We start from the raw sequence: 140,552 nt of genomic DNA, 5'->3' as shown, positions 1-140,552 counted from the left end.
ACTTGTGATGAGTTTTAAGCTCTCAAAAGAGCGCTGTCGCTCATAGATCCAGGATGCTTTCGGGCTTGGCTGTGTGAATGGCGGAGGAACTAATTATTGCGTCTGCCACCAGGGATGGAACCAAAATAGTGCAGAAAGCGTTTGGTTTTCTCTTTGAAATTCCCTTTAATAGTGATTTTGAGTAAGTTGGTCTTGGATTCAGTTATTATCGTGAAACGACCAATTTGCACATATCAATATAAAGAGCAAATATACTGGGATGTAAATAATAAGCCGTGTCCTGTGAAGATCCTCAGCTGCTTACGCACTAATAGTGAGAGCACTGATTGAAATACAACATCAAATCTGTTTCATCAATTCACTCGTACTTGGTGTTAATTTGTTTGGACTACAATTTTCTTGAACTTGAATCGTGTCCTAAAAATAAAACTTTTATGCGAAAACCACCAAGGATAATTTAATTGCCTTATTTAGCCAAAAATACATATTGAACAAATAGATTTTTGATTTTTTATGTTAATAATATCTTAAACTATCAGGGTTGCATCACGGCACTAAACTTGCAGGTGCTTCACGCCAATACGCAGGTGTGGACGTGCAGGCCGCCACCTTATGCGAATATCCTAATACTTTTGCGTGGCTATGTGGACAGGTCACTGCTTATCGCCGCGGTCCCGAGAAAACTCTCACGTACTCCGACAAAACTGACTGATTTAGTCCTTAATACCCAAATGTGTACATGAATGAAGTTGACATGGAAGTAAAAAAGTCAAAACTCCAATGTCGTCAGGCATATTATCCTTACTATTTCAAAAAACTTTAATTGTAAATAGTTGGTAGATGCCAATGAAGGTATATGCACACGATGATGTCATAATATGTGAGTTGAAATAAGAAACATATTTTTCAGTGTATGGTGAGTGGTTTATTTTTCACCAGAAATTCCTTGCTTCACTAGCCTCGTCTTCTGGTTGTAGCCCGATTCATGATCTTCCTATACCTTCTGACTCTGAGTTATTATCAGTCCTCAATCGAAACACGATGAGCTATTTTCCATCAATTCCATATCTGCTGTTTTCAGCTTTCCAAAAATAACTTTCCTTTCGCCTCATCTGCTTCATGTCCAGCATGAGATGTTTTCTTTAAAATTTAGAATTACCGTTGTAATGCTTGATGATTGGATCGCCTGCGGATGACCAGGCGAATTAGCTTAAATATCCAGCCGAGTGGAGAATTCTGCGAACATTTCTCGGCAAAATCGAATTTCCATTGTGCAAATATTTGCAGCCTGATCAGACACGCGTGTGTGCGAGTTGAGCACCGCGCAGTATTTGCGAGCGAAACATAAACAGCGTGAATTTTGAGCCGCGCTCCCGTCTCGAAGCCAATATTTGGAATGTCAACATGAAAAATTCAACCGAGCACGACTGTCGGTCGGATAAACAGACGCGCAAAAGTCAATTATGTAATTATACGCGCGTTCGACAGCGGCAGAAAAAATTACGCCGTCAATCGCGAGCCGCCAGCTGGGGGGAGTAATGATGACGGTGGGTTGCGCGAGCGGGGGGTGAAAAATCGGCGTATTACACGAGCCGCGCAGCTTTGAAAGGAGCAGAAAAGCTAATAAATAAAGCGATCGGTGCGTGCGTCAATCTACCGACTGACTGACTGACAGGCAGGCAGCGCGTTTATGAATCCGTGGTCGCTCACTCTCCCTGCCATCCCTGAGGATGGATGAAGCAGAGAAACACACTCACTGCCGCCCGCCCAGGGGGCTACCACTCTTATGGGCCGAACTCGTTCCCGCTAAGAGCTTTCCCCCCCAACCGTTGGTGTCGCGTCGGTCGCTTTAAAACAGGGTTATGGCCGCCATATGCGGTGTTTTGGGGGGCGTAACTTTATGACGTCACAAAGTTACGCCCACAAAACACCGTATATGGCCGCCATAAGACCTGTTTTAAAGCGACCGACGCGACACCAACGGTTGGGGGGGAAAGCTCTTAGCGGGAACGAGTTCGGCCCATAAGAGTGGTAGCCCCCTGCGCCCGCCCGCACCGCAGATAGATAGCGAGCAGATTTCCTCTTGTAAAGCGAGACGAGCCGTGTATCAGTTTTCTGTTTGCGCCCAAACATCGCCGCCGGAATTTCGCCTTGTCGCCGTCTAATGCATGCGGAATGAATAAACACGCAACGCGCTCGCACTCGTCTCGCCAGGGAATCACGCCTCCAGCCGCGTTTTCTGTCAGTCTTTCGCCCCAGAACAGCACAAACTCGTCATCAAATTGAGTTGTTCCTCGTCGCTGCACAACTAAAAGGAGCATGGCCAATTATAAATAAGTCTATTATTTGTTATGGGCAACAATTTTTTAATTAACTTAATTGAGTGGAGTGGAAAAACGGGAAATAGTAGACTTAAAGAAACTATAACTAAAAATACTAATTTTTCTGTAGAATTTTAACGATGCTTTTTTATACTAGTATAGAGAAATAAAGACATATGTTAGCTTTGATGAAAATGTCCAGCATTTCAATGCATCTTTAAAATACATATTAAATAAGATCGGAATTCGGAAGCCAGGAAATCTACCAACTCTTTTAATTTGCCGACGTTTCAGCGACATGTTTGCTTTGTGCATGTGCCTATTTCACTTTTTTTGTATGTTTTATATATCAGTGAAATAAATTAATATAACTAAATATATAGACTTATTTCTTTCACCAAGGATAAAGTAGTTCCCCTTGGTTCCCCTTTAAATTTAATGGCATTTTAAGTCAAACAATCGATTTCCATTGAATAAAAGCATTGAATTGCCGGAAATTTTTCCTGAAGGTAACAAACTTCATATTTTGCTGCAATTAAATTTAAAAGGCCTCAATTAGTTGGTAATTTTACAACAGATATATCATGAAAGTTGGTGTTTTAATAAGTTATTTAGACTTCACGTGTCTCTTGCAAGAAATCAAATATTATTATTAATGGTTTATTAAACGCAAAATATGCGGTACAACACTCTACATCAAAAGGTTAATCGATTTTTACAAATTTTCACTGCTGCTCTCAAAGTAATTTTCTTTTGGATATGATATTTTTCACAAGTCTCGCCACAGAATTTACACCTACAAACATTACTTGGTTCATAGTGACACGTTACATTATTAGCAATCAAATATTGGGAACTATATTTGAAAATGTGGATGTGGAAAGATACGCCGCCCGCTCTGGAAGACTGCTCTGCGGCACAGTTTCCCTCTCTCTGCAAGGCGTATGTGCAAACAGGTTTTTTATTTCCTTTTTCATGATACCTTATTTGTTTTTGCATTAGTCTGGACTAACTTCGGATTTGTCTTCGTGGACAGGGTCTTTGTTAGTCACTTAAACCACTTGTTTACCAGATGTGTTTGACTTAAGATGTATATTTATTAATTTTACATTCCATAACAAAAAATGAAGATTTGCCAATATGAAGGAAAACGAAACTAAAAAATAAGCACCCAATTCCTATTTACCTTTTACATTAATTTTATTTACAATCCTATATATAGTGTCAAACAAATAGCTAAAATGTTTCTTGAGGAAAGTCTGAATTTATTTGCAAATCCGATATAAATTTTGAGTTTAGCTTTATTATTTTACAGCCCATAGCCCATGTATAAAATGTAAACTAGTTCCAAAGCACCAATGTCTTTTTGCTGCCTCCCGTCCGAAACTCGTGCTTGTTGACATCGGTCTCGATTATTATTCCTGGACTGCGGAATTAAAGGGTAATCCTGTGTTCCGGCCTAGAGTGAAAAGCGGTGTCGCTACATCAACGCCGGCCGTGTTATTGCCGAGAGTGAGAATGGAAGCATTCTCGAGGGGCAGCGAAATATGAAGAGGTGTGAATTAAACGTTGCCGCTGCGTGCAACGCGCACAAAAGAGAGACGTTTGACGACGTGAATTAAGGCCTGGAGTCTCTTTCCTTTTGTTTTTGGTGCCGCGAACAAAGCACCGCTCCGCCTCAAATGAGCGCACAATTGAGCGCAAAATGACTCTTTTTGCCGCGCTCATTTTGCTTGGCGCCGATTAATTATCCTTGCACGCCGTGGAAAAGGCGAATTGAAGCAAAAAATGGACAGCATAGTATCCTCCATTTCTGATAAAGTATTTATAAATTGACCTCTATTGAGGGGATAGATTCGAGAAGTTAATATTTTTTGTCCTGATATTAATGGAAACAAAAGAGACTCGAATTTAAAAGGAAAAAAACAGCGACCCAATTCTGTATTGACTTCCAAACTTAATGAATTCATTTCGATTTTGCGGCTTCCTTGCAGCAATCTTAGAATTTAACATTTTAAAAATAGCTATTTACTGATTTTATCAACATCTATAATTATTCCCTTAGTCCTGGAGGCTATTGAAAAAAGTGATGCAGTTAATCACCCGTTTTGCTGAAAACAATTTGAAAATAGTTCAAGTCTCAAAATATTGTTTTTAAACAACAAGATGAAAATAAAGCTCCGTTTGAACTGAGCACTTTCCTCCTTCCTGGCGTGGAGTCTAATAGTGAAAAGAGAGCTATTTTACGATTGCATCAGTTCACTTAGAGCAAGAAAGCCGCAGGGGAACCGCAAGGGGGCTAGAATACCCAGGAGAATAATTCTTTTTCCCCGCGCCAAAGAGAGAGTGTGTGCCGCTAATGGTTTTTCGGCCACTTTCGAGTCATTAGCAATCGGCGCCGCGCATCCGTTCATATGCAAATGCGGCGTGCGCGAGGTACAATAATTGAGCAGCCACCCCTGGCCACCCCTCCGCCCGTTCGTGCTGCCTATTTGCGGCCCATAAATAATAGCTAGCCGGCCGAGCACCTAGCAATGGCTGCTGATCTGATTTCTCGCCCCCAGCCGCTTCGCATTGATTTTGCATTGTGTCCGAGCACACCGCACTGATGCTAATTTAATCGCGTCCTCTCAGCGCCAGGCCTTTGTCTCTAATCTTCGCTCACGTGGCCTCAAAATTCATCGATAAAACGCTTTCTGCAAGCTTCATAAATCTAGGATCATGTTTCGGTTCAATTACTTTACTAACGATGTTTTAAATTATTTAAAAAATTGAGACCTGTCCATATATATAGCTTCATATTATTTCAAACGCTGTTTTTGATTAAAAGACATTTCGCGTGATGCATTACAAATTGTTATTTTATACCCTTACAGCAGATAATAAAAGTGAGTGTGTGATGGCCGCGATGCGAATAATTTATTAATTTTTTGTTTCCATTGAGCTGTCAGGGTTTTACCTCTTTTTCAGGCAAAAAGGTGATGCCTGTGAGATTTCATCTTTTCCCTAGCAGAATTTCATCAATACATGTGGCATACGTTGAGTTATGTTTGCAAATTCAAACAAATAAACAGTCGAGGAAACTATCGAATTAATTCCATCTCACTTCTCTCATCACGAGAGAGATTCAAGTTGATGGGGCGCCAGAACAGCATTAATCTCTTCGCGGCAATAATAATCGGGTTGTTCCATTAATTATTGTATCAGGGCGACGGTTATACACTGCTCTGACTCTGTTGATTCACCCCGACCGACCGGCGACGAACGAGCGAACGAGCAAATGAACGAGTCAATTCACAGTGAAAAATGGTGGGTGGCTTTGTGCAATCGAATCACGTCACGGTGCGCGCGTAATTTATTTTTCATCGCGCCCGCAGGGGTGGCTCTTGAAATAATAACCGCTGATCATTCCATTGTGACGAGAGAAAGAGAGCAAAAGGGGGCAAACGGGCAAACATTGGTTCTTATTACCAACGAGAGTACCCCTTCTTGCTTTGATTTTTAACTTGATTCATTATTCATTCCATCTTCTCGATTTAATGCGGATAGAAAATTAAGTAATGGTTCCCTCTGGATTGATTAAGTACTCTAATTTTAATAAATTTTAGGCAGTGTTGTTCGTGAGGTACCTGAATGATTTAAATGTTTCAAGCTGATATCATCTTATTGGTAACTTGATCGTTTGAGCTGAAAATGATGTGTTGAAAACTTCAGTTATAAAACCAGCCCGTTGGCTCGCATTGTTAAGGCACTCTCAGCAGTGTCATAGCAATGGGAGGTATTTGAGCAGTTCGGAGATCTAATACTGGCTACCCAATGTCAGAGATGGCAAAAAGTGGTTAGTTTAGTGACTCGATGAAGTGCTCAAATTGCTCAACGGGCTGGGAGGCGCACCGGCGCCGACTCGCTACTTGCTGGTTCGCACCTTTCCAGCATGCGTGATTTGGCTTCACGGGGCAAATGTCTAGCGTTTCAAAAAAAGTCCTTCGTGCGGAGACAAGTGGCCCTTGAGTGGGCTGGGTCCCTGTGCGGCCTGGTGCGCCCATGTTATCCGTTCGCGGTGTTATTTTAGGACCCGCGGGTTTCAGCATTCGTGCTAGTGCAGTGCGCGCCCTTCCCGGTCCTCGGACAGGGATAAAAAGAGCAAAAAAATGGTAAAATTTGAAGGAATGTCACTTCCTTTTTAGCATCGTAAAATAGCAAGAGCACCCAGCGCTGTCCCTCAGATTACGTTCCTCAACGTTTATGCACCATAAAATGTAAATTAATAATAAAAAATACTCCACCTTTACTAGCGTTTCTAAAATTTATAAATACATCTTCTCTTGGATGATTACAATTTAATTGATTTATTTTAAAATTGAATAAAAATTTCCACATTTTCAGCCACATGTTCCCTAAAATAGCGTGCGCAAACAGACGTCTGCGTGTGTGCACATGCTGTGTAATTTGTCGAATGCTCATTAAGGGAGAGCAGGGAAAAGCGATTGGCACCAAATAATTGGGGTCCTGCTTGCTTGCCTGTCGATGTGTGTTTTCCGTTGGCGCGATAAATCCGCGTGCTCGTTGGCGAAATTGGCCCGTTGAGGCAACCGCATAGGCAGCAGCATAACATAACTGGGTCATAATCATTAGCATGACGTAAGACGCATTCTTATCAGATGGAATTATATACAAGAGAGAAAGAGAAAGAGAGTGGCAGTCGTACTCATAATGATGGGTCTGTAAAGAACAAAAAGCGCTCGGATTGATAAAGAGACCGCTCACGCGTGAGCATTCGTGAGCAGTAGGGTAACCAGGGGAAATAAAACTTTTATGTGCCTATGCAATATTTTGTTAGTAAAAGGACAAGAGTTATGGTACAGACTAATTTCACTTCAAAGTTCAGCTGCGTGATTTTCTAAATTGTTGGAGACAAAAATAACTCAAAAAATTGAATAAATTTATCAGATAGAAACACAGAAAATTATAGATATGTGCATGAGCTCATGAACTTGAGAACCGTCGAATTAAATGTGAAGAGTTGAAATCACAACGTTTGCGTATAAATTAATCATCTTTTAAGGAAAGCCACAAAAATCCCACATTGTAGTGGGTTTCGATTTCCCAAAGGCAGCAAAAATTTCAATTCTACGAACCAAATCAAATTAACCTTCCACTCTCATTTCAAACTCTCTGGAACTTTCGTAACGTTACTTCATTCAGCTAGAAACAGTAAACTCGCCTTATCTTAATATCATAGGCAAGGGTTACAGGAATTGGTTAAATATTCCATCCTTAAATTTGGAAACAAAATCAGCATTAAATAAAGGGCAAACCACACAAAAAATAAAAAAGTCAAGGTTCTAGAGCTTTGTCATAACCTGATTTCTATTATCAATCAAGAGGTTTTAAAAATTGGCACTTTTCCAAAGAGCCTAAATGTAGCAAAAACCTAAATAATGTTTCTGAAGAGTATGAAATTTTTATTAAATTTACAGTGTTTCCCCTTTCTAACAAAAACTTTTATTTCAGTTTTATTCGAAAACACAAAAGATCGGAAGAAAAAATCAGGCATTCCTTGTTTTTCTTACATTAATGAATCCTCGACCTGTGACCTTCAATCAAAACCAAAATCACTAATTCTCACCCACCTCACAAAACCTGTGGGATTTATTTTTGCGAATTATTGCTTAATTGGTAAACCCTTTCCCTTTTATCTTTTTTTCACCCCTATAATAGAGTAGGGTAAAGTGGCACCCCTAGTGGTCATTCAGTGGCAGTTTCTCTCATTATTAGTTTGTAGCCCCGGCGCTAGCTATACACGATTTTTTCGTTCTTATCTCGCTTTCGGCGTGTGTGTAGTAGGTTATTACGTGCTCTATTATTGTTGATGGAATAATATTATTAGAGAGAGCGGTGGCCGCCGCGTGTGTTTGGCATTAAACAACGAGCGTATATATCCCCATCCACTGCTCCCCAGCCGCATTGAACAAAGTTTACACAAAGTAAATTCTGCACTCGCGCTATACTTTTGCCTCCACTATTGCTCTCATTGGACATTTCGATATTCGCTGCCGGCTTTTAGCGGAATTACCTGCTGCGTCTCGTGATATGCAACGCAGTTTTCTAGTTTTATCAGCAAACTGCTTGTTGGATCTTGTTACTCTTGTTAGCTTGTTCCAGTTTTTCTCCTTGAGTAGAAATTTTGTGGTTACGTTCAAAACTTTTCAGCTCGACACGTTGAGCAAAGTGTTGAATTTATTCAGAAATACCAGCTCAGCCGGATTTATAAATTTGTAGAATATATGAAAAAATATTGCCAAACCTTTTTAAAAGATTGGTCATTTTCAAAAAGCAGTTATAAACCTCAAAACAAAATATTCAGGACGAAAGGCAAAATGGTTTTAGATTTAATTTTTTAAAAGGACAACTATTTGCTTCGTTACATTCCAACTTTAAGAAGTTTGATATTTCTTTCCAATACAAAATTTAAAGCAAATTTAATAAAGGTAATGCAGTTTAGACAAATTAATTATGGCAATTGAAATTTTTGATACAAGAGCTATCCTCAATTTTCTAAAATTATCCATGGATAACTTTACCATCCAGCAATTTGCAATATTTCGCCAAATTAATCTATCCAAGAATTTATGTCTATAATCTAACCGGATCAAGTGCACAGGTTGACTGCAGTTGGTGGCGTGTTAGCATCGGCTGTGGCGAGCAATGGAAATGACAAATCGAGCGCCGAAACTGGCCATTATACCATTTTTCTGGGCGGCTGACTCTCTCGGCTCCCTCGCACGTTCCCACTTTTAATGCAATTTGCGAGGAGCAAGCGCGCACACACGAGCCAAAGTGTGTGTTTTACATACCAAATCCATTCGAGACAATCTCGCCGAGCATTACGAGCACTCTTATAAACCATTTACCCGCAAACTGCTCGCGCGGCGCAAAAGAAATCGCGCACGCTGCCGAGAAAAAATACACTTGGCCGTGATTGTTTTCGCTGGGTGTTTTCGGGGTGCGTGTGCTGCCTTGGTATTCCGTCCACGGCCCAGATCAGCAACGCCTGTAAAATTCATAATTCGCGGTTAACGCCTGAGTCTGCAGCTATACCTCCGTCGCTCTCTGTTAAAAGGGCGGAAATGGATTACATGTATTCGATATTAAAAGCAATAAACACACCTCTTGGGTTAGTGTTGCAACTTTTCGAATGATAAAGTTTAAACTAGAGGTGTATAAGAGTGAAATGATATGCCACCTGCACTAAAGGACTGCTCTGCGGCACAGTTTCCTTCCCTCTGTAAGGCGTATATGACAGCAAGATTTTAATGTGTGATTACTATGATGTTTTTTTATTATGATTTTACTAGTCTGGGCTCACTTCGGTGTTGTCCTCCTGGACAGTCTTAGCAACTTGTTTTCCAGAAGTGTCGCCCTTCTCGCATGCTTTTACCCCCATTTGTAAACTGACCTGCGATGTACCGACAAATTGTGAGAATAAACAGCCATAATAGTAAACCACACGAATCGTCTACTGAACAACAGGAAAATTTCACTAAAAACCAGTCAGAAGAACCAACGATCCAGCTAGTTTCCAATTTTGACCCCCTCCCCTAAAAAGGTCAAATTTTGCTCCAAATGAAACATAGAACATGGAAAATTAATTTATAAGTTAGAAAATAAATATTTTTTATTCGAACGTGTAAACTTGATTTTTTAAAACTCATATTATAGTTTATCTAACAATTATGTTAACAGATGCTTGAGTTTTTGGAACATGTTAAAATTTGCATAACAATTTGCAAGAAAAAACTGAAAATTCCGATAAAAAAACTGGTTTGCGAAACCTGGCAACAAATCAAATGAAAATTGAATAAATTTTAGTTGAGAGTGCGAGCAGCTTTAATGGCCACTTACACTATTAAAAATTTGAATAGGCTTTCAATTTACACTTCGGTTAAACTCTTTGACCTAAAAATCTTACCTACGGCCTCGTATGGAATTGAAATCAGATAGCCACATCTAACTATTACGGACTAGAAAACCTAGAAAGAGTTCAAACTAGATATTTTAAGAAAGTGCTTGGAATTTCTAAGTATATAATAGATCTCGTTATAGGTGTTATGTACCTGTATGAAATGATTACGAAAGACTCCAATTTGTATGTAACTAACTTAAAAATATATATAACCTATCAGAGACTGATGTGTATAAAAGGTTTAATGAATCAAAGAAAACAAATATACTGTTAATTTGTGAGCTGAATCCTTCGAGACTGAAACTATGATTAATGAGAGCTGGCGTGGCCCAGATTTTCCTGATAGACATATTTTTACAAGATTTGCTTGTCATGGCTATCACTATATTTTCTGTAGTAATACAACGTTTCATTTTGAACCTAATATCGATTGTAGATGTAATTTCTGTGGCGAGACTTGTGAAAAATATCACATTCAAAAGTGATCAGCAAGAAAATTGACTTTGAGAGAAGCAAAAAAAATATGTAAAAATTGATAAATTTTTTCGTGTTGCACGCATAATATGCGTGGTTTATTAATAAATTTTAGGTTAGGAGCCAGCCACCGTGACTTTGGCTATGATATGATGCAAAGACAACGCCAGAAATGCAAGGTGAGAGTAACAAGTCTATACAATTTAAGAGATCTTGTCATGTTTCCTTCAGGCCGTTAAACATTTTATCGAACTGAATTCTTCAAAGTGGTGAGACGCGAAAGCCACCGGAAAAAATATGCTAGACACCGCAGCTTGTGTGAGCTAAAATGTGATGAAGCCGGTCCAACTTATCTTTGCGCAACTTTTGTTCTGAAATTCTCTTTTTATGATTGCTGAGAAAACTAAAGGTTTTCTTGGATAAATATTTTCAAACGATCTGAAAATTAAAATAAAACATTTTTAAATTTAATCAAGTTGAAACCATTTATAGTTAAACATCAAGTGAAATATTGATTTGAAATCAATAAAATCTACTTGACCGACTTTTTGCTCTACTGCATTCAAAAAGGGGAATTCCAGAGAATCGGCAGTGCACTCTTCTAAAATTGATTTTCCTCGTGTCAAACGACAGAAGAGAAATCCATTGGTGAATCGAGAAAAAGGTTTCGCCGCGCACAACAAGAGAAATTCCGCATTCAAGGGCGAGCGGAAGGGTCTGTAGTGAAAAGAAACAGACTCTTTTAAATGAAAAGCGCTGCGGCAGCCTATTGAAACTCCCATTTTTGCTTTGCTTGCGCTGCCTGCAGGTGATTTTGCAAATTTATCGCGAACGGTATGCGTGTGTTCTCTCTGTGTGCACGAGCGCGTGGTTTACATTAAAATTAATTATTTTCCAGTGTGTTGTATGTGAGTGAGCGTACGTACAGTCGTTCGTTCGGCCTGAATGTGCAAAAGGCGCTTTGCAATATGCAAACTCGCTCTGAGCAGCGCATTGAAAATACACACATAGGAAAGCGAGCGAGCGAACGAGCGAGTCTTGCTGCATTATGCAGGCCAATTCAGCAGCGCTGCATTTTTGCTGCACACTGAATAGCAGCTCGAAATCACTCAGGTGGTTTCGCCCTTTCAAAGGAATCGACTGGCTCGACTCTGCGGTCGTGCAACTTGAGGCAACTATTTATTTTTGCAGCCGCAGCTCTCTCCCTACTTTTAAACTTGTTGGATATATTGAAAGGCCTTTTTGTCTGTTCCAGCTCGGTTTACACCACCGCGCCGCCGACTGCTAACCAAGCCGCGGCTCCTCGGGATGCATCTCTCGCGCATTCTTCGCTATTCAGTTTGAATCAACTGCGGTTTGCTGCTGGGTAAAATTAAAATTCGTTAGAACTAGCTGAACTACACTACCCACCCTATCGTATATTGTAAAATTAGCACATTATTTTAAAAGAAAAATAATAATGTGGTTTTCATCTTGCGAAGCCGGCTGTGGAATACTCATGGAATAGGGTGGACTAAATTCGCCGAATATGGTTGAGCTTAATTAAATAGCTCTGGAATCAACGAGAATAAAGTCTGTTTTCAATTTCCATAAGTAAATAATGTTTAGACATTGATTTAAATGAGTAATTGTATTATCTGATGCTGACATTTTTATCGGAGCCCTTAATGTATTACATCTGCCAAAATATCCTCTTCGAAAACTTAACACTTTAATTTATTTTTCCTTTGAAGTTTTTAGAAGTATCAGAAGTACAAAAACTGTGCAGCAGTTTTTTTTATCAAATTTTTAAATGTGTGGCAAAAATTGGGGAAAAAACGTGCAAGTTAAGAGACCAGGCCATTGGGACCAATTTTGTGAGGATACAAATTTTTAATTGACAAAAGGTGATATTTTGGACTGACAGATTATTTATAAAAACATCGCAATTGTTTCAGTACTTTTTCTGGGGCAAAATTGACAGTTTTCAATTTTTAAAAATATTTTAAATGTGTGATTTTACAATTAGAGTAAAACAAATTGTCGCGAAATAATGGTTAGTAAAAGCTGCTCGTTGAAATTAAATCATGAGTGACACTAAATTTAGTGCAGATAGGGGCTGGAGGTCACAACAGATACGCCTAATTGTGGCATTTTTCATTAAAATACAAAATAGAGAACAAAACTTGCAAATTTAGACCATGATCAAGTAAGTGCAAATTTAGGGGTTGCACGTTTCTTTTCAAGCCTTTACCATATTCGTACCAAATTTATATGCACCTCAGATTAGGTGTGAATAGATACTTGTGTAGGCCCATACCGGCTTTGCCCTCTTGGCTAAAGTTTTAACAAGATGTTTGCCAGGTATTCTGCCTTTTCTCACATGTTTTATATAAATTTGACGACTTTTTAATAACATGAATGTATTTTGACCTAGTGTGAGAATAAACAAATAAACATTACTTTCTTAAATTGGGTATTATTTGTGTTTAATGTCCATTAATGCCAAAAAGTATTTTAAAAATTCCAAAAGTGCTATCAAAATTTCACCTTTAATAGGCTTAAATTTTTGTATGAATTAATTACACTAGCAAAAATGCAAAGAGTTCTGCGTGGGATGGGGGGGTTTCATGTTCATAACAAGACTGTCTGCTCAATTTCTTACTTGGAGGTGCAGCAAATGTGTAAAAATAAATATCTCTATTATTAATTATTCATAATACCATCTTCGTTTTTATCCTTCGATTGAATCAGCATTAGTGGTCTGAGCCATCTGCACTGGGCCGCGCCAGCCGGAAAATTTTGAGTCCTATGGTCAGACACCAGCCTCCATGAATTTGGCCAAGCTGTGCCATAGCCACACCAGCTGTCAATTAAAAGGTTGAAAAAAATGGACCGGTTAGTACTTTCAAACTTTAAAAAAAAAATTGTGTTATGCCAGCCGCCGGAAAAATGATCATCCGCCGTGAGACCGAAATTCGGCCGAGTCCGGTTCAGCAAGCCGCTGTCTAAAATTACACCTCTGGTCAGAACTTCTTCAAACAAGCAAGATTTTACTATATCCAATAAAACATGTTTTGATTTTTACAGCATAATATATTTATGTAGATTATTTTGAACTCGTTGATCTCAACTTTGCCATTCATATTACTAACAAAGCAGCATGTGAATTTTGCATTTTAAACTTTGCTATTTAGTTTTTATAACATCCTTCTTGATATTCATGTCAGACGCTTCCTCTCAAGTTTTGCCGCAAATTTGCCGAATCGATTTTATGCAGGAGAGTTTGAGCCGACGGAGAAATGCAAATGGGCTTGCAGGTGTGTATGTATGTGTGTGTTCTTCTTAAAGTGGCCTCGTAACTCAGCACTAATTCCGGCCCAGTAGAAAGGCGAAGGGGCGACGAGAGAACGTTGAGAGGGATAAATTCTCGGAATGCATGCATGCATGCGCGGCGTTCGTGTAATAACAAGCGCTGTTGCGGCCTTTATGTGCATTTTTCAGCAGCCAATTTGCGAGCCGGCGAACGAGTGCAATTACTTTTTATTCTGTTATAATGGGCCCTCGCGCAGCGCCACGCGATTTATGCTCGCTGCCTGCGTCTCGACTCACATCGGCATGTCGATTTTCTCTTGATGGGCTGACATTGAGAGATGAAATTAATTCGATTGCTGGAAGTTTTTCTTATTTCCAGTTCAAATTATTTCATAAAAATAAAATCACCTTGGAAAGGGTTTCCTGGTATTAATAGAGATTACAAAACATTTCAAGCTTTTACGTAGCCTTTTATATTAGACGTACAGAGAGAGTTGCTGGTTTTTTCATGCGTGGGTTTGAACAAATTTTAGCAATCCTGAGAATTATTAATTCATAAACCAAATTATTTTTTAATGAAGTTCGTTCATTGTAACAGTTTTGCTTTATGAATGACAAGAAAAAATTTCTTCCAAATAAAGAATATATTTGAAAATTATAACTTCTTTAAGCTAGAATCTAGAGGGAAGTTCTTAAAGTTCCTATATTCTTTCCGATGCGAGTTCACAATTTGAATTCGGAAGGGCGCAGATTAAACAGCAGCGGAGCGCATGAATTATGACTAGGGTGCGATCTTTCACCGCAGCCGGAGCAAACACACTCTGTTGTTGGTGTCATTCAAGGTATGTGACATGATGGATTGATCAATATTGGTCGGACCAAGCGAGCAGAGAGTGCATTAAGGACCCCTCGTGTCATTTATTTCGTATCAGAAACGGACCACATTTCACTTCTCGGCGCGCGGCGGTCAGTTTTGCTGTTGCAGACGTATTGCTTGCCTGCTTGCTGATGCTTCGTCTGCACAATTGTTGTCGAACCGCAGTTTCGCTAGCTCGCGCAGTTGTCGTCATTTTTCCTCGTTCAAGATTGATGGTGGACGCTGCTTCCGAGCTTTGTTTGAAAGATATTAATCATGGAATTGCTGTCCGCGGCTCAAGCATGAAAGATTGGATGAATGTGCGCTCAGCAGTTAGAACTGGTTTCCATTGAAAATCTTGGAATTAATGAACAACAGTTTGCATTGTTGGCTCTAAGTGGTCTAATGAATAAGAATCAATTATTCGTTAAATCTAGCAGCGATTGATCCCCAAAGTGTGTAATATTCGCATCATGACTTAACAACAATAAAATCAAGATGATACTAAATTTCTCGAATAATTTATTATTTTTCTTGATTTTCATCTCATCGCGATCAATTTTCATTCAAACTTTAGAGCCGATTTTTCGGGCACTTTTCCTGAATTGTACAATACTAGATCGAATTAAATAAAAATATTCACATTAATAAAACAACTTTTCCAATTCCAAGTATTTTCATACTGACTCTCTTTCCTGCAGCGATTGAAAAAGATCAGCTGTTTCCCGTTAGCCGCTTTTAATAAACCACGTATTGGAACAAAAGCGTTTCTCGCGGCCGAGGCAGAACGTGACCCGTAAAAAACACGTACGAAAAATGCGGCATGATTACGACAGAAATTCAATTAAAAATATAGCATTCGCCGAAAGCAAACAAAACGGAGCAAACAGCAGCAGCACCCGGTTATTTTTAATAAAGCCGCGGTGAGCGAACAGTGAGGATATGAAATTTTTACCATCTCGAGCGGGCATTGTTGTCGGGCATGTTTGACTGTCGATTTATTTATCGCCCGTTTCCACTCTCATTGTTGACAGGTGCTCGGGAGGCGCAGCCGAATCCGCCGCCGCCGCCCAACCATGCAGTTCCTGTTCGAAAATATCATTTATATATATGAGTGTGTGCATTACAAGCTGCAGGCGAAATTGATTTACGCCTGGTCTGTATATTTTAGCCAATTAATTAATAATCAGCTGAGAGCTATACCGGAAATACTGGGAAATCATTTTGTGAACGAATCTCTTGTGTAACAGAATAGCGTTTTGTACAATTTGTACTAATTGTAAGCTTGCAGCGAGGGATTCAATTCAAGTGATCTAATTAATTCTGAACATGATTTCACTGGTCTCATGTAACTGTCATCGGTTCTGTGACGTTTCTTTTTATGTCATTTAGTAAATTTTGAAAAATGAGTGAAACAACTGTTATAGCTGCACAGAAATAAATTATGTTTGGCACTCAGAATATAGTGTGCAATTAGCAAGTAGATATACTAATTTATCACTATTTTTTATTAAACGAACTGAATTTATCTTACGTTGTTTTAAAATGATTTCCTATGGAAAAAGTTTCTCTTGGAAACAATGTTAGTTTAGAAGTTTTGGCTGATGAAAAAGTAGTGCCTAAAGCGAGATGAAGGCGAGTAATTCAAAGGAGAGCGCGAGGGTGCATTAAAAAGGGGAGAGACAGACATAAATTACCAGCGTAATAGGCTCGATAATTACGTACGCGGCGAGGGGGGCTGAATCATGACGCGCGTGTCTTAAAATGCGCAATAATTATGCTCGGCTGGGAAAAAGGCAGCGTTCCATTCTTTCCTTTCTTTTCGTTGACCGCAGCAGAATATATGACCAGAGATGGTATCGCGAAATCAAGTGAGGATAAAGCCATCCGTCATCATTTGAACTGTCGTCTGCCGAAAACAAGGCTGCTATTGGGGCTCTCGTGCCTCCCTTATTCAAATTTCCATTCTGGTCGAAGAAACCTTGAAGGAGAATTTATTTATATTCGTTTTCATCGGCAAGGAAAACCACCAGGGAAACGCGGGGTGAAGGTGCTTGGGTTTCGCAGCAAAAACTCTTCCATTATCTCTTAGCACGGAATATGATAAGGGTTGACAATTTTTGTTTTAAGAACCCTCTGCAACTTTTTTACTAGCCCAAAGATGAAAACAACAAAAGAATTGAAAGAATGATTCGGTTAATCTGGAGAGAACATCCGAGATTGGACAGCAACGGAAATACAAAAGCAACAACTGCCTTTTGCATCGTCAAAAATGAAAAAAGTATAGGACTCGGTCTTCTATCATTGCTGCACTTTTGTCTGAAAGAATCCATTGCAAATTGGCGGAGTAAAAATTAGCATCGGAAGTGTCGACAGCACTTTGCAGAGCTCATTTTAATGGACCGGCGGCTCATCAAAGCGACAATGTACAATGCCGAGTGAAAGCGAGATGAAACAGATACACAGCCGTAATGCGGAGAGAGTGAGAGAGAGAGAGAGAGAGAGAGAGAGAGAGAGAGAGAGAGAGAGAGAGCCTGACGGACAGCTCTCTTTCACAATCTCGTCCGCATCACTGCTAACTGGAATGAAAAATCGATCAGTTGTGTGCACACGCACAGCCCATTCAGCGGCTTTTTGAAAAGCGGATTTCCCTGGGCAGCATTTCGAAACTCGAAAAACGAAAAGATCTGCATCATTCTGCTTTTACACATTGCTGTTCAATGGCGCGCACATCAAAAGGAAGAATTTGTAAATATTTTGTGTGAAAAAGAGCTACGGAATTCGCGATCTAAGACAAATGTTTTCCCAGTATTTACGATATGGTTCTCATCATTTACTCTCAACATGCTAGAAATAATGCGTTCACGTGTTAAATTAATAAAGTTGCATAACTTTATTTCGGTTTCTTTGTTTATTTTTTAATCGTGCTTTTTAATTGTGTAACGCCACCACACAGTAAAAGATCAATTTTAAGGTTCAATTGGAAAAAATTCTGCCATGAACTTTTCTTAAAACCTTCTCTATAATCCAGTGGATTTTTCCCATACGTCATTATCCCGTCAGTCAAATGAGAGAAACCTAATAAATTACGAAATGGTTCTATTCCGCCCTAAAGACGCACTCGTGGCAGACTTACACTTTTTCTAAAAAGTGTGACGAACATGCAATCGACCTTAACCATCGTGCGCTCATCATCGAGAGACGGCAGCTGCGAGGCGACTCGAACGACCAGCACCAGCGTCTGCAACCGCCGACAGTGCGCAGTGTTTTCGGCCAACGACCGGGGGTCTTCATCTACAGGGTGGTAAAACCGTGGAACGATCTGCCATCTGAGCTCAAGGACTGTTCCGTCGCCGAATTTCCCTCCCTGTGCAAGAAACATTTGTGGCAAGTAGTGTAAAGTGATTTGTGAATTAAATTTGTTTATTGTGTCTCAGTGCGGCAAGAGATCACCCTTGTAATCAATTGGTTTTGCATTATTATTTATTATGCTAGCATTATTTTCCCTTTTTTGCTATATTGTATAATTTTATTTAACTGTGTATTTTTGTGTTGATACGACAAGAATAAGCAAGTAAGTATTTAAGTGAAATTTTAAAATAAAATTATCGTTCTGAACGATATTTAAGTCCCGTTAGGCCTTAGACCTCAGCAGTAGTTTACGTTCAAAACGAAATTATTGCCATAGGGTGAGCTGCAGAGATTTCTGAACTAATGGCCGGCAAAAACGTCCGACTGCTCATTTTGAGCACACAAAAAAGAGAAACAGTATTTATTCGTGTTTTTTTCCTTTTCCTAGCACTAAATAATTTTATCTTGAAAATAAACTGTATTGTAATTAAATACAAGAGAGCTCTAAAGTCCTTAATTCTTTCACAGACTAACGGCGAGTGTGAACGGTTTGAAGTGAAGTGCATGATAAAATACTCTCCCATTTTCTGCATCTTTGGCGCAGTTTCCTCCCCGACTGCTGTGAATAATTACTGGCTGCCGACATAAATTACGCCGCACCGCGCGCTTGTTTGTTTTGCATGCAAACCGCCGACCTGCCTCAAGATTATCGCGGATCGGCGCATTCGTAAAGGGGAGCTTACTGCTGCACCCCCTTGCGCTCTCTGCTGCTGGCTCGAGGGCTATTTTTCTGCCGTGGAAAAGAGAGCGAGCGAGTGACTCCTCTGTGATTTGCGTGGGCGGAAAATCAAAGCTCAAGGGAGCTGCTTCAAAGCTCTAACTTCCCTGGAAAAGGCTGTAAAATCGCTTTGTCCAGTACTGTTTGAAAAGGGTGCCGTTTAGCTGTGTATTTTTATACGAATTTTATAATAGCATTTAGAGAGCCAGTGATGAATCATAGTAAATAAATACATCAAGGGATTATTCTCTGCACAATCCTCTATCATATCTTTTTACTTTTTCTATCAACTGTTAATTTTCCCCAACACTTTTCATTTTTAATTTCCATGGAAAAATATGATGAAATGCTATAAGGAATATATTTATACTGTGTGGCAACCCCTAAAACGCCTGACAATAATGTTAAGGTGGACATCGATTAATTATTAAGTGATTGTTATCATCATCTGATATTTAAAGAAAGAAGAATATTTATTTAGAATCTTTAGAGTCTTTGGAAGAATTAACTGCTGGTGCTCATACAGCTGCACAGTCATGTACACATTATCATGCAAACAAAATTTATGCAGTGTTATAGTCGATGAGAGTTCGATTCAATTGCACTTACTAACATCGTAAGCACTCATATATTTGTTCCTGTCTTGAGGCTGCAACAGAAAAGGTATTTCTTTTAAGTCCAATCTAATTTGCATGGTAAATTTTCTTTTAATAAGTGTTATTTACAGTTAAAATCAATACATACTATACATTACTTGTTTTATGTTGGCAAAAAATGCAAAGCTATCCTGGATAGACACATTTTCCCTATTTTTACCACAGGAGATTTCTGCATGCCATTTTGCTGTGACCGAATAGCTTTTCACTAGAGCATTATTTATAATTTGCATTCCAGTTGACCTTAGGAGCCTCTGCATTTAGGCTTGCATTATGGTAAAGATTAACAAATATAATAAATCAAAAATTGAATTTAATGTTTTGAGAAAAGTGTCCTTTGGAATTTGTTCCACTTATCTGTTAAATAATCACAATTTGGTTTGACATTTTTTATGATTCCGCTCTTGGCTACGTTTCGGTGGTTGCGTTTTATATTTTAGTGTTTATGAATAAGGGTCAGTGTCGAGGGCGTTTTTCATATTCACATGATATGCATGCAAGTTGACCTGCTTGGAGCTGCAAAGTTCAGAGAAAACATTAGCCATGTTGTGTGTTATTGTGTGAGCGCTGCGGCAATATAAACCTAATAGCAGAGTACTTATAATAACACGTTGTGCTTGTTTTATTGATGTTTGGCCAAAGAATTAAATGAGAAACAGTGTTGCGAGTCGAGCAGAGCGTTTTCATTTTTTATGCACGCCATAAACGTGTATGGGAAAAACTAAAAAACGTCCATGACTGATTTTTTTTTGGGTGGAAACTTGTCAACATGAATAGCAATTATTAAACTTTATTTTTGGCTTCATTAAAATGTCACTTAAAATGAGTATTTTACTTTGCTATTTTACTCTACATTTCAGCATTGCCCTCCTGCGCATCTTATCACGTTGCTTCCCTGGAAATCGTATCCTTCTTGTTGTTCTCTTTCTTGACAATGTATAAATAGCACAAATTTGAGAGTTAACATATCCATCAATATGTAATAACCAATCCATTTATATATTCATTAAAACATTTTTACTACTGCACTGCGTTGCAAGATATTGCCTGTAATTGTTAATCTTTTTTTCATTATTTCCCAGCTCTCTATGCTCATTCTTGCATTATCATCACGTAATTATACGTAATAATTGTAATACAATTTGAACAGTTGGCTCTATAATGCTATTATATCTCCATATTCAATTTCTGATTCTCAGAATAAACTCAGACCGACACATTACAAAAGCTACGGTCTTTGCGCGATAACATTTCCTAAAGAAAGAGGCTCTCAAACTGCTGGGGAAAACAACAGGAGAGACTGGGTGATTAAAATTAATAGTCTTAATTGCCAGCTTTGAGCTGCATACACCACGGAGAAATATATTCAGTTTTTGCGTCTGCAGAGAGATATAAATCCGGGGCGTCTTCTTCTACGCTCTACCCTCGCTCGCAGAAAGTGGCGTCGTTGTTATTATCAAGTGAAAGGCGCGTGGGCGGATATTTCGGGCATTATTCGAGTTAATATTCAAGAGAGGCTGCGTGCCTATTTAGCAATTACACGCGTCTGCTCCCTCTGTCTTTAATAACCGCTTCTCCACGTGCAGCTAGGCAAGGAGACATTTTAATTGCTCCGCCTTTTCACATTAACAAAGCTTTTTACGATGACATTTTTCTCCATCCGCCATGATTAATCGTTATGAATATTAAATATCGCGAGCGGGCGCGCGTCACGCAGCAAAGAAAAATGCCGCCGCTCCTGTTGACTCTGCCTCTCCACTTAATTACCCCTTGCACCCCCTTTCTCTCCAAAAGAGCATTTTTCATTTCAATTAAGCTTTATTTCGCAGTTCACCTATAAAATTTTTCTCAAAATATTATTCAAAGCTAGGTGATTTCCAGGACCTTTCACCTCTGAAATTTTTAAACTTTTTTTAGAATTTAGTGGCGTTAAAATTGTAAAATATAATTGCAAGATTTTTATTCATCAAGCGTTTATGTGAGCTCGATTTTTTTATCAGACAAAGTAAAGTCTTGTCGGGCTGTGCCTTTCTAGATGTGCAGAAGGAACTGCCCCCAAAATTGTAGATTTATTTTTTATTAAAACAATCACATAAATTGTTTAATACATTAGCTTCTTCATTTTAAAATTTTATTTTTGCGCCTTATAACTTATGGAGCTTCAATTGTTTTTAATTAATTTTACTTTCCGCATAAATGAATATTTTGCACAACTAGCAAATATGAAAAGCACGACTCTCCAGATGAAATCATTCGGTCGTTTTATCACTCTTGTCCTCGATCTGAGTCACATAAAGTCTTTCTCTCCGTTTTTCTGTTCCTTTGTTACGACAAGCGAATTTTCGATTGCAGCGCTTTGCCACATCTTATTCCGCATTTGAGTTCTGGTTCACAGCAATATTCGATATACACATTTTCCACAGGTTTGGCCGATTTTCCAACCGATCGCACCCACATGCGTTTATGCAAACCCAATTTTCTGCCGAACAAAACGCGTTGGACTCGAATCTCTCAAGTTTAATCAAGCGGAAGCTACGCGCATCTCTGAATGTTGTTTTGCCTTTTGGAAACACAATTTCGGCAGAGGCGCTTGTTTGCTCGTGATTATTGTTTATGTTGGGAGAGAGCGCGTGTGGCGGCGTCGGCGGCTCGTCTGTCGTCATCTTCACCGCTATCCCGTGACCGACGGCGATACGAGAGGCACAATAAACACGCAATTCACCCTCTTGATAAACCCAAGGAGTCTCTCTACAACTTCGTTCTATGTCTGTGTGTGCTTTGCTTCTTCTGCAAACGCCAGCTAATAAATATGTTCTGTCTACGGACCATTGTTCCCAGTTGAATTAACCTCAAATCTCGCTCGTGCCGACCGACCACTCTTTCGCAGTAGCACCACTTGTGGCCAGCACACATATAAAGTAAAAAAAGATGTCACCGGCAACGCCAGATGTTTCACGCGCAAAATATTGTATTTTTCCCCCCACAAACTGTAATAACAATATGTTTACTGCCGTGAAATCCCCCAATTTTACCCTGTGTTTATAGCTACCTCAATTGCTAAATATTTTATTTATTTATTAAAGGAATGGCAAAATACATAATTGGAAAAACCTAAACTAAGGCTCAGCAGTTCAAAAATAAACATTTTACAGGTAGCATTTGATTTTTCACATTGTGCAGAGTTGTCGAGTTTTATGATGAAAGAAAATTAATGTGAAAGTTAAGTTGTAAAAGAGCAAATCTTTGTGGAATGAGTTACAGTCGAAAAAAATATTATACAGGTAAAAGAAGCAAAAATTGTCAATGAAGGGGACCTTCAGAGTTTGACTGCTTTTAAATTGGGAACCATTGTAACCTTCTTAAAATCTTATTTAATTTAATAACAGTGGAGTTACCCCGTCCTACGAAATGCAAGTTGAGAGAAATCGAAATATGCCAAACCAAATGTTAGTTAAGAGCGTTAAATTTCAGAGAAAATTATATAACATTCCCCTATATGTTCTATATATTATTTCAAAACGTGCGAACAATCAACTTCCTCTTTGATAATGAAGCTTACAATGCAAATTATTTTTAATTTTTGTTGATTAAGATTAATCAACTTAAAGAGGAATGATACTGGAAAAGCCTGGAAAATGCTTGTTGCCAATGCAAAAACTCATCCCTTAGGATTCAGTTAAAGCCTAAATTGACCTAAGGAGCGCTGTAATTTTTTGAGAAAATTGGCTTGAAAGTTAGCGTGCTTTTCAAATGGCAATGGCTGTCTCCTTACTTGAAATCCGATTTAATTTCAAAACCAAGAGTTTCCCCAATAGGTGGCATACACCGTTGAACAGATCTCGACGAGAGGAATCGGAATATGCCAAGAAAATGTTTTCGAGCACTGTAAATTTTGAAGAAAATTGGCAAAATTTGAATTTTTATTGTAGGAAGGTCATTTTTTTATCATTGCAAATTGTTGAACAAATTGTTTATCGGTCAATTGTTTAAGGCATCCAAAAATTTAAATAATTTTCAATTGTTGCCCAGTATCATTCCACTTTAAAACGAGGACGTTACAATGTCCTTGAGCATTATTTGTAATTGATTAAATGGTTTGCTATAATTTGACTGCATAAAAGATGAAAGTTTGCAAACACTGAAAATAGTCTGTTTCGCCCTGTGGCTTTTTGTGTTTGCTTTTTCCTTTCAGCCAAATTTGAGCTTTTTGTGTAGTGTCGCTCTGTGAATGTAAATAACATATACATTTGTGCGCGGTTGAGCAGTTTTTATCGGCACATGAACGGCGCAGAATTGTAAATTTCGGCCCTAATTAGTCATGGCAGCGCGGCAGTAGTGATAAAATTTATTCATGCATCGCTCTACAACCATCAGTCACAATATTATGTGTACGTGTCCGGCTGGAATGCTTTCGTCCTTTGTCACCGCGCGCACGCACACACGCTACAATCGAGTTGAATTCGATTCGGACTACGTAATTTAATCGAAAAATAGCTATTTTTCTCCGAATATCCAGCAGTGATAAAAATTCCGCGACTGGTGCGTCAAAAGGGTGAAAATGTTGTTGAAAAAAACGTAAATCCATGTTGAACGTTCATTTAACTTTTACTCAAACGACGAATCTTTTTGTATAGTTTATGTAACGTGTAGGTAATGCTTGCAATAAAATATTTATTAACTATTTTAAATCATTTTAAAATATTATTTACTTGTCACAGTTCAAATTTTACCGGATAATGATAGCATTTATTATATGTATTTTAATGTACTTTAATCACGCAATCACTTGCATAGTATTGTTTTATTTTTTACAGATTATAATTCGATTATACTGGTAAAGCATGAAGTCAGCAAGTGACGACGCCATTGAGTAGCTTTAAACTAATATATGTTTGAAAACATGGCTGATTTGTCCGCTAATTAATCCATCAAGTATAGAGTTTGCTCTTTTTTACATCTTTTTGATAAGCCTTTCAACTTTTATTAGTTCAAGGATAAATATTCAAATACATTTTATTTTCAAGGGTAAAAACTTAGTCCCTATTTCATGGAAGCCATTTTGTTTCAAAGTAACTGTAATGCAATCTTGCCGTACACGAAGAAACTTAAAAATATATTTAAATTCTTTAAATATATTTTTTCTAGTATTCCAACTAGCTTATTAATTGTTTTAGATAAACTTATCTCAATTTCTTGGCAAATGAAACATCAAGCTATTTAGTTAGGACTATTTTCTTTCCTAAGTCCTGAATTTTTTCAAGACTGTACAAGTACTACAAACTATGGTAGCAAATGAATAAAATAATCAGTTCATAAACATTTTCCTTCGCTTTTCAACTAGATGTTCAAAGGAGGAAAAATATATAAAATTCCGTAATGAGTCACTTGGATATATACAACGATTGGAACAAAAATAGCTGCTGCTTTTTGTAAAACATGAACAGAGCAACTCGAGACTCTTTGAGGCACAATTTCGATTGCAAACGGAGGAATTTAAAATCCCAGCTGAGTGTTTTGGGTGGAAATTGTGCGAGCGAAACGGGACAAAGAGGGCATAATTGCGCGTCGGCGGTGCGGCGGCGGCGAAGGGAAAAAAGCAAACTGCCCGCAATCACGAACGCGCGCGGCGATTGTTACAGGCGCATTACTATGATTATCGGGAACACGTGGGGGGTGGGATTTGGTTCTTAGCCTCCCTTGCTGCCTGCCGCTGCTGTGTGTATGTGTGCAGTGCGAGAGCCGGAGAGCTAGCTGCTTTTATAGAGTGTGCGCCGCCGCCGCTGCAAATTCAGTCGGCACGCTCGAGCCGGCTTTGCTTTAGTGCTTGTGTGGCGATCATCGCGCGCGCACGCAATTCGCACCCCTTCTCTCCTTCCTTGGCGACGTCGCTCGCCCGCGCGCCCGTCCGTCTGTCTTGTCATTCATCCCCCGACGTCTGCTGCAACATGATCGGCCCGCTGCTGATGCTGCTCGTCCTCGGACAACAGGTCTATGCGCACCTTGGAGGTAGGAAATTGTTTTCTCCACACCACACACTCCTACGATATTTGCAGTTTACTGAAATTTTAGATTTTTATTGCCATTCACAACTATACCATCAGAAGTGGGTGAAGTAAATTCCGGGTAACTTTCTTGTATGTTGGGAAACTTTAATTTTTGAAATTTAACTTTTTTCATACTCAATATAGCTATTTTGGTATTCGTGCAATCACAAATTTACTTTTGTGATGTGATAACTGAAGATTCCAAGATGGCTAGTAAAATTTTATGATTCCTCGACTTGGGTATTATGGGGAAATAGAATAGAGTCGTTACTTTTGACTCGTCAAAATATTCTATTAAAATTACAATATATATTTTTTAATTTAAAAAACTTCTCCAAAGAAACGGCAAGATTTGAAATTATTCAGTTGAAAATTTAAAGGGTTGCTTGAGCTACAACTCTCCTCTCATATGAGAATATGAAGATAGTATCAGGATTTGAGTCATTCTGCAATGCGAAAAAATTATCTGCTGGTTTTTTACACAAAAATCAGATTGAAAATTCACCAACATATTCAACACACATTAATGTTACTTTCACAAAACGATAGATTCCAAATTAAAATTCCAGAATTTGAAGTTTAGACTTGTGACTTATTTAAAGAACAACTTTTCAGCACCAATCATCAAGAAATATGTTGTTCTTATAATAAAAAGACACAATACTAAACCGCAAATCTTGGAATTTTTATTTTGAATTTATCGACTGTCCGCTTTTCCAAATTCATCTGAAAAGAAAATACAATTTTTGCGCAAAATAAGGTATCAAAATTTCTATTCGGCATTTAAACCAATCATATATTTCCAAATCAGCGACCCTAAAATTGATATTCTTTAATTGTAGAATTATTTTAGGTTTGCCTTTACAAAAATAATCGTGCTTTGGGGAAACAGTTGGAACTACGGGAACCACTAAAATTTTTTATTTCATGCAGTGGATTGTTGGTTTTATACCAGGATTTCTTCGTTGTTTAAGTATCCAATTATTTTGACATCGTTTTTCATTAATTTTAAGACAGGGTGTAATTTTATTTTTAGTTTATGTTACACGTCTCAGGGAAACGATGTTCGCTCAAGAAATCATTGAATTTCCGATTTCAACTTGATTTGATCAAACAATGAACAATTTTTAAAGAATTAGTATATAATGATAGCAAAAGATTATATTTTTTGCAGATAAATTATGAGATTTTGAAATTTTGTTGTTTTTAAAAGCTAAGCAATACTGTTTTTTTTTTACCAAAAGTTGTTTATGGGTAAATTTTTCGATTGAAAATGTAGATTTCTTTAAAAAATGTTGACCCTTTTAATTTATCTTGGAGGCCAAAAGTACCAGCCAAGAAACATTTTCTCGTAGCAATTTTCTTTTATTAGTTTTCCGTGTTGCATAAAATTTGATTTTTTTTATTCTTTAAAGAGCAAAATTTGATGGCAAAAATCGGAAATAACTAGTTAATTTGAAAGACCCAATTTATTTTGCTAAAATGACAAAAATATTAAAATAGCTTTTAAAGTAAGTCTAAGTTTTGCTGCAATTCTTTTTTATCTATGATATATTGTTCAGTATAATTATACATATTTAGGTATTATCTTTGGTGGTTTTGAAGAGCAATAAATTATGGGAAGAAAAAAGACACTTCTTGCAACTATGAATATTTTTCCTTCCTATAGACATATTTGAAAGAGGGCTACACAAAAATTTTACCCGAGTGCTGTCGGGCCAGTTGAAACGCCTTTCGTCCACTTGGTGCAAACGAGATCAATTGGTAGTTTTGAGTGCGAATCCGGCCAAGTGCGAGTGGTTGGTAATTTCATAGTTGGATGCATAAGTGTCCGAAATCACGTTAGACCCGTGCGCGGAGGTAATGCAATTTGAACGCAGTTTTTAATTGAGCACTGGAGGGGCGTCACCGCGCGCAAGGGCCAAAGACGACGACGTCGACGACGACGAGAAAGAAGAAAAGAAGCCGGACGGACGCGCGGAAAGCGGCGTGTAGTACCCGCGACTTACTGCCGAAACAGTACAACAGGAAGACGGAGAGAAGCCGCACTAGTCGATTGTCGTGTCGCGGGCGGAAAGCAAAAGTTGTTTCTTTCTCGGAAATGATTTGACGGTAAACAAGCCAAGCCAAGACAAGAAAGACGGGGGACCGACCCCTCAAAAAGAACGCAGAGACGACGCGGCCACTAACTTTTGCGGTTGAGAAATCAGACATGTTTAGCCCTGGGAGAAAGGAGATTGGATTTCAGCAGGTTTGTTTTCTGTTTAATTAGTCAAGACGGATATCTTAACGAGGAAATTTTACGTTTTTGATAACGCTTTCAAATAACTTAAAAAATCACACCGCCAAAAAATCTAAGTAATTTTCCGAATATATGTTTTTAATGAGTCAATTAAGGATATTTATTTATTGCATTAATCTGTTTGTCTTTGGATATAATAGTCAAAACTGTCCGCTTCAAATCTCAGAACAAAGGGTATTAGTGAGAAAAATTTGTGTTAAACATAATAAAATAGCACAAGACATTACGATTATTTCCACAGGATTAAAAAATCCTTTTTAGCTATTTACTGTGTTCAGTATGGTTTGAATGTTCCATATAAATGTTCATAATTATGATCATTTTATTAATATCATTACCTTGTTTTAAATCTACTTAATTTGATTATATTTTTCCATATTTAGACCGTAGTTTATCATGATCTCGGTGTGTCCAAGAAATCTAATAAATACAATTTTGAAATATTTATTCCAAAACCATTTAACAATAAAAAGTTTTGAATTTGTTGAAAGAGCCCAGTTTCCCGCGGCAAGTCACAATCCCAGAAATAAATGATGCTGATAGGAGTGCAATATTTACTGCACGTTTGCGGCGTCGAGTCGAAGTTGCTTGGCGTAAATTTACGATTTCGAAAGTTCAGTTAGTAAACGTCAAACACGTTTGTGCAGTGCAAAGTTTTTCGCTCATACACGGCCAACTGTGGGAAAGCAACGCGCCACTTTTCCGGGTCGTATGCGGCTTGACAGTCGCGTGTGCATGTGTTCCGAATACGCGCAGTTTCCAACTTTCTTCTTGGAACCAGAGCTGGAAATAAGTTCATTAAGGTCGACAAAGGCATGTGAGAATTACTGGATTTTTACAATTCTCCACGGCCGACGCTGCGCTCACGGCTCGGCGTGGATAAATGAATGCCAAACACACGTACGCCGTTTATAATATTTCGAGTGGCCGAGAGGGATTAATATTGTGTGTTTGATTTTTTTCTCCATGTCGAGAGAGCAAGAGCTGGGCTCGATAGCACCAGTTTCCCCGCAGCTGCACAACAATAAAAGATGAGAGTAATATGAAAATAAAGAGCTGGAGCGAAGAGGGCCGATATGATTTATATTTTATTACATTCCGTGCGTCCTTTCAAAAATTCCGTTTCTGCTGAGGCAATTAGATTTTAGCCCTTTCTTTCTGTGCAAATGCCTCCAAATTGTCCGCTCCAGTCGCAAAGGCGTGCAACTGGAAGCTCGAGCCAAGGTAACCTAGTACCCGGAAGAATTGAATTTGGATCTCAGAGGCAGCCTCTTTTGATCCGAAAATAGCAGTTTCATAAAACTTTAAAGAGTCTGGATGGCATTAAATAACTAAAATTATTATATTTGACATCCTAAACAATGCCTGGTTCTTACGTTAATAAGTAATTTATTATTTGTTAAATAACGGCAATATACGGCGACAGCAAGTTGTAAATTGCACTACTTCATATATATTTTTCTTGTTTAAATTAGAAAAGCAACACGCGTACCACGCGTACAAATTTTGATCAAATAAATAGTAAAAGCGTTTTCATACAGACTCGTCTGCTGCCGTTGAACCATATGAAGAGGATAAACTCGACAGGTGAATTGAGTTTACTCATTAAATATGAGAGACAATCATTCCATATCACATAAAATCACATAAGTATTATTTTTTATTTTGTTCAAACTAATTTGATATCAATTAATGTAATATCACGAGTACGACAAAATCTAACATCAATTTTTTCTAGAAATCATCACTGAATGAATCAAGATGAAAGTTGTTTTTGCTTTAAAATCGAGCTAATCCGAGTACAAATAGCAAACTGGTGTAAGAACTTGTGAAAATTCGTCTCTCGTCGCTTTCGCAGTCGCTTTTCGCCTTTTTGGGCGGCGAGAGGGATTCCCATTAGCACCAAGTCCGGGGTACTATGTGTGTTTGTGCCCGTCGGAAAACAGCTGAGGGCTTATGCGTCGGGATTACGCCGGCACTCATGCAGTCATTTGAGTTGAAGTGATTTTATTAAAGTAATTAAGGGAGATTTCAATTATTTACGCACACGTGAGCACGCAGGCCGGCGAAAAAGGGTTGTTCGCCGGCCGGCCGGCTTAATTGACAGCAACTTGAGAATCATTAATAAAGATTTCCCTGCGGGAGTTTTAACAACGTTCGCCTGGGCTGTACATATAATGAGCCCGTACGCATTCCTTCTGCTGCTGCCAACACGCAGAAATCCACACCGACGCTCCAAACTGACCTCGGAAAACATGCAAATGCCGGTGTTTTCCTCCAAATTTAATTAAGCATTGCTGGCTATGCGAAACGGACCGAATATGTTTTGTTTTGTTTTATGTAGTACATAAGAAATAATTTTGATCTTGTATTTATTAAAATAACCAGAACAAAAAGTTCACCACCATTACCACCTTTCAATTTAATTTGTCCTATGCTAGCAAACAATACTCATTAAAACATTTGGAAAAAAATGTTATCGAATGTTAAAGACCGTCTTTGACGAAGTTTCTGAGCACACCAATCGGTTCTTGAGGGTCGAATTAGGTAAAGTAGGTATTTTTGCTGGCCAAAAAGCCCAGCGCGACGTGCGTAGAACAAGCTTGGAAAAAAGAAGGAGAACTTTTTTTATCGCCAAAAATATGAACCTATATGCGACAACTGCGCATGCCTCAGAGCTGGTGTAGCAGAGGAGAGGTGTCACGTCAGCCGCTAGCAGCTGGCGGTTGATGTGTGCCAGCTCTGACGCATGCGCATTTTTCAAATTTAGGTTCATATTTTTGGCAGTAAAAAAATTATATTTTGTGCTACGCACCTCGCGCTGGACATTTTGGTCGGATATATAAAATATCCACTTTACCTAATTCGACCCTCAACAATCGATTGGTGTGCTCAGAAATCAGAAACTTCGTCAAAGACGGTCTTTAAAAAACTTATTTGAAATTAGCTTTGTTAAAGGCATATAATTATTTTAAAACTACTTTTAATGTCTTTCTGCTGTGACAATGAGTATTTTCATATGTAGAAAAAATTTAGTCTTGCAATATTTATGAAAGTAATATGTACTAAAAAAGAACAAGTTGGTTGGAATAAGAAGTCTCTTTTTCAAACGTACTTCATCAGTTCGGCCTGGTGATAAAGTTCAAAATCAAATATTTATTTTCCAATGAACTGACAGAAGAGTTTTTTTATGGAAACCACTTAAAAATATGAATCGAGTGAAATAAACGAGCCAAGAGAGAAATCAGCTCAACATAGAGTTCGTCCCTTCCGCCGTTTGCATCAAAAAGTACGCAGATGCAACTGGAAAGGCATTCCTGCTCTCGGTCCGTTTCTTTTTGAACGCAGCCGACGTTTGAACTTTGCGGCAGTGGACGTCAGAAAAACCGTGAAATGTGCGTTGGCTGCTGTGCAAGCTGAGAGGAAAGAACATTTTTGCTGCCGGCAAATCCGCAATTTCGCCGCTCGCATAATATTGGTCAACCAAGCTGCATTTTCCAGCCCCATTTGCGTGCACACTCGAAAGCCAACTCTTTCACTTCCACCCGCGCGCGAACGCAGCAAACAGTCTCCGAGGCAAAAACGCAAAATGCACCTCTCAAGAGCACTTGTGTGTGCATGGCTGTAATATCAAATTTGCTAGCTGAACTTCCAAGTGGAGCGGAATTTGATTCTATCCCATGCAGTGCATTCCACTCGCACAAGAATTTAGCGTTCAATCAACCTCAAAAAGTAGGTTGACAAGTTTCTGAGGTAATCGAAAGTGTTTTCTGCGTGAACAACAGTGTGTAAAATTTATCTTTTGACCAAAAGTTGATCCATAAATGTCAGCTTCGTGGAAACAATCGTTTCTCCCTTAGGAGTTAGTCATATTTGTAGTTTGAAATATAGTTTTGGTATTTATTTGTTTCAATAATATTGTTCTAAATAGGTATTCATTTTTGAAATGTATATATTTTATATAATAATATAATATTTTCATTGAACACAAGAGAGAATTAGAGCTACCAAAATTTTAATTCGGGGTTGGAAGCGTTGATAAACATTGATGACCAAATTAACTCAAACAGAATTTCTATTCAGCTAAATTTCACCGCTCTAATTACGATGAATGGCAACATAACAACAATTAAAGCGCGTTTTGACACAGAATCTAATTAACGAGGAAAATGAATTCGACACAGCAGACAGCCGCGTGTGGTAATTGCATCGCACTCTTTCGCGGCAATAATTCACGTTGATTATCCGGCGGGTGGCTGCGTCGTCGTCGTGCAATTCGGATTCCGCAACAGCTGTTGTGCTGATTAATGTTGTTGCAAGTGATTGCGACAGGTCGTGCAAATTGAAAGTGACGAGGGTATATCGCTCGTCTGCATGCGTCCGACGAGTCAGTTGCCTTTAATTGGCGCCTAACCCGCCTTAATACGCCCCCACCCCGCCCCACTCCGGTCCTCTTCTCATCCTTTGAAGCCGCGATGATTTACGCAAGCCCAAATTCAATTCCGCTCTCGATTACTTTTCGCCTTCGGTTTGACGGTGAAAAGTCGCCCATTCATTCTTTTTATTCACGCTCGAGAGGACTCGGATGCATTCCAATCAGATATCTGTTTTTTTTTCAACTCAAACACATGTTTTAATTGGGTTTCTTTTTTTTTCTTTAACTTATTGTTTGCGAAAGCTAAAATTTTTACTGGGAAAAATCTGAATATATAAATATTAAAGCACAGAGTTCGAAAAAAAATGGCAACAATGCAAATCAATAATAATTTGAAACGTCTCATGTCAACCCCTTCTACTCTCCACTTTGCTTTAAATTTTTAAATTAATTCAGTACCGCACTATCTGCAAAAGAGGAAATAAAATTAAATAAAGTTCCCCTTGATAAGCCATAGCTTGCGTTTAACACCATTTAGGACCGCTTATGCAACCGGTTTGGCAAGGCGGCGTAGCAGGTTGCCTATACGTTTTAATTATTTACGGAGTGGAATCTGCGGCGCGAGGTGCGAGCCTTGTTATGCTCTCACAACAATAGTCCCCGCGGCGGCACTCAATTAATTAACTGCGTCTGCCGCTGAACTAATTCGTTAACCAATTGAATAATAGAAATGCACACACACACACACACACACACACACACACACACACACACACACACACACACACACACACACACACACACATAACGCGCGCGCGGCTCCAAATAGGGCGGAGAGTGGGGATTTCAGGCAACAATTGAGGGCCGCTCAAGGGTGAGAAACGCACGGACAGACAGACAAACGACTCACTCACAGTGGAGATAATTGCGCGCAGCAAATTAGCTCGCGCGCGGTATACCGCTTGTTTATTTAAGGTTGCAAATGACTGCCAACCGGACGGGTAATAGTCCTAACAGAGACCACCTGCACACAGGACTGGACAAAACACTTATTTGCTATATGCTGGAGGATAACTCCCAGACGGAACAGGAAGTTCATCAATTAAGGCTGCAACCAGTAGCCGAAACTAGAAGAGAAATATGGACAAAATAAACAGCTCGCTACACACCGAGGAAGCTGCATTAAATTTCTTCTGTCAATTATGACAACCTCGCGTGCTTCTGCCTTCATTGGTATCTATACAAAATTAAAGAACCATCCTCGTTTGATTACAAAATGGACCAAGAACAGAAGAACGTGGATGAAAATGTGTCAACAAACCAAATAAAATTATAATACAGTTAATTTTTGTCGACGCGTAAATCGTAAAATATGTATCAAATGAAATATTTCAAGTAGGTTCTTAATGTAAAAGTGATGAAATATGTTTGTGCAATGCATCTAATATTTGATTTTCAACTGCGTAAACTGGTGGCAATTCAAAGCAGCAAAATGTTTGGATTTGGACGGGCCCAAAAGGGAGACGGTTCTGCGTTTCAGAAGCGTATTGACATACGGTGCGTGAAACACGCTCCTGAACATCTGTTTGCGGCGCCGTAAATATCCTTCTCAGGTGACCGGCTAATTTTACAGCCCTGAGCCCGCATCGGCCGCTCATAAAAAGACTTATTATGGTAATTCCCGCGGCCGCTGGGTTACGGCCGCCGCCTTTATTATCGCCGAATCGAAATTGAATTTCAGCCGGATAATAACTCACCGGTCGGCCTCCGGGGTGTTCCGTGTCCCGCGGCCACTCGTAAAAAACCGGCGTTCGCACTTAAAACGGACCAATTTGCGGCCGCGGATGCGTCTCATTCCTCGTTTCGCGTTCGCTCGCGTGCTCTGCCGTTTTAACACCCTCTGCTCCGCACCGAATCAAATAAAATTTACTCCGCTTCGCTGGATTACTCACGACTCCTACACTCCTACAGCCTGAATTAGGTTTCTTCGGGGATCACAGGAAAAGAACTTTCCAGCGGCCAATTTAATATCTTCCCGCTCTTATTGTTTAATTTTTATGGATTTGAATTTTCCTGTAAGAGCCCCTAATCTCTTATTCTATTATTGGAATTGAAAGAGTAGGTAATTCCCCATACAATGTGAAATATGACAAGTTTTTATAAAAGGATTAAGATATCACAGTGGGTGTTAGCAACATAATCCTATAGCTCACATTGTATTTCCAGGAATAGAAATATAATGAGAATTAAAGGATTATTAGAACTTTACTCAAGCTCCAATCTTTTCTGACACAATTGAGTTAGTTAAAATATTAAATTTAGATATTTCATGATTTAGAAAACAAACATCTCATTTTGGCGGAGAATATTTATTTGTTGGAACAATTCAGAAGAGAATTATCGGCTGGTTTTTTAATACGACGTGAAGACGTTTATATATTTAGGAGGTAAATAGATTAAAAATTTCATTATAAGGAGGTACAATAGAAAAAAATTTAGTTACAGAAGTATCAAATTTATAAAAATAAAATTAAAAAATTTTCCTATTTGTGTATTCTTCATTCAAAGTCGTCAAGGGATGTATAGTTTGAATTTTATGTGCCAAGCTGATTCTTGCGAAAGTGGTCCAAATTCGCCGTCAGTGAACTTTAGCGGTTGCGGTGATTGGCATACGTCTTTGTCGGTGGCGTAAGACACAGCTACAGCGATGATTAATAACACGGAGCGTACGGTTTAATAAAGGCCTCTGCGGGATTATTTAATCTCGAGCGGCGGAGTTCATTTCACCCCGGCTGTGCGATATACTTACGTATCCAGCACAACAAGCAGCGACCGAAGCATAATTCACCGCGCGCATTGTTGCAATATAAGCAAAAGTGACTTCGGGTCTAATTTGCTTACGCCACACGCTTGGCCGCCTTTAATAATAATTCAGGGGTCAACACACCCATCCCGCGACGGCTGCAGATTTTCACCCGCTCACTCGGTCGGTCGGAAATCGGAGGTGTCACGAAACTCGCCAATCAGAGACTGAAATGAAAACAAACCTATAAAGATTTGCAATCCTGATTACACTCGGCGAAGACCTACGCGGGACTTTCAGTAATCAATTCCAAGTAAATTTTCCTTTTCAAACATCTTGTTATAATTAACTTTTTTGAGTTTTTCCCGAACCTTAAAATTAGAGATAAAATATTCAATGATAAATTTCAGTAAAAGTTACAAAAATTTATCTTGTTAATATTTATCAATACATTCCCCATCATTATTTTGTTCAGAAAATATTGGGAAAGAATATTAAAAAAAATCATGCAAAGTGCTTAAAGTTCTAATTTTTATTATTTATCGTAGGCGAATCCACTTATTTTGACTTAAGAAGAGTTGTTTTTCATCCGTAAATACGACATGATCAAGAGACCAATTTTTTCCTCTTGCTCTTGCGGTTGAAAATTTCTTTTTTATGACAAGGGGGAAAATTTGATTCGATTCCGCTTATTTGGTATGTTTTATAACTACTGTTCCTACGCGCGCGCACTCACACACGCGATATCAAAGAAAATGACGGCGATAAATAATTTGGAGAAAAATGCGGAAAAGCGAGAGGGAAAAAGGGCGGCGATTAATCGTGCTCGTAATGTACGGTTGGCGAACAGAGAACCGATTCCAATGCACTTCTCATTAAGGAAAACCATTCTGCTGTGTGCACTCCTGTCGATTTACCAAATCAATTTCTTTCCCCAGACCAAAAAAGCACTCTTTTCCGCTGCTGCAATTCCCGATGTGTTTCTTTGTGCCAGGAAATCAATTTCTTCGGTCAAAATGATTCAGATTAACACTCTGACTGTCTTTTAGTGAAAACACTTGAAAAACACAAAATAGATGTGTTTCCAGTTGAAATTAATCAATTTAAATAGCATAACATATAAATGGGTCCGTTTACATCGTTATAAGTTTATAAGACTATTAAAAACTTAGTGTTGGATCCATGAAAAATATCCAACCAAAAATAAATGAAAAAAAACTAGGTTAGAGTGATTTTGAGGTGAATTTTGCTTGAATCGCAAAGCAAAGTCGGGATGAACTGGTTTTTCCCAAACAATGGGTGCGATTGAAACCCCTATATTGCAGAGCAAATAAATAATGTGTCTTCATATTTATTAGCCAACTGCTGTGCAATGTGTTTCCAGTCGAAAAACAGACGTTGGAGAAGAGATTATTCGCGTTTTCCGGCGCGTGCACACTGTTCGGCGGGTTTTATTGATTTTAGCTGTTTGTCCACAAATAGTAAAAAATCAGTTTTATAGCTTTTGCGACTGAATAAACAGCTTTGCTCGAGCGCAACTCGACAACAAAATGATATTTCTATCGACGCAAATAATCGAATCCCGGCAAAAACACGCCCATGGTTTCCAGCAATTATTTCAAATGATTCATCGAATTCACTTTGTGAAAGATGCTTTACCACATGGTTGATTTAATGGGAAATTTGCCTCTCAAATTCTACTTTGGAAGGATTGTAAAGCACCATACATCTTTAATGATTTGCCAGAGACGAGATCTGATGAGATCAATAATATTCCCTTTATTTGTTTATAGAAAATTGCAACGCTCTAAATGTTCCTCAATAAAACGATTATTATCCAAAGCATTGACTGCTATTTATTTATTGCTGAAGCAGCAAATTCATACAAGAATAAAGTCAAAACTTCGTATCCTTTTCCCAATGAAAAAAAAAAAAAATGTTCTACCATAACCTTAAAATTCTAGAGACTTTTTTCCTGCATATAAAGCAGACGGAAAAGGGGCTCGTTACGCACGGCTAGTTGAAAAATGGCGATTTGCAAAGGTCGAATTTGGTGCGTCGGTGGCGGCGGTGGAGGCAATTCCCTGGCGACTATGTGGGCAGCTCGTTTCACAATCAATTTAATTTATTATTTGCGTTAGCATAAGAAAGCCGGTTGTTTGCCTTAACAAGGCTTAAGTAGCCGTTATTACCTACCGGCAACCTTTGTCCGTAGCGCAATATTTCATCTTTCACCAGCTGAATAGCGGCTCCCTGTGGACTGCGCCTTATTGAATTTGACCGGCCATACATCATCCATCGGCTGGTCGTCCCCATCCTACCGGCGCTAAGTCAAAGCGGTGATGGATCAAACAAAAAATCGCTACCGACCGCTGCCCAGCAAACATTGCGAAACACGCAAAACCGGGGTGGGAATTTGGGGGTCGAACAAACCCCTCTGGGAAGCACGCACGCAGACAACCACCAGACGGCCAATTATTTATTCCGCGTGCATCGCCCAGAAGTAATTTCGTTAAGTAGAGGGACGCGCATTTGTCCTCTATGCTTCATTTGAAATAGAGGAAAGAAGTGACCTGATAATGAAGACAACCAGTTCTTTCCCAACTGTTTCTTTATCTGGGGAAAATATCCATCATTATACATAAATTTTACTGGTGCACAAATGTGTACAAAAGACTAAAATGTAAAAAGGTAAGTTGTATTTCGTTAAAGGTTTATGCAAGCTCTTTGAGTGAATGAAAAACCATGGATAATATATTATAAGTTACCGCACCTAATCCAACTCAAGAAGATTTTTCCGATTCTCTTATTTTTAATTCTTTTAAATTCAATTTTCTCCTGGTGCACTTTTATTGATACTTTTGCAGCAATCACCTCAAAATTTACGTGCCTCAAAATAGCAAAGGAAAATAAAAGTAAATAAAGAGGTAACCATGACATGCAATGCAAATCAATAGGAAACATGTATTTTCTAGAAAAGCAGTGCCGCACCAATTTCCATTTGACTTAGTTTGTGTCTCATAAATTTAGCAAGTCCAACATAGTTTCTTTGTGTTATATTATATGTTCCAGTCTTAGGAAGATTAAATACAATAGTTCAGTCAGTCACATACCAATTTGAGTGAATGGTGTCTATTCTTGTAGAATAATCTTAGTACTTTCTTGAACCAAGATATCCGTAATAGTTCGCTCTTTATGGCATGGCCAAATGACTTAATCCCTTAAATTATCGTTTGAAGCAAAACATGACTGTCTGCAAAGACTGAAAGAGACGCAATGTAATTTTCATTCCAAGAGCGTCAAATTCTTTATGAATCATTTGCACATAATGGCTTTCTCTCCTCGTATCCTTAACCCTCCGGTGCAAGCATATCTGCGAATTTGGCAAGGAGAGCCCGTTTCGGATTGGCGCAGAGCAAAACAAACAAATTGCCGGGCGAAATTAATAGAAGCGAGAGGGCGAGCGCTGTAGTGCAATCTGCCCTGCTTGTCACCCCCGCACTTTGGGGAGATTTCGGCGGCGAAACGCGGCAATTTTCCACGCCACGGCCGTTTCCCACGCAACGCGGAACACAAGAAAAATGGTCAAGAGCGCTGCGTGTGGTGTTTCGCGGCGAACACGCGCGTGACTTAATCTCTCGGAAAAATTAACAGAAGAAGGAGAAGAAGAAGCGGGCTAAATAAATGTGTTTGCTACTCCGGCTGCTCCCGAGGGGAATTAATCAAAACGCGGCGCGGCAACGGCGATAATGGCCTCATTCAAATGCGGCGTGTTATTTAATTAAATGAGAGTAAGAGCTCGAGCACAATGGCGCGCGCCGCGCAATTATTCACCTGTCCTCGCTCGTAATGCCGTGATTTATACCGAAAACAGCACCTGCCACGCCAACCCCCAATTCCGCCCTCTCGCTGAGCAACTTTCGCTTTACTATTACTAACTAAGTGAAGTCTCTTTCAGCCAGTTTTTGAAAGTAGTCCTTGTGATTCCATGCCTGGCTAAGTAAATATCATGATCAAACAATCAATTACATTTTAAGATTTGTTCAACCTTTTAGGTGATAGCTTTCTTTCGTCGATTAGGAGGTGTAGTTTTTTAGAACGATATTTTTTTAGTTTGAAACAAATTCAATTAATTTCCAAGTGGTTTAAAATATTTTCGTAGAATTTTCGGAATTTTAATTGCATTCGAACAATTTACGCGTCCCCTAACAAAGAGGATACACTTGATTCGTATCAAGCCCGCCATTTCTTGTATGCATGACATATTTTAGCAAAACTCCTTTGTTGTAAATTAATTGACCAGTTGTTATAAACCCTTGATGTTCGAAGCCGCCAAAAGATGGCGTAACCATATACTTTCTTAAAAATTTAGTTTTAAGGCACTTACGCTGTGATTTTAGACTCAATCTAGCTACTGTGCATTCTTCACTTAATATGCTTTCTTTTGACGTGCTGAAAACCAAAATCGGTTAATCCAATCGCCGTTGAATCATGAAATAGGATTTTTTGAAATAACGATTTTTCCCAACTTTTCTACGGTGAATGTCTGGACTGGTTTTGGTTTTCAGCACGTCAAAAGTAAGAATATTAAGTGAAGAATGCGCAGTAGCTAGATTGAGTCTGAAATCGCAGCGGAATTGCCTTAAAACTAAATGTTTAAGAAAGTCTATGGTTGCGCCATCTGTTGGCGGCTTCGAACAAAAAGGGTTTATACAACGAGTGAATTGGAAAAGATATCCGTCCAAAAGAACTTCGTTTTCAATATGGGAAAAACGGTATTTAAAACTACGGAAGACGCTCAACAATAAACACAATTCGCATTGGTATAAAGTGAAAAACACAGTGGAAAGTGGTACGGTCTAATATGACAGCAGAAGTTCCTTTTGCCGCGGGAAATAATGATCGCGTCGCTGACAGTGGCACTCTCGGCATTTTTTTTGCAGACACCATTGTGTGTTTGTTCGAGACAAATTGTCACACTTAAAATGTTGAAAAGTTAAACCGGCTGCTCGGCGCCAGCCGTCACACTGTTTCTTTCTTCAACTTTCTTCTTTCTTTGTGGGCCGCACGCGCGCTATTATGAATGGGCAAACTTTAATTCGCATCCATTGCTTGCCGATTGCAATTTCAAGATGGATGATGGATCCACGGCGAATGATCGATGGCCTATTATTTTGATATAACAATGACACATTCAAATGCACGCGGTAATGGAATTTCGCGGCTGATTTATTTTGTTCGCCCAAGCAGCCAGCCGTGCGCGCGATAAAATCTGCCGCGCGACCGTCGAATTGAAAAGAAAAGGAAAGTTTTAATAGTTGTTCACCGCGCCTTTTATTGCTAATGCACACGTTTGGCATTCGTTGAAAGCTCCGTAACACAGACAAAAAGCAGGCAAAACTTGAAATTGCTCCGCGAGCAAAAAAGAAAAACGACGACATGCACCTCTGCGCAGGCAGACATGCAAAAATGACTCGTCTCGTGATTCCCAGAGGTAAATTGAAAGCAAGGGAAAACATGTTGCTGCAGTTGATTCTCAGACTCGAGTTGCAGCAAAATCAACGCTCATACCATCATATCACTGTTATTTAATAAGGCTGTTTTTAATAGTATCGAGCACGCTCTAGGATTTGAAATGTCTTAGCTGTGCATTAATATTTGTTTTAAAGGTTATACTTTTAATTTACGAAGAGTAAAAAATGTAGACACCTACAATAAATATGATGTCCATCAATAAAAAAGTGCTGCTTAGAGTGCGCTTCGAATTTTAAACACCCATGAGTCATAATCATAACATCACGTTGAACAGGAAATGCAATTATTAACATTAGTCATATTTTTTTTATAAAAGTAACAGATTAATCTCCGGGGTTAATTTGAAATGAGAGATCTTAACTAAAATTAATTTAATTAATTATTGTGAGATATTATCGATTTTATTGTTGATTATTAGCTAAAATTAATTTATTTATGAGTTAATCAACAAAATAAAAAATTGCAATCTGAAAAATCCATCATAGAATAAATCGAAATGATACCCATTTTAGAATGCCTTCAAGTTGTCCTGGGATTTTCCCCCTAAATATAAATTAGGACAGTTGCAAAAGAGCCTTGAAGAAGCTTAACAGGAGTGCCGTCAGTCACAGAAAAGGACAAAAGAGGGTCGAATTTTTACAAAAAAAAAAGTTGTCAGGGATTTTCCAGACGAACGCTCGTGAAAAAGGCGAGAAAGCACCTGCTGGGGAGACATTCCAAGGCGAATTGCAAAAAATTGACACCGGCAAAAAGTGCTTGCACGCGCAATTAAGCCTTCCGGCCGCAAAGCGAGCGCTAAATTGAGCGCGCTTTTGCATTCCTTCCTCGGATCTACTTAATTAAGAAACAAAAGTTAGCTCTGGCTGGCGGTGAGCCACTTTTTACATCCATTCAAGGCAAAAGTCTAATCATGCACAGCCGGCGTCGCTAATTGGATAACGTGCGGAATCAGATGCAATTAGGTGCTAATCATCAACCACCACAATCACTACTGTTTGTTAGTTGATTGCGAAGGACGCTCCTTCTCTAGGGTTACCACGCTAAAAAATAAACTCTCAACTTTACCAACTACATCACAAATTTTCATCCCGTACAGAACTGATATTTGCTTTTTAAAATTTGACTCTTAAGTCAAATATACACGCGGAGAATATATTTTGTTCAATAAGGTCATTGGTGAACACCTGGCCACCCTACTTGGCGTAACCCTCTGCGGCCCCCTTGTGTACCCTCTCAAATCCACGATGCAGTCGACAATTCACTGTCTTATCACGATGACAGACTCGCCGCTCGCATGTCAAGCAGGGAAAAGTAATGGATGTCGAGGCCCCAGAAAGGATACAAAGTGTCACAATCGAGTGATTAAAAAATAACGAGAATTATAGATCATGAAAATATTTTTCAAGCTGACAAAATGAAAATGAAAAGAGACTTTCATTTAAAGTTCATAATTTTTTTCTTCTGCTATATTTGGGATAAATTTCTTAAATTCACAAAAGTAAAAAGAAAGGCAAGTTAAATAAAGAATTTTCCTGAGCTGCAGATTAAATCAGGTTGTTTACGTGTCAAAAGGATCTCTTCCAAGCGTGAAATGCGTTGACATTAATTTTTCTCTTGGCGTACGCAAAAATGGGGCGTTAATTAAGCGGCTGCTTGTTTTCAGCCGAGTGGGAGTTTATCAAGTGGGAGAAATAAATAAATCCGTGCCTAATTAGCACCGAGAGAGAGCGAGATACAAATTATGAATTCATTGCCGGCGAGATGGAATTAAGTAAGCGCGAGAGCGGAGAGAGAGAAAAAAAACGTCGGATTCGGTGTAATTATTCCGTCGGGCCGCTGCGCTTCTCATTTGCATGGCACGGTTATCAGCGTGTGAAAAGGGTGCGTGCAAAACGCGCCACGAATACAAAAGACGCGCAGCGCGTTTCCACTTGAAGTGTCTTTCGCGCAGGAAAGGTTGTGTTTTGTGCCGAGTATGTGTGTGTGTGTGTGTGTTTGCTGAAAATGAGGCATAAATGAGGCGGCACGGGGGCGGCTGGGCGGGTGGGTGTCTCCGCCTCGCTTCATTTGATGCCCTGCTGCTCTCACATAAATGTAGACACGCTGGTTTTGTGAGTGTGCGCTGCTGGCGAACGCGTGTTCTGCATGGCGAGAGAAACAAAAGCACGTGCCGCCAGCCTCGAGATTTAATTTATCACGCTCTTTATCCGATTAGCTGCTCCGCCCAATCTCAGTCCCCTGCTCTCTCGGATTTTCGAATAATTAGTCGCACCACCGTAATTAGGCTACTTTCACTCTGGAATTTGGTTTAACCAGAGATGCAATAATTCGCAGTAAGGATTTTTAATTTAGTCGTTTGTCAGTTGGTCAGAATAGCTTTCAGAAAGACGGGTAAGTCAGTGAATGTGCGTCTAAAATTTGCTCTTCCATCATGGACCACTTTGCAAACAGCCAGTAAGAACGGCAGAGTTCGTAATTTTTAATTTAAACATTTGAACAAAAAATATATGCTTAATATATTTTTGATGAAAAAAAAAACACTTTAAAGTATAGCTATACAGAAACAACAATGGACCCCTTAGCAATAAGGGTGCATGATATAGACACAGGATACATCAACGGATTTAGATCCTGTTATTACTCGATTGTTGGTTCATTATATTATATAATTTACTTTTGTTGTTTGTGTTACATAATCTTTCCAAACAGTCATATTATGAACAAAACTCGGATCAAAAACGCCATCTAAGGTAATGTTGGTTTTCTGTGTCTACCTTTCCATTTTGCAGCATTATTAGCATAACAATTAGTTGATTTAAAACTATCTAGGAATCTAGCATAAATTGTTGTCTAATATGTACAATAGAATGGAATACATATATATTATGTCACATCTCGACCGTGTTTTACCACTTTATTTCGATTCCTCGTCACGATATATCCAACGGTGTAAGGCTTGTGAGGGAGCAGACTAATTTAAGATATATTTAGTATTGAGACAGTGTTCGCCTCTTTAAAATCTTTTAAAAATCTTTGGGCCGACTTTCTCAGAATTTTACGCAACGTAACCAGAAGGCAACCAAGGTAAACTTTAAGATTTAACCTAATTTTCAGACAGTAAGGTAAACATGAATTTTCCTACTTATTTGCACGCAGTAAACATCCCCTTTCATTTCTTGATCGTTGCCGAATTAAAGACATTTATATTTATTGTTATATGCCTACAACAATTTACTAACAAACATTAGATCATTTGTGACAGTCGAAATCGAACAATTTACTTGGAAAAAGCTGGAAACCATTCCAATCAGAGGGGTTTCAAATTAAAATTAAGTTTGAATCCTCAAAATTAAATTTTAAAATTTTTTTGGCTTCCAAATCCAAAAGTATTTTTACATGGTCAAAATGGTTTTCTAGCTGAACCCGCGCTGCAATAGTGCTTATTTTCTGATTTTGCTGCACTCAACTCAATTTAACCACACACATATATGTACTTGGCCTCGCGGAGGAGGGAATGTTTTGCCTATAAGAATAAGCCAAATGCAAAGGGGTAATCCGGTTTGTTTGGCGCGCAAGAGCTTTTTGTAGGTCGCGTGGAGTGCGAAGGGACTGCTCTTCTTTCCCCAGCAGCAGTAGCGAGCGGGAAATGCAATTTGCAGGTTGTGTGTCGCGCGCGCGCCTCTAATTCGGGCGCAATAAGCCTCCGTTATTTTTCGCAGCCGCCGCCGCCATATTTACAGGACGCAAAAGGCCGGGACAAGTTGAATAATAAAAGCATTAGTTTGCAAACTGCTGGTGCATGCGGTACTCGTAAAACTTGAGGCGGCAGCAAATTGTCGGCGCGACGGCCTCTTTCCCCGACTTTTCCCGCTCCTTGCAAAGTGCACACTCACCCACCCTCTAATTCCTCTTCGGCGGCGCCGCGGCAATTAACCCCGCACGAGTTTTGAAAATTGCAGCTCGGCAAAAAAATCTAGCTTGGTAATATGATTCTGTCTGCAACCCAATGGTTGCAGTTAATGAAAATAACTAATCGCAAGTAAGATTTTAAACCAAGAACACACAAAAATTAAACTGGTTTAAAAAAACTGATTTTTGGCAACTTTTTTATTAATTACTTATTATTTAGACCTCTCGTACTCCTCCTTTCCGCTATCAAAATCATTGAGCGGATCCATTGAACATATACTTTTAATTTGATTATTTGTTGGTTAATTGATTCGGGGAGGACCACATTAATTAATTTCAGTGCATTTTAATGTTACATACGATGGTGGTCTAGCATAATTGTGTTACATTGCGTGTAAATGTAGACTGTCTTAAATTATCCTTTATTTCAAGTCTGTTTATTCTTTCACGTAGTTTTTGGAAATGAGGACTTCCACATTTTTTCATCCTTCTTTTAAATGGTAATATATCCATTACTTTGTAAATTCAGTCGCACTAATTAAATTGATTTTTTCCATTTGCATAAAAAATTAATATTTTGTTCATATTTCCTTAAAAAAATGATAATACTGTATATTATGGAAATGATTTTGTGTTATGTGTTTTCAAAATCCCGGCAAAAAACAGTTCTTTTTTTCGATAAAGTGGGATTTTATCCGAAAAACTACGGGTTTTTGTGAGCCCTGGGTACATACTAATATAAGATAAGATTACGTCTTTCAAAACCTCCTCGTGGAACAAACAATTAATTATTACAAGGTTAATTGTTTCCCTCGCTGCTGATCTACTATAAATCGAATTTTGACCCTAAACTGCCGTTTGATGTGAGAAGGGATAATTTTTGCAGCAGGGGTGCAATTAAATTGCCGACAATTGGGGGCTGACGAGAGGCTAATTAGTTCAGTGTCTTGCGCAGGGCGCACAAGGGAGTGCGGTTTGGCGTCCCGGCCGCCACTCAAACTTGGCAAAATGAGCTTCGGCTCGGCGGCGTGTGTGATATGTGCGCGCGTTGTTTGTTACACTCGGCTTCTGCCAGCGGCAATTTGCGAGGCGTGCAGGATGTTGTAAATTTGCGAGGAAATTACGCAAACACGGTTTGATTTACACGCCTTCACCCTCGCTGTGCCAGTGCAGTGAAAAAATGCCCTTTTCACAGCCGCTCCTTCCGAAAAGCAGCAGAGTCTAATTTTGTTTCCGCGCCTGTTTGATGTTGTAAATTGGGTTACGCGCCGCTTTACGACGAGAGCAAGAAACAAGCGCCGTTTGTCCATAGAACACTTTCTTTGAGGCGAAAAAAACGCCGTTTCATCCAGAATCGTCGAGGAGTTTAGGCTCTCGAAACTTTTCGCGGCGAGACCAATGCTAGATTTTAAGGAAAAGGAGGAGAATTATTTCAAAACTTTCCCTGAACATGATCAATTTCACGGTTGAAATGCGAGTATTTGCCTTCCTTTTCTATTTCAAAAAGGTAGAGGTACAATTTTGGTTGATAATTTTTCGAATTTGGTTTGCAAACGTCTGAGCGTTCTGCCACCATTAAATTTTACTCCTTCCTATCTAATACCTGTGTTTAAACTTCCAAACGAGCCGGGGGAAACGAACCAACTTTTCGCGTTATCTTTGTCACTTAAAGAACTCATTTTTGGCCTTTTAAATGCCCGATTTTTACGACGCGGCAGCATGAAAGAAATTTCATTCCCAATAAAATATTACGAGCGCGTGTAAAAGTTGAGGTGACAAGTTAATTAAGCGCACTTTTTATCGAGACGAAAGATGTAGGAATTTGGGAAAAACCGATTTTACGGAGTCTATCGTGCCTGGAAATTCGAATTCGAGCCGGTGATTAATACAGCGTTTAAATTAAAAATAGATGTGTCATTAAGTGTACGCGCGGTGGGTCCGCGCAAGAGTAAATCACCCTCTCGTTAGAAAACACAGAATAATCGGCCTGCGTTATGGCATTGTGCTTTGTCACGAATGCGCGGTGCGGTGGTGAGGCGAGCGTGCCCTTTTTCATTAGCAAACACACCGCCCGGCGAGCCGAAATCGGCGCCTCTGCTGCTTCAAACGACCCGAATATAATCAAACTCTGCTTAGTGCCGAGACTTATTTTTGTCACATCAGTTGCAAACAATCGAAGTTTACTCGGTAAATCTGTTCGGGACATTTTGCTTTATAAAAATATTGAAATATTTCAAATGTTTTCATTATCATGTCAAATCATTGTTTACATTTGAACTACACTTACTTGTTCATTTGCAAGTCAATTTGCAAATAAGCCATTCTTGAAAGTTCATAAGATTGTATGTGTATCAACTAGATCGTTACAAAAAAGTGATTTTCAAGTCTTTTTATAGATTCAAAAGTACGCTACGTTTATATATTACGACGAAAAAATCGTATTTTTGTATTATTTTTAAATGGTTCTAAAATATCAATGAAATCAAATCAAAAAATTTTCTTTATAGCCATGGCAGAACTTCTAAGATGCTTACTTAAAAATTTAACTTTCAGTTAAATCTGTAGATTTGACGAGTTACAGTTTAAAAGAATGTATAACAAAATTAATGGATAAATAAGTTCTTATCAGATTTGTTAATTTTTTGCCTCCACTCACTCAGATTGACACCAGCAGCGGTCATGCTCGATTAGCATTGCTCTGCCATGGTGTGTATTTTTTTGTTCTCGCAAGGGCAAAGCAATGTGCAAGGGTGCGTGCCTCGGAGATTGCGTGATTTTTACTTGTGAAGTGAGCTAATTATAGAAATCTACATCTGTTTAATGTGGCACGCACGCGTCGTCGCTTTAATTTTCCTCTGTGCACACATCCGCTTCTCCGAACTGTAATTACTCTCGGTGCAGCAGTTTTTTGTTATTTCCTTCGTCAGAAATTCCTCCTTCACGGAACCCTCCCTGTGACTGCGGGATTCCGATTGCGACGTTTTTTTCTTTATTGGTCGTATGTATGATAGTGAGTTTATTAATAATTACAACAATCATCGTCTTTGTTTCTCATGGAAATGGGATCCTCTTTAAATGTAACCACTTGTTGAGAATCAAATTAATAAACTTAACTAATTTTAAAAGCCAACTTACATTATCAAATAAAAATATAACAAATCTCACATTTTATGCCAAGCTAAGATTCAAATTTTTCGTCGTTCAATAAGCACATGAGTGAACTCGACGGCTCTCCAAATTGAAATCCATCTCTTAGGCACAATGAAACGGAAGGTGAAGAGAATGAAAGGGTCATTCCACGAATTTATCGTCTGCTCGTCGTCCTAGAGCTGAAGCGACGGTCGCCTGTTTGACGAATTGCCGCTTACGAGGGCCGTAAACACGCACTTTTTATTAACAATGCGCGCACGGTGGAACGAACTAACGAAACGGGCGCGTCGTAATTCATAACGGGGGCGGGCATGAGTTTTGACACGTCATTTCACACAACAGCGTGTTGGAACGAGTGCATGAAGAGCAAAGCTTGTTGAAAATCACTCCTCGCAATATTTGACTCGCGGCCTAATTACAGACTACGTCAAATGATGAATTATGACCATTAGGGACTATGTCTGTTTCCTGTGCATTGTTCGCCCCCACCACCCAACCACACTTCCACCCTCACCCGGGGGTGAATAATAATGACCGTGCCGCCGAATTAAGGTCGAGAAGCTTTTAAGCCGATTTTTTCTCCACGCACCGCATTTAGAGAAAATCAATTTATCCAAATATTAACAGAATATTTTAGAATCAAACACGTGTCCTTGAGTTTTAATGTTTGCCAGGTGTTGCCTTGATGCAAAGATTTCCAGTTAATCAAAAAAGGACTCTCATTTAAGGAACCTCTTAAAATATCGTTGAGATTTGTTTTAAAAACTGGCAGTCAATTATTTCGTGAGTTAAAAAAAGTCTTGTTCTAATTTTTCTAGACTAATAAGAAACAGAAGGAAAAACGAGAAAAAGTAGATCGTGTCCTAAAGAGTTCGTTGGCCCATGGAGGTGCAAAAATCGCCACTCGTCCGCTAATTAGGCCCGAGGGAGGGAATTTTAGTGCGAGGGGCGCGAGAGTCGGATGTGTAATGAGTGTGTGTGGCGAAACGACGCCGTAAAGCAGAAAGTGATGACGCCTCGCACCTGATTAGCGAATGCCTGCAACGCACTCGGGAAATAATTCACCGCGCTCGGAGGGAGATGCACGCGAGCGGCGGACAAAGTTGCGTGACTCGGCGCCAAATAAATTTGCTCTAAATAATCGGCGCCCGTCGCACCGTGGACAATCCCTTGCTTTTCGACGCTCGCTGATAAAAATTATTATTTGGAACAAGAGCCAGCTAGCAGCTCGCCTGATAAATTTCCGTGGAATTTTCTGTTCCGCCGCGATTGCGGACATGAAACGCTCTGTTTCGCTCCGTGTCCCGCTGCATATTTGTGTATCTGATGCCGGTGCGGCCTTTGAGAAAATTACACCCTCGGAATGTGCTCGATTCGCTTCGCATTTTAATCAATTCCCTCGACAATTTTGTTATTTTCCGTTTCGGGAACTTGACATTTCGATTTGAGGAAATAACTGAAGTGAATAATGCAAGGATAAAGCGTCCAAAAAGAGATTTATTAGAAGAACAAAACCTCACCTTGTTACTTGATCTTTGAAAAAAATTGATTATTATAAAATTCTGCTATATTGATCTTTTTTAAATACGTATTATGAAATTCTGTCTGAAATCTGTTTCTTTTTATTTCTAAAACCATGAATTATTTGATTTTATTAAATTATTTGAAATATATATAAATTTATGACTATGGTCTATCTCTGAAATAATAATAGATGGTGAAGTGGTGAGTTGCTGAAGCTTTTCTAGAGCGACATTGCATTCGGCAGGAAAAAGCAAGTGGAGTGGGAGCGAGTCAAAGGACGGCCTTTGCGCGCTGAGCACAGAGGCGAGTGCTGGAAAACTTCCTGTAATTTCAGTCAAAAGCTTAATTTGAAGGCAAAGCCAAAAATTCACCGCACAAGTGTACACGAAGAGAGCGAGAGAGAACGCACCGCTCGAGCTACTTTAAAGGGCCAGAAAGGGGAACACATAAGTATACGCATACACACACACGCACCGTGCTCGACATACATATAGAGAGAGAAGGAAAGAGAGAGAGAGAGAGAGAGAGAGAGAGAGAGAGAGAGTCAGTCGCATATTCGCTGCGAGCCCACGGATAATTTGCATTCATGGAGTTGAATTATCATAAAGCCTTCTCGTCGAGCCGAATATCCAACTAATGAAGCTCGGTCTATGCTTGTGGCAAATTTAGGCAAATTCTCGTAGGGATGATTTTCTTGGTCACTTACGAATGAAAGCTCAATTACAAAAAACTACTGCATAAAGAACAGAAAAAATGGTTTGTTCAAAACTTTACTGTTTTAGTCATTTTAATCGATTTTCTTGCTAAAACAAATGATCTTGGTTATTTGATATTTTCTGTTTCATCTAGAACTAGAACATACACACAGGTAGGATTTTTTCAGTGTAGCATCGTTTAGTTCGAGTTTAACAGGCGTTGGTGCCAAAAGTCAGCATGGGTCATAATCATATTTCACAGTTCAATTATCCGATGCTTCAGTTATAATTGATTTGCTAAGCCACGAAAGTGACGTGGATGAGTAAACTTGATATTCTAGAGAGCGGTTCACAAAAAATCATGAAAAATTAAATAAAAAAAATAAAAAAATAGCACAGAAGACCGTTTGTGCTGGAATTCCATCCGAAATAGGCTTAAATTCTGCAGCTGGAAAATTGAGTGTACTTTCAATCTCGTTGACCCGAAAAATACTCTGATATTTCAGCTCAAATTTCGGCGCAAATCGGAACGGGATCATTCATGCGTGTCGGCTGTTAATTTTGACTTCAAACGAGTGTGCGAAACTCAATTTGCGGCCAACTCTCGCTCTGTTTTCCACCGCGCGAATTTCTGCCCACGCAGCATCATGCACACGCACACGTATTTCCAACAGCGAGCAATTTAAATCCAAACAACGAGCCGCATGAGCCGAGTCAGTCGCTGCAAAAACGAAAAATCGCTCGCCGAATCTAATTGAATTATTAATTAACAAAGCGGTCGGCAAACGGCCACTGTGGGAATTCAAAACAAAAACTTAGTGAGCTCCAACCAATATATTGCCCGCCGGCGGCAATCTTCCGTTTAATTTCTACCTGCACTATTGACGAGAAATGGATAAAAAAATCGAGTTTTTGTGGAAGCACTCTCCTCTCTTTTATAGTTGGAGGCCACTTCACTATTCTGATTACCAGCACTTTTTCCGGTTCATATCTGAGCTTAATTTTATTTCAAAATTGATTGATTGATTAATTTCTCAACCGCCAACGGCATAAAACAACAATATAAACACGAAAAATTTAAACTTTTTATAGGCGGTGGCTTTAGAGAGAGTCATAGGTTTTCTGACACAGTCCAATAAGTGATACAAGCAAGATAGGGTAGAATTAACATATGCACATTTACATTTATCACAAGCCTCAATGTGAAATAATTTATTAAAAATTAAAAATCTGTAATCGAGTACACCTGAGAGCCTGAGCCAGTTCGAAATTGATTTAAACGGAAATATAGAGGAATATGGTATGCCACTCCTTGAAAGACTGTTCGGCGGCACAGTATCCTCTTTCTATAAGGCGTTTGTGACTGCAAGTTTTAATTGTTGATTACTTGGCATGTTTCGTATTTTACCCATTGAAAGTTTGAATGGTTGTGAGATTAAATATCTTATAATGCTGAAGGTTACTGGAGGTCTTTCAAGTTAGTTTATCTCGCGGCTGCCTTTTAATAAGCGACTGATGAGCGAGGCGTGCAGGTGGAGAGGATGCTTTTCGCCTTTCTTGGCCTTCCACGCAAGCTGTTGCCGGCATGGGTGGACGCGCCAATAATCAACAATCCATCACGCCCGCCCCCTGGACGCCCGACGGCCATTTTTCAAGCACCTTTTTGCCCCGGTCCGTGTCACCGGCACCCCGTCCGACCGAAAGCTGCTGGTCGGCAGCAAAAAGAGATCCAAAACGTCGTGTAATTGCTTTTTAGAACCTTTTACCCGTTAATTGATACCGCGAATCGTTATTTTCTTTGAGTTTGTTGAAGTTTAAAGCTCTGCTTGAACTCCCAAAAGTGGAATATGTTAGGGGGAAATAGTAATGCTTGAAACTTGAATGATTTTGATTTATGAGGAAATTATTGTCAAATTATTTTCTAACAAATATTTATTCCGTGGGCTTATTATCAAATTTTACTTTGTTGTGGAGTTTGTGGTTTCATTTAAATAAGCGTGCGTATCAAAACCAAGCAACTTAGCCCGCAGCTTTTGTTCAAAGGGCCAAAGAGTGAAAGATGAGATATTCTATTTTGTATTGTTTTAAAAGATTGTATGAAACATGCTTTGATGAAGCGTGTCAACTTTGAAAAATAAAATTTAAATGGTCTAGGTCACAAAAGAGTATAAATACTATCACTTAATGTTTTTTTTTAATATCTTTGCTTTGCTTATTTCCTTTGTTTTTCAAATAATGAGAATAATTTTTACTCCCTCATCAAGATTTACTCCCTGATTAATCGATCAAAAACGCATGCGTTTTATGTTTGCTAAACAACGAAAAAGAAAAGGACACAAATATTGATTAAATTGATTTGCTCTCGAGAGGCGGAAAATCGACAGTTTCTCAGGAATGGCGTGCGTGTCGCCGCAGGAAATCGAGATAACACGCGTGGGGCTTTTCTGGCGAACACCGATTTTCAGAGAGGAAACACAGAAAGCTCGCGCGCTCCTCTGACCCAATTAGTCAAAGTTGATCTGGAGTAGATTAGCACCGCTGTCAGCATGCGACATGTGAGTCCACTCACTCAGTCAGCACACAAACAAACGCTCCCGCTAACAGGTGCGGCCGACGTGGAAATTAAAACCGGCCTTTGATTTATCCCTCTGCCGACAACAATTATTTTCGCCTTTGCACATGGCAAAACCCCACCAAGATATTTTTGATTGGGGAAAGTTCAAATTTATACGTTTGAGAGACACATGACGTCCAGAGTAAAATTAACACAACCTTTAATTTCGTTCTGTGCGTAAAAATAACACAATTTGGGCCTTTCTGCGGCTATACTTCAAATGGGCGATACTCCGATTGTTGTGTTCAAATTTTTCCAACGCATTATTTCAGATTCAATTCCAATAAATCTCATTTTCTTATTGTTAGTGCGGATTACCACTGGAATGCTACTGAAATAATTTTAATATTTTTTTATATATGTACTTCAAGGTTTTCCTTTAATCCAAAAAAATGCATTTAACTAATGATATTTATTTCATTAATTTTTTTTTTAATATTCTCCACTTTTAGAACAGAAATAATTAGATGGTTAGTCAGACATTTTATCATTTGATGAGAGGCAGCTGCTTCTTTGTCTCGCTCTCTGGGCCAAGGGACCTGGTCGCGTAAGCTGGGCTTTTCTAAAGTGGCGTAAAAAGCGGCGGGACCGAGGAGAATCCACATAACGCACTCGACTCTTAATGTCGGCACCCACACACGAGAGCGCGGTCGTCAATGCGATTAATGCCTAATATATGTCGTAAGTCGGTGTAACTGCGGCCACCGGCCAACTGATCTGTGACGGACCTCGGCGGCCAAAGTTGCGGTGAAACCTCGCAAATAATATTGTGATGCGACCGCGCGCTGACCGGATTATTTGGCAAAGCGGCTTAATGCGGCCAAAAGACGAGTCGCAAGGACTGACCTCGCTGACAATTTAAGAGTCTTTTGATGTTCCTGCTCACAGCCACTCGTTGGATCGGATCACTGTCTAGAGAGAGAGAGAGAGAGACAATGAGTTGCTAGATGTAGCATCTGACTGATAGAATAGTTTATAAAGATAATTAGATGTGGCTGTGGCAATCAAGATTATGTAGAATCATCTACTCTTGAAACTTTCTTTCCATAAGATTTTACATAATTGCTCGTGTTAATTGATTGCTCTGTCTGAAGCAAAGAAAATCTGAAATATATAAATTAAACTAAATATTTCTCAAAACGGGAAAGTGCAATGTGCTGAGCTTTTGTCATGGTGCCAGCTTTCACGCTGGTTGAAGCGATTAAAAAAGTAGCCAGAAAGCAATGTCACATTTTCGGGTACATATAATCTTCATTTCTGGCGGCGCTGTGCAGGCTTGTCCATCGATCTGGAGGGAAAAAAGTGGCTGTCCATAGAAGCAGAGTGGGAACGTTGGTGGCGGCGTCGTTTAAAAGAGCATGCACAGTTGGCAGGTGTCTCGGCCAGCAGCAGAGTCGGGCGCTGCTTTTACCGTGTGTGTATATGTCTTTATTCTCGGGGGGGCTGGCTGGCTGGCTGGCTGCATGGCTGCGAGAGGGCGAATAAACGGATAGCGACGCCGCTTTTCTGGCTTGCCTTGCAAAACACATAACTCATGCGGCTGACCCTTTGTGCTGCTCTCTGTAATTATTGGCAGCTCCCGTAGCAAACATATGTCTCTGTGCCGCCGACGCCGAGCAAATTGTTTTTCCACTGCCAAATAGGTCTGTGGGTTACGCAGAAAAATTGCAAAAAAGTCGGCATAAATGGCGTGCAGGGTGAAAAATGATGGTACGTTCGAATATTGAAGAGATTTGTTGCAGACTGACCTGACTGACACCCTTGATGTGACTGGAAGAGTTACCATGCAGCGTAACTCACTAATTAAAAAAGAGTCATCATTAACGAATTAATGATGATTCATCAAATTATCTTTTAGTTCGATGAAAACAGATTCATCTAGTCTTTGCCAAATTTTCCAAATTTTGTAGCAACAATTGCTGTTTCCAATTTTACCTTTTGGGTTTCTAGTTTTCGCTCGTCATTATCTCATCAATTTTTCAACGCAGTATATCATTTTTCACCGCCCTCGTCCTTTAAAGATGATTAGAATCGGTCCGAGTGCGTGTGTTTACGTGCAGTCGAGGGTGTGTTCATATTCGGTGAAAGAGTGTTTTTGCTCTTCACTCGCTCTCTCCACAAAACACGGGCTCGAGGGGATGCTTCTGTGCATAATACGCGATGATTTATTTGGATAAGCAGCGGAAGCAGGGAGATTTATAAGTTTGAACAACTTCTGATTTTAACTTGATTGCGTGCATATCCCCTCTGATGTTGCTTTGCTTTCCTTTTTTTCCACCCGCGCTCAGTGATATATAGACGTTATGTATTTATTCGGTATGGATGGTATCCAAAAGAGATGCTTCTACAGAAATTGCTTTTCACATTCGTTTTGCGAATCGATGAGTGCGGTGAAATGATGTGAATTGATATACTTCCAATAATGCACGGTCCAGTATTTAAGGCTCCAAGGTGGCTCTATGTTACTTTAAAATTGAAAATGATTTTTTGTTGCAAATTGACACAGGGCAAATGAAGGACAGGAAACATTCCTTCGTGGTAGAAAAAATGTATTTTCGTTTAGTGGGATAATTAACACTATGCCAACAAAGAAAAATCCAGCGAGCAACCAAATAATGAGGTGACAACGGTAGTAGATTTTTTTGTCAGATGCTATCTCTGCGCTAATCAAGGTGCAACATTTCGGCTGTCCTGATCGTTGTTATTTTTCGCTTGATTGAAATTAATAAAAGTCAGACAATAACGGAAATCAAGCTAGCTGCCCAAAATTCAAGGCAATAGTTAAATAATTATTCTAGTCCTTTTGCTACGATAAATATCGATGACGGCACACGTACTAACCGTTTCTTTATCCAGCACCTGTTTGTTTGCAAAATACAAAAACATCCCATTATTGCTCTCTGATTAGTCTGATTTCAAGTTCCGAACAAGCATTAAATTGTGTTTTTAACATTTCAAACTTCAAACGCTCTTTTTTCAAAAGCTTGGATTAATTTGGTGTTACAGGAAGTGCAGTGATATTTTGAACTCTCTATTCACCAGACAGATGTTTTGGTATATTTAATAAATCTTTATTGTTATGTGACCCCAATTGTTGCTTTTTTAGCATAGTGTTTTACCAAGATTCAAAATATTCCAATGTCTTTTAATCCACACAAAAGAAAACAGTAATATAAGTCCTCGAGGGTAAACTTTGATTTATTTATTCAGACAAAGACTGCCAAAGTAATTTTTACTTTTTGCGGTGGAGATTGCAGTTTGTGATGTGACACACGCAAGTGGACAAGATAGCTATAATGACCACCCGTTTGATGCCCGCGGCGACAAAGGGGCGTTTTTACGGGGCGCGCCAACACTGGCAGCAATTTTTGTATCCCCCGCGGAGCGCAAATATATTGCGGCGATAAAAAGGGCTGCTGCCGTATTACAAATTATTGAAAGACTGCAGCAGAGTGTATGAAGATGCTCTCTATCTCTCGTTTATGATGTCCGGCGGCGAGCGAAACGTGACAGTGGCGCCGCCGAAAAACGTGTCTCAAAGACGGGCAAACGTGCCTTTTGCGCGCCCAGCACGCGCTCATTATAAAACGGAGACAACAAGTAGCAGAGTCGGTGTGTCGACGACTCAAATGATCCGAATAATCCACTTAGTTATATAAGAAGAGAGCAGAGAGAGAGAGAGAGAGAGAGAGAGAACCAGAGGGAACCGACGTTGCCTTTTTGCTCCAGCTGTCGAACAAAGTTACCCCTGAGCGCCTGCTTCTTCTGAATGTTGGTTTTGTTTCAAGTTTTGCAGCAGGAAAGTCTATTGTGTACTTCTTCCCTGGTGAAAATTTGTGCTATAGCTCCAGCAAGAGAAGGTTAATTGGGTATTGATAATGATTTAACAATAACATAACACTAAAATCAATTAAATACCTGTGAATTGTAATAGCTATGCGGTGTGCTGTGGTGAAATTTTCAAAATTAGTTAAACTGTTAGATACACAAAACTCGATTATTGGGGAGTGAGTAAATTATGCTCTTTTGTTTTATTTGGAAAATCCAGAAAAAAAACAAATAAAGGGTGCTTATATGTTCTCACAAACGTAAGATTTAAACCATAAAGTACGCGTCTGTCCACTTTTTTCAAGTTGTATCTGGAAAAATGTACAGAAATATCAACAAAAAAATCATTCAATAGTTTTGCAGATAATGAAGCTTGCGAAATTTAAACAAACGTTTATTTAATATATTTTAATAAACGCCGACATGGTGTCCAATTTAAAAGACCCGAATGTGTTTATTCGTTGCTTCTTTTGTTAGAGGTTAATTGTAAGCGTTGTATTCGAAAAAATTGTATAACTAAAGTGGCTTGATTTACATAATTTTCCTCAGTTTAAAATGATTCAACATGGAACCTATTATAACACAGTTAAAATTCTATCCATAGAAAAAAAATAAAAAATAAAATTCTACCAGCCCGTTGGCTCGCATTGTTAAGGCACTCTCAGGAGTGTCAAAGCAATGTGAGGTATTTGAGCAGTTCGGAGATCTAATACTGGCTACCCAATGTCAGAGATGGCAAAAAGTGGTTAGTTTAGTGACTCGAAATGCTTAAATTGCTCAACGGGCTGGGAGGCGCACCGGCGCCGACTCGCTACTTGCTGGTTTGCACCTTTCCAGCATGCGTGATTTGGCTTCACGGGACGAATGTCTAGCGTTTCAATGCAGTCCTCGGTGCGGAGGCAAGAGGCCCTTGAGTGGGCTGGGTCCCTGTGCGGCCTGGTGCGCCCATGTTATCCGTTCACGGTGTTATTGGGACCCGGGTTTCAGCATTCGTGCTAGTGCAGTGCGCGCCCTTCCCGGTCCTCCGATCCTCGGACAGGGATAAAAAGAGCAAAAAAAAAGTCGTGTCAAGCATAAACTTAGAACCTCTTAAAATTTGCTAGCTTTCAGAATCCTTCAGACATTGCTGGAGTGGGCTTTAAAGTTATTTATTCTATTCACAAATGTGCCGTAAGCGTCTGTGTTAGGAATTGAGCACTTTGTATTTAGATATTCTGTTTGGATACAAAAAACGTGCCTCAGACAACTTTTTATGAAAACGAGAATTGAAGTTTTCCAGACAAATTAAGTCTAGCATTTCTATGCGTTAATTTACATTTCCCCCATATTTATCAAACCACAGGATTTATCAACACATATTTCTAAATATAGAAAAATTTTTAACAACGCAGGTTTGTTACAATTGATCGTGAAAATAAAACTAACTTTTCAATATAAAGGAATGAAGCAACCAACAATGGTTGTCATATCAATTATTTGATTTATACTAGCAACTGAAAACTGCCGACTTCAAATGAGAGACTAATGAATGCTACCATGGAAACAGCAGTTCAGAGACGGGCGTCGGATGATGTATAATGAACTTTCCAGCAATTAGCGGGTCTAATTGCGCGGCCATGCATATTATTGCGCAGCTAATATGAAGATAATCCAGAACGCTTTGAGGATGAATTTTGCCTTTCTGCGAGTCCTCTTAACCCTCATAGTTTCTTGGCTAAGGAACACTCCTGCGGCGTTGATGCAGTTAACTGTAATTATAAAAATTACTGCCGCAGATCTAATGCAATTTTACTCAAGGCTTGGAGCCGATTTTGCCAAGTTAGTCATAAAATAAACGCATACGTTTTTTCCCGTCGATTGGAACCCAGAGACGCTTTTCGCAGCATTTTCCAGGCCATTTGACCGCAAGTGCAAAGGCTGAAAAATCGGACGAGACAAACGCGCGCACGGGCGGCCAGCTTTCAGCCCGGCGTTTGCGTGGATGATTTAACTTAATTGGCACCGCACTGCCCGCCGAACAGCATTTTCCGGTGTACCGAGGGCGGCCAAGGTGGATCGGAGGGGAACGGCACCCCCGGGAGGAAAAAGCTGAGCTAACAATCTTACCACACACACATGCTTGACCCCGTCAGTGCGTAACCTCGTTATAATATTCTGGCCCGGCCGCCAGCGCACGGCGTATTTCACGAATTCGGCAATTATGAGCGCCTTTGCCTGCGCCCAGTTTTTTGACAGCACCAGAAATCTTTCAAATTTTCCTCCAGGGACGCTGCTCGTCGGATGCTCTTTTGATGAGTTGCGCAACTCGCTCGCTCTTCGTTCTTGCCCAAATTAAATATTCTGGCTTTGATAATATTTCAATTTTGCGGTTCGAATTCCCAAAGATAGTTGACAAATTTCTTTCGGAAAAAAATCTGGCGCTTCCACTTTTCATAGAGATAATACATCATATGTGATAGCTGTAAGCAAAAGCAATTTTTTGCGTTTTAAATTTTAGAAAATATTTATAATAGTGGAATTTACAGTACGCTAAATGCGAGCGACCCTAAGATATCAGTATATAAGTTTCGTCTACATCTTACTGCTGCTACCATATATGTTTATATCTCATTTTCAGGATTTTGCACTCTATTATGTGATATTTTTTATTATTGACACCTTAAAAATAGACTCATGCCTCATTTTGAAATGTAAAGAAAAATTCGAACAGTTGTAGCACATTTAGTGTCTGCTATGAGTACGATGACCGTGACAGGAATAGGTATTTAGTAAATTGTTAATTCAATTATGTTCTATTTTAGCTTTGAACGGGATAAAATAATTACTTAAAAAATAATTTAGCATCATCTATGACGCCTCTCTATTTTCTTAATGTTTGTTTATTTATAAAAGCCAAATTACAAATCAATTTCATGGATATCTACTTTTTGATAATAATGATTTATAAAATTTGGCTGTCGTATTTTTAGAGCCACCTCTGTAAATATTGTCGGCCTTACAAAATAAAATCTTTCTGAATCTGAAAATTTAAATGCCCCAAATAAAATAAAATACGAAGTCCAATGAAAGAAATCGATTCTAAATAAAATATTGAAATTCAGCATGAGGAAATTAATTTGATTGCAATTATAATTTCAAATGATAAAACTCTCTCTCTCTCTCTCTCTCTCTCTCTCTCTCTCTCTCTGACTTTTACATCACGAGAGGCTGATGATCACTCGTGCCGTCGTGCCCTCTCCGTTCTCAATTTTTGATCGCGATAGCGTTTTTAAGGGCGTAAAGAGCGGCTGTAAAATCTGGCTGGCTGGTTGGATGAAGAAGCGCTGACAGGGGGCAAAAGTGTGCAAAAGCGACACGCAATCTGTGCGCATGCATGTGTGCAAACGGCTCGTTCGGCAATCGAGGCTGGCGCGCGCTATCCAGGTCAAGTATCCAGCGGGGATATGCGCGGCGCGCGCGAGATTATCCGTAGCCACTTGTTTACCCTTGTGCACTGCTGACTGATTCATATTCAGCTCGCTCGGCCCCGAACGGTCTATGGTCTGGTCTGGCTGTTTGATTAACCGAATGAGCAGCGCTAATTACCGGCCTGGGAGCCCCGCACTCGACCTGTTGGCCTCCGCCTGACCCCGAAATCCGCCCTCTTTCCACACCCCCGGCGATTAAGTGTCCCCCAGAATTGCGCTACTGTATTAACAGGATAGCTTTTAAACTCGTGTGATGATTAAAAGGTGTGGACGCACAGTTTACAACTTTGGAAGGTTTGCTAGTTTAGGCTTTTCTGGAAACACTTAAATTACCGCTTCAAATGTTGGAGTTCTCCTTTTGAAGAACCAAGTAAACTAAAGTGAAACTTTCAATAAAGACCGCTATAATGTTGAGGTCAGTTCAACGATTAAAAAAAAAATTTGGGAACAATAAAAAGTAAACAGATTTTTTAAAAAAAATATATTAAATTACCAACAGTGTTCACGAATATAAAAGGGTTTAGCTTTTGAACCAGCTGCACCAAAGTGGCGGCTCTTCAATCCCTCTATTTCATTCTCAAATTTTAAATAAAAGATTTTTTAATTGTAAATTTACTTGTGCCGATTATACTTGAAGTCATTGTAACTCGGGTCATAGTAAACTCGTTTTGGAAGTTTCCTGCCATTGGGCAAATGAATTATTTTTAGCAGAGATCAAAAGGCTTAAAAATGAAAAATTTTCCCCAACTATTTTAAAGACAAAATCATAATTATTCCGTTGTTAATCAAGAACATCTCGTCGTAAAACGCTACTTGTTGGTTTGCACCTTTCCAGCATGCGTGATTTAGCTTCACGGGGCGAATGTCTAGCGTTTCAATGCAGTCCTCGGTGCGGAGGCAAGTGGCCCTTGAGTGGGCTGGGTCCCTGTGCGGCCTGGTGTGCCCATTTTATCCGTTCGCGGTGATATTGGGACCCGGGTTTCAGCATTCGTGCTAGTGCAGTGCGCGCCCTTCCCGGTCCTGGGTTTTATTTCTGAGGTACAAATGAAACAACTTTCGGCGCAAAAATCAGACATGAAATATTTTAAGCAACCTTCGAATTTTAAAAAAAGATATTCATTCTTATTCCCCTCCAGCCCTCTCTACATTTGTTGATTTTTTATGCATGTGCATGACCTTTTAATTATTCCCTCCCATGTGTTTGTATAGATACAATCGAGTGTCAAACTCAACATTCACCGACTTGCCATTATTTCTTTTGCTACTCGATTCTGCTGCTCTTCCGTTTTCAGAGTGGAAATTGCACCAAGCAAACAAATCTGACGCGCAAATAATACTAAATAGGCATTATTTGCACTTGAAACTCTCTCGCCGGCGTTCTATCTCATTGTTTATGCATATACAGGCCGACTGCACGAGAGAGATGAAAAATGAGTTGTTATTGACAGCGAGCAAAAGTGATGGGTCAGCGCAGACAGAACAAAACGCTTAGCGGACCGTTCACGTGTGCACTGCAGAGCTGCGATTATTTGCATTTTTCAGTGTGCTCTCCACTGTACGATGTGTGTCGATTGGCCACAACACAATTTTCACCAGCCAACTGCATCAACACAAACCGCACGCGCCCTTGTTTGTTTGTGTGCATGCAAACAGCGAACCAACGAGTCTTGATTGATGCAAAGAGAGATGGTTAATTCGGGCCACTGCAATTAACGAGCAAATTATAAATTAGTGCCGATGAGTGCTGAACGCGTCAACGCGGTTTTTCGAAATGGCTATGCGTTAAAGTATGGCTATGCAGTTAAGTATGGGTTTAAATTGGTGTGATATTACATAATGAAATAGAAAGAAAGAAACAAACACTGTCATTAAAAGGGATGCTAATGCCTGCATTGGATATGAAAGTAAGACGAATTTATTTGCAATGATACACATTTCGGATTCAATCAAATTTAATTTTAATACTCAACATTCTTCCCTTTGTTGCAATTTTATTACAATGCGCCAAATAACCCGTTGGCATCTCCTCCACTTATTTAAAAACTAAAAACTCGATAGTATAGTTATATAACCTCAGGGTATTATTTTTGTAACCTCATGAAACTCCAAAAATGGGTTTGAAAACCATTGATAATTTGTTACAAACTGCTGTATGGACAGGTTTTCGGTGAGAAATTTAAACCTATTATTTAAAAGATTGAAATTCATTTTCAAAATGACTTAATTTGTTTGTATACAATTTTGAATTTTTAGCTGAAAATTCCATCACGAGCTATTTTTTAGTTGCTCTCATTTTCTAGAAAAAAGTTACTTATCTCAAATCTCAATATGTATTTTGTTTTTTAGCGTTGCGGGCCGACTGTAAGATACACGCTTTTTCGAGAATATTTTACGAAATCCAAACCTCTCCACACAAAGGGAAATCCTGTTAACATTTTACGACTGCATGTCCTACTTGGGCGCGCGGCAAATTTTTATTTCTCCTTTTCTTCTTCCATCCGCATCAGTTGGACATATAATATTGCGGTTTCCGGCTCTAATTCACCTTCCGTCGGGCCGTAAAACGCACGTTTTACATAACAAAAGCAGCATATGTGTGCATGTGTGCGCTGTATTATTTTTTTCTTATATAGTCCAGACAGCTGCGGGCCTGTTCAGGAATCCGGCGGCCCATGATGGCAATCTCACCTCGCGTCCGTCCCTCTCCGCACAAAAAAATAACGCAGCGTATTCAATAAAAAAGATGGCAGCAATAAAATTGTTGGACTTATTCTGTGTGCCACTCTCTCTTGCTCGTCTCCGTACATAAAACGAGTGCTTTTCGCGCAAACTTCTGGAACGGATGCTTCAGGTACACATTCGCAGGCAAGATTTCCAGATTTCTTTCTGCCGGGCGGATGGTGCGCGCACGCCAAACTTTCCGTGCGTTTATATTTATGGACTGCCGCTGCGAAATTGTTTGCTCTGCCTCTGGTGCCGCGGGCAAAAAGGGCTGGAAATTGGGCAAACAACGATCGCAAGCAAACAGCAAATGCGCGCGTATCGACTGGTGTGCGTGCATTTTTATTTATTTGTCTTCGGTGAGTAAATTCTGTCTCCTTACGCTGTGCGAGTAATTATCTTCGCCGGAATAAGACAAATCAGCCAAGACTAATCTCCTCGACGCTGCTTTTCCGACTGAACACACGTAATTACCGGCTGCCAACACAACCCTTCTGCTTGCCAACGATGCAGCTTGACGCGCGCCAGAGAGAGCATCGTCTAATTCAGCTAATCACGACTAATGCACATCGATTTTGCCCGGAGTTCATTCCACTTCTAGCTAGCAGTGCACACGTGTGTTGTTCGCCGTTGTGCACTAGGCCGGAGCTTGAACCGGACATACTATAGGAGGAAGCAAGCATATATATCATTTGTCACTAAAGTAAGACATGCTACTGCACAATTTTGCGGACAACTTTGCACGTTCAAAATGCCACATCTTTTTCCCAAAGCCACTAAACACCATAGAAAAGCACCCTGCTGTTTTACCTTACTTTTTTGGTAATTTTTTAAGTAAGGATATTTAATTTCCTCCTTAATGTGAAACATTTTTTTATGCAGGTCAAGTCATTTCAATCCAATATATTTCGGATGAAATTTAAATTTTGCCTCTATTCTTAGGTAGAGAAATAACTGGATTGAACAATAATAAATCCAAAATTAATTGATTAAATGCGCATTTTCTAAAATTAAAAATGGCTATTTTTACTAAATGGCAAATCCAGCGCTCGACAGTCTATTTTTTCCTAAAATATCCACCCTCTGCTGATTCAACACTTTACCAGAGTGATTTTCATCCAAGCCTCGGTAAATGCGATTGAAATGAAGACAGTGTAAAAATGCGGGCGATTAAAAGCGGAGGGAGGGGCACGCCTCTGCAGCAGAGCATGAGGTGCGAATAAAAAATGCGGGATAACAGCAGCAGAGCGACTCATTCGGCACAAATACATAGACACCCTCGCAGCGGGCGAATGACAGATAGGGTGAGGACACGCTAGGCCATAATTCTCACGCTCCTTCTCTCTCGTCGGCGATGAGACGCGACTAGCTGGCAAGAAGCAAGCGCCCCGCGGTCTCTCCTTCTCTCCGCTCTCTTTTTAATGCTACAAGAAAACACGCTGCGCCTGCACTAAAATATCCAGCTCGTAAAGCACCGAGAAAAAATGAGAAGGTAAAAGTTTGACAATAATTCCGCCCGCTGGCGCGACAAGACGACTTATTTAAAAGTTAGGAATTACCACCTCTTGTCTAAATCGACCTGTTTGCGCCACCCACCCGCCAAAAAGCGGAAAATCGAGCCGTATTTGAACAATAAAATGTTTTGGAAAACATAGTAGGTTTAGCTTTTTGCCTCTTTGAGCTGGCGCGTGAAGGAGGAAAAATTGGCAAAGATTTTTCTATTGTTATTTTATGCGGCATTCTTGTTTTAGGTTTAGATTTTCGCAGCTTATTTCATTTTAAATCTGAAAATTTCGTTCAAATCTTAAATTTAATTAACTAAATTAAAATTCTGGAACCCAATGCTGCTAAGTGCTTGGACGCCGGTCAGATAAATCGAATTCCTCATTATACATAATATCATGCAGATCTTTGCGCCGTCGTTATTTACGAAAGCGAAGCATAAAAGGCGGACGAGTGTCGTAATTCAATTTGCCGCGCTGCCTTTCTCGATTACGCCATCGTTCCCTGGAAACAACTGGCTTTGACCGAAATCGAAATCAAAGGACGCGCTCGCCCGGGTCACGCATTCGCGCCCTCGAGGATTTCCATCTGTTCCCCGACCAAATCCGGTTCTGCACCGTCAAAGAGTCTGCACGCTCAAAAAATGAAATCATCATAGGAAAGCGGACTGCAACACGGATGATTGACGAAAGAAAAAAGAATGGAGTTGTTAGCACGTAAATCGAGGAGACATTCCTGAAGTAGAACAAATTTGGGTTCCGTTTCAAATTTTTCCAAGGGATATATTTAATTTAATATTAAGGACAGACTATTTAAACTTAAGAACAAGCAAACCAAAAAATGCAGGAAAAATTAAAATGGATGTTGCTAAAATTTCATGGAAATATTAATACAAACTGTTTTCTCGGAGGATAAATTTGGGGGTGTCAACCTTCTCCAAATAACCTCTCAATTTAAAAAACACAACTTCTCATTTCCCCTGTCCATGTCCTTTAAATTATATATATAAATTTTTCTCTTGTGGGTAAGAGTGGGCCACTCTTGTTCCTTATTGAATAAAAACGTCATACGGCGCACGGGGCAATATATTAAATTGTATTCGCGTGATAAACATGCAGCACGATTTTTCCTACAACGAAGCAGTAGCAGTGAAATTTATATATCACAAAACTCTCTCTTTCTGGCTGCGGCCGCGCGTATTGATTAGTGTTTTCAGGAAGTGAATTTCCCACAAAATGCATGCACTTTTCCTAGCTCTCTTTATGTAATATGGATATCGCGAGCCCCTCGGCGACTGGGCTGGATTTCACAGAGGGGAGAGGTCGCCTGAGAGATCGTTTCACAAAAAAAGTCGAAAAGGAAAACAGCAGCAGCAAAAAGAAGATTATGCTTCATTGTTTATCCTTTCCAGTATTTTTGACGCAAAAGAGAAAAAATGATTTTTTTTAGTACTAACTCTCGAATGAAACATATGAGCATCAGTATTTTTCTTCTAACCCATAGGAATATTTTGTAATTTAATCATATTTATTTGAACGAAGCTTTAAAATCAGAAATTAAATAATCAGTCTCAGAATTAGAAACAATAGAGAGATGGAGTTTGTAAAAACACCTTCTGGCGTTGTCCAGTTTTGATATTTTCCTTTTCTAGTTGTCTGGCATGCTATGAGCTAGATAAATTCTACAATTTTTTCAATGCAATATCCGGGAGCATTCATAAAATTTATCTCTTACATAAAGCAAGAGATTGCAGACATCCCTTTGTTGACATCCGATTGGTAGAGAGCATTGAAAGAGCTCCACGATAATTACTTATTTACAATTGTTTTCTTTCTTCTGCACCCCCTCTTCAACGAATTTGATGGGAATTGTTCGCCTGCGGGAAATCGAGAAACCGAGGAGAACCCAAAATTGATTTCGGCGCCCGCAGGATCAATTGGGGGAGCGGAAGGGCGAGTGTCTCCGGAGCGAAAGAGACGTGTGCACCGGATTAACAGGATTAGCGAACAAGATGCTGCTCGTTTTCCCCGCTTCGTGACGGCAAAGAGAGGTCCTTGGTTAATTTTATTTATTTGGCCGGAAAGAATGGACTGCGGATGGACTGATTGATGACCGGTGATGGAGTAGGTGATGGATGTCCAACCGAGGCAAAGATCACCGGCTGAACACACTCGGTGGATGGATGGATTACCCCCAGTGGCAAAAACTGGTGAAAAATTGCCCTCCCTTCTTGCAGGGTGTCGCGCCTGCAAAATGGATTTTCCGCGGGAGAATAAATTAAACTTTTAGACCGCGCGTGAATTGATGGCACCGATCAAATTGTAAACATTTCTCCCTGCAGAGGAATCGAATCGCCAAACTTGCCGGCATAGACAGATGGAAAACTTCTTTGTGTGTGGTAATTGATCGATTGTCGCAGCCGCAAGCTCGATTTTTCTTGCTGATTTCGGCAGAAAAGTTGAGCAAGACTAAAAGAAAACTTTGCTTGGCGTCGAAACCCAAAAATAAAATAGTGCATTGACCAATGAGACTGAAATAAATGAACTAGAATTACAATTGCACTCTCTGATGACCGAAGTGAACAAAATTTAATGGTCCTTCCTGTTGACTGGGACATTACTAATTACTCGAACAACAAAGAAGAACTCCCAAAATTAATATATTTAAATTGAAATTTCCAAATTTTTACCTCGGGCCATTTAAAAATAATAAATTCTTCAATTTCAGTTTTTTTATGATTTGAAAAATATTTATTCTTGATTTAGCCATTGCACATCCACTCGCTGGTCGAATTTACTCTTGCGTAAAAACCTTATTAAAATTATGATGGCCACGAACAAAATGCAGACAAGGCGGGGAGGAAGGGAAAGAAAAAAGTGATTGCCGCTCTCAAAACAACGGTTTTAATATCGCGCGCGAGATGAAATTTCCGCCGTCGAAGAGCATCGCGAGCAGCATTATAATACAGAGAGCAGCCACGTTTTCTTTATCCTCTGCTGGCTGCAGGTATTTTTATTCGGCATTTTACAACTCATTAAACGTCAATCAAAGCTGACTGCTTGACGGGCCTCGAGTGTAATAAGAAGCATTGTTTGCACTCGAAAGGAAAATGAAAAAGACTCTTTAACTTGAATATCTGCTATTCATGAGATGCATTCGGAGCGATACCGGTCATATACATATTTATTTATAGCGACCCGATAAATAATATCCACCAGAGTGTGTATTAAAATTACAATGAATGAGAAGCTATACGAGTCGTGTCACGCTGAGCACGATTTATATTTTCCTCCGCGACTGCGAATAAGCTGCGTCAATTTTCAATTTCCCGCTGGAGAAATTATTCTTGGAAATCGCGACTCCATGCCAAGTTGGAAACCGCTGTCGATTGTGTCCAGCACTCGAAACTTACGCTGCAAAAAGTTTCTCGTTGGTGAGTAGTTCTCTTGCGATCGTGCTGAGAAGCAAGTTTTATTGTTAATTTATCACAAATACACTCTGCCTCGTCGACTGCAAAAGTGCGCGACGTAGTTTTCTCTTTTAACTTGCCACACTAAAAAATACAGTCTTCACGCAGATACCTTTCATGCAATTGACTCCTATACGTCTCCTACACAATTCTAGCTTAATTTCCGATGCACTATGTTATAATATTTTGAAAATTAATTAAACGTGTACATTTTGTGTGGAATATTTTGTAGATTGTTTAAATTTTGATTATCAGTATTAATTTAAATTGTAATCGTCGCGAGCTGATTGATTATTTTGTCGTAGACTAATGAATTAAATGATATATATTATTTATTTTTTTTAAACTTTCAGTTGAATCAGAAATTAAGGAATTAAAAATAAAATGGAATCCTTTTTGCATTCAGCTAACATATAAAATTGCTATTGCTATTCCTCATAAATAATGGAGGTTCCAATCATTTAGGTGATTTCAAGCTTATGTGTGTATATATATCAAATATCTTTGGTGGTTGTTCTCTATTAATTTTGGCATGGCCAAAAATGAGCTCAGAAAAATTGCCGACCTTCAAAAATTCCCAGCTCTGTTTGCCAAAATTACACAACGTGGGCTACAGAGCCGAACTGCGTGGAATTTTATAATTAAAGAATTTTGCGTTCGCACAGCAGCCAGTCAGCGCGGGCGAACGTAAAATGAGTTTTTCCACCAGCGTGCAAATAAATATTGCATCAAGCTCCGTATGGTGGGAATAAACAACATTTAATTTTGGCAGTTGTTCACGGCGGGCAAATGCGCAAACAAATCAAAACAACGCTATGCATGTGCGGAGGCCTTTTCGCATTTATTTACCCTCGGCTCCCTTTTGTGAGTCGGTCGACGTGCTGTCTGCTTATACCCGTCTGTTGATATCTGTTGATGATAGCTTCCTACTTTACTGGCAGATCAACAGGACACGCCGCTTATCTCGCCGACACCTCTTTCTTTCTCCTCCGCCCATTGAAAATAAAAAAGAGAGAGAAGAAGGAAGCAGCACTTTTGTTTTCTTGAGCACCGATCTTTCTCACTCCTGCTCGGCTGGGTGAGTGTGCCTCGCGCCGCTGAGAAAAGAAAATATTGATTGCTTTTTATCCCCGCACTCACGCCATATCATTGATGTACATGAGGGTCGGCTGGCTTTGATTTTGCTTCGCGGCACCCAATTCCAATCAGCACCCGAGCAGAGTGAGAGAGTCACGTTATTTGCAGTTGGAAATAACTGGATGTGCTCAGAGCAATCGATTTTCAATTTGCCCCTCTGCAATTGTATCCTTTTTTCTCGTGCGTGCTCGCGAAAAATTGGCCCTGTTGAAAATTTGACGTTTGTCAGTCAACGCGCGGCAGCTAAATTTGCTGACGGATTATGGAATTCCACTTCCCTTGCCACCGGTGGCCGTGAGAGGAATAATGATGTCATGAATGATTCAGAATTTCATTATTTATCTTCAGCAGAAAAAAATTCTCAAAATTATTTACCTGCACAGCTTTTCTAATGCCAATAACGCCTAATATATGTTGCAATCGTTGAAATTTTTTGGTTGTCAACAAAATCTGAACGAAGAATGATTTGACATCTACAAATTATAGAATTGAAGAAGTGCGACGAATTTAATTTATTTTTTAGTCTCCGTAAAAGATAAAATTATAAGATTATATTTTCAAGAAAAAGAAATCTCAAAATTGGCAAATTCACATAATAGTAGCGTGTTCAAATTACACAATATTAAAAGTCAAATACCAAAATTTAATCAAATCATCCCGCGATTGGGTGTGCTGCTTAGTGGAGCAAAAGTCTGCTGAAAGGGAAAAACATCAAGAATATTCATCCTCGGCTAATTTCAGCATAGTCTGTACACTTTTATTAAAAGTCCCTTTACGGTGAAAAATTTCGCCGTAAGGGTAGATTGTTGAGTTAAAACTGTTAGCTGGAGTTAAATTATTGGTGGTTGTCAAAAATTAAAAGCGCCGACAAAATTTCACCATCATAGGGCCTTTATTTTGTAGAAAAATATGGGTCTCAATCCAAAGTCAAACAAATTCAAACGCCTCTTTTAATTTTCCTATACAAAATACAATTTTTGTTTAATCTTCTCTTGACTAAATCACGAATTTTTTACCAGTTTTAACTGTCTTTTTTAACTCTGTTCCTTTTTGTTGCAGGTAAGTCGGCGAACGTCAGCGCTTTGGTCCTTCTCATCCAATTTGCGGCTGTCCCGTTTGACGCCGGCGGATTAACGCTCGGCAATATTTCCGTCCAATCGGTGAGAGCAAACACGCATTTTTTAAACGACACGTGTCACAAGAATAAATAAGCACTGGCTTAATTGGCACGCGCGTCAAATTTTCGCCGGCGGCCGTGGCAAATAATTTCCGGGGCAAATTTCGCACGCGCGCGCGTCCACTCCAAAGTGCCGCTGCTGGAAAATGGCGTTAATTTTACAACCGGTTTTACGGCGGTCTCTCTCAGCGAGTGGTTTTACAGCCCACTTTGACTAATTAACAGCGCCGCGCGCGCACACACACACGGATAACACGCTCCCTTGCGTTTGTGTCTCGGCACACAAACAATGGAAGAAACGCACACACGTTTCTCCTCCCAATTTGCGGCCTCTAGGCTATCGGTGCGCCGGTTTCTCTTCCTTAAAACACATCCCTTTTGTCTTAAACGAACCCATGACAGCGTTCGAAAGCGACGATTTGAGGGTTGAAGTCTTAATCAACTTCTGTGGTTTACTAAAAAGCTAATTAATAATGTATCACTGTATCTCCCCATTTGTAAATTGGCCTGTGATAACATGAATGTAATGAAAAATTGCGAGAATAAACATCCGTAATAATCCATGTATCTCATGACAGTAAGAAAAGGAAAACTCAGATTGGCAAGCAGAAAAAAATACTATTTTTTAATCTTCAGCTCTTCAGGGAACAAAACATGATGTTTTGTTTTGGTAATAAAATCAAGCAAATAAAATATAGCCACCTTATTCTAATCTCAAGGGAGAACTTATACTTTTATTGTGATTAAGATAAGGTTTTATCAAATTTTTGAATTAATTATGGAAGCAATAAGTTGGCAAATAGGTTTTGTGTACCGCAGTCAAAGGCTTATGCTTCCAGCCTGATACCTACGCACCTCTGTGACGTTGATGATGCGTTAACGTGGTTAATTTTTGATGGTTTAATTACAACTGTAGTAAAATTACTATACTCTTTTCAATTTTAATAGTTGCTAGTCAAGTATACAGTAGTCCGTGATTAATTTCAGCACATTGTGCTGTAAGTTAAATACATAGCAATAAATTACAATTTATTTAGTCCACTCATATAGCGATGTTAAGCAGTCAGCAAACATTTTTCTCGCACATAAATATGTAAGGGAATTCATGGTTGAGTAACTTTTTAACACTATATACGAATTCCTGTTATATGACCTGATACTTATGGATTCAGTTAATGTGAATATGGTATATTGGTCTTTCTTCGTCAATGAAGATATATATTATCCTTTAAAGTCATAGGAAAAAATATTGTTCGATATTATGGACTTCATTTCATTGTATCAAACCTCCTTTGGTCTCACCCTCAACCATCATCTATCTCGGAAAGTCAAAGTTAATTATTTTGTATCTAATTTGGGTCAAACCACTCGAAATCTGCACAAAAATGTTATCATTTTAAAAAGTCAATTTCAATTTATTTATTAGTCTTTCCGCATAGTAGTATTTATCCTCAGGGTGCAAAACCCACGTTTTTTTAACTTTCATGACTTCGATTTTCTCAAAAAAGAGAAAAAACGGGCAATATATCAGAACAGACCAATGATAAAGAATACGTTTTCAGTGGGAAAGTATACAAATCTTATGCAATGGATTTTTTTAAACAAATATTTTAATACTTTATTAATCACGCCTCTGCTGAATGCGGTGAATGGAAGTTTTAAAAGGGCTAAATGTCCACCACTTGCATCGATAATGCCATTGATAAAACCTCTAATGCGGAATTCCAAATTCCAGCCATGCGAATGTAATTCGAGATTCCGATGGAGCGGTCATCAAATAGCTCCTTACCGCTCACTTTTTCAAACAAACTGCCTGAACAGGACTAACAATGCGGATGTAGGGGTTGTGAAACATGTATGTTTTCTCAAACTGTACAGCATATTGCGACTCTTCATTGAAGTAGGAGGCGTTTTAATCGAATTCAAATATTTCGAGAGCAAATGCATTAAAGTAGAGATTTCGAAATTAAATATAAATAGATTTTGGATGCCACAAATTATTCATTATGGCAATCTGGGAAGAATATTTTCATTCAACGAAAAAACAGATTTGATTTTTAGCCCACTCAGGTAGGTCTGCTACACCTAAATCTTGTTTATAAAAAATAATAAATTGCTTTGGCCATAACGATAGCGATAAGGTGATCTAGTACAAATTGAGATCGGGTGTCGATTTTCCACGTCCCTGATGAATATTCATGGCAGTGCGCGCATTGTTGCTGTGCCCCGTCGGGCCGTTAGTGCTGCATTCCGCGTGCTTGCATGTTTGCCCGGCCATTTTTAATGGCGGAGCAAAGTGAAATTGTTTGCCAGATAATTGCATGCACTTTTCAGGCTGTTTGTTTGCGCGCGCGAGCGGTGCTCATCGCGGCATTATCGCCCGCCGGCCGTTTTTTACGTGGCTTATCTGTCTATGTGTGTGTATGTGGGCGAAAATAAAATGAGGTCGGCCGCTTTATCAGTGCACGGGCATTCCAAGTGCAGTTCGTTCCAGCTGCTGCCGCGATGCATCTTGGCACCGGCGCGCAATTTATGGCAGGATAAACTGGGCAAAAAGCACAAAAACGCCCGTTTCGCTCGCCTCCCGGTAATGAGAGTGCGATTTATTGCTACCAATTTAATCGGTACGAGTGTAAAACGTTCATTGACTGATCTTCATTTTCTACAGATGTGAATCTCAAGGTCTCTGTGTAAAAATATTAGTAATCCTTTCTTAACTCTAAACTTACCTGGCAATTAGCTCAATCTGTGTATAAAATTTTTCCCTAATAAGATTTATTTTTCCAATGATAATTTCCCTCGCCTCTCGTACCGTTATATAGCAAAGAGTAGTGAGTCGAACTCAAGCAAAAAAGAGCATCGAAAATTCAGCAATTGATTGTAAATTTTCAAGATATTTAGAAAAAATCTGAATGTCCGGTTGGTTCAATACACATTACAGTAAACATTCAAAATATTAAAGAAGATTAAAATGGACGAACTTCAAGACTCTACTATGACAAACGGTGCTAATTGTTGTAGTTTAAAGAGACTCACTATAAAAGAAAATCTAGTTTAATTTTATTTTATTTCCATAAAGATGAAGATATTTTCCAAATACGAGAAAAATCTGAAAATAAAATGCATTAAACCTCTTTCTTCAGTAATAAGTAATACTGAGGTAACATACAAGATGCTGAAATTATCAGTTTTAAAACCGGTGTTAAGACTTAAACGTGCCAATATATTTTCCTATTTTCCATTGAGCATCGTATGCATGTTGCAGTTTAGCAGGGAGACAACTATAGAATTCCATGAATGGATAATTTTTCGATTTTTATCGTTCACTTTGAGCAGCACTAGGCGACCAATCGAAGGCGCGGGCCATAAAATCACGATTGAACAAGCATTTATAGCCTGTACTTTATCTCTTAGGAATCAAATTCCAGCGAATATATTTTAATAAAGAGCGCTCTGCTCGTCGGGAAGAAATTCAAACAAGCTCGTCTGCATTGCATGGGCGCGCGTCTTCTGAATATGGAAATGCTCGCGAGCAAGCCAACCAGTCGGCCATTCAGGTTTGTAATTCCATTCTGTGTCTGCTGTAGCAACATATACACGTCTCGCCACCTTTGAGTCCTCCTGAGGCACCGCTGCATTAGTGATGAGTTTGGTGGCCTAATCACTCACCTTTCATTACCTAATGCAGCCCCATTATGGCCGCTGGACCGCGGAAAGAAGCTGATGAATTATTCTGCTCGCTCGGTGTGTATTTGAGCCCACGTATACACGAACTTCCGGCCGCCTTTCCTTCTCGTGGTCTGTTTAATTAGTGAGATGATGGGAAATTATAGCACAAACAGCCGATCGCATTATTGCGTCATAGAGGTTGAGGATAAATTTGGTGAGTGCTGTCTGCCTGCTTTGCCGATAAATCGTAGTATGTAACGATGACGTCAGTAGCATTCGAAATTAGACTCATCTGGAAATATGTATCAATTTCATTCTTCTCATCAAATTGCAATAAAATAATAAAATTCTGGGTGTTCACCCCCTACCCCCTTGTTTGAGGTTGAAAGCAAAAGTTGAGCTCATAAGATCCTGCACAAATTCATCAAGTTTTGTTTGCGCACTTGCAGAAGTCACGCTATAATCCCACTCCATCGTCTAAAACAACTCCTCTACTTGGTCCTCTATACCACATTTTTTATAATCTCACACCGCAAGAAAAAATTAACTGCACCATTTGAGTGTAAAAGCACTTATTTAAAATAAATTCACATGCAAATTAAAATTTTGACTTGAAATTTTAAGAATATAAGATAGTATGGAGAGTGAAATAAATTGCAACGGCAATCCATATTTTCTCCTTCGAATCTGATCGTGTGATTTAGTCGGCAAAACGCCGAGATGAGTTGGCAGGAACGAGCGCCATAATTTCCCCGGGCAGACTTTATTGTCTTCTGCGGGAGCTATTTGTGAGTTCTGTTATCCCAAATATTCGCTCGGCGAGTGTGCTTGTGCAAGAGAGCAGCAAGTAAAATAATTGATAAGGCGAAAGCGTCCAGCTGCGCGAACGAAAGCGAGATAAGCCGCGATCGTAATTTTTCGTTTCCGAAACACACATTCTCATAATGAAGTTGTCCTTGCAATAAATATCTCCAGTCGCGCATGCAAATATTGTTTCTTTGGCGATATTAAAATTTTATATACGCTCGGCTTTGTGTGCGGCGGGCGCGCTGTAGTAGCGAACGGCAATATATTTTATTTATATCTGGCGTCAGCGGCGTGCATGAATAAATGGCGGATAAAAGCGGCGTGTTGTCGGGGCCGAACATAAAATCCCGAGAGCACCTTCCGCGCGCGTCCCCAAGAAGACAAGACGGTCTGCTCCGCTCAGACCGACAGCTGATGCGCTCAATGATATTTATGCAACCGCCGAATGCGAGTGCAATATCGAGAGCAACACCCATAAATCAAACGCACACAATAAAACCCGCTGCTGCTCGCCATGTATCATATGTCACACGCCGTTTTCCATTTCCTGCCCGCCCAGATTTCCCTCTCGCGTAAGCTTTAAACTCCATCGATTTCCATCGACCAACAACAACTAAACTTAAGCGAGATTGTATTCACTTTCAACTAAGCTTAAAATCAGATTACGATGATGAAAGAACATTCATAAAAATTTTGTTAGGAGCTCCCTTAAAAAATCTTCTTAAATCAAGCGAAATTCGATTTTTAATTTTCTTCTCGAAACATTATTTCAAATTATTTCTCTATCTCGATGGCCTTCAGAATATTTAAAATTAGCCTTAAAATATATACATTTCAGCTTTTAAAATTGATCTACAATTTCGTGTAAAACAAATAAAAGGAAAAAAGCACGAAGAAAAATCTTTTCTGCTCACGCATGTTTGTGTGTGCAAAACCGTTCGCTGTGGGGAAAAACGCGGCAAAGTCGTCGCTAAACGACACGAGGTCCGTAATGGGTCGAGAGCAGAGCAGACAAGCGTCTTTCCGTATGTATTCTGTTCTGTGTGTATTTTGCCGGGATTTTGCGCTGGGCAAAAAAGTGCGAGGCGAGCAACTTTTCCATTAAAGCGCCACGAGTGGCTAAGCTTCTTTATTCTGGCACAAGTCGCATTTCCACAAACAGATTCTCTCCCCAAAGTAATTTTATCCTCTGCTGCGGGCGCCTGGCCTTGCTTTAAATAAGCTTTTCCCGATTTGCCTCTTTATTACGGCACCGAGCAATCGATGGACGACATCATTATTTGATCACAATCTTGGCTCTCGGTCATCCAAGCCGATGGATTTATTATCGAAGCCGACGGAGAATTGAATTTCGAACGTGGCTCTGATAGCATAGAAACAGGGAAACGGATTTTTATCTTTTATAATTTAAATGGTTTAAAGTAGTTCAATACCTAAATTATAAAGAATAAATTGTATTTTTCAGTAAAGTCTTTCAAATTAAAATCACTATTATGTTGAACATCTTCATACACGTCTCCTCTTTAACTGAATTGTAGGCTCATTCTCAATCCGCTGAATGAATTGTCCGATTCCGGTTTTTGGCATTTGCAAACTCTCCGTTTTGCGCGTTTTGCGAGCGGAGCAGAAACTTAAGCTTTCGTTTTGTCGGCGGCAAGTGATGAGTCAACGAAAAGGCCGAGTCAGTGCTCAATTACGCCCCCGTCTGCATCCCTTTAATGAAGCCCGACTAATTGATTGATTTGTCTCGGATTTCAATTCATCATCATGTGCGCGCTGGCCGAGAGCGGCTTTGCCCAGCTCCTGACCGCACGCACGCGGCGTTGAACACGAGTCGATATTTGACCAGCGGCTGCACAAAACACACGACCGACTAATTATCAGCCGTATGCAGCGCTAATCAACTGGCAGCATGGAAAATTCGGCACGATTTTGTCCCGCATCGCCCCAGATACTGGGATTTCGATCTCATTTCTGTGAACCTTGCTGATTCAAAAGTGCTGTTTTTTTTTGATGAAATGAAAAAAATCCAGCTAAAAAAGCAAAATTTAATGTCTATCAGAGAAACTAAATTAATAAAAGTTCAAAAGAACGTATCACTAACACTTTTTTTCAATTTGGACTAGTCTAATTAGCTGTAGATTTCTTCTGAAAAAATATTTTATTGGTTTTCAGCAAAGTATTTCAAAAGGAAATTATTCAAAATGGTTTGCTAAACTCGTAAGAATAAAAAATTGATAACTTATTATTACTTATTAGAAATTGAAAGGTAAATGGATGTCAAATATGTTCAAATTTAATTATGCAAAATTGATTCGAAATTTTAAATTAAAAAATGTTTTCCTAATGAAACCATAGCTTTTAATGCCGCCAATTTATTTAAATGTGCAATTAAGTATACAGCCATTATGAAAAAGTTCATTGTCCAAATTTAAAATCATATTTACGTTTTCACGAAATTGATATAATTTAAAATTAGCCTCATTTGACTTCAAGCAGCAAAGCATTTCTCTTTTAAATTGAAACCTCACACTGATATTTTAGTATTAGTTGTTCTCTTCTAAGTGCGTTGAAGTCTTTGAAAGTAATCCAGAATCGGTCTCTATCATCGAGAGCTGTTTACTCACACTGAATTCCGCTGGAATTCGTCGTCGACGAGATATCAAAAGCGGCGGTGGTGTCGATGTTTGCCGGCATCGTGACGTGTGTTGTTTGAATCGCTAATTACTCCAATAACTATCTCGCGCACACAAACAGCACAAACTCTCCCCACGAAGAATTATTAATCAAACTAATTGGTTTTCCCTGTTTTAATGACCACGCGCGCTCCGTTTGAAATACGATACATCATTTTGAGGGGTGAAAATATTCCCGTTTAATTTCGAAATAACGAGACTCAAACCCCGGATTAAGTTCACCCTGTACATTAATTGCGCTCTATGATCAGCAGTTATGAGCCAAATTCCCATTTAAAAATAAGAGTCCTTTTGTATGTAAATTAGTGATAATGCGTAATTTGATTGAAATTGAAACACCCAAATTTCATGCAAACAAAGAAACAAACAAACATTCTCCAAATATTGATTGAGCTCGAAACTCGTTCCGCGAAGTACACAACATCTGATAATTGCCTCGGCGTGCTTTCTATGACTGATGTTTAGATAGGGGTGGGTGCGGGGGTAGGTGCAACGATAGAAAAGGAAAGTCATGTTGGGGATAGGCGGCGTGGGCCGAGGTGATCAGTCTTCATGACTTGCCCCGGGATTTCGCTCCTAATTTACTGGACTTACTCTGGCAGAGCGAAAAAAGTCTGTTTATATTCCCTTATTCTCTGGCGGGAGGGTGAAATAGAGGGTGGTTTGGCCAAAAGAGCCCCAGAAATGAGAGTGGATTAAATTTGGCAACAGTTGCAAGTGCTTCGCTTCTTCTTTTGCTTTGCGCTATATCCAAAGTACTGTGTGTCTCCTTTTCCAACAAATAAGAATAAAAAGTTGCTGCAAACTTTGTGGTTCTTTGAAGAAGAAAGCTGTTGGCTATAGCTTTGGATATTTGTATTGGAAAGATATTATTAATGGCGTTCATTGGCGAACCAAAAAACCACCAGAGCTTAAGCAAATTCATTGCTAAAAAGTGCCTAATAATCTCGATCCGCGCCACACAGGGCTTCTGGAATTAACGGTTTCAAGCAGAATTGTCAAATGTCATTTCGATTAAAATTGCTGTTTGACAAATAAACATTAGAAGGAAACCATGTTAATTGGAGAAAAGCGCTTCTCGATGTTGATTGGCTCTATGTTTACCAAAATAGAAAGTGAGATTTATTTGGTACAATCGGGTACAATGAAACGTTTATTCAACCACGGAAAATTGTCAAACTTTATACAAATACACACTCTGACTTCTGTCAATAAAAACTGTAATCATAATAATTAGACTTCGCTAAACAATCAAAAAGGTATCTTTTTTTCTCTTTTTATCCCTGTCCTCGGACCGAGAAGGGCGCGCACTGCACTAGCACAAATGCTGAAACCCGGGTCCCAATAACACCGCGAACGGATAACATGGGCGCACCAGGCCGCTCAGCCCACTCAGGGGCCACTTGCATCCGCACCGAGGACTTTTTTTGAAACGCTAGACATTCGTCCCGTGAAGCCAAATCACGCATGCTGGAAAGGTGCAAACCAGCAAGTAGCGAGTCGGCGCCGGTGCGCCTCCCAGCCCGTTGAGCAAATTGAGCATTTCGAGTCACTAAACTAACCACTTTTTGCCATCTCTGACATTAGGTAGCTAGTATTAGATCTCCGAACTGCTCAAATACCTCCCATTGCTTTGACACTCTTGAGAATGCCTTAACAATGCGAGCCAACGGGCTGGTTAACTTAACCAATTTAATCATTTTATTTAATTTCAACAATTTCCAGATTCATTTGAATGCAACATAGTCCAGAGAACAGAACGTCCTATTTTATTTTATCTCTAATTTTTTGTTAAACGCAGAAGTTAAGAGAGTAAGAGACGAGTTCCTTACAAACTAGCATACAACACCTAAATCTAAACCATGTATGGAACATTAATCTGAAGACGACAGTCTTAAGTTTTTTTAACCCACCACCGTTATGACTAACAAACAATTCAAATAGTAAATAAAACTTCCGGAAGGATCCATTAGGTTTATATAGAACCCCTTTTGGTTGCTCGTAGTGTAAGCATCTCGAATATTAGATTAGGCTGATTAACCACCACTTCTTAAAGCGGGCTTATTCCGTCGTTCGCGCCGAGAGTTGCGCGGGACGAAGTTGGTTTTGTTTGAGCGTTGAACAATGCGAGATTTATCGCCGGAACGTCACTCGATAAGGGCCATTGTTGGCGCCGAGTGAGCGAATGCCGGCCGCCACACTCGCGATAGCCCTCGCATCTTATTTACGTTGACAAATAGTCTTGTTATCAAGTCGCGCGCTCTTAACACTCTCGCCCGACGAAGTGCTGGGCAATTTTTCAACCCTTCGTTGGGGCGCGCGCGACGCAAGTGTGCTTTAATGAGCCAGCTGTTATTATCTCTCAGCTGTGATGAGAAATTATGCGCAATCATTTGCACAGCAAAGATTGCTGTCGCCCGTTTTGCGTTATTGTTATTTTGATTGCGCGACGGAGTGAGGGAAAGAAGCTCAACTAATTTGAATTTCGGCGCACAATGTCCACAGAGATCCGCATCGATCCCGTCGGTGACAAAAGCTTTAGAGTTGTCTTTTCAAGCAGCAAACGCTGTTGTGAAGCATATCGAGTTTACGGCGAGACAGGAACATTTGAAATAAGCTCTTAGTTTCCTGCGCTGCACAGTAAAGATATAGAGGGAAGGTAAACAGAAGGGAAAAGCCCAAATTATCCTTCTTCTTTAATCCAATTTATTTTGAAAAGAGAATTATCCCTGGCGATGATGTAGCCACTTACAAGGTAAAAGGAAACGTTTGCAAGGCATTATTGTGTGTACTTATTTTGTCCTTTGCAGCAAGCGGAAAGAGGAAAATAAAAACGCAGGAAATTTGTGTGCACTTCTATTTCAAAGTTTTACTCCTTCAAACTAAGAAATGCTTTCCGTCCTTGTGTGTTACCAAAAAATTTAATATTGATTTCCCTTCTCTTTCCATGATTAAGAAGTTCATATTAAAATCACACTGTTCATCCTGTCACTGTCATTATTTGAGCTAAATGCAGCTTTTATTTAAATAAGTAGTTTTTGAGGCAACTGGAATTTCGGGAATGACACATTTTTCTAGAGGCAACTTCCCTTGCAGTCCACAGAGAATTACTTTTCGCACTGGGTTGGAAGAATTCACCAAAATTTTTGCATTGCGAATAATGAAATGAGGAGCTGAGTTTAAGTTTCTTTCCTTTACTCATTCCGTGCTGCTCGCCGGCGCGCATTAAATATTCTCGAGAGCCATTCAGCCGGCTAAAAGGATAATAAATACCCTCTTTCTTTCTCCCTCTCTCTCAGTCAGCATCTGTCATATTCCATCGGGAATCGCAACTTTAAGAAACCAACGGATGGATCTTTTTCTTCATTCTAAATGAAACACCACGCGACGAAATAAAGAAATGAATAAATTACACGGCATTTGCAATTTTAACGTGGGAATCCTCGACGCGAGACACTTTTTATTCTTCCCTGCTCCGACTCTTTTGTCAATAATAAATTAGACCAACAGCTGCCACAGACTTTCCTTGAAATGCAGTCCACACTCATAAATGCCAGTGTTTCTGTTTGCTTTACAATCGTATTTTTCCAGTCCTTACAAGTAAAACCGAAATTGGAAATAATGCTTTAAGGTTGAACATTTTGTTTTATCCAGCTACATCAAATAATTAAATTGCGAATACTTCTTCCATTGTGTCCCTTTAAATGATATAAATAATTACGGACAGAAATTTGCTATCAAAGTAAAGCTACTTTGTTCCTGTGCGAGGTTTTTCTCAAACGTAAAGAGGTTCCTAAAGAAATTATATGTATATTATTTGCACTAGTCTAAAATTTTGGAAACCTTTCCAGCTCTAAACAATCTAAGCGTTTTGGATTTGGGATAGTTAATAAGTGCTAGCTACTAAATTTGAGTTGAAATTTTCCTTTCTCGTATTAAATTTTGTAAAATTTGATCACTCTAAGCACAAAACTTTTGATTTCATCTCACTGAGAGAAATCAGATTTACATTCATTAGGAATATTTAGCAGAAGATAGTTAGTTACATGCCCCAAGAATGTCTGCTTTCAACGATGAATCTTGATTAATGGATTTCTTAGATGATAGATCTAGTCAGTTTGGTACTGACTAAAGAATTAACAAAAAGGTTAATACCGAGAAACAAAAAAGATATTTCAATACCAATCATATAGCGCAATTGTTTTGGAAGAAAATATTAAATATATTATAATAAAAAATAATCTGAGGTGTTTAAAACTTTTAAATATTTTGAGTATATTATAAAGCTATTAAACTCCATTGAAAAAAAATTAAAAATTAATCTTTAATATAAAGAAATACATTCTGAAACACTTGAACTGTTTATTGTTACAAAATAATATAATTACTGCATTTTCAATTATAACTAAATAACGATTGTGAGGTGTGACGAGAGAGATGGCATATCTTTGCATACATTCCCTCTGCTTGTCCACACTCACGCTTGAAAGTCACGCCAGCCGCCCGATTTGTCCCCTTTTCAGTGGGCTGGGGGTGTTCGAGGACGGCAGGGGGACGGGGAGGCAGCGGATTCTCTCGTCGCTCTCATTGTTTCACTTTAATCGTGCGGCACTAGGCGAGATAAGAATGAATATTCACAGCCGGCGCGAGCGAACCACAAAGGGATGAACGAAATAATGCAAAGCGTGGCGAGCAAAGTCGAAAAACTAATTAATTACACACAACGCAAGTCGCAAACCGCAGATTCTGCTCGAGAGCGTTTTGTGTTTTGCGAAACACGCGGACGTTCGCATGAGTCGCGTTTCTAATTTTCCAATTTGACTTTTCCAAACATGTTTCCGTCAGCTTTTTGTCTCCTCTGTAATTAACAAACTTTCCTCTTTGAGTGTCTCATGAAGCAAAATTGAATACAGAGTTCGTTTATAAATCAGAGATTTCATAATTTCCACAGAATAAAGGAAGACTTTTGATTTCGACCAATTTCAGATATAAAATATTAGTCCGGATATTTTCTGACATTTCAATATATTTCCATAGAAAATCATGAAGCAAGGGGTTTCCTTTTACAAAATGGCAGTGTGCCGAGCAAATGATTTCTCCCGTGATTGCAGCCGGAGGACCGAGCGGCCGACTTGATCAAAAATTTCCAACTACTTTTTGCTGGACGGAGCGTAAAAAGCCTTTAAGCAAAACTCTCGCTGTCAGCGTGGATAGATCTATTATGCAGCCTCGTGTCACAGCGCGTAAGGATAACAAGACCGCAGTCTTTGTTCGTTCGCTTTAATTGGATCCGTCCGTCTCCCTCTCTCACTCGAGGGTAATTGCAAGAGTGCCTGAATTAGCACCGACCACTCAATCAGCTCGTTATTATTTCCAAGTCTGGCTCAGTCCCATCCATAGAATCCCACATATAAAAGTATTCGATGTTGAAAATTGAGGATGATTATTCAGAATGCTAATAAACTCGATACCTTTGAAGTATTTTGCTGTGGTAAAATTAATGCGGGATTTAGCATCAAATGGAGACAGTCAAAAATTCATACAAATTGTGATTTTGTTGGAAATGCTAATTTGGCACAATTTTTGATAGGACATAAATCGTAAAAATCAAATATTATTGAATTAAACATGGAAGTGAGCTGAAGACAATATAAAAAATGTGAACAGCTTCACTTTCGCGTTAACTTTTTGATGCTAGAATCAAATTTTGATTGTGCTAAACACCCTCGCAGAAATAGGAAAGTTGATTCGTTTTTAACAGTATTTACTTTCCCACTCCACACTCCCCAAGTTCGGGAGAAATAAGTTACTTTTTTAGAAATCGAGTTATTAAAACTGTTACAAATTTGTGAAAAATATTTAGTCACATGCATTTCAATTCAAATTTTTACTCCTTTGATTATTTCATTATTTCCGACAGAAAAAAACTCAAAATTTTGTCGCTTAAGATGCTGCTCACAATTTTATTCTGCAAGTAGTGCTGTTTTACGAAGTGACATCTATACTGTTTTGAAATATGCGATTATTAAGATTTCCCAGAGACCATACGTCCTTCGTATTCGTCAATCTCGTTTTTGAGGCTTCCACTTTCCAAAGTATCAAAGGGTGCGACTCGGAGCGGAGTTTTCGTCGGAGCAAGTTTTGCGACTTCTTAAACAATTGCCACGAGCAGGCGGGGAGTGGCGCGTGAATTACTTAAATCGTTCCGCCAGGTGAATGCCAAGACGCTTTTTGATCTCGCCCTAAAAGCGAGCGGCAAAATGCCTACTTGGGGTAATTATTATGAAGCCCGCCGAGGTTTCGAGACGACGATTCTGCACCGTCAGCAAAGGCACTGCATTTCGCTGAGAATTCGTTCCAGCAGCGAGGCACGTGCTGCAAAACTAAAATGTCGAGTGACTGACGTGGGAGAACTAAATTATTTTCACTGTCTTTGACAGGGAAGTACTGTACATTAACTGAAAACTTTTCAAGATAAAATGTTTCTCTCTATGACATTTTGGGTTTTCCTTTTGAGTTGATCTTTAGAGAAAAGCTAACAAATTAATTTTAATGCATTCTTACTCACAAACAGTTTAGGTGAACTCTACCATAGTTTGATTTAAACTGTAGGCGAGAACAATTTTTAAAATTGTTGAATTTTTCTTCGCTTTCGCATCATCTGCACTATTATATTGCAAAATTGATTGCAAAGAATTTTCCATACAGAAAAAATTGCGAGGGCGGGTTGAAGCTTTTTGCAGTGCAACTTTTACGTCTTAGTGTGTACCTGATGACAAATTGCGAGCCGAAATTCGGATTTTTTGCGCGGTGACACGAGCGCTACAATAAGATAATATTTTCAAGTTTGCAAGTGGGAGTCTGCGGAAAGTTGTGCGTGCTCTTTCAATTGGCCAGCGAAAGTAGTTTTATCGGTTTTTGCTCTCGTTCCTCTCTCTGTTCCTTTGTTAGCGGGACGAGACGAGTGTACGCGTGCAATCAGCGAGGAAAAGTGAAGCCCTCGAAGACGCTGACTCTCGAGAGCTTATTGCGTCCGACTTTCCTTTAGTTTCGAGTAGTCGCCAAATAAGAATGGGGGAGTAGCCGAACGGTGCATCATTCGATAATCGGCGGCGTTGGTCAGCCAGGAGCATTGCAACTCTTGAATTTCAATCATTAAAACTTTTCGATGGGCTCTGCGCCGAGAACAAATTGCCTCCGACGTATTTTTGTGCGAGCTAATCAATAAAGGTTCGTTTCTCTGGTATCTGAACGCTCATTTCAAACGGAAATTAATTGCAAGAAAGAGTTGGTCTGTTGATATCAATATGAAACTTATTCTTTCCTGAAGCAATGAAAACTCAATAATTTAATTTGGTGTTAGTTTGTTCATTGTTCATTATTTGTCTGTTAATCTCGCAGTCTTTATGTGTAAATCTTTCCTCTTTGAGTGGCTACCCTCTGCAAACAGTACATTTCAAATATCTTGATATAATTAAAAAAATATGTTATTTAGATAAAAAATAATCAAAATCGTTTAAATCCGTAAGAACAGTGACATTCATGGACATGGTCCATCGTGACTAACTCTCATTTCACGAGACGTGCCTGCTCTCCCTTGGTTAGGCTGACAGTGAGCTCTCGCTCCTGCCAGCATATAATTTTCGAATTTACATAGAAAAAAACAATTTTTTCTGTTTTGTTCGTTTAGATTATAACGACATAAAAGTCGTCATTACTCAAAATCTACTAAGCTAACAAACTCCGGGCTTAAATTAGTTCAACTCTCAGTCCGTGGAAAATTCGACCTTTAAAATGAAGTTAAAGTGTTGCTGGTGTGTACGGATAAATTAAACATTAAACAATTAAATTGTAGAATAATTATTATTAAATGGAATACTGATAATGTAACGAGATAATGGTAATTCAATAATAATTGTGATATAGAACAATTTGGGTTTACAATAATTGGGGAATTGGCCTTTCAATGAAAAAATATTCGGAATCGGAATATACGGAAAATACGCGCGCACACGAGTCTGATATTGTACTTAACGTTTGACGATCTATACGATGGGTGAAGAAGGAGTCGATGACGGCGCCGACGACGACGAACGGTGACGCTCCAACCGAGGACGTCTCCCGTGCCGTAGTCGCGCAAGGTGAAGGGAGCTGCTACACACGAAGGGTCCAGGCAAGGTGTTGTTTGCCGACCGCTTCAGGATGGGGAGGTGCCAGCCCAGACGTCTGAAACGGACCACCAAAAGACGGGGCTGCACCAGGGGTAACGAAGGAGCCCACCAGGGCTACCTGAGGGAAACAACGCACAAAGTCTACCGTCAGTCGCGCCAAATAAAAATAAAATTGAGCACACAGAGAGTTGCTCAATTTATAAGCCGCCCAGAAATATGTTTTGAATAAGTTTTTAACTTACTTCACTCGTGACCGAGCTTCTGTTAAATCCGTCCTTCCTACGGACGAAACAATTGCCGAAGCCTTCTGTTGACACCATCAAGAAGGTCGGCGGACAAAGGTTATTGGGCGACTGACTGACTTTCGTGCGAGAGGTCGCAACCTTTCCCCCCGTGGTAGACCTATTTCGCGCGCAGGTCAGGTGTGGGAGTCTTCTCCTTCTTGTTGCACTCACTGCACTCTGCACGCACTGTTTTTCACTCGTTGTACGCGCGGCGCGATTTATTAAAAAAAATGTAGGGACAGGGGATATGGAAATCACAATCATTATTTAATTTACCACATATCGTTATAAGATAACGAAACAATGCACCTTAGAGAAAAAAATAATCAACACGTCAGAACATGACTAAATCTTATCTAATCTTAAAAACTATAAGGCTCTCTGCATCATTGTGATCGCGCTCAGTGTGGAAATATGCATCGGCTGATGATTTTGTGTTGTCTCGCTCTGTCACTCCAGCATGGTAAATATTGATTTACTTTTGTCGATGGACGTAGTTGTAATCCATTATTCAGGTTGCGCTTTGCAATGCTACTCTTGCATCTCGGACGATGATGCACTAAACTGCGGTGATCCTTTCAATAAAATCTATACTCCAACATGCTCTTTGGATAGCGATACCATGTGCATGAAGACAATAATTGCAACAAACGGTGAGTCTCCCATATTTTAAAAAACAATTATTTAAAATATTGACAAACGTCATAAATTTTATTAATGCCGAGTAAAATTGACCGATCTAGACCAGATTTAGACTTTGTCGCATTGTAACAAAAAAGTCTTGTAGACTTTTTACGCAAGTAAAGCTGACGTCACCCTGACCACGTGAATCAGTTTTGCATTCAGCCAATTTTACCTTAGGCGAGACTGTCCGGTGGACTTTGTTTACAATGCAATATTATAAGATATAGATGGGCCAATTCACCACGGCATGAATGAAATGATAACTACTGCTTCAACTTTGTTCGCGCTTCTTACTGATAACATAGCAATTACAACGCCTTATGAAATAATATTATAAATTATATAGTTGTCTAATGACTTCCAGTTCAATTAATATCAATCAATACATTGTGTTTGAAGTTACTGAATAAGATATGGACGTCATTTAATAATAATTTAATAAATGTGGCAAAAAGGTTTCCTGAAATGAGATTGCTGTAGTATATTTAAAAGCAGCCGCTGCCTTGGCAATAATCTCTGCCATCTTTATTCGGCAAGGGACAACTAAAGTCTTACTTTTAACCATAGCCTTAAAATTGATGACGTCACATTTTAATAGATGCTCTCTTTACCCAATCTTTGTTTTCGCGAAGGCTGATTTAAAATATTCCCACCATGCACTGATTTTGAGTTAAATATATCCTTTTTAGAGCTCAAATATCGATATAATTATTTGTTCTATGTCCATGTTAATTATAAAAAGTCAATAATTTCAGATGAAGGAGGCAAAATCGTTGCCAGATCATGCGTTCCAACGGTAGCTGGTGATCCTTGCAGCATTTTCATCAATGAACAGAGCCAGAATACAAAGGTTGAGCACTGCTCCACATGTAACGACGCCGATTACTGCAACACTGGTCCAAAATCGGCGGCCGTTTCCATTGTTGTTCTTCTCATCCCTGTTTTGCATTCTTTGAATAATATAATTTAAAATTATGTTCCAATTTTTTGTTCAAAAATATGTTTGTTGTTTAGAATAAGAATAAACATAACTTTAATCTAGAAGAATGACCTTTATTAATTAATTGTTTGTTCATTTTACTTTCACACTTATAATTTATATATAAATGCATTAACATGGTTTAAGAGATGAACATTAAATTTTACTATCAAATCAGATTTAAGCAGAGCGCAATCAAGTTGTGGTGAGAATTAGATATACAGTTTTCCGCGTGACATGTCTTTACTACGCGCAGTATGAAAGCGGCCATAAATTCTGCGAAACTTAGCGAATTAGTTCCTCAGGCGTGTTTTACAATGCAGACAGCATCCGAGGGTGCATCTCAGGCCAGGGGTCGATTTGATTATTTTTATGGACCGAGCAAAAGTTGGCCGTTTCACAAAGTTGGAAAGTCGAGTGTGACGACGAGCGGCCGCCTTTTATTTGGCTTGGAAAATATGCGCGGAAATGAAGTTGACTCTGGCTGGTGTCATACCTGGCTGGCATTGTCAAGTGAGGAACAATAGACGCCCCCGACCCCCGCCGCCCACCCCCAGACTATTGAGCAGATTATTAACAAAGTAGCGAAGGAGCGCCAACGCACTCTCCCCAGGGACGTGGAAAACGTTCAAAATCAGCTGCAGGTTCCATTGCTCTAAACTTTTGGACTCCTTTGATACATAATTCATACGCATTTATCTAAGTTCTTTCCGGTTTCACCCAAAATGTAACGTTTTTTTCTTGAAACTAAGGGAAAATTAATTAGCTGCAAAATATGAAAAACAGTGTAAGCAACACAAACCACACTTGGAAAAATTGTCATGATTTAAAATTAAAATTGTTTCTAAAACCATTTATATTAAGTGCTGATAGTATTCATATGTGTATGCATCTTTTTATTTATGTATTTCAGCTTTGTTTTAAATGTTATTGACAATTTAGACTTTGGTAATTTATAGAAAAATTTGTTTTTTAGATCAATAAACCTTTCTTGCTTCCAAGTGTGAGCATTCAATAATGTATTATTTGATTTAAATTACAGGGAAGTTATAATATCACAACTAACTATCGTAAGGAGCTCGCAAAAATGGTTTTAATTAAAAAAAAATAATTGTGGCGGCTGCAACTTTTATCTTTCACAATAATGCAACGCGCCCATAGCTAAAATTCAGTAATACCTATGAATTACCAAATATTTTCTGTGCAAGAAGGGCTAAAATTTCTTTATCAACTAGAAAGTTAGGATGAGTATTCCAGTGTTTTCGGCACAAACATTACTCAGAATTACTAAATTAAAATTCCTCATAATCATCATTAATGCGTCTGCTTCTTGTATCCAGTTCTTCCTCTGCGATTCATACTAACAAAATGGCTAAAATTTGAAGTATCTCATGGTCTCACCAATGAGACATAATTTTCTGATCATATTTCAGCTTGAGAAGAGTTGTCACTTTCAGTTTGGATTTTTGGTTTCCGTGACTCGCATTCTAAGTGTTTCACTGCCCCATTTGACGCCCGCCGAGCACGGAAAAGAGATTGCCTAACTACATCGGGCCACACAGGGCCGCGCATTGGTATTCCAGACACGAAGTTTCACTTATCGTCTTACAAATTTCGCATCTTTCATAAGGGCTGACTTTGTTTTTTGTTTCCGCCGCGCGCCGATCACTTAAGAATCGTTCGCCCGTGAGAGAGAAAAGGAGTCTGCTCTCACTTTACACACCAACAATGCACTCGAACACCGCCGCCAGCACTTGTGTGTGTGTGTTTCAAAGAGTCTCCTGCTTCTTCTCTCCTCCTCCGCCCTGCAAAAGAAACAACACACTTTAGCGCTGCATGAATATTTCATGAGCGCCTGCAGACGTATGTGTACTGTTTAAGCGCGACACGCACGTGTTTGACGTAAACGCTTCTTCGTTCTAAATCGCACCTGAAAATCTGAACCTCAAACTTGAATTTTTAACGCTAGCATGACATTACTATTTAAAAATACTAAAGACACAAAAACATTTAATTTCTGTGCAATTTGCAATTACTATTAACTTCCAATAAAATGCTTACAAAGGGAGACGCACCTATTAAACCGAAAAATATGTCGGTTTTTCTCTATAGTTCAATAATTTTTGAAAAAAAAGATAAACTTCCAAAGGAATACCTTCCGTAAATTATGGTTCGCTATATCCGCGCCTTAATAAGTCCAAATATTAAGAAATTTCAAATTGCCACAACTTCTCTTAAAAACTTAGCATATTTTGGATACTCAGCGAGAAAGATCGAATGAATATAATTTTTATAACTTCGGAAAGTTTGTGATTTTCCTAAAATTTCTGACAGAAAAGTTATCTGGGAAAATCAAACGCAGAACATGTAATATAATAGATCCAGGAAATGTTGGAACTAAGCCGCCAAAGAAAATAAAAGGTAATAATTCTCTTTTCTGTCTCTTCGTGAAAATTTCGTAGATCAGCCAGTATCACATTTCTGTTTTCGAGGAAACTGTCATGAACGCTGAGGTACCGGTATATTAATCACGGCTAATAAGAGTTTTTGCGATGGCACGCGCAACGCAGGCCATTAGAGCTGCGTTTCGGGTGTCTTGCGAGAACATCGAGTCATCGTTTTCTCCGCAGAGCGGAGAAAATAAAATGCCCTTAATGGAGTGTGTCGGCTGCTTATTTGCCTGGCTGCTGTTTATTCCGCAAAAGCTCCTTAGGACGACGTTTTGGTCGGCGTGCGCGTTATCTGATGCTGCGGTCTCTGGGGAAAGAGAGGCAGGTAGCAGTTTTCCAGAGGCAGCCAGGCAGCAGGCAGGTGGGCGGACCGCCGCAAACTCAATCCTTTTGCCAATCTCCTCTGCGAGATCAAATAAACTGCGCTGCTGTTTCCGCAGCTAATTTTCATGCGCCGACTGCTGCCGCTGCGTGGATTCGCTTCTCGATCAATTTGAATTATCATCAATCAAATATTGATGGAGCCATTAAAGGGAATAGTCCGCCGCCGGCCCCCATTCAATATTAATCAGCTGTCCAATCAGATCAATCGCGTCACCTTAATTTTATTAGTCCGCACGAGCGCGACTCAATGGCGAGGGAAATCGTTCTTCGGGGAATTCGGGTTGGCGCGGAAAAGGATTTGGCTGGAATTTATCAACGGCTGAGAAGGAAAGTGCTTCTATACTCAAATCGCACAGACGGGGCAAAATAAAATCGCTGATAAGCGGATGCAGAAATACGGGAATGGCAGTGACATCCACCAAAGCCATGAAATTTTTTTTAAGTATTGACTGTAAATTTGTTATTATTTTCTATGCTGTTTTATGACATAACTAGGGTTCTGCAAAACCGATTATCGATTTTTTTTTCTTTTGCGTTTATGATGTCCGGACTATCAAATGAGTACGAATCATCAATTTTTAAGCGTTTTGACAGATTTTCAAAATCGATTATTTTCGTTTATTTCATCCAAACCGACTATTTTTCGATTATCACCCATATAAAAAGTGACTATTGTCTGATTTTGAAAAATATGGGGATTTTCTCATTATTTCGTCGAAAATCGCTAAACGTGATTCAATGTTTTATGCAGCAGAGAGGTTGCCAAAACCAATTTATTAAAGAATTCTTGATTAATGGCAAATATTCTGAAACGGGGTGAACTGCCCCCCCCCCATTTCAGTTTTTTGAAATACGTTGAGTAAACTTGAATAATAGGGTTTTTAATTCTGAAACGGGGTGCACTGCACCCCGTTTCAGTTTTAGAAAATACTCCGAGTAAAATTGAATAATAGCGTTTTTTTAAATTTCTCAGCTCTTAAAAAATCTCACATTAAATAATTGATTGACAGACCTGTTTTCTTTATTGCTTATTGTAGAAGTTAACTGTTGCTTAAGTAAAAAACAATTAACATAAATAACAAATTGCTAAAGCCAGCAATGTAGAAATATTTTTGATCTTTAGCGGACTGTTAAGTTCTACTTTAACTAACACTCAATCAATGGTTGTTTAATGTATTTTGACTTATTATCACTGCGACTTTGATTAAATTTTAACTGTCTAAAATACTTTAACTAAACACGTGTACAACATAATGGTAATAAATTAACAACATTTCACAAGAGCTAATATTGATCTAAAAATTAAAAATGGTTTTCAGCAACATTTTATCAAATTTGGTATCGTTAACCTACTTCTTTTGCTTAAAAAATATAGATTTTTTGCCTTTAGGAACATATATGAAACCGATTATATGATAGGTTATTTGCCTAGAAACTGATTATAAAACTGATTATTTGCCTCTCGACTATAATAATCGATTATTTCTTTGCTAAATCGTCTATTTTTGCACATCCCTAGACATAACTAATAAGGCCAGGGAAATAGCAGACAATTATGACGAAAGTGAAAAATGTGGTGATATAATTAAAGGAATCTTGATGTACCAGAATTTCTCTATCGGCTAGACTAAGGCAGGGTCTTATCGGTATGTTCCATTTTTGGCAGTGGGTTCTAAATTTTTGATGTTTTAAAATAAATCTATTTAAATGGACCAACTCAAATAACAATCGGTGAGACCTCCAATAAATTGATAAATGAACGCCACTTTCATATTTCGTAGTTTTCCCGCTTCTTCTTAGAATGAATTGACACTTTCAAGTTTCCATTATATTCTAGGAGTCTGCTTCGATTTTAGCCTGAAGATAAATTAAGAATCGCTTTGACTGAGTTTAGTTTCGTTGTAATTACTTCCCTTGATGAAAGACTTACAAAATCAGCTCCGATTTACGATCCGAAGCAAATCTCCAAGTCCTCTTTAGCGTTCTTCGAACTTCACAACCGAAGCCATAATTTTTGAAATTTGTCAAGGAATGTCGGCGCTGATCAAGAAACCCGTTAACAACAATTTGCTTGCTGCGTAAAGCAATATAATAATAATCATGATGTACTCGACGCAAACTTGGATCTCCATCCTCGCTGAGTAGGTTATGCAACGCGCTCGTCAGCTTCGATAAACGCGTTGCATAACCTGTTAAAAGCTGCACAACATCGTCAGCGCTGCCGCCTTTGATCAAATTGAATTCAATTTACTCTCGCGTTTCATCATAGAGAACACTGAAAAAGCGAACAAATTAAATCGAACTGGAGCTGCGTAAAATGAAAAATTGTGTTTAGAAATCGTACCAGTACGAAAGGTATTGAGGGTATTCAGTGTTGCTAGTAGGAGAACACAAATAATCTCGCTATTCAAGTCTATAAAAAACCTGATTGATTTAATTTGCTGGAATTTTAAAATGAAATAACCTTGTTTTATATTTATCCTCTTGAAGGACATTGGAAAATTGTTTTGTTGGTATTCATAAAATCAATTATGAGGAAGGCTGTGCAGAAATAGAAGATAATAATACGTTTAAAAAAAGTCAATATTTTATATGAATGATTTTTCTCAACCCCAGAAAATAAACGCCGTTGAAACCTTTTCAATGAATAAACTTTTTCCCCTGAATATTTAAAATTATTTGAACTCTAAATCCCTCATCTCATTTATTCATATTTAAATTTGAGAAGTCATTTGAATTATTTAATATCACATATTATTTTATGAAAATCAAAATCAAATTTTCTCAGCAAGACAACTTGCGTCATCAAAGGGATCCAGCACCGTGTCGCTCTCGTCTCGCAATTGGAGAATTAAAAAAGATTGTCGCTGAGCTGCCGGCTTGTCAGGCTGTTAAAGTCAATATTGTGCATAAATAAGGGCTTTTCGGGCCAAAGCAAACGACGCAGACTTCCGCAGCAGCGTCTTCGTCCGCCCTCAGTGCGATATTACTTTACACAGGCGGTGGTGGCGGCGGCGAAAAGGAGGAAAAGATAAAAATAATAAAGAAATACGGCCATTCCACTTCCATGCGGCAAAATTAGAATGCAAATGCGGCCCGCCAGCGTCCATAAAGTGCGGCCAATTTTCTCTCCCTGTCCTCCTCTTCCTTCTTCTCGGCTCGCTCGTGTTAGCGAATTTTCAAATTGGTCGTGTCACGTTGCTCGTGTGTCGAGCACTTCTTGGCCGAGCGATTCGTTCGTTCCCTCTCATCCGCAAACGCAGTGAGCATAGTCGTTGGCGCCGGCCGCACCCGGCAAGCGGCACTGCGTGCTTTCCGACGGCCACGCGTGCCAATCAAAGCGCAATCTGCTCGCCTCGCTCCTTGCAATGAACCGGTTTCCAGCAGAAAAAAATCACTCTAGAGTGGTAATTTTGTGCTCCCAACGTAAACTTACGTCAATAGTATTTACATTATAATTTATAAAAACAAAAAATTATTTCAAAATAAATTTTGACTTCTGTTCTATTCTGATCTTTTTTATAAACGCTAAGAATATTTTTAAAAAATTATTCTGGCAAATATTTATTAAATAGAAACAAATAATTCTGTATTAAATAATAATTTCTAATCAGCATGGAGCTGATTTCTAAGAAAGGTTGTAGGCTATTAATGTAATTCTTGAGAAGAAAAATCACGCTCTAGTACTGCACTGCTCGCTGTTTCGGCCCGACAAACTCTGCAGCAGTACACCTTACCCACAAAACAAAATTCATACCACTGTATTAGAGCTGCAGAGAATTTGGTCGTTAAAAACGTCCGACTGCACTGAATTTTGTGCACTAATGGAAAGAGGAACGAGAGACAAAATCTTGTTTATCCCGCCACTCGCCCTACCAAAAAATAATTTTATATTTTATAATCTACTGACTTTTCAATCTGCAAATTTGGCGTCAAATTAAACTAGAATAAGTTTATGCAATGAGAATCCATTGCTCCAAGATCGGCAAGGCAATAATCTTGATTGAAATGCAGCAGTTTTATGCGAAGACACGGAGCTACGCGTAAATTAATCTGAATCCGGATCTATTTATAAAGGGGATTGTGGATTGAATATCTTTTACATGTTAACATTGGACTTCCTTGCGAATTAGTGCTATATGAAAATCAAATGATATTCCAATAATTTAAATAAATTATTTAACTAAAAGTAAACTATCCTTATACAACGTTTCGTAACACCAATTCATTTCAACGTGCACCAATGCACGTATATTTTCTACCTACTGAATCAGCTTGGAAATTTTGCCATTTGACGCTTCTTTTTGCAACAATGGCCCTTTCTGTTGTGTGGTGCAAATCTTTTTCTCCCTCGCGTGTGAAATCGAGAAAATGCTGATTTTGAGCAAAAACGCGCATTTTCTGGCGGGTCTGCGTTTCGTGCGTCGGTCGAGTAATGGAACAATAAAAGAAGAGAAGCGCGAAGTGTGCGCCTTTTTGGCAGCCGATTGGCTTCGTTAGTCGGATGAGACACGATATGATGCACCTGTGGCGCTTCTCTCTCTCTCTCTCTCTCTCTCTCTCTCTCTCTCTCTCTCTCTCTCTCTCTCTCTCTCTCGTTAGTAGGCTGCTCGTGCCTTTTCTTGATCCACAAGCACCCCACGTAAATAATCTCCGCTACTGGTGCGCGAGATTCAGAGCGGAGCAGCAAAAAATGTCTGCAAAAGGGAATGTCGGAGGCGTCAGTCAGCCAATTTGTTGACTCGCGGCCATTAAATCGCAGAGAACGGTATAGAAAAATTCAGAATATTTTCAAAAATGTTTATTATTGGAATTGTACTGTTTGGCATGGCCAGTGCTTTGCAATTAAGGTAATCTACGAATAAATTTTATTTTACTGGGAATCTGGGAAATTGATAATTATTAGCTATAAAAGTTCAATTGTTAAAATTCCAAGAAAAATATCCCGTCGGAGTATGAATAATTTTTATATTCATTCAGGCTACATTTATTTGGAAAAAATTCCTATTGCGGGGCTAAATATTTTTTATTATTGACGTTTTAGCTTGGATTTATAATCGAAAATGATTAAATCGGTAGGCCACAAAATTCCGTCCATTAAATTATACCATTTGGTTGTACAGATTTGGGTGGTTAATAAAGAGGTGAAAGCCTGCTGTGACATTCAAGAAAAAGTATGAGAGATGAGTTCATTACAGAAATGCAATTCCAAAGTATTAATTTGTATGTGAGCTACTCATGGGAAATTACTGCATTAATTCGGCAAATAATTTATTAGTATTATATAGTATCCAGAGGAGGAAATGTGAAGTAATGATATTGAATTCAGTATTCCATTCCAATTTGAGCCAAAGCAGAAGGCGAAATGATTCGACGTCGGCATCGTCGCGCGGTAATATGTCAAGCACAGTGGCTGCCAACAATAACGCTAAGCTACATGTTTATTTCCTTTGTTTTGACGTTTTGCACGTTCGCGCAGCAACAAATATTGGGCGAATTTATTGCTGGGGCCGGCAATATCGCCTCGGCACTAAACTCGGTTTGAACGTTTTCTGCTGCTAAACGGCCTCATCATTTATTCAAAAACATATGCTGAGCGACCTACAAACATAATAAACTGAATTATTGCATTCGTTCCTCTCCGCTTTTTTACCCTGCCAATATAACTTTTTATACGGACTATTGATGGCGTTTGATCACCGACTTGCTCCGTTTTTGCACGCAGCCGTTTAATTTAGTGCCGACATCAATTGAATATTTAAATTCGTGCGCCAAGAAAAATTCGTCTATGCTCCGTAAAACTGTCAACAAATTTTCCTGCATGATCGAATGAGTCACTCGAAAAAAACATTAAATTCAAAACAATCTCAATTTGAGATGGAGAATTTCATCGCCTGCATACTCAAATTGAAAAGACGCATTGATATCTGACACGCTAGCATTTTTTACTAACATATTCCCCGTTCGCTGATTTCATGTAGATTTTTCATTTAAAAAAACTATGAGGAATCCCAGAGGAAATTATTTTTCAACGATTAACTTTTTAGATTTTTATGAACAGAGGCAGCCTTCCCGATTATTATTGGAAATAAATTAATGTTTTTTTCCTATCATGCACCGACAGTCAGTTGAAGTATCTATAGGTTTGTTCTCATGGCTCAAAACAGCTCAAAATAAGTTGCGGTCGTGGAAAAATGTCGCGTTCAAAGTTCGCGAACGAACGAATTTTTTTATATTTCAGTTGCTTTTTTATTCAAAAGAAATTTGTGCATACGAAATTATGAAACTTGGTTTTGTGTCCCACTCATTATTAGAAAATTCTTTTATTCATCCATCAAAACGATTAATTCAAAGTTATTCTGCCGCATTAATGCGCTGCTGGTAAGATGATTGACGACTGCTTCGCCGCAATCGCCAAACAATCATTCCGACAGGAAATGGGGTTGAGATAAAACCCGAGCGTGGTGTGATTCATGTCGGCCATTTCTCCAACACTCGGCGCAAAACAGGCGGAAGGAAGTGCCTTATTGACGCGCGCCCAAATCTCTTGGCCATATTTCGCCCGTGTTCTTTGCAAGCGAGAGCGAGACACACACACTCGACTTTTTGAACAGATGAAAGAGAGGAAATCGAGGCGATGATGTACGAGGCGCCAACGCCGGCGCTAACTGCGAACACACACACACTCCTCTCTTTTCACGCCCACGGATCGACTGCAGCATCCGAGCTCGGCTCTTTTCATGAATATTCAGGTGGGAAGCTCAAAAGACTGCTGGTGGACGCAAAAGCGGACTTTCAGTTCAATGTATTTAAATGTTTGCGGTGGTACCATAAAACTTGTCGTTCTTTCCGACATTACTCACAGCTTGACATAGAATTTGAATAATCAATGACCAAAATAATGGAATCTTTCTTAGATCTACAGATTTGTTCTCAGACCCAGTACAGCAACACACAGAGTTTTAAAAACGAGAAATGAGAAATCAAGAGAGGAAAATGACAACTCTGTGTGGTTTTGACTCAGGATTGAAGGTGCCTTTTAGATGGAAAAATTTTTCGTGGTGTAAGAAACATAATTTAAAATTAAGGGGATCATTTTGGCTCTAACCTTCTTCTTATAGCGTTGTTTGTTTTCAGAAAATTTATGATACTTTTGGTTATATTGAGATTTTTGCGTCACCTCAATGATTTTTAAATATTTTTTCAAATTCATTAAAAAATCCTAAGAGCTGCTGAAATAAACATCTACTCAAGTCACCCATCTCTCTGATAAAATATTTTGTTAACTTGAAATCTTCAGATAGAACAAAAAATCTACAAATGATAATTAAACTGATTTCCACCACAGAACGGAGTTATTACCAGTTATCAAACGTCAAGTCAGTGGACGTAATCGATTCGAAGGGTTGGAGTGCAGTGCTGCAGTAATTAGACGACAGGGCTGACTGAGTGTGCACAGGTCATCTCGCGGCAGTGAATAATAAAACAGCTAATTACGGATTGAAGTGTGCTCGCGAGTCGGGTCGCATTTAGCTCTCTCACACGAGAGCCTCTCCAATTTGCCGGCGGCACGGAAATCGTCTTTTTAAATATTTGAATGAATCTGCCTCCGCCGCTCTCGCTAATTACCCTCTTGTTCGAGAGCGAACGCTTCCGACTGGAAGCACATTTTAAAATGCTCTGATTTAATTCGGAGTTTATGTGTGGAAAAATTACTAGAGCAGAGAATATGATGCAAAACCGGAGTATTGCTCATTCTTCCAATTCAGGTGATAGAAGTTCTTTAAAGGATAAAATTAGTATGGATTAGCTGTAATCTATATATTTAAATTTATAAAAGAGGTTGGAGATGTCCTTGCTACAAGCAGTAGACAAATCTTCTCAACGCATTTGCGAAGTCTACCATTGGAATGCGTCTTGAATTTTCTTCTGATGGCAATTTACGCAGTGACGCGTGTTTGCAAATGTCGCTCAGACAGTGCTGGCCGGCGAGCTCAAGTGCGATTTTTCTGGCGAGGCGTGATTTCCGTGCGGGAGCAGACATCTCCAATGGATAAATGTCACGGCCGAGTGAGAGGGAAAAAGTACGAAAAAATCTAGCTGGCTTTGCTCTCCGCACTGTCGCCCATGAATCATAGGCGCGCGATGAATAAAGAGGAGGAGAGTAAACTGACAGCGCAAAACATAATCTGACGCTTATTGTCCGCATTTTTAACAAACAGACACGCGAAACAGACGGAGCGGCGAAAAGAAACGGGGGAAAATAATGTAAATGGACAAATCCGATGCGGGGGATTTCTTCGAGGTTTGTGTGTTTCGGCACGTGCGTCGGCTGGTTGTCATTAGGACGCGATTATTAGCATGCGGCAGGCGCCACGTCATTACCGACGCGATTACAACTCACGCCGCCAAACGACTGACATCAGGGCCGTCTAAAATCACGGCTACAAGTGAGTCCCGATAAAAATTGATTTAAATTTGACTTGAAAGAAGCTCAGTAAACCAAATAATAATTTTGTTAGGGAATAAATCAAATAATCACAAACTAAAAAATGAAGTTTGTATTCTTACCTATCTTGCTAGCTAAAAATTCGTGTAGTATTCGATTCGGAGAGGTTTACAATCCCATTCAAGCTTCTTATTTGATGTTATCTCTGATTATCCAAACTTTTCTTGATGAAAAATATCTCTGAATTTAATGAATTCCTATAGAATTTTTAAGAAACGTAATTTTGAACTAAAGTATTTTTTTATTGTCACGAGCCTGCACTCAAGTTGGCTCCGTTTTCACGGCAGAAACACACGCAATAATGACAGCACAACAATATTATGACGAGCAGCTCTCTCTCGTCGCGTCTGAATTATTGCGGCTGAGACGATAACATTGTCAGAGACGAACTTGAAAAAGTGCGTGCATTAGACGAGCGCGCGCAGCTACTCCCCGTCAGACTCCCGTTCACCCTGTTAATGCGCAATTTTTAATAGGATCGCGAACTCGAGTGGCGTCGAGAGCAGTTTTTTCTTCACCTCCCGACGATATTAATTCTTGGCAGCAAAAGGCGGCAGTCTGGAATTGATTATCAGTGTTACGACGAGCTGAACAACTTGATTAAATTCACAATTTCACAGAGAAAAGCGAGAGGGCAGATAGTTTTTTTCATACGTTTTTGGATTGCTGCACCGAAAGGGGGAGATTTGAATCTGAAACTTTGGAGCTAATTCACAATGCTGTGAGAACGGCGGGGGTAAAGACTCTTGACTTTTTTGAAATGCAACTGACTAAGGTTTAAAGTTAAACTGGATAATATTGAGTAAAAATATAATTAAGGAAGAACAAATTGAAAGTTTTAATGTAAAGACGCAAAAAATGGCATTTTTTATGGTTCCTGTGAAAGCAAAAATCCCCGCAAATTTAAGGCAACTATATCTGATATGATAATATTTAATTGGCTTAGTTTTACCAACGCAAATAAAAATATGCTGGATATCATTGCAGTTTTAAAAAGAATGATTGAAAAACAATTTTGGACCAGGTGTGTTGAAAAGAAAAAATACCGCAAAAATATTCATTCGCCTCCCATCGAAAATTAAAGATATGTCTGAAAGTATTAATAGACAATGTTTGTGTGGAATTAGCAAAAGTCTACAACTCTCCACTCCTGTATTCATGACAATAAATCGGGTGGCATCAGCAACGTTGGAGCCGGAGATTTTTCCTCCAACTCAGCAGAGCGAAATTACCGCGCTCGCAAAGTCCATCAAAAGTGCGTGAGTGTGACAGAGTGATGCGAGCGAATTTTTAAAATACAGCCATTTGAAATGCTGAGTTGCAACCAGCGAGAGAGCAGGCAGGCAGACCGGCGAGTGAAAAAAATGTCGGACAACACACACACACACACACACACACACACGCGCGCGCGGGGGCGAAACACATTTTTTGCATTTCCACAGAGAAAGATATTCCTCGCGTATAATTAATCAGAACCGCAAAGCTGCCGCCGGCTAATGGTCTGAGAGCACTCTGCCTCAGTTCACTGTCCCGCTTTTGCTGCAGCGCTATTTTTATATTCGTGCGCACGTGTGTAATAATTATATAATGCCAAGCGCATTACCGCCGCCGACTTCATTATTCGCCTCTAATCACCACCGCCGCCGCCGCGCTCCTAATTATTGCAAGGCCTCCCTGGCGGCCGCTGGTTTGTCAGATTCGAAGCTACTTTTGTGCCGTGGATTTCATTTTGCGCAGACAAAAGAAAGGACAAAACTTTGCCCTGGATTAGCCTCATGCTCTCACCCGCAATCACCGTGCTCGGGAATGGTTAAAGCCTATGAAATGAACAATTTGATTCAACAGTTGGCAGCTCTGCATCGCGCTCTTTGTGGGATATATTTTCTAGTTTTGATAGTTTTTGAGTTAATTATTTTAAAATGTGATAAGAACCATACATAGACTGTCTCAAGCCAGCAAGATCAAAATTTAAAACTCAATTTTACGCATTTATATTATGCCATGTGCCTGATAAATAATAATATTTTTTAATTTTCCAATGACCACAAACTTCAGCTTTCCAGACATGATAATTTCCCTTCCCTTGATACATTTCTTTCCCTTGGAACATAAATATTATTTCAATTAAAATCCCTTGAAAAATCACTCCAAACAATACAGTTTAAAGTTTTTATTTAAGGCTGGCAAAATGTAGGAGTAAAAATAAAAAATCTCTTAAGACTGATATTTAAAATGGCTTCACTCTTCGCGGAAATTAATTGAGAATTAATTGTGAAATTCTGATAAGCCAATAATATGCTCTCACACTGCGTACAGTGTTTTTTCGGTCCCGCAAATGTTGACCATCCTAAAGCAATTTCCGCGCAGAGTATGGCCATTCGTTAATATTAAATGTCATAAGTTGTTGGGCATGGGGAGTAGATTATTTTAGATACCAAATTTTTAAGGTTCCCTACATCTCGCAAAAGTAATAATTCGCCTCAAAAGCACCCTTTTCAAAAATCATACTTTGAGCCCCTGTAAAATGAGAAATTTTTGAAATGTTCAATTTAAATTTTAGGGTGAGATGTAGGTCCAGGAGAGCAACATGTTCACCAAATTTCATCAAAACCACCTATTAGTCCATTTATTGTCCTGATCCTATCCCTTGCATATAATATCGATTTGCATTGGGCATTTTTCGAAAGAAATCATTTTCACCATCATCCCTTGACCAAATTTCCAACTCAAATGTAATCATTATCACGATCGGGGCTGGTGTTGAGATAGGAAATTCACTGCCGCAGTGGTCACTCTCTTCCATCTCGCACGCTTCACTGTGTTAACGGCGAGGAAGGCTGCTGGCGAATGTGGGCGCGCGCCGGATGTGGCAAAGAGCCGAATTATTTTTATGGAAAAATCGGCGCATCTTGCTCTCGAGAGATGTTTATTCGCCAGCGCACCGCAGGAGGCCCGGCGCTGGCTGCCTCGAATTTGAATACATTTTGCGCTAAACGAGATTACTCTGCGGCACCAATCTCTCCAATACACACGCACAAAAAGCTATCTTTCCTCGGCAGATAGGCTAGATAAAAAGGCCGAATTTACTCGAGACACACAATTTCGCAAGGGACGAGATTTCAAGCCAATTGCTGTTTATGTGCTGCTTCTCTACTCCTGCAAGGGCGAAAATTTCCGACCCATTGAATTTTTATAAACCAAGTTTTTTAAGATGAATCATTTTTTAATTATTAAAGAAGAGGGGAAACTTCATGCAAAAATGATATCCAAAATCTTAAACTGTATTTTTTACTCTGAATTGCAATATTTACAAATTTAAATACTACCTAATTCCTTTAAATCAAGTATATGAGACGGTTAGATTTAAATTGCATTATTTACAATATTTAGAATATTGAACAGTTTTTCAACAAATCCTTACATTCTACAGTTTTTAGTTTCCTGACAATAAACAGCAAAGTCTGTCACCGATGGCAATTAATTATTGTTTTTCTTTTAATCCTTGATAGGGAGCAACTGCAAATCCGGCCCCAAAGATGGGACAAGGGCTGGGCTGTGAGAGAGATTTTGGCAACTGCCGCTGCGCTCGTTCCGCAGCGCATTCAACAAAAATTTATATCATCTGCTAGCTGGTTCGGCCAGCCCTTGCCCCCTTTGTCGAACAAAAGTTGCCCGCAAAAGCTCCATCGTTCATTGAAATTCGCCCTCTCTGTCCTCGGATCGGTTCGCGAAATTAAATATACACGCACAACAACGTGAGCCAAAAGAGCCGGGTGTGAAGAGAATAGTTTTTTGCAACGCTTATTGTCAGGCAATAATTCTTTTTCTTTTCAGACCATGAAAAATTCTGGCGTGCATTTTGGGAGGGGAATTTCAATAATTGAAAAGTTGAAATACAGACACACTGTCTCTTTAAACCGCTATTTTTTACAGTATTAACAAAATGATTTAGCTTTTCAATTTTCCAATTATTAAATATTGAATAAATTTATAGCAAATAACTAACTATCGACTTGATTTATTTGTGCACTCTTTGACGATTTCAACAATAGAGAATTATAAATGGAAATAAATCTCATATTTTTCCTCATTATTTTTAATTGAAACCAGCTGTGCGAATGAGTTCAAGGTTAATAATGATTCAAAGTAATCCATATCATTTCGAGTAATGTTTATCAGTGCTTTATTTATTAGCAAAAGCACAACTGAACAAGAAATAGCGTATTCTTGTTTCATGTCAAGGACAGTGGTAAGTGATTTTTTTTTAATTTACAATTATCTCGATTAAAACAAAAAGTATAATTAACCAAGATTTGAAGACCGCTCTCTCGAACCTAATTTAATTTGCCCTCAAGGTGAAAACCCCCAAACAAATAAACATTCTTTGAGTGGATTTAACAATATAAATTTGTTCCTTGTGTTCACAGACATGCCCAAGTTCGCCGAGGCGATCCCGAACGTGACGGTGACCGTGGGTCGCGAAGCCACCCTCACTTGCGTAGTCGACGATCTCGGCAGCTACAAGGTGAGTTTGCACCTGTGCGCACGAACGCGGCTGTTTTTGATTAAGCGCAGCATAATCCCATGCAAAAACAATTTAAACTATGAACTAGCGGGCCCCGACTCAGAACTGGACCCTCTTGGTGTTGCTTCTAATGGAAAATCGATTCGCGTGCATGATATCACCTTTGACGTTGCCATCGTGCCCACCGGCTGCCATGAAAATATGCAAAGATTGCGCCTTTCAGTCCTTGGCAATTATTCGACGGAAAAATTGATAAACGAAATGAACAGTTTTATATATAAACATTTGAAGGGTTTTGCCTTTTGCGGATCTGAGGGTCACTCTTCTTATTATAAGAATAATGCAATCGGTGTAATGAATTGTTTTGCTAGCTGCTTTATGTTTTTTAACAAAACCAAGTTTTAATATTTAAAATCTCATTATTTTACTTTTCATCTCAAAAAAGTCACTTTGAGTAGTTCTTGCTTTATTTTTAATGAAAAGTACCCTTCAAAATTTCGTCCGCTGGCTTTTATAGGTGAGATCGATCGATGTAAATTTTTTATTTGCCACGTTTTTATTACATCGACCTAATTGCCTTAAACACGGCACGAGATTGAATTAAAACAAACAAAACGCTCCTCCCAAGTTCTGAAGCAGGAAAAATTTCACAGTCAAGTGTTTTTCTCTCTTGAAATCAGAAACATAAAGGGCTGATCCGCTGAATACTATGTTACAAACAATTTGCTCTCAATGAAAAAAGGAATTTGTGGCGTTACAGTTCCCGTTTTCAAATTCGAGCTGAAAGCGCTGGCGGCCGGCATGAAATTTCATCCCCATTTGCGTCAGTAGCACGTAGCAATACAGCGCGGACAATTCTCTTTGCTCATCATCAACAGCAACGGCGGCAGCAGAGAAAAACGAACGCAGGCGTTTTCGACTCAACAATATATCAGCGGCAGCGCACAAATTCCTCGCAGATAATTGCCCAGCTCGAGGACATGGAATATGCAACCGTACCTGATGTGTGTGTGCGCGCCGGTGTTTGCTTTTTGAAACACTCGCTGTGCCGGATGGAGCAGACACACTCGCGTAAACAGCATCAGCGGCGGAAACAACTCGCGCCGCCTAAGGACAACTTAATTATCAAAGTCGGCGCGTGTCGTTTAACTGCACACAAAGCACTCTTCTCATATTCGTTTCCACGTACCTTTTCCTGCTCGCGGTTCAACCCCATTTCGCAATTTATTTTTTTATAAATATTTCTTCGATGGTAGAATATTGAAACTGCAAAATTTTAATGATTCAATTTGTTTTGTTGTTTTTTCTAAAAATTTTCCCCAAATATAATTACAGTCACAAATTGAACCAACGAATGAAAAATAAATTTTTATTATTTTTAATTGCTTAAAATTGTCTGAATACACTCAAATGACTAAAAACTGAGGTGCAAAATACCCTGTCAAAGGTGATATCATGCACGCGGTTAGGGAGAGGGGGGGGGGGGCGAATCGATTTTCCATTAGAAGCAACACCAAGAGGGTCCAGTTCTGAGTCGGGGCCCGCTAGTTCATAGTTGAAATTGTTTTTGCACGGGATTATGCTGCGCTTAATCAAAAACTGAGGTGCAAAATACCCTGTCACTGAAATCAAAGTTTATATGTACCTGAATTTGGCTCTCTTCTTGAGCATGGACAGCATTTATACTCACCTCCTTCTCTTGTTTCATGCTCTATTGGATATCCGTTGGTTTCATTTCTTTCTTCGCCGCAAGCAAGGTATCAATCCTCTTTAAAGTGCACACACGGTCGAGTTCCAGTGCCGCAGTGAGCAGAGCAGTGAGTGTGTTTTATATTGCTCACACGCAGCTCTCGAGTCCGACCCTTTTTAATAGAGAAAAAGTCGGTGTATGCGCGCGGGAAGGGCCGTATAATGCAAACGGAAGAGGAAGCAGTTAGCCCCGTCCACTGGGAATGAAGTCGCAGCTAATGGCGTTTGAAAATTTAAAAAAACAGCCGCCGCCGGACGGCCTCTTTTTGCGGCGCCGCGGATCCATCTCGCATATTGAGCTGTCAAGTGCATGCGAAAAGTGCGCGTGTATTGGCTAAATAGGCTTAGTCATGTGTGCAAGCACGCTCCATTGACTTAGAATGTCGCGCAGTTGGAAACAATCGCACCATCCTCAATTCATTGTTGGAACGCGAAAAAATTGCGTTCGGAATTTATTGTCCGACACGCACAAAAGAGAGTAGAAGTAAAACCTGTCCGTTGCATGTCGCATCTGTTTTTGAGTATTTTGCACAGAGTGTAGATTTGCAAAGTAATATATCCAAAAAATGAGTTTTTTTTTAATTTGCGGCAACATCAAACTAAACATTCTTGATCATCTCTTTCGCCGTATTATGTAGCTGTTTTGTTCTTCGACTGATTATTTAATGTTCTTAAATAATCTTAACTATCAATAAACGACTACAATGAGTGCAGTCAACCGTTTTTCATGACCGGTGATTTAGTTCCTTGCGTTTTGCTGCAATTAGGATTTTAACTTTGTTGACAAAGTCTAATGGGCCAAAACAGCTTCTTTTCATAGCTGGTGAGCGTGATCGTTTCTACATTCCAGCAAAAAGATGTGTTATAATTACTTCTTTTTTACGCAACATATATTTATATTATTTGTTTGAGTATTTGATCGAGAGAAAAAGATGTAAAAAATCCACGAAAAGAAGTAGCTCGAAAAGTTTGAAAGCTGTTGTTGGTTGTCCCACGAGGATTGCACGCTCCAGCTGGTTCGAATAGCCTTCCTTCCTTTTCTTGCCTCGAGTTCTCAGCAAGCAACTCAGGAGTAATTAAGCAGGTGCGGAAAAAATGAATCGAAAAAGTTCGCATTGTTTCTGTCGACGAAGCAAGCAAGCGGCGTGTGCACATTATGCCTAAGAGCATGATTGCTTGAAAATCAGCCACCTGGGAAAAGTCAGACGCGCGTTCTGTCTCAAACATAAAGTCCGCCGCTGCTGTCGAGCCCCGTTTTGTTTTAAGTAATTTCCTGCTTGCTTCTTTCCAGCTTTCTTGCTCTCTCTTTCTCTCTCTCCACTCGCTCTCGGTATTTATTTCCGACGAGACGATAAATTTTTAATGCACGTTGCACGCGCGGGAGGTACAACAAAGAGAATGGCGAGTAATCGCTCTAATTTCGCACCGCGCAGGGAATCATGATTGAAAACAAAGTGGTAATGAGAGAGAAAGAAGGAAGAACGACTGCCGGCGAAATAATGGGCGTCGGTGATGAAGTACCTGTCCGCACTCCCTTTCTCTCGCTTTACCAATCGCCTGCGTGTAAACACAATGACCAAAAACAAAAGGGTGAGAGCAGCACTCAGTGCTAGTCACATTCGACAATGGGAAAAATCGATTTTCAAACAACTGGACTCTTTTTATCACAAGTAATTTCATCTGGCAGAAAGTTACATTACGTAAAATTGTATAATTGGAAAGAAATTTGTGACTGAACAAAACTTCAGCAAAATGTAATTTGATATAAGTATTTTTGTGAATCATAAGGCCGAACCGATCATAATGAAGGATATTGAAACATTCATAATATTATGTAAAGTGGAAAATACACTTTTTAACTATTCAAAGAACAGTAATTTAAAAAAAACTAAAGAAGATCCTCTTTCCAGGAGGGAGACCTTTGTCAAATTTGAATTTGAATGTTCTGGGGTCACCGAAAGTGACCTTACCATGTGACCTCAAGGATGAACTGCTATATGATCTATCGAAAGTACTCATCAAGACACATTGAATGGTTTTTGGTTGCAGTCCATATAGCATTACCTGGATTATTCACTGTAAAAAACACGATATCTTTCAAAATCCACCCCGCATATCCTAGGGGGTGGGGGTAGGAACTTACCATTTTTAGATGCTCAAGACCTCCAAAATTTCAGGGAAATCTGCCGACCTTCGCCAAGGCGGATTCTTGCTGCAAAAGCCATCAGAGCAAAAAGGAAGCAGCCAATGAGACAGCCGCTCGGCCGTTTGGCACAGTCTATTCTCAGAAGAAAAACCTATTTTCCATATGAAATCGATTATGCAGGTCAGATTTTTCCAAGAAACGATAGACGAAAGACAAATAGCTTTAACGATCTGGGGTGTCCTATTTCAATATCAAATCGGATATCAGAATTTAGCTTCGAGCAGTAATTACGCAAAAGCGAACCACAAGCTGCGCTCTGGCTTGTGTGCTCCAATTAATTACGCGAGATCTGGTTACGCGGAACGCATGCGGCCGAGCTCGTGTTCGGCTAGTCACGTGTTCGTCGGACGGCCCGAAATGCGCGCATTCCACGTGCCCCGCTGCCCGTGCACTCGGCTTATTGTTCGTCGCGGCTAAATGGAAATGGCGCAGGAGTCTCCTTGCCTCTCGCACTCTCTCCGTCAGATCTGATGAATATTTAATTAGTGCTTCGTCAGCAGCAGCAAATTTATTTATGCATGCAAGCCCACCTGACATCTCATTTGCAGCACTTTTATTACTGCCGCGTGTCTGTATTTCCTCTGCTGGATGCTGCCTGTGTCAAGTCCGATTCAACCAACTGCACTGAGAGCACAGAGTAAATAAGTAAATGCACAAGTAGGTGTTCGAGCCGCATTTCAAAACTCAAGTCTGTGTTCTCGTGGTTTTCCGTATAATTAATAAGGTGGAAACGAGTCTGATTGGATGATGCCGTGTGTTTTGTTGCTTTTCATGGAAAGAGACTTCACAATGTCGTTTGCGCGTGCAATCATCCACTCATTAACGAGAACAAAACTGAATTAATTACTATTTCCTGAGAGAATAAATCATTCTCCCTGAGTTCAGGAGCATTCTCTAGATTCTTGAGGAAACAACGTTCTGAAATGACTCGTGGTGTGATAATACAAATTGTGAGTCTAAATTTTGTAAAATGGTTAGATTTTTAAAAGACCTAAAATATCATGACTCAAGCCTATATTCTTCATGGTAGAGCTGTTGTCCATATTACCTCTAGATAGCTTCTTAATTAACCTGTTGGTCAAATTGTCAACCGTAAATGGGCATATCCTCGTGTTATACGCCGCTCCAAAGGCAAATTTTACATCACGTGGTCACCATGACTTTAGCTAAAAGCTGCGCTAGCCACAGTAGCCATCTGTCTTCAGTAAACAAATGGAAATGTCTGTGCAAGAGTTCTTTGCAATGTTAAAAAAATTTTCGATATATTACTATCATGGAGTTCACATTAAAACTTGCCTGCCACACACTAGCAGCTACTGGTTAGAATGACAAGGCACCACCTTTAAATCTTGTGGCTTTGGAAACGACTAATTGTTAGATAATAATTAATTTAAATTATTTTGATGGATTATTCCAACAATCTAATTTTCGCCATAATTCAATCGCTGTTAAAAATGAAATCCCTCAAAGTTATAGTTGGCAGACAAAATTATTTTTTGTATCCTGTAATGAATCAGTATCTTAAAGATTTTTAATAATTTTATATTCATGTTCCTATCGTTCCTATGCTTTCTTAAGGAAATAACCACTTTTTTGACCATATTAGACAGACCAGCTGTGTTGACGCCACGTTCAAAACACAATTGGCACACCATCGAATTTTCAGATGTCAACTCCTTGATAGGTTTTTTCCATCATTGAAGGCATGGAAAAATTGAATTACCATAATTAGGAAACTACATAATTATGTTTTATTTAGTAAGTGTGAATAAATTGTTTAAGAGCTAACCCAACGAAGTAAAACTATGAATTATTGAACTGATTTACAAAAAAGGCTGAACAATAATCATTCGATCGTAATTCATTGATGAAACCCAGTGTTGTTTCCATTCATTTCAAATTGATTTAGACAGTAATATTAAAAGTGATCAGTCTGTGTAAGTTCTTGTTTTGCTAACTAAAATATATTTCGACGCAGCCTGAGAAATCAAGTTTACGTTACGAGCTTTTATTGCTTTCCCCGAGGATGGAGCTTGAAAGTAGAAGAAATCGACGTCACGAGGAAGAAGGCAGCAAGTCTTTTCATTTGGAGAGAAGCGCTCATTTTTCGTCAGTGAAGTGTAAATATTTTTCGTGACTTTTGAGAAGCAATGTTTACTGAGGGAGTTTCCCCTGGGACTAGATTTATCTCTTCCGTCTTTGTCTCGGGGAACAGGAGTCGACTCGTAAATCCATTCGCACGCTGACGAGAAGGTGAATTTATTGATTTGCATGCACCTGCGGAGGAGGAGGTGGAAAAGGCGGCGGAAACCTCGCGCTCGCGTCCCCGAGAGCTTGGCGCCGCCGCTAAATGATTTACGCGCCGACTAATACTGCGGGTGATATTTTAATTTCTATCCAGCGCGTCTCTCCGCGTAATTTATAATGCTGGATGTGGAGAGAGAGCGCGAGCGAGCGAGAAAGCTCTCGTGCGATTTTCACGACTCCTTTGGGAAAAAGTTTCGTGCCTTGCCGCGCGTGCACCGCGCGCTCAACACGCGCAATCAATAATAATTACCATGCATTTTTCCTCCTTCCTTTTCCATTCCTTTGCCGCTGCGTTTGCCACAGGGAGGGAAAATAAAAAATAATACTCCACACTGTGTTCTTTGGATCGCAAACAATACACAAAATCCTCCCAGCAGAGTAACTTGCAATCTATTTTGATTCTGATTAAATATGATGTTAATTTTTACTGCTCAAAACATTGGATTCGTTGCAGCTCACATTACATGTTCCCTTTCAGAGTAGGTCTGAGCCATTACCTTTTTATACATAACACAAAACGGATTTTCCTCACATCTCTCCGTTCAAGTATAATTTCCACCTGCCGTTGTTCAAAGGCGCACTCGAGACTTTGAAATTTGCGCGTTGCAAAGCAGAAAAAGAAATTCCCCTGCGAGCCAGGCAGTAGGCGTTTTAATAATAATAGTACGCTTTTTCAAACGTCCTCGCCGGCCGGCACGTGACGATGACACTTCACTTTGCGTGTGCAATTTATTCGCATCTCTCGCAGAGGAGGTTTTTCTCCTCGTTCGTGCTATTATTCTACACAATCTGCTGCAACCACTTAAAAATAAAAGAAATCTTGCGTTTGTGTTATTAAGAAACAAACGAGTCCGGTTATACTGCAAAAAATGTGCATGTGCAAGTCTGTGTCTATGTGTAGGTGTTTGTGCCTCTATTTCGCACGCACGACAACACCGAAAAGCCATTAAACCAGTCGCAGTTAGCATCATCATCAACGCGAGTGGCGAGTTTGACATTTGCTCCGTCAAATCGGAGGCGAGAGTGACATTTCAACGTCCAAGACCCTCGGGATTTTAAAATGTCAGCCGACACACCCGCTGCCGGCAATCAAATGGAATAATGTATGCCAACGGCCATATTTTCGTCCTCAAGCTGGAAAAGGAAAATGCATTCTGGGTAGTTGTAATTTAGCTTCAATTGATTAATTTATTTTTTATGAATTAAAGTGGTTTTTTATATTGCTTGTATGAAAAAGAGAGCGTATTAATTGGCAAGCTTCCGTGTATGGGCTATTACAAATGAAATTGCAAAATCTAATCAGATCAACTTCAAGTTTCGCAATGATCGGATCACATACTGCACTTAATTGGTTTTTTCTCCCACACTTTATTAAACTTTAAATTTGATTACATATTTTCAATTGATTTGTTTCCACGCTTTTTTAACATTGTTTCTTTAGCGCTGTGAATAACCGGAGAATTTTTAAGTCAGTTGTCTTGAAATACAGTCTGTAGCAAAATAAACAATTTTGTTCGTATTTTTGCAATACAATTGCAGCCTCATTGGAGACAAATGGGATATTTAGATTGAAAGTTAAAGCATTGGTCTATTGTTTGTTACTGTTTTTTATTATCACATATTATTACTATTTATTCTTCGAGAATAGTTGTACAAAAAACCCGACGGGCCTGCAAAGAAAGGCCGAATCGGGCAATGGCGCCTGGACAAAGTAGTAGTCTCGATTATAAAACAAAATAAAAACAGGTAAAAATTGACAGTTATTGTGTACAATTTTTACTTAACGGATTTAAACTACGAAAAAAAGAACGAATTTATAATTATTGCGAGAGAATGGACCTTTAGCTTACTGATAAACGAGGACTCTTTACTATCTCTATCTCATAAATAGCCAATGGGAGGGAAGGAATTCCCATTTCAAAACAAACTTAACGATTTTTGGTTTTTGCTCAGATTCTTTGCTGATTTTACAGTTCCCAATCATGTGTGGATTTAAATTGTGCATTGACTTTGACTGGGAAAAGCAACGATTGATTTTGGCGCCACCGCCTTTTCCCCTTTCTACCGTTTCAGCAGACTTTTAATTGCGCTCTCGGGTCGAATCTCGTTGGTGTCTCTTTCATTGTCGTCTGGCTATGAAAGATGCTGGGCATGAGCTTTGCTTTCCGCGCACACAATAGCCGCGCGAGCGTCACCTTTGTTCCTGCTTATTGTGTTTTATTATTGCTACCGCGCGCGCGTCACAAAGACTCCACTCGAAATGAGATTCCTGGCCCCTTTCGCACCCTCTCTCCTCCCTGCGCCGCGATTAACTGCTGCAGATGATGAATCTTTCATTTTCACCAGAGACCATTTCCCAAATTGCGTCCGCCGCTGACCTCGAAAGTGCATTCGCAATAAAAACAACTAAAGAACAAGCCAATTTGTGACAAAATTATAAAATACTTCAATCTCAAATATTAAAAGGTGTGTCGATTAGCAATAATTGGGAATGAATTTATGATTGCTTTCATTTGAATTTAAAGATCTTTAAGCTTTATATTTTTTAGGTTGGACTGAACAAAGTATGACTGTCTTAAGTTATATTTTTATTTGAAAATATAAAAGAGAAGAAATAACGACAACCTTGTTCTTTGAAAGGTGAATTTTGCATTTTTTTCATCAACCGTAAATATCTTCCTCGAGTGAAAAATAGTAAAAAGGATTCACTTTTTCGGGATCACCGAAAAAATTGATTTATATTTGCAAAGAACTCGAAAAGGCTCTCTATTTTTTGTAAAACCCAAATATTTAGCAGATATCCCACCCCTAAATTACAGGGTGCAGTGCCAAATAATGATGTGTCAATTCCAGCACAGGGTTAATCGATTTAACTCTAGTGGGCGATGGTTTTAATCCACGAACGAAAGCGGCGTTCAATCAATCACCGGCTGAGGTGTAATTAGCATTCTCATTCGGCGGCGTTGATGGTCGACAAAGGTGGGCCAGGGAGCAAAATTCGGAATTTGATAATTGCTCCCGAGTGGCAGCGGCGGCAGTGGCACCGAGTCGCCTTAATTACCCGCGCGAGATTTGATTTGATCTTGCTGAGAGTGCAAAGACAGCAGATTATCCTCAAGACAAACCCGCGGGGGATTATTTAATGAGCGGGGATCAAAAGAAAGTGCAGACGCCGGCCGGAACTCGCTTCTCATACACTCTCTCCCCTGAGCAGCTTTTCGTTTCGGCGCCCTGTCAGCCGGCGCTAGCAGCCCAACTCAGCTCTACTCTCGTTATTCTTGAGTTTAGGACTCACATTTACTCGTTTTTTGGTACGGCATAAAAAGATAGAGGCTGTTTTCAGATTAGCAATGTTTTATAATTTTTTAATTATCCTGGAACATTATGAAAGGAAGTCGAAACAATAAAGCGGAAACCATTTGAGAATATATATATGTATATATCTGATAGTGTTTTATCCTTGAGAAACCCTAAAAGATCGAAACCAAAAATTGTTTGAAATTTGATGGGGACGATAAAGAGCGGATTTACGCTACACGCTGGGCTGCCGACTTTGAACGGAATTTGGAACACGCGTCCTCTCGTATAATTAGGCGGTTTGGCGGTGTATCAGAACACGTAGCGGCTCTTCATTACGCGGCGGGCTAACCATGCTGCTGCTACACTCAGCTTGTGATGGTGAATAACAGGCCCGCCACAATGTGCAGCCCGAGTGAGAGCAACTTCCATCCCCTCAGGATGAATATTAACACGGCGGCGTGCACAAAGACGCCCAGCCCAAGATCGCTATATACATGCCACCAATCCATTATCACCCCATTCATCCATGCGGAACGCAAAGTTCACTGCGGATACGGCAAATTATAAACATAAACTTGTTAGTTGATTTGGTATTATATGCGTATTTGCTTAGAAAATAGGGCTTTTGATTAAATGTGAACATTTAATTGTCAAAATTAATCAATTAATTAATATTAATTTTTGAAAATGGTGAAAGGAAATTAGTTATCTATTTTTCTGGTTAGCGCGTGGCATATCATAATCCGCAGAAGCCCTTTTCAATTCGCAAATGAACTGAATTAATTAGGGTCTAATTATCTGAAAACAAAAATTTGAATGATGAAAGCCCTCAAATTTTTGTTGCTACCACGTAAACTTAATTTTTAAATTATAAGAAACAAAATTTTAAATTAATTGAATACATTACTCCTTATTTATCTATATTTGTCACTTGAAATTTTTCTTCGCAATGAATAACTTTTGAAGAGCCAATTTAGAAATTAGCCAATCGTAACTCCTTTGATAAATGAATAAAAATATTGCGTTGCTGTGTTGCAGGTTGCGTGGCTTCGGGTGGACACGCAGACGATTTTGACCATCCACACGCATGTGATCACCAAGAACCACCGGATTGGCGTGACGCAGAGCGACCACCGCTCTTGGTACCTGACCATCCGTGAGGTGCGCGAGTCGGACAGAGGATGGTACATGTGCCAGATCAACACTGACCCCATGAAGAGCCACGTTGGATACCTAGAAGTTGTCGGTGAGTACATTGAAATGTTTAAATATTTCATTAAGATATAAAATATGGAAATTAAGTCTATGGAGATAAAATATAATCTAGAAATTTTATGATTTTCAATAACAAAATGCTTTTTATCTGGACAATGCAATCACGATTTTATGAACAGACGTCTGGAAACATGTTTCCATTGATTGAAAGTCTGGCGAGAATAAGAGTTCAATCTATTTTCAATCTTTTTTTATAACAAAAATTGCCATCCTACGGATCTGTTTAACAGATTTCCGTCTCCCCTTGGATTGCGCCACTCCGGCGACGAACCTGCGCGCTGCACTTAACCGACGTATCAAAGGGGGATTTGTGGGAAAAATTAGCTCTGCTGTCGATCCGAGAGAGCTTATTTTGATCTCGGGCAGCTGGCACATACGACAGCATCTTTTCATGTATTGCTGGTGGCGTACACAAAAGGCGCTCGCTCGTTCGCTCCATGAATGTGCTAATGCCACTTTTCTTATTACCAGGGATTGCGGCGGGAAGATGGAATTCGTGTCACAAGTAGCGACCTTTGCGAACGGAATTCCATTAAAAGCTGAATGAAAACGGCGGCGAGAAAGGATTTTTATTCCGGCCGGGACTGCACGCGTGGTATGATGCCGATGACACTTTTCCCTCGGCTGCGCTCCTTCTCAAATATGCGATAACCCTCTCGCTTTTCCATTTTTATCACGCTGCGTGGAGACGCACATTACCGAATACACACCCATTGTTTTATTTATCGCCGGCCTGGCCTGCCTGACTTATTCCATGCGCTGCAGTCCATATTTATTGCCTCGGACCGAGCTGAAAAACTTCGTCGCCGCTTGCCAACAGATTCTCGGCTTATTTCTTACAGCTGAATCTTGACTTGAATAAGGTCAAATCGGGGATTTACAGCTTCAGCCATTTTTTTCGTCCAAACGGATCATGTCATGAATTGACAGACGGCCAACTTCTACTTGATTGTGCCCTAAAATCATAAAAAACTCAGACTGCTATCACACCATCACACCAACTCCTTTTTAAAATTGTCGAAAGGTATATTTTCTGTTTTATTTCTTTGGCGCTGGAATATTCAAAAGAAATTCCAAGAGTACTTCAATGTATTGTTTATTTGAATGATTCAGTCAACTGCTAAACTCGTCTATTAATAAATATTTCGATGAAAGTAATAATTCTAAGTTGATTCAGACAGTCAAGAAAGCAATATTTAATTTATTTCTGTTCATATTATTTATACAGGTTCTCAGCCAAACAGTAAAATTTTGAGCCCATACAGATTTAATGTCAATATTTTGTTCGGGCAAAAATAATTGTTGAAAAGAAATAATAGTTAAGTGCTAGTTGTTTAGTGATTGCTAAGACTTGCAACTTCCATGCGGATTTTATAATAAAATTTCTTGATATTATGATGGTTCTCAATGGTCTGGTTCGTTTATTTTTTCTCGCATCGAAATTTACACTTTTAAATATAATTTAGCATGGCTGTTTTTTTAGGCCATAATATGTACATTATAATCTTTCCATATATACGTCACTGTGCTCGGGGAATAACCTTTTTACTAATTTTTTCTCACCTTGGATTTCATACCATTATTTTAATTGATTTTTTGTATTGAATATGAATATGTAACGTTGTTGATGGCTGAATCTGCCACTACCTGGATACCTGGAAAATGAGCAAAATTGCGGAGAATCGGTTTAAGCTGTACAATCTCAATAGAGTCTGTGTGAAATGCATCTTAAAAATTTGAACTTATTTGTACATTTTCACTTCCCAATCGTCGGCCCAAAAATAACCTTCAATAAATTTTTTCATGACCATCTGGGTGTCAATGTTAATGTCAAAGGAAGTTAAAATTTCTTAACGAAAACATTTGCGATAAATTTGATGATATCCTGCTCACTTCTTAGCTCCCGACGGAAGTTTTGCGGTTTCCTTTTGATGAGAATATCCAACTTTCATTTAATGCACATCGGTCAGTCGGGGGAATTCCAGCGACATGGACGCACTGCTTTTCCTCACCGTAAATTTAGTCGCCCTGGGCTCAGGTATGAAGTGTTTTCAGCTGTAAGTTTGCATCTCTAGTGTTGTTCATATCCGCAGTTTTGGGCCAGAAGGTCCCTTCGTGCGCTCAAGCCGAAGGCTCATGCTATGTTTGTGATGAAGACTTTACATGTTCGTTTACCACCGACCGAAATATGACGAGCATGATTCAATGCAAGAAAAATGGGGACCAGTATACCGGAATTTTGGAAAATCTCAGCACTGAAAGCAAGTATTCAATTCACGGGGAAATAAAACCGACGAAAATAATTTTACTACTTACGCAAACAAGACCGGTTCAAAAACCCCGTTAAAAAACGGTAGTTTGCGAATAGGATCACTTTAATATCGCAAACGGTTTTTGTTTGCGATATAGCATGCTCGGGCCTATTCGCTTTACAATAAAAATCCACGTCTCTTCTTATCTAATAATTTTATCAGATGAACCTTGGCAAAAATTGCGAGAGTTCAGGATCTTCAAAACTTACAATTTCAATAATTTAAAATGCTCTGGAATATTTTTAATGTTAGAAATATTTTCCAACTGAATAAAAAATACAGGCATAGCCACTACCTTCCTTATTACTGAAAAAATGGTCAATTCACTTTCATTTTCACCAGAATAATTCAGTATTGATTATTTTTTCCTCGTCCAGTTGTAAAATGAAGTCCACTAAACTAATTGGAATAATTATTTTCATTGGGAAGCACCATCGGGATGACGTTATGCTAAATTTAATCACGGCAAACTTTCCTTTCCAGAGCTGGCCGCGCTCTGTCTCAATGAAAGCGCGCAGGCTAAACCCTGTCAATCCAAAAAACTCCAATCCATGTTAGAAGATGCCCTAAAGAACTGTCCAGACAACAGCGTCGAGGTGAACAACAAATTGAATCGAATCTTGGAGCTTGTCTCGCTCCTTGATGGCAATGGCAGCACCAACAACTCCACCTCCACAGAAGCAAGCTCTTGTCAATTCGCTGAGACCTTGATCTGGACGCTTGCCACGTTGAACGGCCTTCAACTGGCCGCACTGTGCTGCATGGTAGCCGTGAAGACGGCCAAGGTGTTCGCTGGCCGCCGGCGCAAGAGCAGTATCGACTCCCTGCAATACGATGACTGCGGGCCGCCCGTTGCCGACATTGTAGCCGTGCAGACGGCGCCACTGGCGTCGCTGCAGGTGCACCAGCAACCACAGCAGCCGGATTATGCTGACGCCGAGTACGACTACGTGTACGACCACGTGTTGCAAGCGGAGAGAAGGCCGGAAAAGCAACCTAGCGCTGAGATCGCGAGCGTCGATAACGTGAGCGTCGAGGATTCGCCCAGCAACCCTTTTTACCTCGAGCTGTACAACAAGGTGCAACTCAGGAACAACCGCAGATGACCCCGAATTTCTGTTAACAAGCATCATCAGGACTGTCACAAAATGCTTGTATGATAATGAGATAGATTGTAGCCATGTATGAGACACTACCATTGTAAATAAAGTCACATAAGCTTTAATTTATAATAAAAATTTTACTTTCATATTTGTTGATACTCATCTAAATTAACTGTGAAATGTGGTTAATCTTAAGATAAAAAAATATAGGAGAGTAAATGCAACAAAACCATTGGCAAAAATGAATCGAACCGATGTCTTCGTTTCGTAATGCAGCCAAGAAAAATCTGATGCTTAAGTGACGATCGCACTCACACACAATATGATTATTATTTGGACTAACAAATTCAGTTACTTGAGATTATTTTAATTTAAATAATATAACTTAACATTCGCAGGAAACTCGATATCTTTCTGGTTTGCAAAGTGACATTTACAGCAAATGTGACGTAATAAATATCCTTCAACAACAACATAGCTACCGCAGGAAGAAAAGAGCGAATTTTTATAATTCATAAAAAATAAATACACAGTTCTGGACGGCTCTCGCTAACACAAAAGCAATAATGCTACCAGTGTGTTTTTGACTCTTATAAAACGCAGCGTTCTTTTTTCCTTATCCTTCAAAAAAAAAAAAAAATCTTTTTAAATAAGCCAAATTTAGTAATGATTTTATCCTCGAATGTTTAAAATCAGCGTGGGCAACAAATATTTGGTGAGATAATATATATATCTTCTACCAGCGCAGCAAACAAAATCAATACTTGATTAGGATTTTTCCTATCCAGTCATTAACAAAGTAACAGGAGAGACGAGTTATTTATCGGCTTTGTCCAAGTCCCAGAGCCAAACATTTTTCAGTAAGCAGTGATATTTGTTGAGCCGATGCACTTTTCAGCATTTCAAACTAATAACACCATTGGAAAATTATGCTACTGTAAATGTTGGATCGGAAAAATTAAACCACTGAACTTTTATTGACTCACCTCATGACAACAGGCTACACGAATCCAACAAGAAAATCTTTGTAAATTGTACACTACTTAATCCTTGTAAGTTGTTTATAAGAAGATTGCTATAGAATCCAATTCACACCTGATGCAACCGTTAGTTGCCAGCACCCAGTAGCAATTTACTTGCTGGAAGGCCTATAGAAAGAGCAAGTGGATTTTTCTGGAAGAGCTCATATACATTACTTTATAGGCAATCTAGCCATTCCTGGCATGTATGTTTTACAAAGGTGAAACCCAGTTAGTAAAAAGCAATGCTTTTAAAATGCAGTCGGGATGACGTTCTTATAATTGAGAACCCATATAGAAGCGAAGGTTAAATCCCTTTGTGGAGTATGGTATAATACATATTAAAGCTGGAGCGTGGGTTGCATTCCGGCAATGGGAATGTTGTGTGTGCACTCTACACACTCGTCAGCTGTTTAAAGGTTAATTGCGAAGCGCTTCTTCTTCAGGGTGTGCTTGTGTATGTGCGCGCAGCCTACACCACACAAACATACACGCACACAGACAGACACACACACCCAGAGTGAATAAAGTCGGAATGTGCCCCGCGGAGCCCAGCGGCTTATTAAAAGTCTTGAGCCAGCCGGCGACCACTCCGCTCCTCTCTCGCTCGCTCGGTCTTACAATTAGTTAGTCGGCTTTTGTTGTATCATTAATGAAAACAAGCAGAGTCGAGTGCAGCGCCCGAGATGGTTTGTGTGTCCTCACCAGGGACCTAACGAAGCACCTTCCCTCCACTGCTTCTGCTCCTCTCTCAGGCCAAAATATCAAAGCTGAGAAGAATTGCTGCGCTTTGTGTGCAAGAAATTATTTCCTCCGGCCGGTCGCAATCTTATATTTTATTTTCCACCTCACTCCTTGTGTGTGTATGTGCATCATTTTAACCCCTTGCGCTAAGCGCGCGTGTGTGCACGGAGCTGTATAAGAAGCAGGGGGCATTGTATCTTTTTTGTCCACGCACTTGTGCCCTCGGTTGTAAAGCACGGAGTTCTTTGTGCACAGACAAGCGCCACCTTCATTGAGTCCCAAACGCCAGAGGAGCCGAAACTTAAACAGACTTTGTGCATTCTTATGTTTTTTCTTTCAAATTTGTTTGCTGACGCAGAAGTATCAAAACGGGTTCGTTCCCTATGTGTGCTTCATCAAAAGGGAAATCTCGCTTTTGAATCTTCTGTGTAAATTAGACTGGTTAAACAATAACACGTTGAAATAAATAGACTGCTTTTTTAAATAACATATATGACGTTAGGATATATTTGAGAGACATACATCAAAGAAATGAGATAAATAAATTATTTTCCCAAAATCACGTCAATTCCAGTCATTTTTAACATAATTTATTTGGAAACACAGGAGGAAATTATCTGGACCGGGGGAATGCACAAAATCATAAATTTACTATTTCCTCTAATATTCAAGCCAGATTCCCCTTTTCTATTTTTTAATTGAATTCGAACCCTCCTGTCCTTTTTTCAACGATCACGCGTAATTTAAGCGCACAATTTCCTGCAAGCGGAAACGTTGCATCTCTCACTCGACCAGCTATTACTTTGAAACAATCTCTCTCCGTTCATTCTCAACAGAGGATTTTGCATTTTTCCCTCCCCCGTGGAGAGAACAAAACATCATATATTTGAAACTGTGCGATCACGCGAGGGACGAGATAATAATACTCGATTATGTTAAAAGGAAAATATATTTTTACAAGAAATGAGCTCTTAGCGTACGCCAAAGGCAGAATTGTGAACGAAACTGCTTTTTAATCAAATTTGTTAATTTAAGTCTATCCAGACCTAGACGAAGAGTTGGTTTGTAATTAATATTATCTTTTGGAGCAATCGAAAAATCTGACTCAGCTTTTTGGTAATATTTTAAAATGAGTGCCTCCGTATTCATTAAAAAATAAGTTTATCATCTTCTTACGCATATTGCCATTTTGTTTATTCTAATTTTTGTGCAGTAGATAGAGGTGGAAAAACTGTAATTTAACAGAGAGATATCATTATAATTGTTTCAAATAATTTATCTATTATATTTAATGATTTTTGACTCTTTAGAATGATGATATCCAACATTTAACTAATTCATTTAAAGATCATCGTTAACATATTTTATCGTCAAAGCAAATTTTCCTTCCCTTCCTTTAATTTTCTAAAATGGCGAGAGTAGAGAAAACAGGCCGAAATCGACAGCACGTTTTTACAAGTGTTTGCAAAATAAATCGGGCTGCATTTTCTCGAGCCCACGACGGACGGCAGAGGCAAAAATTGAGTGGCAAAAAGTATCAAGGGAAAAAGACGAAAAGAGAGGCGGACCGTAAAAAGATGGAATTACATTCATAGAGGCAAAGGAGCGTCGTGCATGCATATTTCAGCCGCTATCTTTTAATAACTCTGGGCGGGACTTAATGAAATCCGGCGCCTTTTTACGGCTCGAATTCTGTGAGAGCGGCGCTCGCGAGTGAGTGAGAGGGAACGAACAAGCAAGCAAAGGAGCCGTTCAAATTCAAAGGGTCGGTCGCATGCATGCAGGTCGGCAAGGATAGTGGGAAGTGGGAACAAAACTCCTTTGCCGCGCTGCTATTTTCATCAAAAACACACCGGAGCGCGCGTGTGTCACATTAAAGGTTGCTCTTCGTGTCCATTACTTTAATTAACACAGGCAGGCAGGCACACAAGCCACCCACCCAGCAGCCGCCATCCATCCTTTTCCTTCCAGCCAGACTTGGCCCACTTCCGCCCCCCAGCCCGCTTAACTCAATTTCCACGCATTTTTCCATCTCCACCCTCTGCGACAAGGGATACCAGCATTCGCCTCAAAGTGCCCCGCAATTGTTCCCCGACCTGGGTCCGGCTCTTGCCAAACTTGAGATTGTTATCTCTATAGACACGGAGATATGTAGACGCTGAGAACATTTCATGCGAGTTTTTCCCTCCTTTAAGAGGAAGAGAAATACCATGTTACATTATCAAAAGGGCAATTTACTATCATAAACTCCAGACCTCAACATATATATTTCATTTTTCTATGGAACAAATCAGTAACATCGCTAATATCTTGTTTTCGTGGCATTTTTAATAATATTTTCCCTGATTGTAAATAAAATAAACCACAATTTATACGACAGATCCTATTAGGTAGAAAAGAATTTAATTCATCTTGAATGCAAATCCAACCGACCAAAATCTGTCTAAATAAGCCATTTATTTTGTTTCAAAGGCCAGTGATCTATTTTCCGAAAAATAAAACTTATTTTATTGCCTTGCTTTGGAATACAAAAAGTGCAAGAAAAGAACGTCTTACTCATAAAAAATTACAATGTGATTTCAAAATACCTATTAACAAAAAATATCCTTTATGTAGGTAGCAAAGTGGTCTATTATCTAGTCTCATTTCGCATCAAAAACTTCTGGCGAAATTGTTTGTAGAATAAAGACAAAAAATCAAGCTTAGAGAGCCAATTATTTTTGCGAAACTCTCATTCCTTGAGGACAACGGAGGCGATCCTGTGAAAGACGAGTGGGTCGAAAATACATCGATGTAATTGCGTTGAAAACGAGTCTGTGGCGCGCAACAACTTTTTCCTGCGAAAAGTTTCAGCCTCTGGCTCCAGTTCGGCTCATCAGCGTTTCGAGAAATGAAAATAGTGCGAAAAACGCGCGCGCTCTATTTGTTTTTGTATGCGGCTGCTCTGCAGATTCAACGGGATTCGGACGTTAATTGCACGTCCCTCGCGGCTCTGTTCGCTCAAAAAAAGGATCCGCATGGATGAAAAATAAATTCTCTCTTCGAAACAAACGTTTAGAAATTTGAAGTGCTTTTTCAAGGTGAAAACAATGTGCTTTCAGTTCCCCCGGACATTCTGGACTACCCGACCAGCTCGGACATGGTGGTGCGCGAGGGCTCCAACGTGACCCTGAAGTGTGCCGCCTCAGGTTCTCCGCAACCCATCATCCAATGGAGGCGCGAGGACGGCGGCATGATTCCCGTCAGTGGAGGTCAGTAAAAAATCCAAATTAGAAAACATTTATCTTGCCTTCAAATAATTTCAGTCTACTTTAAGAAAGATATCAGCTGAGACTCTTTAAACCTTTTAATTTGAACTGATATTAGTGTAATGTCAGTAGTTTGCATTCAGTTAACTTATGAAAATTGAGGAAATAGAATTTTTCAATAGTTCAAACAATCATGCACCCTGCTAATTTAGTCGAGGTTATGTTATTAATTGGAATATCTGATACAATTAATCTGATTTGACATTTTATTCGTCATTCGTTTTTCTTTTAAAGATAACTTCATAATTCGAAAACTAAAAATTTCATAAAAAATAGGAAATTATTGTTAGTAAAATTTTAAAACACAAGACCGGTGTCTTTGGTTGAAATCAGCTTATTGCTTCTCCGTCTCGTTTTCGCTTCGCAGGCGTTCAAAGTAGTAAAATGGCCGATAGCAGGAATTCCTAAAAAGCTTTCGTTTGTGACAGTAAAAGGGAAAAGGTCACTCGCCTTATTGAACACGGCATGCAAAGAAACTTTCCCTTTTGACGCCTTTTTTATAAGAGGATGGAATTATAGGCGACACCACAATTCTTGGAAAATGACTCATGGGCAAATAATTTGTTGCAGGGTGACAAATCTTTGCTAAAGCTAAAGCTGCAAAAGTGAAATATTTTTTCCTTGAAACGTCGTTTTGAAAAGTAACTAGAATATGAATAAATTTCATGTTGAAATTAATTTGTCGATCTCCAGAGTCATCTTGATTGTAGTTAAATTTAAAAGTGTTCTCGTTACCTGAACTTTTGAAAACGCCCTTTAACAATTTTCTACTTTCACTTTTGTTTGTTAAAATGGCGAATAATCGAAAGAACTTTTAAAGACATTTTTTACTCATTGAACAGGATTGTTCAAAGTTAATATTACTTATTAAGTGTTCTCTGCAGTCAGATTAATCTGTAGCTCCCTATTTAGATTAGATTTTTCCCTCTCATTTTCATTTTATTCGAGATCCTTCATTGCGAGCTGTCTTATAACAAACTAATTGACGTTTGCATAAGTTTGCAAATCCACTTCTCGTTTCCGGCTCGTTACTTTTCTGCTTTTGCCTGCTGCAATTACAGCAGGCAACGAGAGTGCGAAAAGAGAACAAATTAATGGCGCGCGCGACGTAGTAATGAGTTGCGATCCGTTTTCATCCTCGGCCGCGTCGATTTGTACATAAAATATTGTGGAGCACTTCGAGTTAATCGTGGGAGGAAAGAGGAAGATCATTGTTGGCTTTTTTTATCGTTCATAGGACTGAGTATTTGCCGAGCGAGTATGTTGCAATCTCATTAGGCAATCAGCGCTGATCTGACGATTTACTCGCGTCAGCAATCTGTTTCCAATATGAGCGAGGATTAAGAGCAAACTTTGCGATGCGAACATTCTGCTTATTGCGGCTAATTACATGTCGAGGTTAAATGCTGGCTGAGCATTGATGGAGATAATTTTATTTGCATTTCTTTGCGTTAGTAATTATCAATGTTTGCTTTCAATAAATATGCTCTGCTCTGGCTTTTATGCTTTAGTCATATTTAGCGTTTAATTCACGGCAATTTGTTATAAAATGGTGGGAAATAATTTTATTTGGCAATAATATGGTTTTTCATTCTAAATTGATTGAATTAGTGGATTGCCTTACATTAAATAAAATTAACCAGACCAAATCATGTGTTAATATAAAACTGATGCATTGCAGTTTTATAATTATTACGATTCCTACTGCCCAATTCGTTTTACTGCCGAGAAAAGAGTGCACAAAATTACGTGGTGACGTTTTAATATGCATTTTGGCCAAGTAACAAAGTCAGGCCGCTTTAAGCGACGCTTTGCATGGCGCAAATTAGCAATGCAATCGAGGCTGAGTCGTCTGGATTCAGTGCCAAATAACGTGCACAGATAAAACAAAACGGCCTTTGTTTGCAGCGCCCGCCGCGGGTTTGTTTATATTATGCAGACATCTGATGACATTGCGGAGGAGGAAATGTCACGCGGCCATATATTTGAGTTTGTTTGCCCGAAAGTAGGCTGCGCGTAGGACGTAAACATTGATAATGGGGCCAAAATAATTGCAGCAGTTTTTATTTTATTTTTTAAATTGAGTTGTAAAACATTGCAATAGATCAAATGAATTATGCTCACATGATAATAACTCTCGTTTCTAATGAAGCAAAATAATTCTGAACTTGTGAACTAATTAAAGCAAACGTTTACTTCGATCAAAAACAAAATATTTTTTAGTTGAAAGCGATGTTTTTTAATATTTTGACAAGCTTCACCTTGGGTTTGTTCCCCTGGATAGAGTCTAAGCTTATCTACAAAAAAAAACCACGACACGCCATCCATTAAAATAAATTATTTCGTTCATTTTTTAAGTGGGCTGAGCGAGCTTAAGCACTCATTTTCATCTTTTAATAACGATTGAATTAATTTTTAATCGCGGGACAAGTGTTATCACAGCTAGTTATTCAAAAGTCTTGCGTGCCGCTCGCGAGCCGCAGATAAGGCCGCAATTTGTCGCTGCGCCGCGGCTGAAAATGAGAATTATTGTGTGTAATGGGTGCGACCTGAAGCAAATAAAGGGAAGTTGTTTGCCCCCGCGTCTTGCCCGGCCACTGCCGCCGCGTGTGCGAGAACGTGTTTCGGGGGTTAACACCCAGTTTGACCTGGAAGTTTGCCAGCGGCCTTTTTGAGCGCGCCGAACAACTTAACGGCCTAATCTCGAGCGGCGGAGGATATAATAATTACTTAATTAGACGCGCGCGGCCGGCGAGAGGGTGTGGGAAATTAAGCCGTTTGGCACCACTTTGCCTTAATAAGCTACAAGGCTGTTACGCATACATAGACTCTCAAAGTCGCTAAAGCCCCGGCTATTTATGGACAAAAACGCATTCGCCCCACCCGCCGCGCTAAACTTACTCCGCCAGCTCATGTCTTCTATCCTTCTGTAAAAATCCAAAAAGATTTTAATGGGATTGAGGTGCTTCTCAAAAGTTCCCTGACATAATTATCCTTCATCTTGGAGAGTCAAGGGACGGATTATAAAATTTATTATTTATGGATTTCCGGCAAGAATTTCGAGGGTAAAGAAATCTGACTCAAACATGGACAGTTATAAAAGCAATTATAATGTATGCACAAGGGGTGAAAAATAAATCTATCTATTGATGGCTGATTCTTTCTTATCATGAGCTGGCTTTTGACTGAAAACGCAATTTTTAAATGAAAGAAATGGATTAAGTAGTGTTATCTCTGCTTAATTTCAAATTCCTGAAAAGCCGGGAGCGCGTCTGTACCAGACTGATGCCACCCATGCGATGGCAATTGGACTTGATTGGAATTGCTCATCTAGATGATTACGCAGGAACAGGTTTCAGTTGATGTGTATACACGCAACACATCAACCCAAAGAGTGTCTGTTACTATATAATTTTAAAATTTAAGTACGCATTTCACGATATACAGATCTAATTGAAAGTCATTAAAGATATCAAACATAATATCATACGCGATAATCCTGAGTAAGTCTAAACATTTTTACTATTCAAGATTTATTGAGTTTGTCAGAATTCCAGTTACATTAATGAATAAACAGAGACAAAATAAAATCAGGCAATATTATTGCAATGTTAATCTATGTGTTAAACTTTAACCAATCAAAAATTTGCATCAAAATGAATAATTATTCAATCTAACAGGAACGTCTCTTTTAAATGTGTAAAGCAGAAAATTGAAACCGGTAGCAATAAACATAGCAAAGTACGTGTGTCGATTGATCAGATCGTTATTCTCTCCTGTTACAGTTCCGAGCATTGAAGGGTCCTTGTTCAACATTACCAGAGTGAATCGACTGCACATGGGCGCCTATTTGTGCATCGCTTCAAACGGCGTGCCACCCACTGTCAGCAAAAGGATCATGCTCATCGTCCACTGTGAGTGCTTGAAGCAAAACAGCCTCGTCGAGCATTGCGAAAGAGATTTTCCGATATGAGTGTCCCTCTTATACTTCATCAATCGACCAAACAACTTTTTTCATTAGAAGCAAAAGCAAACTCTACATCAAGGACTTATGATTGCAGGAAAACTTGAGTTTTATTTTATCATGAAATTCCCGATAAATGTCCTCTGGATGGCTTGAAGTAAAAAATTAGACGCTATTCAGCAAAAAGTACTTCTCTCCTGTGATTTTTATAGCCCTATTTAAAAAATACACATTGAATGGTTTCATCATTTGATAATGAAGATTCCAATCAATTCCTACTTTCGCTCCAAAATATCTGAAAAGGATTTTTAAAATTCCATATACTTGTTTATTGCAAATCATTTTTTAATTGTTCTTCCCATTATGCAGTTCCTCCGATGATCTCAGTGCCGAACCAGTTGGTGGGCGCGTACGAGGGCCAGACGCTTACCCTGGAGTGCCAGTCGGAGGCCTATCCCAAGTCTATCAACTACTGGACCAGGGAAAGTGGAGAGATCATTGCACAAGGTATTAACAGTTAGTATCATTCGATCGAACGGGCGCCAGCTGTAAGTACAACACACACGTGTGTCACAACACACCCTTTCCAACTTGATGTTTTCAGTGTACAGCAAAGCAAAACCGGATCAGCCTGCACTTCTCTCGAAAGAAACAAAGTTTCAAATAATTTCCTTTGACAAGCTCCCAAAGGTTATTCAAATTTTCAGCAGCAAAAAGCTTCTCAATAGTAAAAGTTTGTGAGTGTGCAAGCTCTTGGGACCAAAATACAGACATTCATCAAATTCAAACGTAATCAATTGAATCAATCTGAAATTGAATATAAATGAGATATTGAATATTGTACGAACTTCGCTTCTAAATAAAATATTGGAATAGATTATAAATACAATTATTTCAAGTCTTTTTAATTAAAATTAACTGCTGGACACAGCAGCATTCAAACGTTTCAACGTAAACGAATTTTATGGAACTTGTATGAAGTGAACTAGAAAGAACCAGCAGGGATTTTTAATTTTCGTTTGGACTCAAATAAAATATGGACTGTCAAATTAAGACACTCCTTCTCTCTTAGTCGTTCTTCTTTCTGTTCACGATGTTTGAACTAGGACAATCAAAATATTTTAGACTGAGTTTGAACCATTTAAAAATCCGTCTAAGCCATTTCAATATCGTTAACTACTTAAAATATGCAAGAAACCTTATTTAAATTATATATCCTAAAAGACAAGAAAAATGGTCAAACATTCGTTTAACAATGGTTCTTTAAAGACCAATTTTTCTCGCATAAATTTCTCAAATTCATAACAGTCCTAATTCCTAAACTACTTAATCACTTGTGTGTTCAACAATAAAACATGATCAATATTTGAGCTGATAAAACTTCAGGAAACCCTTCATTATTACACGCAAGAAAAATTACTTACTTTTGGGTATTCTCAAGCATCATAAACCATTTGAGATTAGTATGTAGAAAATTCTATTATTATACCAGATAAGTTCAGCGAAAATCAATTCGATTTCAACTAAAAAATATACGCCCATCAAAATAACAAACAAGCAGCAATCTAAATTTTTATCTCTTAGTATAATTACAAGCTTTACGAAAGCGTCTTACTCACATCACAGTGGTAATTATGACTGGCTCAAGTTTTGATTGACAAACGCGAGAGTTGCCTGCTGATCCGGCCTTTGACTGCTCATATTATATATTGCGAAGCACGTGTGTGTTCTCTCCGTGGCGCATGCAATTCGATTGTGTCTGGCTAGCTGGGCGATGATGGCTTGGCGGGATAATTGCGAGAGCACGGCAGGAATTATAACCTGCTGTGCAGCATCGACAGCGTTCGTCGTAAAGCAGAAACGCCGAACGAGCCGAACGAAAACAAACACACGCGAGATTTTCGCCGCTGAAAGCCGGAAGTCGCCACTTTGCGACTCACTAACTTTCCGCCTGTGTAAACACGAGCGGCCGAAAACTCGCTAATGCATCCTCATTACACTCTGAAACTTAGGGTTGCCACGGTTGAAAAGGGTTGATTTTTTCTGTTTTGATGTGGTGTTGTCTTCCTTCAAAGGTAAAATTATTCAAAAATTGCATTGTTATTGTTAGGAACAATAATTAGAAAATTCGCATGATACCAGCAAAATAATTTGAAGCAATCACACGAAAGCTTAAAAATTACATTAACTGGAGGATCTTACCCCGTGATTTGATTGATATTCCTTGTATACTGTATATAACCATTTGAAAATTTCGTTGAAAATCAGTTCGAGAAGTATATTTTATCTGATTTAACATGCAGTTATATTTTTAAACAAGAGACAATTTTAAGGAGTAAAAGTTTCCTTTTTTAATTCACTTGTTGGTCGTTTCATTGATTACAGTATTGTGTTTAATTGCAATTTATTTTTGCTGGCCCTTTTTGCGAAAGAAAAAACTTTATTTATTCTACTAAAAAATTCCTAACGAGGTCATTTTCTTCATATTAAATGAAATCAAAATTTCCAAATTTACCCTGCGATTTGTCGAATGGTTTCCATTTACCGCAAAACTATTTTAAAGTTAAGATGTTAAAACTAACGGAAAAAATCAATTTTAGAGGTGATTTTTTTCATGTGCTTGTACGGTCAGGAAGTGAAAATTTACAAATTGTATAAGGAGATCAATAACAGCATGTAACAAGGAGGGAAGGAGGGAATATACATAAGCTTATGGGATCATCTGATATTACAATAATACAAACCTGTGCTACAGTTGATTTTGTTATTCATCTCCTTGCACAATGTGTAAATTTTCACTTCCTGTCCATACGGGCAAATGGAAAATTTTCACATCCAAGTGGAGGATTTTTCTACATTTTTAGGTTAAACATCTTTGCTTTTAAATCAGATTTTTTTTTTTTTTTGAATAGCTTAGAAAATTTCATTTTTCAATTATTACTAACTTGTTATCGTCAAGACATTTAGCGCCTCTCATGCGTCTGGCAACCATAAAGCGGGCGAGCAGAGAACCGGAAGTGCGCGTCCAAATTTGTAGAAATTGAAATTGCCGTGTATTTATTGCCCCTCTTTTGAAGCATGCGTGACCTCGTGCTGATGTATGTCTTATGTGTGTGTATTATACGCTAGCCCTCTCTCACGTGTTATGTCCGTGGAAATGTTGTATTTTTTATAATGATATTTGCATGAAGCACGTAAGCCGCTGCAACCAATGGATGAAATTTTAAACTGCGCCGCTCTTTCCACGTTAGCCGCCGCTGCGCGCGCGTTATTCGATTATATATTGCTCTAGTTAGCATACTTTCGGAACAAGCTCCAACACGTACCGTGCACGCAGGTCGCTGCTGTTTAAACGAGAGAAATTCGGAGTAACAGCTCTTTCACCTTATACCTGTGACAGTTTCATTCATGAAAGAACGAAACGCAGGAAACGCAGAATAAACCCTCTTAACTAAGTTGTTAAGTAATCGTGAGCTTAATTTTATTTCTATGCAAATATTTTAAAAATTCTAAAACTTTTTAAATATAGATTTCCACTGTTTTTTTGCGTGGGGTGTAAATTTTTGGTGGTTCTTCCCACACAACTCGATTTAAAAGGAATAGAAAGCTTAGTGAGGGTATTTAAATGGAAATGCGTTTTAAAAATTCAGTCAAATCAGCCTTAAACTTGAATTTTGGCTTCAAGCCTGTCTATAATCGAAACCCTAAGCTGGAATAAATCTCAAATTCCGAACCTTGTCCAAAACCTCTTGTTTGGATCGAGCGTCCAAAAAATCAGTCTGAACCCTTTATTCTACTCTTATTGCTTATCACTTACTACGATTGAAAATATTTTAAAGCATTTTAATAGGCTATATTTCCAGGTCTCATATCCAAACAAGACAATATAAGTGCTTCTCCATTCAGCCACAAATTTTAAATAGTCCTAGTTTTAATTCAAAGACCGGTTTCAAAGATAGACTTGGTACCCGCGAGCACGGTAAAGTCGTATGCAGCCAATATTGACTTTTATTATTTTATGATTACCGCGCGCGCGTGAGGTCACTCTCTTTCAGGGCTCGTTAAAGTCGCGGGAGACGTATCAGGAATAAATTTAGCGCTTAACAAACTTTCTTTCAAGTTGGCGAGCCAAGCGTAGCCACCGATCCAATCCCATTTCAGGCAGCCATAAATTATTTCTACCCGCAGCCAACAAAGCTGTGATCGGGCGAATCGATGCTCTCGCTTGCATATTTGCTCCCAGTGGCAACTAACTTTTCCCCGCAGTATTCCTTACTTCGGTGCTTTCACACACACACAAGAAAGTGGGTTGCTACTGCTGCACTCACGGAAATGGACTTCTCGAATTTGCAAGAGACCTCCTGAAGTTGTTTTGATGTTTTCCCGCTCTTCTGGAGAGAAGGAGATCTTATCCTGAAAGTTAATAACGATTTTTTAACTCTTGAAAATCAGGTTGTTATACTTCATAGATAAATAATCAGAAAATATGTGATCAAATATATATATTTTAATCATTTTACACCAAGATATTATATTATGTTGGTTATAAATATTTTTTTAAGCGCGTGTTTGTTCCTAGGGACAAAGTTGGCAAAAAATAATATTTTTCCGTTTTGGATGGTAGACACATTTTGTCTGCGTAGCAGTAAGCGGCGATTGAAAGTCCGCTTTTCGCACGACGAGGCGTACCCTGCGGCCATAAAAGTGGCGCGCAAACGGTTTTGTTTTCCATGCAGAACGGTCGGATAATACGGCATTTCCATCTTTACGACGGCGGCTGTGCGGGAGCGAAGAGGTGAAATCGAACAGGCCGTTAAGAGTTATGTCTTACGTATGTCACAATGAATATTTTACTACTGCCGGCGAGTGTTCTTGCAGCCTTTAAATCCCGTTTTATCACTCGCCGCCCCCTCCTCTTCATTCAAAATTATTTCAATGAATTTTTCAGCGCACTGCAAACTTCGCGAATTTCCATTTCATTTATTGACGCTTGTGTCCCCCTGACATTTCTCTCGCTCCGTATTTTCGCACCAGGACTGTTTTTACACGCTCACTCTCTGTGTTTTCTTTGCAACGCTGTTCCCGCAGTTAATCTCGCGTGTATTTATGCTGCTCCAATCGGACATAGTAACTCGCGCTCTGCACCAAAGACAATCGAGGATTTCGGCCACCGGCTTAACATACGTGCTCACCCGGTTGCCTACCAGATTTATCATGAAGTAGAGTTGTGTAAATATGTGTTTTGGATAGATAATATTTTTTTCTATAAATTGTGCTTTCTTAAAAATGTGTAATTTAAATAAGCCTTTTCTCCCCAGCCTCATTTCTGATTGATATCAGAGGAATTTTTTTTTTAATTGAATGGGTCCTTAGAACTATTTTAAAATTGAATTTCAAGTTAAAAAACAACCAAATTAATTACATTTTTTTTAAAGACTGGATGAATTTGGAAGCACGAAAGTTCTGGACCTTCAACGAAATGAAATTTGTGAGAGAAGAGTCTTAACTTCGTCTTGCTGGCTCATTAGGCGTGCACGAGCGCTCAGTGTTTCTGTTTCTATGTATTTGGCACGTTGAGGGATAAAAAAGTGGCTTGGGCCTAATGGGGCGGAGGGCTCTTGATATTGTCCGTCATTTGCCTGGGCAATCCAATCACCGAGCGCCAATTCCCAGCCACTTTGGCCGCACACTGAACAAACGATATTGGTAGCTATTTACACGATGGCCCTCTCGCGTAATATCTCTCACGTGGCGGTATTTTCACCAGCAGCAGCAGATTTTGCTGGGCAAGAAAGTGATCGTTGCCGGAGCACGATGCCATCATTTTTCGCTTGGGGCAGTGTAAAAAGTATTTTTATTTTTATTTAAGTAAAAATGACTTAAAAAAACACTTACACAGATCAACATGTAACATCCTTAACGGTTCCCAGAATAATTTAGAATTTTGTAAAATTTTGACACTGCGGTTTTAAAAATATAGATCCTATTCAGTAGCCTTATAAAAAATTGCATATCTGCACGCTTTTGTCACTGTTTAAGTTTAACGTAATTGGAAACAGGAGAGTGCAGGCGAGAACTCCTAGTTTTAGCGGCGGGGTTAATAAATTGACTGAATCGGAAAAAATAATAATATTTGACTGGGTGAACGGCGGCTCTTCTTTGTGTTACAGTTCACATAAATAACAGAGATAAGAATGCCTACCTGCTGCTAATAATGCTGGGAAATACGGTGTTTTCACTCTTAAAAAAATTATCTACATATAAAAATCCGTTTTTGCACGACCCTTAGAGTTCTTTTGAATCGTTGCCGGCATTAACTTTTTCATATTTCATGCAGTTGGTAAGTGAGTTTGGAATATGCTGCGGGCGATCGGCCGCTTTCCTGTTATTTTTACGGCCGCTGCGTGCAACGCGGCCGTATTTTGTAATTGCGCGCGGCAAACATCGCCGAAATGCACTTGAGAGGCATTCCCATTCAATGGCCGTTGTTGCTCGTTCGCTACGACATCGCGAATCTCGTAAACTCGGACACCCCGGAATAAAAAACACAGCCAATTTCTTCGAATCTCTTCCATAGCAATGGATTCGAAATGGACCGGATTCAATTCAAATAATTATTTATGTATCAAACGATCACTTACTTCTTGTTTACTTCTTTTGCGAAGGGATTGGATTTGATGCAAATGAATAAAGAAAATTGACAATAGCAAGAATAAACAAGAATATATAAAAAATAAATCATCTATTAGTTTTACTTCTTGAATCGTTTTAAGAACAAAAATTATGACATTTCACTTTAGTTATTTGCGTGGCATGAGACTTTAAATGAATTTTTACGAAGGTATCAAATGAAAATCACTAAGTGCATTTTCCCTGATCCTATATGTAAATACAAAATTAATTTATCTTCACTAACTTTCCATTTTGATAAAATGCCCATTTTTGCCTCCAGGAGAGAAGTACGAGCCGACGCTGGTGGACAATGCGTACAAAGTGCACATGAAGCTGACGATCAAGAGCGTTGGTCCAGAGGACTTTGGCTCGTTCAAGTGTGTGTCCAAGAACTCTCTGGGCGACACAGATGGAAAAATCAAGATCTACCGTGAGTAAATTGTCCTGTCTTTTGCTGCGTGCTCGTGTACCAAACACAGACACATTCTCTCTATGCTGCGGCAGGCTGCTTAAACTCAATGTCGTATATGTGTTTCTCTGCACAATCGAGCGCATTACACAAACAAAAAAAAAGAAAGTTTTGATTGTTGCGACGGCTGCCGGCGCTGCTGACCACGATGAGTGTCTTGTCATTATTTGCTTTGCTGCTCTCTTTTCCGAAGCACAAAACTCACTGGCTCGTTCCATTGACTGCTCTTTCTCACACGCTCACTGCATCTCTTTTCTATATTATGTGTTTCTGACCTCTCTTTCTTTCTCTCTTTCGCTGGATGTGTGTGTGATTTCCGCACTCTTGCCACGGTCCACATGTCGCACACACAATAAGTACACTCACGCAAAAACTAACGCAACACGCGACGAGATGGTGAGTTCAGAGCATTTTGGCGACACACTCTGCTGCTGAAAAAGCTTCGTTTTGGCTTTCTTTCTCGGTTTTTTACGATCATTCGATTTAAGGAGATATCTTAACTATCAAGAACACAAAACGAATTGAACCAAAATTTTTAAAAATTGCAAAAACAATTTTAATTTCAGTGTTGTTGGAATACTCTAAAATATGTTTAGCTTTTAAAATAAAATAAAAATTTGTTTGAATGAAATTTTCATAAAAAAAACTTGCATTCTTCACAAATTCGGCACTTTTCGAAGAAATGTCCATGCCGTGTCTGCCTGGGGCAGCAGAAGATGCAAATTGTGGTGCAGTCCGGGCCTAGCGGGTCATTCTTCGCTAATGGATTGCAGTTGGCTGGCTGGCCGGCTACTATCATCAAAACTGTCGGTCGGTGCTGCCAAATAATATCAAAGCTGGCCGCGATACAAAGCAGCGAGCTCTGTGAAAGCCGGTGCGGGTCCAGAGGGAGAAGAAAGGCGACGGCTGGATCCATTCCGCTGGCGCATTTTCTGCTGCTGCCTTCTTAAGAGAATAAAGAGGGAGAGCGAGCGGGAGAGAGTCGGCAGAGAGCGATTGTCAACGCAATATGCTGCTCCTCCTTTGTGATTTTTGATATTTTGCTGCCACCGCCAGATCTCTCGACACTCTCTCAATCTTCTTTTCGCCCTTGATTATTGTCTCTCTGCTCGGCCTCGCTCTCTCTGCCGCAAACACAGAATTTCACTAAACAATCGCTGGATTTCGGTCTCTCCAACTAACTTTCGTACGCGACAAAACGAGAGTGGAACTTGACGAGGAGAAAGGATTTTATCCTTCGTGATTTGATGGCGTCCGAAAGTGCCTGTAAATCTAGAGGAAATGACGTTGAAATATAGTCGAAAATCTAATAAAGAGAATGATTGTTGGACGGGTTATGCGAAACAAATTATTAAGTTAGGGAGACAATTGTTTATTATCTAGTGACTCTAGTCCTTGAAGAGATAATACTAATTAAATTTATCCTTTTCAACCTTTTTCCCTTTCCATCACTGAAACCTTTTTTCACAAACGCTTTTGATCTGTGATATGGAACCCTCGCATTGCCCAGTTTTGGCAGCCTGCGCGCCTTAGAAATATAACACAAACACCAGTGTCTGTTTTACTTTTCTCGCCACAACTGATATATAACAGCTCAGACGACGTGTAGCTTGATCGTTTCCCGATTGAGTGATGTCTTTTATTTGTTTTCTTGCAGCAATTCCTCACCCCTCTACGACCAACAGGTCTCCCGTCACAACCATGGAGCCAGTACCCGAAAAAGGTCAGTCGCCATGCAACCCCACCACCCCGTTTCAAGCTTTCCTGACCGCATGCACTGTGTATTATATTATTTGTTTTTGGCGAAAATTTATGTGAGCTTTAAAATAAAACTTCTCTGCCGAGAGAGCGCACAAACAGTGAACACGGTCACCCAGAGCTCGCTCCGTGCAGTTCATTGTCCTCTATATATGTGTCTGCTTCTCTTTATTCTCCTCTGTCTTCTTAGCCGAGCATAAATGTGTGTGTCCACAGAAACACGCAAGACGAAAGGCTCGCACAAGAACAAGGAGCGAGTGCCGACGCGCGAGAACAACGAAATCATGGATGATTCGCAGCCGAATCTGACTCGCGATAGAGGTAGGTGCCGGATTTGTCCCATGAGTCCCCCGGACACCACACCTCACAAAAACCTCCACACAAACATACACACTCTGGGCACATGCACTATTTATTTCAAGCAAACACCTTATCGCACGATGCATGCGCAGGAAACGCACCGGCCTTAGGGTTTTACTTTTTTTCAGTTCCAAAAAGTGTTTTTTTTTTCAAATCAGAAAAGGGAGGGATCATAATTAAGATATATCATCCCAACTTATATTAGAATATGATTTCATAATATTCAAAAGAGAAGAATCAAGGAAGAAGAAACTGTGAAAGAATATGCAAGGGACAAATTTTCATAATTTTTCTCTTGTGCTGCTGCTTTTTTCAGTTAAGGAATGTAAAATCAGAGCAGAGGTACTCAAGGAAAACTTGAGTTCACTCTTCTTTGCTGCTTTCAGTGGTTCTTACTATACGCAACGTTCAATATTTGCCATTTCAAATAAAAAATTGATACTCCCGCCTCAGCAGTTCGATTGAAATTTGCAAAGGAAAATTTCACAGTATGCGAATTTATTTGAAACGTTAAATTATTCTCTATCACTCTCAACATATTTCTTGGAGTGGAATAGGGAAATGACATGCCTCGTTTTCGCACATAACCTTTGGTGCAGTGTGTTAAAGAGGAGTTTTAAATGCGGTTTAATCCTGCTAAGTGCTTCGCTGATGAGGCTGGATCACATTCGCAAAACAACGCGTCACGTGAGTCGCTTTTCTGGATGAATTGCAACGCACCGGGGGGTTTTAATGGCAATTTGTCGAGGTAGGATTTAGAAAGAACGTCAAGTTCTCGAGCCACTGCGCCTTTAGAAATTACTCTTAAAAGTGCACACACCCATAAACGAGAGGAAGGAAGAATGCAAATGCAGCGAGACTGGTGGAAATGAAATAATTTTTACGCTTGAAATATGCTTGAGCTTTAAGACTATAGTGGCTTATTAAATTAAAATTTCCAGCATCTATTTCATTTTTAATCTAGCAAGAGAGACTTAAAACCAAATGCTCAGAAACAAAATTAAATGAGAAAAACCGTACAATTTCTTAGAATATTAGCATAGCCGTTGAAAATTACATCTGAAACAGCTAAATGATCACGTGAAAAGAGTATAGGGAATATAAAATAATATGAAATTCTTTCTTCAAATTAAGTATAAAATATAAAACTTGAAAAATGGCTCTACTTTATGCGTTAATCAGGATGGGCTTACATGGAGCTAAATTTCGAAGAGCACGGGAATGTAATTTAAAGTATCGACTTTAAATTTTTTAAAATGATGTTTTCTGAATGCCTTGGAATTTTGCGATCTAGGGCGACACCAAGTCGGCATTTGGACTGTGCTGGTGCGGTGCCAAGGGGTTTGCGGGGGCTGTTGGGCCGTCGCGTCGTAAATAGTGCAAAATCTGAGGCAGTAAATCTTGCTGGGCCGATTGTGCAGCGCGCGCAGGAAGGTGTAATGCATCTCTCACGACTGCCTGCTTAATCCCGGTCTTTATTCCTCTCGACGGCGACTACAGATGAATTAGAGCGCCTCGCTGCACATTCATCTTTCTTGCGCGCGCTCGTGTCATAGAACTATACGTGTTTCTCTCTCTGAACTTCTGCACGCAAATGTGCATTTTAAGGCCAACCTTCCGAGTCAGCTCTGTTTAGTTGGAATAATTGTTATTGATGTCTTTGTTACTCTTGCTAAACGTCATAAAATATAGAAATGCAAAGGCACGGAGCACAAGCAGTAAGCTTAAAGAGAAAAACGTCTGGAAACTTGCCGCAAGAGAACCTAAAGTGAGACAGTTTAAAATAAATTAATATTCAATTGACGTAGTAAAATAATAATTATAAATGTTTAAAAACTGTGACAGTGAAAGTATGGCAACAGCATTGTAAAATACGATTCATTAAAGGGAAGGGCATGTTTTTAGATTTAAATACATTTGATTCTGAATAATTAAATAGGAATGGATAACCTATATCATGAATTCCTGCAACTTCTAAAAATAAGCAAATAGAGAGAAAATTTACCTGCAGGTCTTAAAATGATGCGTCATCTGTTATTGATAATTAATGCTAAATTATTTTTTGTTGATACCATTTGAACAAGGATATTGAAGCTAAAATTAAGAGAAAATTAAATATAAATCTTTGGAGAAAATATCTTGAATTCAGAAGCTGTGTTAAACATAACAATATCGTCTCCCCTTCTTTTACTCTTCATTTGTGTTAATTCGTTAATTTTGTCTGGAGGTGGCAATATATTGGACAGAGTGGCCCTGCTGAGCCACAATAAAGTTCAATTTGAAACTAAAGCTTATTTAAGGATTGACCTATGGACACAAATTTACTCTGGGGTAAATTAATACTTATTGTTTGTAAAGCAACTAAATAGATAAAGTAGAAAGATCGAGTTCATGACGTTAACTCACATCCTGTATTCCCACAGCTTGGTCTAAGGCGAACATAAAATATTTTTCTTCCATTTCCTTGTTTGCCCGGTTATCAGCTAGTTTTTTTCCAATCTAACTATACTATCACAGTCAGTAATAAATTCCATGATGTGCTCTTGGATACTCATATAAAGAAAATAGGTTATATATAAGTGTGTGTGTGTGTATATATATATACATACATACATACACATATACATATTTGAAATTTTTATCTAAATATAAGAAACACCTTGCATTACCTAGAAAATCCAATAATAACGAACACTCTTTCGCATGGAGTTAATGGATGGTTAAAAAAAGTTCACTATTTTTATGCTCACAAAAATTCGCACTGTCCCTGTTAATTCGCACAAGTGGCCTGCTTGCTTCCCCAATGAACTTAATTGCGTGGAGAGACAAGATATTTCCAAAAACTACATGTTCACATTTTAATATCTACATATTATTGCAGATAACATGAAGCTGCGGCGTCAGAAGGAGCGGAACTCGATCCTGCCGACCGACGCCGAGAACTACTCGTCGTCAGAGAGGAGTAGCGCCGCGTCGACGACGCTGATGCTGGCGCTGTGCGGCGCCGTGCTCGCTTTCGGACACTAACTGCAGAGTGCTTTTGTACAATTATTAAGACCTCCGAGAACTATGAGAACCAACTTGGACACACGCAGCAGAATTTTGGAACAAAAAAAAATCGTGAAGTGCATTACCGAATTAAAGATAAAAATGATATTGTATGCCAAACTCTCTAGAAGTGTACTTTAAAAATAACAAAAAAATACAGCAAAGCAGCAGCAGCGTTCTCTGTAAATATATTATAGCACAGCAGAAGCAGAAGAAAAGAGGGTATATAAAACGTAATTGTTGCGAAAATATGTTTTACTGGCTATAAAGATAAGGGTTGTAAATAAATAAAAAGCATCTCGTAAGCTTAAGTAGAAAGAACTTGACCTGTAAAACACATAAAATATAAAAGTGCATGTGTGTGCGGTGAATGAAAGATTGACAGTGAGAGACAGTTAAACGTTGAAGCGACATCCTTTACTCGATATAAAATGCTTTCTTTTTCGTAAAAGCAGCTTTTGCATCAAAGCACGCGCGATTTAGAGTATTAATCACTCATCTTTTGATACAGAACGTGCTTAAATCTTGTTTTTCCTTCTGAAAAGCAAAATTAATTCATGAAAATAATGCATTCAAATATACGATGTACTGTTTCGCTCGTAAAATATTGTCTTGTAAGCTCTGTTGTTTACCAGCCGAATGTGATTTACTTGTGTTTCAATTGTACTGCAAAGAGCTTCATCAACAAGCAGCGAGGCGGACTGCATATTTTGCATGTGCGTCTTTCTGCACAAGCGAGGACACACGACATTTTCAGCAATTACACTTCTACGCGTAATTTAACTCTCGGATACATCCCAGAAATTACTAAGTAAGAATTATGTATGAAATATACCCATACCTAGCAAAGACTGATGACGCATAATAAAGATGAATACTTGAAAAACTGCTTTGTAATTAACTCCCCTTTGGTGCAGTGACTTGAGCGCCTGCAACTTTTCAACTTAGGCAATTAGTTCAGCACCAGTGCTCAACAGGTTGCAGGGCTTGAGGCACGCTGATCAAGAAATGTGAAATTTATTTCATAAATTTTCAATGAAATGCAGGAAAAGTTGAGCTATGAAAAAGACATTATCATAAGATGAAAAGAAACATAAAATTTATATTAAAATAATTGTAATGTAAGATTTTAGTTGTTTAACTCTGCTGTGCCTGATTTTAACTGTGCACGGAAATGCTACTCATGTTGAGTCATAAAGGCAGAAAACAGCTATTCTTACCTTCCATGCAACTCTTAACTCTTCATCTGTTGTCAATAATGGCCCTCAATTTTATTTTCAAATGCGTTTTTTCCCCAAACATGCCTCTGATTTTTAGCGCTCATGAATCCTCTTCATAAAGAAGGGGCCTAGAGGGCAGATTCTAAATTCTGTTAATAATTTACCAACGAAAGATTAAATCAAATCAATGGTTCTTGACAATCCAATAGATGGAAGGTTAAAATATTTTCTTAATCTAGGATAACATTGCTTTTGTTTTTAATGTCACTCAAAATCAGAGTGAAAAAGAAGGTTAGATCGTTTGTAGCAATCAAACTTTTGATCTTACAATTAATGAGGCACAAGTACCATATACGAATGAGAGTACAGCCATTCCCAGCAGGCGGAGATTGTAATTAATAGTTAGTGTAGGCGCAGACCAAGTTCTTAGTTCTGGCAAATAATTCAGGTGGTACAGATGCTGTTCTTTATTTTTAGTGACAAAAGGAACTGCTGGCTCCGCACGTACTTTGAGCAAGGTATTCTGAACTTCCTTAGTAACAAGGTGTAGAAAGAAACTATTGTTTTCCTAGTTGGGCAAATCATTATCTTCAATACAAAAAAATTTAATTAAAAAATAATTGCCTACGCA

At 39.2% G+C, this 140,552-nt stretch overlaps 2 protein-coding genes and 1 long non-coding RNA gene across 8 annotated transcripts; all 3 read left to right on the top strand.

Annotated features, from left to right (window-relative positions):
* Positions 1-25,488: 25,488 nt before the first annotated feature.
* On the top strand, positions 25,489-139,587 carry DIP-eta (Dpr-interacting protein eta). Of its 6 annotated transcripts, none has more exons than XM_065478528.1 (10): positions 25,498-25,702; positions 103,010-103,107; positions 113,708-113,915; positions 122,224-122,373; positions 126,216-126,344; positions 126,764-126,910; positions 133,347-133,496; positions 135,193-135,258; positions 135,510-135,614; positions 138,535-139,587. In XM_065478528.1, the coding sequence occupies exons 1-10, from the start codon at positions 25,642-25,644 to the stop codon at positions 138,678-138,680; spliced, it is 1,260 nt and encodes a 419-aa protein (XP_065334600.1). In that variant the 5' UTR covers positions 25,498-25,641; the 3' UTR covers positions 138,681-139,587. The 6 variants fall into 6 exon arrangements, with proteins under 6 accessions (XP_065334605.1, XP_065334604.1, XP_065334603.1 ...); XM_065478529.1 differs by having other exon boundaries at positions 25,499-25,702; positions 126,764-126,901; XM_065478530.1 differs by lacking the exon at positions 25,498-25,702 and adding an exon at positions 73,535-73,693.
* On the top strand, positions 85,983-87,301 carry LOC135937707 (uncharacterized). The gene is made up of 3 exons (XR_010574537.1): positions 85,983-86,039; positions 86,092-86,229; positions 87,016-87,301. It is a non-coding gene; the product is annotated as an uncharacterized LOC135937707 (long non-coding RNA).
* Positions 115,887-117,486, top strand: LOC135935904 (uncharacterized). The gene is made up of 2 exons (XM_065478535.1): positions 115,887-115,982; positions 116,038-117,486. The coding sequence occupies exon 2, from the start codon at positions 116,808-116,810 to the stop codon at positions 117,360-117,362; it is 555 nt and encodes a 184-aa protein (XP_065334607.1). The 5' UTR covers positions 115,887-115,982; positions 116,038-116,807; the 3' UTR covers positions 117,363-117,486.
* Positions 139,588-140,552: the final 965 nt, after the last annotated feature.

The sequence above is a fragment of the Cloeon dipterum genome, chromosome 2 (genome assembly GCF_949628265.1).
Source record: "Cloeon dipterum chromosome 2, ieCloDipt1.1, whole genome shotgun sequence".
In the NCBI taxonomy this organism is placed as follows: domain Eukaryota; kingdom Metazoa; phylum Arthropoda; class Insecta; order Ephemeroptera; family Baetidae; genus Cloeon; species Cloeon dipterum.
Note: the sequence above shows the minus strand (reverse complement) of the source record. Positions and strands in the feature narration are given on the sequence as shown.

Coding starts and splice junctions, on each gene's coding strand:
- DIP-eta (XM_065478528.1), top strand. CDS start 25,642: ATGATCGGCCCGCTGCTGATGCTGCTCGTCCTCGGACAACAGGTCTAT. Junction 126,345..126,763: donor GATCATGCTCATCGTCCACT/GTGAGTGCTTGA, acceptor CCCATTATGCAG/TTCCTCCGATGATCTCAGTG. Junction 135,615..138,534: donor GAATCTGACTCGCGATAGAG/GTAGGTGCCGGA, acceptor ATATTATTGCAG/ATAACATGAAGCTGCGGCGT.
- LOC135935904 (XM_065478535.1), top strand. CDS start 116,808: ATGTTAGAAGATGCCCTAAAGAACTGTCCAGACAACAGCGTCGAGGTG.